Source organism: Schistocerca piceifrons, chromosome 4 (genome assembly GCF_021461385.2).
Source record: "Schistocerca piceifrons isolate TAMUIC-IGC-003096 chromosome 4, iqSchPice1.1, whole genome shotgun sequence".
In the NCBI taxonomy this organism is placed as follows: Eukaryota; Metazoa; Arthropoda; class Insecta; order Orthoptera; family Acrididae; genus Schistocerca; species Schistocerca piceifrons.
In genome coordinates this window covers 27,479,758-27,623,936 of record NC_060141.1, presented here as the reverse complement: position 1 = coordinate 27,623,936, position 144,179 = coordinate 27,479,758, and positions in this window count along the sequence as shown.

Sequence of the window (144,179 nt, the reverse complement as noted above, 5' to 3'; positions counted from 1 at the left end):
AACGCGAGCGAGACGAATAAGTGAACCACAGCACGTCAGACGCGAAATGGAATGCGTTCCGAAGAGCGATGAGTACTCCACCAATTACATAAGGACTGTCACAGAGTCAAACACCCGGCGAAGTGACACATCGGAAAAAAGAAACATCTGGTACGGCCTTTCTGACACACATTCCCAGAGTGACGGACAGAATCTGCACCTTCACATCGTTAGACTGTTTCTAAACCGACAAAGAAGATCAAAGAGGGTCTCAGATTGTCAAAGGAGGAAAGAGCCCCACTTGCAATATCGGGAATATACCGCATACCATGCATATGCGGAAAAGTTTATGGTGGAATGACATCACGACCAATCAACACCAGGAGCACCGAACATGCATTGCAGGTTGGGGCAGGTGGAGAAACAGACATGAGAATATTCCCGTGCTGCAGCGAACGACGGTTGCATGTAGCTAAGAGAAAACCGCACCAGAAATGACCACGGAAAAGCCGTTGGACGTTGGCGCGCCAGGTACATTTAATCGGCGGCCGCGACTCCAGTCCACTACTAGCAATGGAGGGTGAAGCTTTGACGATACCAGCCACTCATGCTGGAGAAACATAACAATCATCAGACCTCGACGGAAGAACCCGAGACAAAAGCCGAAAGACAACTTTCTGGATCGTTTGGGAATGTGGTAACACTATCTAGGGACGAGTGATGTATTGCCTCCACCTGTGAGGATGACATGTCCAAGACCTCCTTCAACAGGTACTAGCGCATGGTAAATTGTAACGTGTGAGGGGCTGAAACAGTTTTTCACTTCTTGTTGAGGTACGTCTTGTACGGTATCTGAGACAATGTATTAAGAGGCCTAATCGAATAGTTTACATTTCAGGTATATTTATACCAATTAGGACACTGATACTGAAACAGTGGCGCTTCGTAACCACACATTCACAGTTATCTTACAAACAGCTCCTTTGCGGACACACATGTGCTGGAACGTTTTTGCGCTTATTACCGTGTACTTCCTCCCGTGTCAGTTTTTGCTTCTAACGATTACAGGACACACCCTGCACAGAAATTTTGCACTAGAGCTCCTCTTCTCATCCTCCATCAATTTTATTTAAGCTTGTCGCGAGCAGCCCGTTGTGTCGCTTCTGCCCTAAACAGGCCCACTTAATGAAGTCGTCAGATGGGTAACTTGCTTGGCGTACGTACGCCTCGCAGCAGTCCGGGTGGGTCGCCGACGCCGGCTGGCCACGGCAATACCTCCCACTGGCCAGCGAGGTAGCTGGCCCGCTGTTTTCGTGGACCGTTGCTGCGGTTGACGCTGCGGGATCAGTAGCCCCGCGAGAGTTCCTTCACCCGCCGCGGGGCGGCGGTGGCGCTGGCTGGGGCGAGCTCAGCGCCACTTCCTGCGCCGCGAATGGAAGCGGCGCGCATGACTTCCGGCCGCCGCGGACCCCGCGCCAACACGCCGCGCGGCTGAGCTGAGCCAGAGGCGTGTCGCGGAAGCTGATGGATACCGCGGCCGCCGCGCGGCTGTCTTGCTTCTTGTGATCGCTCGTCCCACCAGATGTCTCCAAAACTAGTGTTGGGCTATACATCACTCCCAAGGCTGTTCAGTCACCATGAAAAAATGACAGTACGTCGCTCGTTCGAAAAGCGTTTATTACGAGGGCCACTCCAAAGGACTTGCACACTATTTTTCTAAAAATACAATTTTCATTCTGCATGTGTGAAAGTCTTACAGTGTGCAGATACATCCTTCCCGCTTGTTTTCAAACTTAGTTCAACCTGTTTCCGTGAGTGGCGCCGTCACAGCATGTCTTCAAGATGGCTGCTACACTTCTCGTTCGTCAAAAGCAACGTGCTGTCATAGAATTCCTATTCTGTGAAAACGAGACAGTGGGAAACATCCACGACAGCTTGAAAAAGGTGTATGGAGATGCTGCTGTCGATCGCAGTACAGTTAGTCGGTGGGCAAGGAGGTTACGTGATAAAAAAAGAAAATGGTTCAAATGACTTAACATCTCAGGTCATCAGTCCCCTAGACTTAGAACTACTTAAACCTAACTAACCTAAGGACATCACACACACCCATGCCCGAGGCAGGATTAGAACCTGCGACCATAGCAGCCGCGTGGTTCCAGACTGAAGCGCCTAGAACCGCTCGGCCACCGCGGCCGGCTACGTGATGAAAGTGGGCACGGCAATATTGAGGATTGTCCTCGCAGCGGCAGGCCTCGTACTGCACACACTCCGGACAATGTGCAGAGAAACTTGCTGGCAGATCAAAACTGTGTGCTGGACCGAGACTCGAACTCGGGACCTTTGCCTTTCGCGGGCAAGTGCTGGCAGAAGTAAAGCTGTGAGGACAGGGTATGAGTCGTGCTTGGGTAGCTCAGTTGGTAGAGCACTTTCCCGCGAATGGCAAAGGTCCCGAGTTCGAGTCTCGGTCCGGCACACATCTTTAATCAGCGCACACTCCGCTGCAGAGTGAAAATCTCATTCTGAATGTGCGGGGAGTTAACGAATTGATGACTGCTGACAGACACATCACAGTGAACGAATTGTCACGCTACGTTGGGATAGGGGATGGAAGTGTTTGCAGAATACTAAAAGTGTTGGCGTTAAAAAAGGTTTGTGTCAGGTGGGTTCCCAGGATGTTGACAGTGGCTCACAAAGAAACAAGAAAACCGGTATGCAGCGAACTTTTGGAACAGTACGAGAATGGTGGAGATGAATTTCTTAAAAGAATTGTGACAGGTGATGAGATATGGCTCCATCATTTTTCACCAGAGACGAAGAGGCAATCAGTGGAGTGGCATCATTCAAATTCACCCAAGAAAAAAGAATTCAAAACCACACCTTCAGGTTGAAAAGTTATGGCTACGGTGTTTTTCGATTCCGAAGGACTCTTGCTTGCGGACACCATGCCAGGTGGAACCACAATAAATTCTGATGCATATGTGACGACACTGAAGAAACTTCAAGCTCGACTGAGTCGTGTTCGACCACATCGGCAAAGCAGGATGTTTTGCTGTTGCACGACAATGCACGGCCACATGTCAGTCAAAAAACCATGGAAGCGATCACAAAACTCGAATGGACAACACTGAAACACCCAACTTACAGTCCTAACCTGGCTCCATGTTACTCTTTGGGAAACTGAAAGACTCTCTTCGTGGAACAAGGTTTGAAAATAATCACTCCCTTATGCACGCAGCCAAACAGTGGCTCCAACAGGTTGGTCCAGAACTTTACCGAGCTGGTATACAGGCGCTGGTTCCCAGATGGCGTAAGGCAGTTGAGAGGGATGGAAACTATGTGGGGAAATGAAAATATTGTTCCTAAAGGATGTATCTACACACTGTAAAGCTTTCAAACATGTAGAATAAAAGATGGATTTTAAAAAAATAGTGTGCATTTCTTTTGGAATGACCCTCGTACAAGCTTTACTGAGGAGAGGTATGTACGCTTCGCATGCCGGACGAGTCATCGAAATTATTCTGTATCGGCCTACACGCAGACATAGTGTTGCGAATCTAAATTAATAGCGAGTATGAATTAAAATGTAGCAAGCTAGTTAAAAGCAACGAAGCGCATGCTCCGGGAAGAAAAGCGTTGCGACAGTATTTATTAACGATAGCAACCCAGCCGGCGCAGCGGCGCCGATAGACAAATACGCTACGTGATTACTTCACCGCCGTACCCCGGATACATAGCAGGGCACACGCGTCTCGTGGTGATGGAATTGTACCAGTACGTGTGGCCAGCCTCCAAGACGGAGATACAGAACTTTCTAGAAGCTTCTAGAAGATTTTATGACGCACAAACGCAGTGTAAATAGGGGACCTTTTAGGGAGTCAGGGCAGTCGCCAGCGGGTCACCAGCGAGACGTCAGGTAGACGTCAGTCAGCAGAAAGTACTTCAGTATCCGCTAAGGGACTTAGTACGATTCGCTAACCTCGGCTCCACAGCAACCAGGGAAATAGATTCCAGTAACAACTGACAAGAATTAGGGTCAGATAGTGCCTAGCTGACGGAGTTGCAGAAGCTGCCCACGCCTACTTTTACCCTTCGAGATCGAACGAGGTAAGACCCCTGATTTTTATTCGTGTCATTCTCACACCCTCTCGGGACACGACAATAGCCACGTTCACATACACTACTATTTCGAAAAGTCACGGTCGATTCACTGCTAATAATTCTTAAAATTGGCGCATGTACCATTTATTTCGTACATAACTTATGAGTCGCGCAGCATATATCTCGTTGAGCTTCTCAGCAGCGGTAGAGAAGAAGGTCCAAATATGGGCTGGCTAAGACTTTTAAAAATCGTTCAAATGGCTCTGAGCACTATGGAACTTAACATCTGTGGTCATCAGTCCCCTAGAACTTAGAACTACTTAAACCTAACTAACCTACGGACGTCACACACATCCATGCCCGAGGCAGGATTCGAACCTGCGGCCGGAGCGGTCACGCGGTTCCAGACTGAAGCGCCTAGACCGCACGGCCACACCGGCCGACGTCTAAGACTTTTACACAGTAACCTTCTACTGTGAATGATTAACTTGTAGAAGAATCCCTGGGGTGTCCCTCAAAGTTATGGAGGATTAAACAATCAAAAATCATTCTGTTTATTTTAAATAATTTATTTAAAACACCAATACCAAACCGCCGATTGAGACCAAATATGGGCTACCTTCAAGAAGTTTGAAACGCAAGTTTACTTGTAGTAGTCTCAAATATAAACCCCATTGTCCATCCCTGCACATTCAGCGCGCGCCCATATACGACAATGCTTACAGTGAATCCAAATTTCTCCATTGGCGTCCGTTGAAAATGGGCTGTCGAAGAATATGCGCGATACGTCTGACCCAGAGGGAGCCTTCAGACAGCTCAAAATCACTTTCCCCCTCGTCTAGGGTAGGCTCATCTTCATTAGATAGTTCGTCAGGCAAAGATACGTCTACTTCCTTTTCCTTCCATAGATTTTTTTGTTTCTTTTGCCTTCTTTATTTGGTCTTTGAATCTGCTTCAATTTTAGATCACGAAAAGTTAGCCGTCTCTTCCTCTTCAGTGACCTGTCCAAGGAACTTGTGAGCTTTTCCTTTTACGGTGACCCTGTAATCAAGCAAGCTCTTGCAGATTTCCGACGTCTTTTACCTGTTTTCTTTGCGCTTATGTGTGGTGAGGAAATGTCAAAAAGACCGAAGCTCCCGGTTTTGCTTTTGACGAAGGAATTAGCAGAGCAAATTCTGAAAACTTTCTTGGCTTAGGAGAGGAGAACCGCGAATTTGCTGGTAGGCCTACCGTTGGACTTTCTGTGTTATCCGTTCGCGAATGTCGTGCCTGAGGGTTGGGTGACGTTAGAGACGCTTGTGCTGGTGCGGACACCTTAGCAGCATCTGGTAACACTTCAATAGAGGCAATCAGGGTTACAAGAGTTTTGATATTCCTGTTGAGCAGCCAGGTAATCGACGTCACTGAACAGATGGTTGTTCAAGGCATAAACAACTGTCTCTTTAAAACCTCCTACTGCACTCTGACCATTTTGAACTTGCAAATAAGTTTTCCCGAACAGATCCATTACCTCATATGCTGTAATAGCTTTATGAGCATATACTATATATTGTCTTGCCAACTCACTACAATAGGTCTTATATGGTCCCACGAAAGTTTTATCGCCGGCCGCTGTGGCCGAGCGGTTCTAGGCGCTTCAGTCCGGAACCACGCGACTGCTACGGTCGCAGGTTCGAATCCTGCCTCGGGCATGGAAGTGTGTGATGTTCTTAGGTTAGTTAGGTTTACGTAGTTCTAAGTTCTAGGGGACTGATGACCCCAGATGTTGTGTCCCATAGTGCTTAGAGCCATTTGAACCATTTTTGAAAGTTTTATCAAGGGGCTGGAGGCTGTGGCAGTGAAATGATGTGGCTCATCCGGGCCTTATCAACCACTTCAGGGTTGCGAACATGGCTGTAGTTTCCATCTAAAACAAGGAGAACAGGTGAATCTTGAGTTGGCTTGAAAGTTTTAATGAAGTGGTCGAACCACTCTGTAATCAAATGAGATCTTACCCAAACAGAAAGGCAGACTGATACTGCCTGCAGGAGCACTTTCCATTAATCGGTCTGACATTCTAGTTCTAGAAAAAATAACATGAGAAGGAACAAAATGTCGTGATGCACTCGTGCAACCTATGAATATCACAGTCGAATCTCCTTCAGCAGAAGTAACGGCTGCAATTTTGCTCTTTCCCTTTCTGCCAAATACTTGTCGAATTTGCTCTGTACGATATTCAGACTCAGACGTATCAACATTATATACTGTTTGTCCAGATGCAAATTTAAAATGATTCAAGCAAATGTTATTTAGCCGTCAGAGGGACATCAATCAGCGTAAATGCCTTCGTTGTAGCTTTGGTTTTGACAGTTATATGAACACCGGTATGACTTTTTTAAATGGCACCCTGTATTTTTTATTTGGTAATTCATTTCTTGTCCTAAAGACCCATTCAAAAATGCATCACAGTTTACCATTCATTGAAACACAACGTTATTAACTACATAACACAATATTGACTTTGAGCCCGGGATCACAAACTCGTCCATTTGCTGTAGTTGTCAGAAAACAAATGAAAACCAAGTAAAAACATAACACAAAATTGACATTGAGTTCCCTGTACAATTGCCCAAGAGTAGAGCATTCAAAGGTCCTCAATGTGGTGACCCTGGACACCGATTACTGGTGCACTGATTGAATGAAAGAATTTTTTACTGTTTCCAGTGTTGCCTGCTAAGGAGAATTACAAGCAAGCACGATACGTTCCTGCATGTCCTCCGGAGTTCTTGGAATATGGCGGTAGATAACGTCTCTAATGCAGCCCCAAAGAAAAAAGTCCAGAGGATTTAAATCAGGAAACCTAGCAGGCCAAGTAACTGTTCCTCCTCGACCAATCAATCTGGCAGGATGCCTTCGGTTCAGAACACAACGTGCACGCAAGGCATTATGTGCTCGACATCCATCGTGTTGATACCACATAAGCATTCTGGTTCTCAGCAGCACTTCTTCCAGAAGAAGAGGAAGAATTCATCTGAGGCTGTTGCCATACGCTGTGTCGTTTAGGCTACCATTCGTGGAATAAGAGCCAATTATTTTAGTACCAAGCATCCCACACCAGACGTTAACTCTCCATTGACGCTGATGTTCCAGCTGTCTAAGCCATCGTGGGTTGTCGCTGGACCAATAATGCATGTTCCTTCTATTTACCTGTCCTTTGTTTGAGAAGGAACATTCATCGGTAAGTGGAGCATTGGAGAAGAAGTTCGGGTTGGCGAGGATTTGCTGCTATGCCCACTGACAGAACTGTACACGATTCTGGAAATCATTCCCATGTAATTATTGATGTAGGTGTACATGGTTAGGATGGAACAAGTGACGTGTAAGAATTCATGTACACTGGTTTCAGGAATGCCATTGTCGTGTTCAAGCTGTCGTGTGTTCATATGTGGATTCATAGCAACGGAAGTGAGAGCAGTAACTTCGGCAGCTTCCTTCGTCTGTGCGAGTCCTACGACGATTGCGTTTTCTTGGGTTGAAACTTCCCGTTTCCTGAAGCGTCGCAACAAGACGGGAAAACATCCGTCGGGAAGGTGATTCCTTGTCAGGATATCGCTCTCTGTACAGTTCCGCTGCCTGCGTAGCATTTCGCCTACCTTCAACAACAACAATAAAAGAAACGTTATGTCGATGGAGTTTGTAGGAAGGACAACCTTTACTGTATGCCCACTCTACACAACGGTATTTAAAAGGAATGAACTACTGTACTAAATGTACCCGTACATAAGAGAACAGTATTGCAATTACATTCCCCATAGATGAGTAGCATTTCTACCTTCAACTGACGATGTTTGACGGAATGACGGATGTGCATTTTACTTATGTTTACATTTGTCCTCTGTCAACGTCAGCACGTGGATGTGTTTCATTACCCAGAGTACCTCCACTAAGGGGACTGATGACCATAGCAGTTGAGTCCCATAGTGCTCAGAGCCACCTCCACTAAGCGCTGGGGGCATCAACGTCAATGTTGTGTTATGTAATTAATAATGTTGTGTTTCGGTGAATGGTAAACAGTGATAATTTTTAAATAGGTCTTTAGGAGGGGAAATGAAATACTGAATAAAAAATACAGGGTGCCATTTAAAAAAGCCACACCTCTGTTCATATCTTTGTAAAAAAACAAAGCTACAACGAAGACAATCGTACTGATTGATGTCCCCCTGACGGCTAAAGAACATTTGCTTGAAACATTTTGTAATTTGTATCTGGACAAACAGTTGTTCAGGGTGGTCAAGGTAAATGGGACGCCCTGTATATGCGATCCGGTAGGTAGTGGTGCTTATGGTAAGCCTTTTCAAACAGTCATAAAAATCTGCAACATTTTCTTTGTTGAAAGCCCTTAACAAAGAAGTGCTGCAAAGCCTACGAATCGATAGGCGAGATGAATGACGATTCAGAAAAAGATCTGCCCAACTCCTTCCAGCTGCCATAGTGGTGAAAAGTGCGTTAATGTCATTCCTCTCTGCTAAAACAAACGCCATTAGTTTCAAATCGGACGAAGTATAACAAAAATATTTTTGTTCCGTAGTCAACAAGTAAGAAATAAGCTCTTCTTCCAGAGGTGTCCTAAAACAGAAGTCCTACCCATTTTAGCACTAGCAGCAGCAGTTGGAGTAAGATCTGTTTTCTTACTTAAAGTCCGCAGGGTGGAGCGAGGTACGTCATACGCTTCTGGAGCCTGAGAGTCCCCATTTTATTCGCCCTCACAACAATGAGGCTTCAACCATCTACAGAGGGTCCCATGTCTTCCTTTTGCCTTTGGCTTGGTATTTAGCCTTGTTACTTGGCATCCTGAAAAACAAATAATCAGTAGATTTCAACTAAAATTATAGGAATATAAACTATTTCAAATATGGGCTAGCCCATAATTAGACCCTTGATTATAGCCCATATTTGGACCACATTGTAGTTCCTGCAAAATGGCCCTAACGATCATTACAAAATACAGGCAAGACCAATGAAAACTGGGAAACAAATACTTTAATAAATCAGTAACACAGTTCTTCGAACAAACTGTATGAAGAGCTAAAGTCAGATGGTTAAGCACATACCTGTGGACAGAGTGCAGTTGACAGAATAGAAGATTGACGCGCAAAATCACACTGTAACCAAACAATATGTGTTTGCACAACCCCTTTGTTTACAGTCGTCCTCGGGAGTGGTGAAGGACAGATTTACAAGCTACACGGCCATGTGATAGCACATTCTGCGCCCGCTGGCCTCCTAGCCCATATTTAGACCACTGCCCATATTTGAACCTTCTCCTATAGCATTAGAGCATGGAGAAACAAATGAGCTACACATGAACGTAGCCACGACCTTGTCAAAGGGCGGGGGGTCCGCTTTGTTAATGAGGGCCTGAAAAAGCTCACGTTTTACATTTATTCTGAAAATTTTCTTAAAGAACGATAAAGAATTTTATTCGACAATGATTTCGGAGTTTTCTCCAAACAGATATATAATCCCTTTATTTAGGAATGGTGTGTTTTGACAAACAACTCAGTGATGCTCCAATCTCCCTTCACCCTCAAAGGTCATTTTACGCTCTCCTTCCTTGAGTCTGGTTTCGAGCTGAGGAAGTGATCAGGAATGGACGAGTGAGAATTTTTCGGGACACCGTGGTTATTACCGACAGGCTTTTGGATTAAGGAGTTCTCTGTTCGACAGAGAACCTAGAGCAATTTTTGGTGGAGAAAATGCAAAGGATCTGGAATCATGAAATCTTACAATTTCCCAAATTTCCTCATTGAAGTAGTCATCTTTCACGTCATGCAATGTAGAGAGATCATTTTCTGCATTAAATAATGTCCTGGCAGACAAATTCATGGATCTGAATGAGGAGAATTTGGATTATTATTTGTTTATCATAGACCCGTGGCCTAGGGGTAGAGTCTTCGATTGATACTCAAAACGTCTTCGGTCCCGGGTTTGAATCCCGCCGCTGCTTAAACTTTGATTAATAATCAGCATTGTTGGCCAAAGACTTCCGGCATAAGAGGTCATCCTCATTATACCAACGGTCCTGTCAAAGAGGGTGGAGGATCGGACAGAGGTTCAGGGCACTCCCTTCTCCTAGGGGTGGGAAACTGCCCCTAAAGGCGGAAGATGATCAATGGCATGAGGATGCAGAAGGCAATGGAAACTACTGCATTAAAAACATATAACATGTATCCACATGACATGTGGCATGTAATTGAAGAAGTGTTATCATGATCTCTCCATTGGCAAAAAATTCTGGAATAGTCCCCCATTCGGATCTCCGGGAGTGGACTGCCAGGGGAGGTTACCAGGAGAAAATGACTGAATAATTAACGAAAGGATAAAGTTCTACGAGTCCTGGCGTGGAATGTCAGAAGCTGCAACGTGGTAGGAAAACTATAAAATCTGAAAAGGGAAACTCAAAGGCTCAATCTAGTTATAGTAGGGGTCAGTGAAGTGAAGTAGAAAGAAGACAAGAATTTTGGGTCAGATGAGTATAGAGTAATATCAACAGCAGCAGACAATGGTATCACGGCAGTAGGATTCGTTATGAATGGGAAGATAGGGCAGAGAGTGTGTTACTGTCAAAAGTTCAGTGACAGTGTTGTTCTTATTAGAATCGACAACAAACTAACACCGACAACGATAGTTCAGGTATGCATGCCGACGTCGCAGGCTGAAGAGATACAGAATGTGTATGAGGATATTGGAAGGGTAATGCAGTATGTAAAGGGGGATGAAAATCTAATAGTCTTGGCGGACTGGAATGCACTTGTAGGGGAAGGAGTAGAAGAAAAGGTTATAGGAAAATATGGTCATGGGACAAAGAATGAGAGAGGAGAAAGACTTATTGAGTTCTGTAACAAGTTTCAGCTAGTAATAGCGAATACCCTGTTCAAGAATCACAAGAGGACGAGGTATACTTGGGGTGATACGGGAAGATTTCAGTTAGATTACATCATGATCAGACAGGGATTCCAAAATCAGATACTGGATTGTAAGGCGTACCCAGGAGCAGATGTAGACTCAGATCACAATATAGTAGTGATGAAGAGTAGGCTGAAGTAGTAGACATTAGTCAGGAAGAATCGATACGCAAAGAAGTGGGATATGGAAGTACTAAGAAATGAAGTCCTTTAAGGCTATAGATATAGCAATAAGGAATAGCTCAGTATGCAGTACAGTTGAAGAGGAATGGACGTCTCTAAAAAGGGTGATCACAGAAGTTGGGAAGGAAAACATAGGTACAAAGAAGGTAACTGCGAAGAAACCATGCGTAAGAGAACAAATACTTCAATTGACCGATGAAAGGAGGAAGTACAAAAACGTCCCAGGAAACTCAGGTGTACAGAAATACAAGTCGCGGAGGAATGAAATAAATAGGAACTGCAGGGAAGCTAAGACGAAATGGCTACAGGAAAAATGTGAAGACATCGAAAAGAAATGATCGTCGGAAGAACAGACTCAGCATACAGGAAAGTCAAAACAGTCTTCGGTGACATTAAAAGAAGGTTGATAACATTATGAGTGCAACGGAGATACCACTGTTAAATGCAGAGGAGAGAGCGGATAGGTGGAAAGAATACACTGAAAGCCTCAATGAGGGGGAAGATTTGTCTGATGTGATAGAAGAAGAAACAGGAGTCGATTTAGAAGAGATAGGGGATCCAGTATTAGAATCAGAATTTAAAAGAGCTTTCGAGGACTTAAGATCAAATAAGGTGCAAGGGATAGATAACATTCCACCAGAATTTCTAAAATTATTGGGGAACTGGTAACAAAACGACTATTCACGTTGGTATGTAGAATGTATGAGTCTGGCAACATACCATCTGACTTTCGGAAAAGCGTCATCCACACAATTCCGAAGACGGAAAGAGCTGAGAAGTGCGAGAATCATCGCACAATCAGCTTAACACCTCATGCATCCAAGTTGCTTATAAGAATAATATACAGAAGAATGGAAAAGAAAATTGAGGATGCACTGGATGACGATGTGTTTGGCTTTAGGAAGGGTAAAGGCACGAGAGAGGCAATTCTGATGTTGCGGTTAATAATGAAAGCAGGACTAAAGAAAAATCAAGACCTGTTCATAGGATTTTTCGACCTGGAAAGAGCGTTAGACAATGTAAAATGATGCAAGATGTTCGAAATTCTGAAAAACGTAGGGGTAACCTATTAGGAGAGACGGGTCATATACAATATGTACAACAGCCAAGAGAGATTAATAAGAATGGACGACCAAGAACGAAGTCCTCGTAATAAAAATGGAGTAAGAAAAGGATGTAGCCTTTCACCTCTGCTGTTCAATCTGTACATCGAGGAAGCAACGATGGAAATAAAAGCAAAGATCAGGAGTGGAATTAAAATTCAAGGTGAGTGATACGATTCAATGATGACATTGCTATCTTGAGTGAAAGTGAAGAAGAATTAAATGATCTGCTGAACGGAATGAATAGTCTAATGAGTACAGAATATGGATTGAGGGTAAATAGAAGAAAGACGAAGGTAATGAGAAGTAGTAGAAATGAGAACAGCAAGAAACTTAACATCAGGATCGATGGTCACGAAGTAGATGAAGTTAAGGAATTCTGCTACCTTGGCAGTAAAATAACCAATGACGAATGGAGCAAGGAGGACATCAAAAGCCGACTAGCAATGGCAAAAAGGACATTCCTGGCCTAGTGAAGTCTACTAATATCAAATACCGGTCTTAATTTGAAGAAGAAACAGAAGAGATCGAAGCATCTGAGATGTAGTGCTACAGACGAATGTTGAAAATTAGGTGGACTGATAAGGTAAGGAATGATGGGGTTCTGTGCAGAATCGGAGAGGAAAGGTACGTGTGCAAAACACTGATAAGGAGAAGAGACAGGATTATAGAACCTCTGTTAAGACATGAGGGAATGACTTCCATGGTGCTAGAGGGAGCTGTAGAGGGCAGAAACTGAAGAGGAAATCAGAGACTGAAATAGATCCAGCAAATAATTGAGGACATAGGTTGCAAATGCTACTCTGAGATGAAGAGGTTGGCACAGGAGAGGAATTCGTGGTGGGCCACATCAAACCAGTCATAAGACTGATGACTAAAAACAAAAAATTGTTTATCAAATTGCTTTTAGTGCCAGGAGTCTCCGAGAAGATGGCTCGTCTTCAATGCAGCTTTTTTCATTTAAACAGAGGGGCTGCATCTTTAAGCGATGTGGAATCAGTCAGGAAAGAAAGGAATTCGGAAGGGAATGGCTGTGACTGATCCCATCATTTCCCTCAGTTAAAAGTGGAAAATCCCAGAAAGCCATTTTCAAGGTCGCCGGCGATGGTTTCAAACTACATCGCCCCCCGAATCCGGGGATTGCTAGCTCAGCGGCTCAACTTTCATAGCTACTCCGGTTTGTAGAGAATCTGAAAAAACTGATTGTTGCACATTATTTTGAAATAAAATGAAATTCATCACAGCAAAAGATTGAATTCAGACACTGCATATTTTTCCTTTGATTGTGCGTCATTTGATAGTGCATGATTGCACACGTATTTTAAGGTTTAATAGTGCAGTTTTTATAGTATTACAAGAGTGTAAATACATTTTGGAAGTAGGGATGGGGGCGGGAGGCACGGGGGAGGGGGGGGGGGGGAATGCTGGTTGCAGTTGGCTCGGAAGAATTCAAGCAGTCAGTTAAAAAATTGTTTAGAGAAGAACGAACTGTTGAGTGTGCTATCATCATAAACAACTTTTCTCTCCGTAAAAGCTCGCCATCTTTCCGTGTCGGAAATAGTTTTCATAACTGAGTACCGCCTAGGTCTCCAGATTGGCTAGATTTTTCCGTTTGAGCTACTAATAATAGAATATTTAGATTTTTTTAAGAAATGATCCCGTCGTAGTCTCGGCGCTATTTGTGTTGGGCAACGCTATTTTTGGGGGACAAACGCAAGTCCAAGTGTATTTTTATGCACTGACTTTAATTTAATGTTATTTGTAATGATATTTACCGCTGCGCTGCCGTGTCATATACTAAAATATAGCAAACCCGTAGTTCTGTCTCCAAATAACTACTCCAGTGCTCAGATTAAACTGCTACAGAAAGCTGGCTAAAGCCTGAAATAAGTTCTGCAGAAATTTTTACGAAGTCTCAGACGGTGTTCAGGAAAGATAGATTAGGCAGAATTGGTGGTGGAGCGTTTGTGTCTGTCAGTAGTGGTTTATCTTGTAGTGAAGTCGAAGTAGATACTCCGCGCGAATTGGTATGGGTGGAGGTTATACTTAACAGCCGAATTAAGTTAATAATTGGCTCCTTCTACCGACCTCCAGACTCCGATGATATAGTTGCGGAACAGTTCAGAGAAAATTTGAGTCTCGTAACAAATAAATACCCCACTCATACGGTTATAGTTGGTGGGGACTTCAACCTTCTCTCGATATGTTGGCAAAAATACTTGTTCAAAACCGGTGGTAGGCAGAAAATATCTTCCGAGATTGTCCTAAATGCTTTCTCCGAAAATTATTTCGAGCAGTTAGTCCACGAACCCACGCGAATTGTAAATGGTTGCGAAAACACACTTGACCTCTTAGCCACAAACAATCCAGAGCTGATAGAGAGCATCATGACTGATACAGGGATTAGTGATCACAAGGTCGTTGTAGCTAGGCTCAATACCGTTTCTTCCAAATCCACCAGAAACAAACGCAAAATAATTTTATTTAAAAAAGCGGATAAAGTGTCACTAGAAGCCTTCCTAAGAGACAATCTCCATTCCTTCCGAACTGACTATGCAAATGTAGACGAGATGTGGCTCAAATTCAAAGATATAGTAGCAACAGCAATTGAAAGATTCATACCTCATAAATTGGTAAGAGAAGGAACTGATCCCCCGTGGTACACAAAACAGGTCCGAACGCTGTTGCAGAGGCAACGGAAAAAGCATGCGAAGTTCAGAAGAACACGAAATCCTGAAGACTGGCTAAAATTTACAGACGCGCGAAATTTGGCACGGACTTCAATGCGAGATGCCTTTAATAGGTTCCACAACAAAACATTGTCTCGAAATTTGGTAAAAAATCCGAAGAAATTCTGGTCGTATGTAAAGTACGCAAGCGGCAAGACGCAGTCAATACCTTCGCTGCGCAGTGCCGATGGTACTGTTACCGACGACTGTGCCGCTAAAGCGGAGTTATTGAATGCAGTTTTCCGAAATTCCTTCACCAGGGAAGATGAATGGAATATTCCAGAATTTGAAAGACGAACAGCTGCTAGCATGAGTTTCTTAGAAGTAGATACCTTAGGGGTTACGAAGCAACTCAAATCGCTTCATACGGGCAAGTCTTCAGGTCCAGATTGTATACCGATTAGGTTCCTTTCAGATTACGCTGATACAATAGCTCCCTACTTAGAAATCATATACAACCGCTCGCTCACAGATAGATCTGTACCTACAGATTGGAAAATTGCGCAGGTCGCACCAGTGTTTAAGAAGGGTAGTAGGAGTAATCCATCTAACTACAGACCTATATCATTGACGTCGGTTTGCAGTAGGGTTTTGGAGCATATACTGTATTCAAACATTATGAATCACCTCGAAGGGAACGATCTATTGATACGTAATCAGTATGGTTTCAGAAAACATCGTTCTTGTGCAACACAGCTAGCTCTTTATTCGCACGAAGTAATGGCCGCTATCGACAGGGGATCTCAAGTTGATTCCGCATTTCTAGATTTCCGGAAAGCCTTTGACACCATTCCTCACAAGCGACTTCTAATCAAGCTGGGGGCCTATGGGGTATTGTCTCAGTTGTGCGACTGGATTCGTGATTTCCTGTCAGGAAGGTCGCAGTTCGTAGTAATAGACGGCAAATCATCGAATAAAACTGAAGTGATATCAGGTGTTCCACGGGGAAGCGTCCTGGGACCTCTGCTGTTCCTGATCTATATAAATGACCTGGGTGACAATCTGAGCAGTTCTCTTAGGTTGTTCGCAGATGATGCTGTAATTTACCGTCTAGTAAGGTCATCCGAAGACCAGTATCAGTTGCAAAGCGATTTAGAAAAGATTGCTGTATGGTGTGGCAGGTGGCAGTTGACGCTAAATAACGAAACGTGTGAGGTGATCCACATGAGTTCCAAAAGAAATCCGTTGCAATTCGATTACTCGATAAATAGTACAATTCTCAAGGCTGTCAATTCAACTAAGTACCTGGGTGTTAAAATTACGAACAACTTTAGTTGGAAAGACCACATAGATAATATTGTGGGGAAGGCGAGCCAAAGGTTGCGTTTCATTGGCAGAACACTTAGAAGATGCAACAAGTCCACTAAAGGGACAGCTTACACTACACTTGTTCGTCGTCTGTTAGAATATTGCTGCGCGGTGTGGGATCCTTACGAGGTGGGATTGACCTAGGACATTGAAAATGTGCAAAACAGGGCAGCTCGTTTTGTATTATCACGTAATAGGGGAGAGAGTGTGGCAGATATGATACGCGAATTAGGATGGAAGTCATTAAAGCAAAGACGTTTTTCGTCGCGGCGAGATCTATTTACGAAATTTCAGTCACCATCTTTCTCTTCCGAATGCGAAAATAGTTTGTTGAGCCCAACCTACATAGGTAGGAATGATCATCAAAATAAAATAAGAGAAAGGTTTAGGTGTTCGTTTTTCCCGCACGCTGTTCGGGAGTGGAATGGTAGAGAGATAGTATGATTGTGGTTCGACGAACCCTCTGCGAAGCACTTAAATGTGAATTGCAGGGTAATCATGTAGATGTAGGTGTAGATATATGTATAAGTAATCAGGTTATTGTAATTGTGCGTACATATTTTCAACTTAAGGCTAGTCGACGAATCAGGATCGGTTTTCCTCTCATTTCTTATTACAGATTGACCCATAATTATAAACTCTATCACAACACACAGCTCACGAACAATAAAGGGCAGCACTTACATTACATTCAACTACAAGCAAGAACTGAACTGATTAACAAAACAAGAACTGAGCTGAAGTGAGGCTGCTCTTGGCTCAAATAGGGATAGGCTTTTCACGATAGTGCTCTGGATATATAGACAATTTAAATCTGTCGGCCTTGCTCACTATCGGTGGTGTATATCGCAGTTTCGTCGTAGGACCGAAAGTCAAAATAGTTTTCAGTTTCAGTGCATGTCCAGTTTCATTTAAATTTTGGGAAGGGGAGAGGGTGTGGGTCCTGACCCCATGGACATCCCCTTTGGCTACATCCTCGAGTGAAATGAATCGCAATTTACGATACCGTCGCTAGGACACTAGTATCTACAACATGGTCGACGGTGGACACCAAGAACGCAACAGCGATCGGCAGCTGTCTTGCTTTTTCATGAAACGAAAATTCCTGTTGCGACTCACAGGCGGTTTCGTCGGCAGTTGAAGACGCAGTGGGTCCCTTGCAAAAGAAGCATTCACAGGTCGTATGATAAATCTGTACGGGAGGGGCCAATATTGGAAGAGAAGCGACCTCGGCTGAAGACTTTTTTCGCCGGAGAATACTGAAGCGGTAACGAGTCCCGGCAAATCGCGTAGAAAGACAGCAATACAGGTGGGCATATCCAGACTCACCGTTCAACGCATTCTTAAGAGTGACCTCCGCATGTACCCGTACAGGTCATTTCTGCTTAGAAGCTCACCGCAGAACTCAAGCAGCAGAGACTACTGTTCGCCCGTTGGGCGGATGGCAGGGAACAAACTCTGAGCAACGTTCGGTTTTCAGACTAGGCGAATTTTCATTTCGTGGATGTGGTTAAGAAGCAATTGTGCGCTTTTGGGCTACTGAAAATCCGCAAGAGCCTCATGAACGACAACATCCTGCTCCGAGAATTGCAGTGTGGGTCCCTGTTTCCAGTAACGGGTTATTAGAAGTTTTTTCTTTAAAGAAACTGTCAACAATGCGCGTTTTTGATTGTGCTCCGCCATATCTTCGTTCCACAGCTTCTTGCTAGTGTGTTACTCTTGAACACGCTGTCACTTCTTTCATTGGCGGTACCTATAGGAGAAAATTTTCGCGAAACATCCACGTGATTTAATGGAGCTCAGAAGTATTATTCCTCAAGCCAGCAGTGAAGTCACGGGGAACATGTGCTGCGGGGTTATCATTAAAGGAAGTGTTCGTGTGAAGGACGTTGGGGGTGAAAATGGTGGAATATTGAGCATGTGCTGAGTTAGAGCAACTCTCCACAGAGTGTCTTGCGTCGTAGCATATATTCCTTTGAATTTGTCTTGACAGTGAAGAGTTTATTCAGAAAACAAAATAGTGACGGATTTCATACGCAATACTGTACGTTGCGTTTCATATTTTTTGTTCGGAACATATTGTCCCAGATTTAAATTAAAAATGATTTTCATCCGCAGGTTTTGGTCGTTTTCCGTAGTTGTAAATCATATGGTGGAAATGGAAAACCGCTCTCAAAAATTCCAATTGGGACTCTATATGCCCCATTACATGCTCGTATAAGTCACTGACTGCCCAAGAGGGATCATTATTCTAACAACTTGGTCTACCTTTAGGAGTCGGTAATGAACAATTTAAAAAAAAGAACGTGATTTCATGCCTCAAGACGACGGTAATATTATTCTATTACTGCAAAACTTGTTTTTCTGATCTGCTACAACCACAAACGTCTGCATCATCTTCAATAGTTCCTTGTTTCAATATTGTTTTATATAAGTCTGCAGGCTTTTGGGACGAATTTTTTCAAAGTACATCGTTATAGATTGTTACGCCGCATCATGTTCCCCTTGAAACTTGTTCTGCACTCCACTCGTTGAAGATCACCTTAGGATAGACATCCACGAAGAAAGTAGTAGAATGAGGCTAATGTGGAAGGCACGGCAGACATTCAGCCAGCCCCACGAAACGTGCTGTACGATCTCAGTAAACGCTTGCACAGCATCCAGTCCAACCACTGCAGCACTTGCCGCTTGCCCTGTGCTTCAGGTTCCGGCAGCTCCCGGTCCGATGGAATCGTTCGTTGCACACTGTCTTTTACCTCGTTTCTATTTCTCACCTGAATTAGCTCCTTATCTGCTTTTGCTGCTAACTTTTTTGATATGTTCAGAAAACCTAATGGGAGAAGCTTATTGCAAACAAGGAGTGTAAACAGAGAACATTTTGTAGAAATGTCTTGAATAGTTCCTGAAAAAACGTATATGTATTATGTTTTGAAAATAATACTGTTAAATTTCGTGAAAAAGTTACATATCTAATCCTAGGAACTTAACAGTAAACGTCTTAATTTCGTGTAAAGCATGATGCAAAATTTAATTTCGATATCTTCAAAATGGCGGATTTGATGATTCTTTTGCCGGCCGTTGTAGCCGAGCGGTTCTAGGTGCTTCAGGCCGGAACCGCACTGCTGCTGCAGTCGCAGGTTCGAATCCTGCCTCGGCCATGGATGTGTGTGATGTCCTTAGGTTAGTTAGGTTTAAGTAGTTCTAAGTTCTAGGGGACTAATGACCACAGCAGTTGAGTCCCATAGTGCTCAGAGCCATTTGAACCATTTTTTTGTACTTTTCATCAATGTCCCCCTTTAAGCTCCATTTAAAAACGACATTTCGTAGAACTCTCGTCTGTGTTAGAAATTCCTAGTAATGATAGGAATGTTCTAGGAGACAAAACATTTTATACACGCTCGTTTCATAATGCCTTTAAACAGCGTATGGGTGCAGTAGAGGTTCACTCGAACAAATTGTAAGCAATGACCTTCACCAAAAATTTAAACAGACGTCTTGTAAGATAGCAAACCATACGAGCTCTTTACGAGCTAACGTTTTCAGACTTCAAAAACATGCATGGAATAAGAGAGTTTATTTAAACGTGATCTTCATAAAACCGGACGAAAGTAAAAGGATGAGATCGATCGGGGTGGTGAGGTGAAAGTAAAAAAATTCCTTACTTTCTTCTTGCAACTCCCTTCTAAGTAAACCGCCAAACAAATTAAAGTAAAAAAAGTAAAAAGTAAAAAAAATCCTTTCTTCTTGTAACTCCCTTCCAAGCAAACCACCAAACAAATTAGCACAGTGTCTTTGTTGGCGTTGCTCTAAAATTCGCATCAGCTGCTACAGAAGAAGTGGCTGGCACCTCATGACCTATACCTGTTAGTTGCCCTACAGAGGCGTGTCTTCTCAGACGCCCCTTTCGCCCTGTCTCGCTTCCTTCCTCCTCCCCCCCCCCCTCTTCTCCCCCCCCCCCCCCCCACTACCGCTCCTTTACCTCTCCCACCTTCTCGTTCCACACCCACCGCAAGACACGATGAGCAGCATACGGTGATCCTCGCGGCCCGATACACAGAAATTGGTGTCAGGTGCGCGACACAATGCGTAGCCGGGATTGATAAATGATGTAAACAGTTCGACAGGCTTATCTGCGTTTGACGAGAATCGATTCGATGCGGCACCAGCGTAACGTGTGTGCCCACAATAAATCATGTATGTGAATCTGGAGCGGGGCGGTGCCTCTCGCGTACGCATCACGTCGACTTGGTCATAAATAATGCATCAGCTCAGTCCAGTCCCGCTCACTGTGGTCGATATACCGCTGCCTGCGAGGAGCGGTAAACCGACACGGCGAAACACACTGGGCGCGTCACAGCCGCGGCGCGACGCCGGGTCGGCCATCCCGGCTGCTGTGGTACCGGAGCCACGGGTCAGCTGATCCGCCTCCCTCACTCGAAACACCTGTGAGAGCTTCGCGCGTTATGCCGCGCTTACACTGACGCGCTACGCAACTGCAGCCAAAAAATACGCTCTAGAATGTCAAACGGGCGTTCAACCTGTAAGAAATTAACTTAATCTTGGAATACTATTCGCCATTTTCTCCATTGTTTTCCATGATAATCAGACGGCTTCCGGAAACTGAAGCACTTGACGTGTCTGTTCCACTTCATAGTGTCGTCAAGACAGGTGTTTTTTCACACCTTGTGGAGTCACGATTATTTCTAATACTGGGTGACAATTACTTCACATCGCGGACCTTCAACGGGAATACCGACTTGAGACTCTCACGCAGGTAATCCACGAGCTCACCACAAGACTATACAGAAACTCCAGACATTCGCAGAACCCGTTTGTTCTGAATCTGGGGAACTACGACCACAACCATAGATGGAAACATAAAAGACCAAAAGACATACTTGTAAGGACCTAACATCTATGGCCAAGTACACGCAAACACAACGGTACAGGTGAGCCCCTGTTAATCAGACACCATTACTGGATATGCAGTTGGAACACACCTGCCGAATAACTGGCACCACGCAGCGAAGCCGTACCATACACTACATGCAGACAAGCTCCACACCCCCGACACACAATGAGATGATCTATGGCCGATCTCCCACTACTATATAACGATCTTGATTATTCCAGGGATGCTGCGGCTGCAGCAACTGGGATACATCGCCATCGCCTGCCACGGTAATGATTCATGATACCCATACTAACAAATCTAACCTTGCGTGAACTATCGCAGCTAGTAAGCCATTACTGCTCTTACTACCCATCCCACTGTCGCAGAAGTTTTTTCCCACGGCACGAGACTTGACACTTCTTTCCCTCTGCAAATTGCTACCCTCATTCGCGTTTCGTCCACTATCTATCACCTGATGGACCGTGATAATGTGTAGTCTTACCCAGATGGGATGCCCGCATCTCGTGGTCGTGCGGTAGCGTTCTCGCTTCCCACGCCCGGGTTCCCGGGTTCGATTCCCGGCAGGGTCAGGGATTTTCTCTGCCTCGTGATGACTGGGTGTTGTGTGCTGTCCTTAGGTTAGTTAGGTTTAAGTAGTTCTAAGTTCTAGGGGACTGATGACCATAGATGTTAAGTCCCATAGTGCTCAGAGCCATTTTTTTCTTACCTAGATGCACGGATAACATCACAGCCCAGCATCCTGTGATCCACCTATTAGATAACTAACATGTTGACGGAGGTGACAGTAGATCTTTTGGTTTGGTCACCACTTTGGTGCGGGCGTGGAGGGGCCCCATCTCTTTCTGTCACTATAGATATTCAGACTTAGGTTATGACATGTTCGATATGCCTGCCATCATTGGCGATGACGTGGGGCAGACGAGTAGCGAAATTCTACATGACCCGCTGAAGTGTCGAATCATCGATGTTGTCGATGAGCCCTGAATGGCTGTTTCCAGCTCAGCAACTCTTATTGGGTTATTGCTGTACACATTGTCTTTGGTTGTTATTAACAACCAAACCCAATTCAAAAGTAATAGCAGTGTGCATAACTACAATACTAGGAGAAAGGACGATCTTCACTATTCAACGCTGGACTGCTACGGTCGCAGGTTCGAATCCTGCCTCGGGCATGGATGTGTGTGATGTCCTTAGGTTAGTTACGTTTAAGTAGTTCTAAGTTCTAGGGGACTGATGACCACAGATGTTAACTCCCATAGTGCTCAGAGCCATTTGAACCATTTTTCACTATTCAAGATTAAATCTAACTTTGGCACAGAAAGGGGTGAATTATACTGGCACTAAAGTCTTTGGTCACTTACCAAATAGTATCAAAAGTCTGACAGATAACCAACAAGTATTTAAGAAGAAATTAAAAGAATTTCTGAATGACAACTCCTTCTACTCCATAGAGGAATTTTTAGATATAAATTAAGAAAAAAAGAAAAAAAAACAAAAATATTAAAAAAAATAAAAAAAAAATAAAAATAAAATAAAAAATAAAGAAAAACAAAAAAACACAAAAAAGGAAAATTCGACTCGTTCCACATCATTACGAAATATCGTATTCATGATCCATGGAACTAGTATTAATCTAATCTAATCTAATCTAATCACAAAAAGCAGTCGGATTGTTCAGATCCTGAGAATATGGCGGCCAATAGGAGCCCTTGCCAATGTCCTCTGGGCACCACAGAGCCTGATTTCGGTCCTCAAAGTGTTCCTCCAGGACTTCAATCTCCTGCTTCGATGGCGTCGATCTCCGTCTTGCATGAACAAGGGTCGCTTTGGATAATGGGGATGAAATCATCTTCCAAAACTTTCACGTACCGTTCGGTAGTCGCAGTGTCATCAAGGAATATCGCTCCGATTATTCCGTGACTGGACATTGCACACGATACAGTCACCCGTTAAGGGTGAAGAGACTTCTCGAACGCGAAATGCGGCAGAATGCGTCAGTTTTGCTTGTTGACGAACCCATCCAAATGAAGTGGGCTTCGTCGCTAAACCAAACCATGTGGGCATACTAATTACCATCATGTGCCACGGCCAACCATGGAGTTTGAACGTCCTAACGCAAACCGTTCAGAAATTATGACTTTAAGTAATTCTTCAGGCTTTCCCGGCGATCTAATGACATCTTGGGTTGTCGGGTGTTCTGCCAGATATCAGCGTCGTACGTGCACGATATTTCGGTAGCGTAACTCGTTACCCTCATCAGGTGCGACCTGAGGCTACTCCTCGAGTGGATCAGGTCCGCCGCGCAGGATTAGCCGAGCAGTCTGGGCGCTGCAGTCATGGACTGTGCGGTTGATCCCGGCGGAGGTTCGAGTCCTCCCTCGGGCATGGGTGTGTGTGTTTGTCGTTAGGATAATTTAGGTTAAGTAGTGTGTAAGCTTAGGGACTGATGACCTTAGCAGTTAAGTCCCATAAAATTTCACACACATTTGAACAATTTTTTGGACCTGGTCCAGTATTTATGCCTGTGGCCTTCCCCTTTCACCCGGCGCTCCCTCTGCGGTCCGCACCCGCTCTCTGCGATCTTCTGGAGCATTGCCGCTCCAGAAGATCGCAGCGAGCGGGCGCGGACCGCAGAGGGAGCACCTGGTGAAGGGGGAAGGCCAAACTTCACAGAAGCTCTCCTGCGAACCAGGAGAGCTTCTGTACAGTTTGGAAGGTAGGAGACGAGGTACTGGCGGAAGTAAAGCTCTGAGGACGGGGCGTGAGTCGTGCTTGGGTAGCTCAGTTGGTAAAGCACTTACCCGCGAAAGGCAGAAGTCCCGAGTTCGAGTCTCGGTCCGGCACACAGTTTTAATTTGCCAGGAAGTTTCATATCAGCGCACACTCCGCTGCAGAGTGGCAATCTCAATCTGCATGTGTATGTGTGGACAAATAAACATTTGCATCGTATTGAACAATAAGACACCACATAAAGCATAAAGCGCAATGACAATAAGAAAATTTTCTGAAGACAATGTAATTATATTAAAGATGAGGAGGATATCACAGAACAGCATGTTTATAAGCCATAAATTCCTTTGTCTATTGTGGACCTTACAGAGAATAGCGGTGTTGAGATTGAGAGCCTCAGGAGTTGCAAACCGAAAGACTAGCAACACATCTCGCACATGAAGTAATTTATTGAATAGGAAGTATTAGAGAACAAACAATCTGTCTCACAGCTGTGCACAAGTGTACAAGGAAGAATAAAGAAAAATGATACAGGGATATGTGGACTACTTTTCAGTAAGGTTTAAACTGTTGAAACAGTACTGGACGACGACAATGATGATAGCATCAGGTGAGACCTAGGACAATTTACTGTATGAGAATGATTTGCATGTTTTAGTTTCGATATGAGATGCCAGTAAGAAGAAGCACAGAGTGGTAATTGCCAGTTGTGATGGAGCAGCAAGCCTGTTACGTGTTGCTAGATGTGACGGAGCAGTGAGCCTAAGAATATTTTTTAAAACTGTGATTAAGTATGCCAGTAGCATGAGGCACTGAGTGATGACGTAGGAAAGTTTAGATTATTAACACAATACATCTCATACAGTTATGTAAGTTTGGTCAATAAAAGCTGCACGATTTGTGTGTGTATTTTGTTTTATTGTTCACAGGAGACGCAGCTGTCATGTAGAAGAAGTCTGTTACTGTGTTGTTAAAAAATATTTTGCAGCAAGGCGGATACCATTTCTAGATGTAATCATTTGGGGAGGAGTATTCTAACTTGTAATGTGAGATCACAAATGCAGGTATGGTAACGAGCCTATGTGAATATTTTACAGTTATAATGAATATCATTATAGAGTATTTTGTGTTTTCTTATGTTCTCAACCATACGTTATGCTTGTGTGTCGGATATGTGTTTCTGGACAGTTATCTGAGAAGTAGAATGGCCAATTGTACTCATGATTGAAGGATTAGGAAGAGAAGGAAATACCCTTGAGCGAGAGGAAAGCCGACCATGATAATAAGGGAGCATGTCAGTGCATGCTTCCATTGCTGTACTTAGTTGTAGGGTGCGTCCATAATAAAAACAATGTGCATTCTGGAATAAGTGGAGAGAATTACTTTTAGCACCTCCAGATATCTCGGATATAAAACTGGCAGAAAAAGACCGGACAGTAGGAAATACAAGAGAATTTTACAGGACAGTCAGGTTCTTCAAGAAAGGATACATCCAGGATTCATGTGATCAAATGTCAAGAAGGACAGATAATCACAGATGAAATGAAAGTTATGGAGGAATGGAAGAACTACTTCGAAAACCTCCTGAATGTGGATGTAAATACCATGAGTGCTACAACAGAAAATGAAGAAGAAGAATCATACAGAGAAAACGGAGACACTACACCATTGGGGGAGTATGAACTACCAAGCATGGAAGAGGTAACAGTGACAATTAAACTGTGGAAGAACGGGAAGGCATCAGGAATGGATGGCATACCTGCAGAGATGCTGAAGGTGGGAAGAGCTACTCTACAAGCGATACTATACCTCTCAATCTTCTTAATTTTAAAAAGGAAAGGATCCCAGAAGTATAAGAGCAGTCTGTCATCTGCCCTATACAAAAGATAGGAGACCCAACGAAATGTGACAACTGTAGAGGAACCACACTATTATGAACAGCTTATAAGATCTTGAGCATGTTGTTACTGAAGCGACTAACACCAAATGTCGAGAAAGTACTGGGATTCCAACAAGCGGGTTTCAGAAAGGAAAACTCAACTATGGACCATTTACATACAACACGGCAAGTGCCAGCAAAGAAATGGGAATTCCACAAAAATGTTCACTGTCTTTTTCTGGACTTCCAAAAAGCATATGATAGTGTGAGTAGACAAGCAAGAACTCGAAGGGGCTCAAGTCCCCAGAAAATTCATTAAGCTGACGCAGATATGCACCAATGGGACAACATGCATGGTGAAAGTAAGTGGAAACATATCAACGAAGTTCAAGTTGACAGGAGACTGCCTCTCCCCTCTTAACCTGGTACTGGAGAGAGCCCTGAGAGAGGTAGAAAGCCTAGAGACAGGAAAACTAGGAAGAAGGATCAACACCCTGACCTATGCGGATGATGCTGTTTTAATAGCAGAGAAAGAGCAAGACCTGGTTCAGATGGCAGGAACGTTAATGGAAGAGGCAATGAGAGCAGGTCTGAAGTTGAATATGGGTAAGACAAAAGACCTCGTAGTTAGCAGAAAAAATGATGACAGACCCCTGAAGGTGGAGGATAAAGTCTTTGAAAGGGTAAAAAGCTTTAAATATGTTGGGGTTTTATTCAATGAAAGGAACGAGATAGACCAGAAAATTACCGCATGAATACAAGCAGGAAAAGAGGTCAAGGTTTGCTCTGGGAAAGCTGTTGAAGTCACGTCTTCTATCGAAATCTTGAAAGACCAAGATCTACAGGAGAATAATACAACCTGTAGTCTCATATGGAACAGAGACGTGGACTATCACGCAAAAGATGGAAAGAAAACTCCTGACATTTGAGAATGCCATCCTCAGACAGATTTTTGGGCCAGTGAAGGATGGAGGTGAAAGGAAGAAAAGAAAACTGTGAATTGCAGGAGCTATGCAAGTCGATGGACATCGCGGCAGTGATCAAAGAAAGAAGACTGAAGTGGTATGGACACTTAATGCGTCGAGAATGTCAGATCACCAGACGTTGTAGGAGGCTGATTGTTGAAGACAAAGACCGACTGCGGTTCGTGTGGCCAACGTAGTAAGTAAGTAAGATATCTCAGGAAATCACTCATTACCACACTCACATGTGATCTGTATTAACTGCATGGCAACTAACTTCTAACCATCCAACATTTACAGATATGTCGTTTGTCTTCCGACGAACATTAAAAATAAAGAACTGTGAAAATTTAATTGATATATTATTTACCATAAATGAAGAGTCACGTCTACACATTAATTATTAAACTGCTGTGCATTTGTTAAAATAACCAGGTGGATGAACTTAGATGTTTCAATTTTAGAGATTATGGAGCCCATACTCATTTGTAAGTTAATGAACTTATCTTACTTTTGTGTCTTTTGAAGGTCTAAGAGCCACAGTAATTTATTACTCGTTCACCTTGAGGCTAGAGAGCCAGAATACGTGAATGTCATGTTTGTTTTTAGTAGTTTCGTTAAGCAAGGATATTTAATCTATTAGTTATTATATAAATTTTGGTCCGTATGTCCATTATTCCCTTGTAACACTAAGCAAGGATATTAAATCTATTAGTTACTACTTAAATTTTGTATCTGTATGTCTATTATACCCTTGTAACATTGTCTGAGCGCATCCCAAGTGACACAAGTGGATGAGTAGGTGATGTGTACACCTGAACACAGAGGCAGCTGCCCAGGGAAAGCCATGCAGCCACGACCCACTAGCGAGCTGCAGAGGGATGCCCTGCTGAGTCTCCTGTAGAGGGAGCACCACCGTCTCCGCCCCAGCTGCGGCACGCTTTTGAGAGTGAACACCTTTTGCCAGGTGGCCACTGTCTCTCCAGGCCAATGGAGCATCCGTGCTCTACCGATTCCTAGCTGTGGATGACGGACTCCTGACAGGTTTAAGACAACTGCGTTTCCTGCCGGCCTTTCGATCATGAAAGGCATCTGCGGAGGGTATCTAATCCACATGTACAACATTAACTATCAGGGACGCTGTAAGTCAACCTGAATCAGCGGACGTATAGTGGAGGACAGCACAAGGAATTTCGTATGAAATCACTATTGGGTTGCCCATAATGTCATGCTAAACATATAAACATTACACACATAACAACTGCTACAAATTCTTATTTTAATTCAGCATTTAAACTTTGAGTCATGGGATTCAGACACATTCATGTTGAAACCGCAGACAATGTCATATTTCTTCGTTCCTTGTATGTGAGGATGAGCATTCTTGTGACACTCTTTACATTATCAAATTAGTGGTAAGTTGAGAACATAATCCTTTATTGTTGCTCACTAACTGGTTGAAGACTGGTCTGACATTAGAGTAGGAAACTCAAACGCTTCATTATGACAGACACTTCATGTAATGTGAGGAGGAACCCTTTGTTGTCACGAACAGGCTACAGACGTGAACATTTGTGCTAGCCGCTGCATTAATTAAGACCCAGGTGTGCCGTCAGTTGCCTGGACGAGCTACTAACTTGAACTTCTGAGCTGTGTCTTGCTTCTGCGAGAAGGTCTAGACAAACTATAAACATTACCTCTTTTGCCTCCAAGATGTCTCATGTGTCGATTTTTTGCAAGAACATTTCGTGTGATGAATAGTGGGTTTGCACAAGAAAGGGGAAGTGTACGATACTTCTGTGCTTTTATTTTTATCTTTCAGGGACAATAACAAAGACTCGCCTGTTGGCCCGACCAACTATACTTCATTGATTCTGACCCACACCGTTACTGTTGCTATAATGTATTGGCACTGTTGTTGTGTTATTGATCAAAGACGATACTTAAGCAGTAGATGTGATGGATATCATAAGTGGTACCGCAGTTTTTGCGTGTTTATAATTTTATGGTTTTTATTGTGCTACTAATTTGTTTGATAGTGTCTATGCTTGATGTCTCAATTATTACCTTATTTATTAACCAATACGTACCCCAGTTTGTTTATACAGTGACACACACCGCAACGCACTGCAGCACTGCATTGACACCAATGGTCATCACTTCGAACACCTTCTGTAAATAGACGTTCATGCCACCTTTTTGACCTTCGTTGACCTTCAAAGATCTTACTGTTACACAGCATTGGATTCGTCTCGATAGCCGCTATCAGAAAATAAGTATCAAACTATAACATCCCATTTAAAAAAATGAAGTTGACCTTAATATCTATGGCACGACCCCATCTAGCTACAAAGAAACAACGTCATATTATGGCCCCTGTTGCCCCATGCAACATTAGTCCCACAAACTTTTCAGCTCCTATCATACTTTCGGAGTTATTCTAGGTGGCAACAGTTAGTGACTTACCCTGTATAAAATGCAGTGTCCTGACTGACTGACTGACTCATCATCGCCCAGCAAAACAGCTAAGGACAACATTTTTGGAAATTTAACCCTATGGGGGTGAAATAGTGGGTGAAAGCTTTTTTGAAACTATATAATTATTTAACAACTAGTAAAGTATTTTTAAAGCTATGTTATGATCACTGGTATTTTTCTTCCCGCTTACAAATAAAAAAATACATATTTCATTGTTTTTGAAATTGAACCTCTAAGGGGGCGAAATAGAGGATGATACTTTTATGAAAATATTTTATTATGAAAACAATTTTAAAGGTAACTCCATGAAAATTTAAATTTGGCTGCTCAGTTAGAAATAAAAACATATGGGTTTCACTATTTTTGGAAATTCAGCTCCTACTGGAGTGAAATGAAGGATAAAAGTTTTTCTGGAAATATTTCACTGTGCAAGCACTTTTGAAGCTAAATGTATGAAAATTTGTATTTGGCTTCTCTGTTAGAAATAAAACGTGCACTTGTCACGGTTTTTGGGAACTCGACCCCTAAGAAGGTGAAATAGGGGGTGAAATGTTTTATGAAAATATTTCATTACCAAAGTATTTGTAAAGGCAGATCTTTGAAAACTTTGGTTTCTCGGTTAGAGATGACAAAATACATGTTTCATTATTTTTGAAAATTCATCCCCCGTGAGGTTGAAATACAGTCAGACTGATTCACTGCCTTATAATTGCCCAGCCGAAATCCCTAAGGACAGAAACTTGTAGTTTGAAGACGGAGTGCATCTTATACTAAAAACAACGTTTAAGAATAGATGGTCCGAAATTCCGTTCCTAAGGGGATGAAGTAGAGAACGAAAGACTTTTTGAAAGAAAGTTGTTACTAAGGGAATTTTGAAGCTAGAACTTCGAAAACTGATATTCGATTTCTCACTTAGAAAATAAAAAATACGTGTTTCAACATTTTTAGAAATTCAGCTACCAAGCGGTTAAAACAGTACGTGAACATTCTTTTGAAAATAAAAAAACTTGCTAAATAACTAGTAAAGGAGTTTTACGGCTACGGCTATGACAGGTCCATTCGGAAAACAGAATGCTTATGATACCTTGATTAAAGTGAAAAGCTTACAACATGTTGCAATTTGTGAAAAACACAATAAATTGATTAAACAAAAAATCTCTGTAGGCTATTTGACAAAAAATGCTGAAAGTCACGTAATATCCGACAATACGCGTATCGGTGGCGACTGTGGAATACATTTTGGGGGTGGTGTGCAGTTAAACGTGGCATGGAATTCTCGTATGGCCTGTTACATATATAATCACCAAAGTAGCCAGAGGATTTGTTACAATAAACAACGAGAGGTGGTCCGAAAGCATTTTTAGTTGTTGCCGACGTAAGAAGTACAATGTACTAACAACTACTAGGCGACTGGATCACTGTTTAAATGTAATTTATATCTACATGAAGCATTAATAACCCAGTCTTCGTTTGTCTCACGTTGTTCCTTGACTTGGTGATTATTCGATATGTTCCTGAGGAAATGAAGTTGGCGAGGTCCATTTTCGTGCTCTGCTCACTCAGCTCAGAATTCTAATTGGTTCGAGGGAGACTGCTAGTCGCCAGCGTTGCCTGTCATTCAGTTTAATACCGCGTTTCCACTGCTGTTACTGGCGTACTTGACAAACATATCTCATCTGTAAAGTAGCTCTCGGTATCTAAGTTATCTGTGTCTGGTGAAGCTCAAAAAGGCCAGAGTGCCATTTGAAAACAACTGTTAATGAACACCGTCAAAAAGAAAAAACGTGTTAGCACGTGTCGCTAATCGATTTATCTGGCCTCATTGAAATACACCAAACAGCGGCTACAGCCTATGCCTAAATGAGTTCCACATCATAACGGTATTCCCGTGCTATTGATCAATGGAATACGTAACCAACTAACTAACTAACTGAGTGAGAAGACTAATCATGACTTACAACTAAAGCATTTTTTCATGTGCCACAATCTCGTGACACCCCTCAGTTTGCAAATGATACTCTTTTACAATCTTACAATAGTGGAGTCTTTAGTCCAGCCAGTCCCCTGGAACTTCCAGGTCCTATAAATGATACTAACTTAAATGATAATATTAATTCTCTAAGTTGCTATACCATCTAGTGACGCAAAATGCCGCATTGGATTCAAAGATTTCCGTCTTTGGAGAACAAAAACTCCTACATACACACATTTCCGTGATCTTATGCAAGGAAACCCTGTTCTATCGGACGGTTTGCAAAGAGGATTAGTGATTAACAATTCGTCCACGTGGTAGTCATTAAGATGCACAAGCTTGGATTACCTAACAATCAGGAAACAAATCAGCAGTGTGGTTAGCAACGAAAGTCTCTCGACATTCGCAAACCACTTCGATTCTAAATGGTTGGACGACGGATTCAAACACCGCTTCTCACGAATGTGAGTCCAGGCATTTTAGTCGTTGCGACACCCCACTCGGAGGCTTTTTCAGTATGACAGCATGTGTTACAAGCTTACCAGCTGTGAAAACCCTGAAAAGAAACATTTTGCGTACTGTGAAATCAGGTCAGATTATCATTTCGCGTGAGAGAGAACACAGCTCCGTGTGCCGGGGAGTATAACCTAGATTTTCGCCGTTCGCAGGCCGTGTGAACGGAAATTATGGAACGCGCCTTTCCGGATTCTCTCGTCGGCTGGATTAAGCTGCCAGAAAGCGGTAGGAGAGCGGCAGTCCTGCGCGCCTGCTACGGCTCACGCCCCCGCCATTCGGCCTGCAGCTCTGCCATTCAGCCGAGTTAAAAGGGTGTAATACCCGCTGAAAAGGTCCGTGTCAGATTCGCAGCGCCGCGCCGCCGCCTCCTCTCTGAGGGGTTTAGCAGGTAAAGTGGCGGCCCCGCCCCTGCCGCTGCTGCAACCCTTCTCGCAGCCCCTGCGGGCCTCGCGTGCTATGTTATTAGCCGGGGTGGGGCGGACACCCGATCCGCCTACCTGCGCACATTGTCGACGCCGGGTGCCGGGGCTGTGCCCCTCTCAATGGACTGAGGACAATGTCCGCTTCCGGGGTCTCCCAGCAGTTCGCCTTTGCTTCGCCGTGATCGGCAAGATCCTCGTATCGACGTACTGCCGTGTTCATAGGTACGCAGGAGTCGGAAGACGTTAGCGGTCTTTACCTGTATATTGATTCCACTTGCTACTAGCTGATGGATTAACCTAGCTATCCTCTAGATTTTCTGCGGATTGGACCTGTCGCATTACGTGTTTCTATTCTCAGTTAAACCGTTAAATTATTATGAAAAAGGAATATATTGATTATTACACGGTTGAACAGTGATGGGAGATGACGACAAGAGACAAAAACGTCTTTTATTAATCTTTCTGTAAAAATCTGTTCGATATTACAACTAGCAAAGAACATCTAAGCGGCCACCAAGAATCGCATTCCGTACAGTGCAGTTTCCACGGGATTGCTGTGGATGGGGCAGAGGTGCAGAATAATGGTTTATGACAAGAAACACGACACCCACAACCAGAAGTCGTTTTCTCAAGAATTAAGACGAAACCAGCAGCGCGATACACTCAGTGATCTGGCCGTCGGATGGGCACACTGAGCTCGGTGGTCCCCTTGCTGTTATTCGAGAGGATTGGGCTGTGTGCCGACGCCAGGTTCCATCCTGTCCGTGCCCTTCACCTATACCAACACAAACCCAACCTTACACTATACAAGCACTCATCAGAATCGTCCACACGAAACACACACACACACACACACACACACACACACACACACACATACACACCTGACAATTAGGTCTGTAACCTCCCTCTTACTAACTGGCCTATCCTGCTTGCGATATAAAATATGACCGTGGATCGCGTGTATGCCTAATGGATTTTTTTCTAATTGTATAAGGCTATCTTTCCCGAAAAAGTGATACCGATAAGTAGGAGGAAAGTGTACTAAAAATGAATGTAATTAAACCGAACAGGGCTATAATTTGGAAAATGAAAGTTATTTTGTGCATTCACTCACGAACAACACTGGACAGAAAGGGGTACCACTGATCATGAATCCAAAAGCTACACTAATGAACGAAAAGGAAGTAATTAACGGTCACCAGCCCACTAGGGCAATTTACATCCAAAACTCTGTACAAGATGATGGGAAAGAAAAACATATATTATTAAATACTGACCTTTAGTTGCCACGTTTCTTTTTTTTTTATACTAATTTTAAGTGAGTATGTAATGATAAAGAAAACCGAGAAGTCACTCTTACGTTATGTTTGGCATTAAATTTTGAAAAAGGCACTCTAGTAATGATTTGAAAATATGCAATTAGTACTGAACTCTGTTACGTGAACGATGACTTTCAGTGACCTCAGCACAACGTCATCAAAGAAATTTAGAAGAAAAGCAAGCTCTTTTTACTTTGTCGTTACTTATTTTTCAAATTGGATTTCATATTATTGTCTGAACGACTGAACCTTTTTTACTGACTTGAACAGAATTAAATACTAGAATACGTACCAAACCAAACAGCCATGTGCTCCAAGCTATATGTAAAATAAATGAAACTTCCACGCTCTTAATTTGTGCATTTCTTTGGATTTGGATTTTTTCCAGTGATTGATTCTCAAACTTAAAAAATAAAATTGCTTTACATTAGCAATATACTGAAGCCTCTGTTGTACAACAGTTAATTGAAAGTATACTGAAACTAAAATTCTTAAAAGATAAATTATTCATTAATAAACTGGCTATAACTAATCAATTTGTTTCTTATGACACTCAGTTAGTATATTAGTGTAACAGCATAGCTCTAATACTCTACTGATTTATTTTGCTTTTGTTTTATTTCATGCTACATTGTTGATCTTCTGTAAGTGTGTGTGTTTGAATCGATAACATAAAATTGTATACTCCTTTCTTTGTTAAAACTTTGATGTCGTGGTTTGATTCTATGCAATGTGGTATATCTGCTATTTAAATTCTTTGTCCTAATTGGAGGGAACAAATATTACAATATAATTGTAATTTCTGTGTGAATAATTTTTTGTAGAAATGTCAATATCTGCAAATGTTCTGTTTTGTTTAATGCATTTGGTTGCTGTTACGTAAACTGCTGATCCTCACTCAGGGATCTTAGTTATTCTGTATGTAAAAGTTGTTGTGGTTCCCCTCGGGAACGGGACTGTGTAGCGCGCGCAAATTGTGGTTGGCCTAGGTAGAAAAGGTGGAACTGAGAGTCAGTCGGGGACGAGCTACCAAACTGTGCACTGCTACGTAAAAGGTGCATACTGTGCTGGTTCCGAGAGAGGCTTTTTCTGCTACTTTCCAATGCCTCGGATGGATGGATAAATAGCTGGAACTATTCTGGAATTTGTATCTATCATCGCCACCAAGAAATGACAGAGCCCAGCAATTCTACCTGCAATTTCACCTACCAACATGCAATCGCCACCTCACTGCGCAATCACCGTAATGGAGCGCTATAGTAATGTACAGTGAAGGATCAGCTTATTGGATGTGTTAATGTGCTCAAATATAAGGTAATTTATAACTGAATTTATGTACCTACTTTGATTTTTCTCCTTATCATAACACCTCTCAGGTTCCTCTCCGTTTGAACTAAAGTGATTTCCGAGTGTCCTTACTGAAAGAACATTAAAGCCCAGTGTTTTGCTAATTGATGCCTCTTGAACATAGTAAAAAGAAAGTTAAAGTTAATGTGGCAAGAGAGTGAGTTAAAGTTGTAAGTAGGCTGTTTAGGTTTTTTTATTGGTAACGCCACGTAGCGCTCTGTATGAAAATCACTGGCTGTGCTGTGGGCAGTCTGTGGCTAGTTTGCATTGTTGTCTGCCATTGTAGTGTTGGGCAGCTGGATGTGAACAGCGCGTAGCGTTGCGCAGTTGGAGGTGAGCCGCCAGCAGTGGTGGATGTGGGGAAGTGAGATGGCGAATTTTTGAGAGCGGATGATCTGGACGTGTGTCCATCAGAGACAGTACATTTGTAAGAATGGATGTCATGAACTGATATATATATTATGATTTTTGAACACTATTAAGACCCAGTAAAGAATACGTTTAGGATGTACTTTCTTAGAAAAGAGAGCACAGATAGACATTTCCCTTCACAGGAACAGCATAAATAATTTTTTAAACGATTTGGTAACTTGTCTGCTACAGTAACTTATCGTGATGCACCACTCTAGTATTAAGATGTGACATAGGTATTAGACATGGCCATCTTTAGTGTAATATTTTTTCTGCTTGAGCTTTGTCATGTTTAGGTATAAGTTATTTCATTTGCTGCTGCTGGTTGCCAGGCATAGTGTTACTGAATTTGACTTTGTATTACTCTGTTAAGCCAGTTTTACTACTGATTTATTTTTATTGTTTGCTGCACATTGCCTTATATTAGTTGTAATATTGCAATTGCTCTGCTAATCTATTTCACTGCTGCTTGCTTTGCCAATTTGAATATTTTGTCATTGCTGTTTCTGTTAATTGTTTTGTGCTGCTGCATTGCCTCGTCCCTTAGTTTAGCATCTGAGCTCAGTAGATTTAAGTTAGCTTAAGATGGGGTAGGACATATGTGAGAACGAGTTGTGATAAATTGGAAGAAATGCATTGAGAAGTTACATGAAAACGATTTGGGCCAAAATGAGTATTGTACAATGAGCCATAATTATTTTGAAAGAAATATGGTCAGAATACAGAAAAGAGGTATAGATAGGACTTTTTGGGAATAATGATGAACGAAGGGAGATCTCCAAGAACAAAAAAGGTTTTGTTCGCAAAATACTGCAGTACCAATGTTACACTGAAAACGAACTCTGTCCTTTCCATTGTGTTATCCCCCTATGTGTTTGTGTACCCTTGTGTATTTGTTTTCTTCCTGTCTCAGTGTACTGTTTCATAGAATTTTTTTCTCTTCTAATACTAAGCTACATTCACTATGATGAGGAATACTGTTATCCTCAAATATAATTGACATTAACAATATGTTATTTACTTTGTAAAGATGTTTAGACATTATTTATTCTGTTTTATTTTAATGCTCATGTGTGAAGTTGATGTTTCAAAAGTTATTCTGGTCTTTTATGTATGTACTTATGTCATAATTCTTGTAACACTGATGTACATGTTTATTTCTATTCCTTTGTAAAGCCTGCATTACCACAAATGTTATCTGTATTGTTATGTTCTTTAATGATGTATTTTGCAACTTGGTAATTGTATTCTTATGTTATAAAATTGTAATTGACACCAGTTCATCAAATTAAGTAACTTGTAAGTTACATTTCACTGCACACGTTTCTGTTGGTCATAGTATATGGACAATATGTGAGAAGTAGGGACTGTTAGTGTTTGCACGTGTCTTGATAATTCAGCAAGGGACTGGATAACAGCATTGCTGGTTCTAAGGACAATTCCAAAAACTTTGTGAGTGCACAAGTGGTGGTTATGGACTTGCTATATTATCCGCAAGACTCTTCGATGGTGATTGTGCACCTGCACAGTCGCAACAGATGGCTGCTGGCCGTCTCTACAAGGACTACAGTGGGTCTGCATCTTTGATGGCCCACCAATACCATTATTTCTACGAGGACTGTAGTGGGTCTGCACCTCTGGTGGCCCACCAACACCGTAATCTCTACCAGGACTACAGTGGGTCTGCTCTGTGATGACCTACCTACCAATATTCTTCAAAACTTCGACTGACTCTGTGGTTGGTTTGCTCTGTTGTGGCCCATTACCTGTCTGCATGTCAAGAGTCAGCACTGTCTTTCCGTTGGAAGGACAACACAACTTCTTCAAGACTGCATGGAAATCCACTACGCCGGCCGGTGTGGCCGTGCGGTTCTAGGCGCTTCAGTCTGGCACCGCGTGACCGCTACGGTCGCAGGTTCGAATCCTGCCTCGGGCATGGATGTGTGTGATGTCCTTAGGTTAGTTAGGTTTAATTAGTTCTAAGTTCTAGGCAACTGCTGACCTCAGAAGTTTAGTCGCATAGTGCTCAAAGCCATTTGAACCATTTTTTTTTTAAATCCACTACTTCCGTGTGCATTCTCTTTTACTGGTCGGACTTTGAAAAGAACACTGCAATTTTACTGTGATGAATGATCGGGACTGTCTTTATGGACTGTGAGAAAATTTTAGCTTTTGACCAACATTGTATCAATAGGTGTGTGCATTTGATTTCTTTGTTATTGTAATTATAAAAAAAAATTTTCAAATCTGTATTGGCCACTGCCCAAAACAATTTGTAAAATTTTTTGTGGGGAGCATGGGGGCTATGTAAGTAGGCTGTTTAGGTTTTTTTATTGGTAACGCCACGCAGCGCTCTGTATGAAAATCACTGGCTGTGCTGTGTGCAGTCTGTGGCTAGTTTGCATTGTTGTCTGCCATTGTAGTGTTGGGCAGCTGGATGTGAACAGAGCGTAGCGTTGCGCAGTTGGAGGTGAGCCGCCAGCAGTGGTGGATGTGGGGAGAGAAATGGCGGAGTTTGGAAATTTGTAAGGCTGGATGTCATGAACTGCTATGTATATTATGATTTTTCAACACTATTAAGGTAAATACATTGTTTGTTCTCTATTAAAAATCTTTCATTTGCTAACTATGCCTATCAGTAGTTAGTGGCTTCCGTAGTTTGAATCTTTTATTTAGCTGGCAGTAGTGGCGCTCGTTGTATTGCAGTAGTTCGAGTAACGAACATTTTTGTGAGGTAAGTGATTTGTGAAAGGTATAGGTTAATGTTAGTCAGGGCCATTCTTTTGTAGGGATTTTTGAAAGTCAGATTGCGTTGCGCTAAAAATATTGTGTGTCAATTTAAGTACAGTCATGTATAATTTTTCAAAGGGGACGTTTCAAAGTTAATGATGCTTGCTGAAAATAATTTTCCTAGTAAAACTGCTTATTAATGTGTTCTTGCAAACTTCAAATTAAAAGTTCTTAAGACTGAGGCTTATAAAGTTTTGTTTAGTAAATGATCACATTACTGCCATATATGTTAATTTTGTCTCTCACTGTAGTAAAAGTGGAAAACTGGAGTTGTGAAACGTTATATACTCATGTTTGCTAAGTGTTTGTCTCTCTTGTGTATTAGAAGTGCATATTAATAGTATAACAGGACCCACAGTTTGTCTATTGTGTTAATGCTCGGTAACAAGTAACAGAAAGACCATTAATTATGAAAACCATAATTTCTTTATTCAAATGATAGTGAGAAGCAACCTGTTAGTGGATTCCAATTAAGTTTCATTTTAAATAGTAAAGTATTTAACTGAGAGATTCTTAACCTATATCCAATTAATGATTCTGCAGTGAATAGTAATAATAACGTTGTAAAGACCATTCAGTTTGTGTAAGCTCTGAAAGTAATAGTGTGTTTCGGTATCTGTTATAATTTTGCAAATAGTTTGTGCTGCTCTAACTTTCAGTTTCAATCTTTCCGTAAACATATGTATGTGTCAGAGTTCACTGCACTCGTGTGTGACAAAGTATAGGTTGTGTTTATCCATTAAAGTTACTAATAACTACTTTCTTCAACGAGAATGTTAACCATTCTCTTGCCTAGTTAGGCTGGCGACCGTTTTCTTTATCCGTTAAACAGTGCAGATAGGCAAAATTTTGTTTGTTACTGTTCAAATATTTACGTAATTCTGACTTTCATTTCCGATAAGCTACCTCCGTTAGGTACAACACGGTCAACATAACAAAATTCCTCTCAGAGGGTAACACTGCTCTGTTGCTTTATACCGTAATTGCTTCAACAAGATAGTTTTATTTCACGACCTGCCTACAACTTTAAGGTTATGGTACAGCAGTAGCAGACAGGAGTGTTATAAAATGGCTCTGAGCGCTATGGGACTTAACATCTGTGGTCATCAGTCCCCTAGAACTTAGAACTACTTAAACCTAACTAACCTAAGGACATCACACACATCCATGCCCGAGGCAGGATTCGAACCTGCGACCGTAGCGGTCACGCGGTTCCGGACTCTAGCGCCTAGAACCGCACGGCCACACCGGCCGGCTAGGAGTGTTATACGTGGCTTTTCCGTGACAGGACTAGTTGTTCTGTTGGGGCATAGTACGTAATAGACCAAATTTGGTATTAGATTACACAAGCTACGTAAATGCAGATGCAGTGATATATTAGGAAAAATAGAAGCAAGGATCCTGCTTGGTAACAATGTCTGGGAGCAATGAACACACAATCGCCCTGAGTTTAACTCATTATTATTTAAATAAATCTTATCAAGCAAATCAGATTCAGTACTGCTGCTGGGTTAGCCGTCGATACTTTCTACAGTCTTACTTCAGTGCTGTGCATACGGCGAAACTCGGAGCCGACGACGAAACTGTGTTGATGGAACTGCCGCTGTTGCTGAAGATGGTAGCATATTGAGGAGTCAAGGCGCATATTGTGGTGCCAGGGCTAATTATGGGAACGGACAATCGTAACTAACACAGCCTCTTCCGCCCGTCCACTGTCCGTACTCCTGCTCTAGACATCTGGCCGGCGCGCGTGCATGACGCCGCCGAAAATGGTACTCTATATTGCGAGAGCGTTAACACCACACTTCCGCACACTACAAGCGCTGGAACCCGTCTCTGTCCTCTCTCAACGCGATCTGCGCAACAACTCCCTACCCAAAGATTTTACAACGCACAAGCACTGCTATTATCGATGCTAGTCGATGCAAATAACAATTCCTTTGGCTTTTCCCCAGAGCTTATAAGTTTCACAGTAAAATACAGATAAATACAATGAAACGTCAACAGACTCCTGCCTAAATGTACACATACAGTGAAGCAATGTCCTTACTTGTTAAAAGAAAGCATTTAAATTACAAATATTTACATACAATTCAAAAAAATTTATATATCGGTAGCAGGTGCCATGCATCTTGCATTTTTGGTGTTACAGGTCGTAGGCAGACAATGGCAAACCATCTCCACTACGACATTGCCTAAAATGGCGATGCAGAGGATTCCTGTATCTACTCCATTTCTTTCGTACCCTGAGTAAGGGGCTACTTTGATTTATCCAGAGATCATACTTTAGCATTTAGGATATGAATGGCAGGATTTAAACTCCGACGTATGCCTCTAGAAGTAGGGACGCGTGTATGACCTTCCAAAACACGAGTCACCGGTGAAAATTTCGAGAAAGCGTACAATAATTATTGGACGATTAATGTGATGTAACTGATCTCTTCCTCTGATATGTTACTCAAGGTGTGGCGTGCGCCTCTCATTTCACGCCAGAAAGAAATGGTTATCAAAGCAGCGTCTAGAAGTTGCTGCCCTACATAAGCTGACAAGGTCTGCTTCTTTTCCGTGAAAATAAAAATGTTTTCTGTGATGTGAAAAATAGACTTGTTATTGAGTGCAAAGAGTAATACAGTAACTGGTGAGTGTAACCTGGTACAGAGCGAGAAGAGAACTGGTGAATGGGGCTGATTGTGTGCAATATACAGAGTGTATTGAAAGATGTGTTACAAGGCGAGGTGGTTTGCAGAAGGGTACCATGTGAATATCTTTTGCTGATAAATATATGCTCGAAAACGTTTGGTTTGCTTACTAGCGTCTCTGAAATGTGGCGGAGAACGTAGGCATTTTGAACCGTACAAGCTGGGCAAGGAGTAAAGGAGACAATTAATGTCGCTGTCAGTAAACACCAGTTTAATGCTCTTACAGAGGGAGCTCAATATGGCCGCCACCAACATCGATACATGTTGTGTATCGGCTGACGATATCTTACCGAGTCCTTGGAAAGCTTGCCGGCGTATCACAGATGGCTTCAACTGCCACCTGTATGAGTATCATAAGAGCGTGTTGTGACACCCTGGATGTCTTGTATACCAGTGTTTTCCTGTACCTCCCATAAATGAAAATCAAATTGTGTCAGGTCTGATGGCCAAACCGCCAGGTTATTTGGCCTCCACATGCAATTCATCTTTTCAAATGGCCACGCACCACTTCATTGAACTGTGTTGGAGTGCTGTCCTGCAGGAAGCACATGGAAAGAGGAATGTCCAAAGCCACCTCGACCGACAACCCGTGTTACATAAGCACAAGGTAATTTGGACCATAACGACTCATGGGAATGAGGTACAGATCCCTGTCATGATCATCAATAATATCTGACAACACACTGACAGCAAGGTGAAGTTGGTGACCTCGGATATGCAGCCTCTGAGGGGGCCTTCCATCCTGACATGGCTATTTCTGGTGTTGAACATGCTGTCCAAGGTGCGCTCATCAGAAAACACTTTGTGGAATTGAGGATCCTGCCCACTTTGTTCGGAGAGCCATCGACAAACGTGGTCACAACAGGGAAAACCACCCTGACTCATCGCATGAACGTTGTGGAATTTGTAGGGATGAAGATGGAAATTTTGGATATTCGTGGTAATGACTATGGGACGAAACTGCTGAGGTCATCGGTCCCTAGGCTTACGCACTACTTAAGCTTACTTAAACTAACTTATGCTATGGACAACACACACACACACACCCATGCCAGATGGAGGACTCGAACTTCGGATGGGGGAAGCCGCGTGAACGGTGACAAGACGCCTCGACCGCGCGGCTACCCCGCGCTGCTGGATGAAGATTCTCGCGCCACACTGCCCTGCGAATGACGCCCATGTTGTGTGCCACACCTGGGCTGCCTATAGGAGGCTTCCCTGCAAAACGCCGATGTACAGCTTCTTCTAACTCAGGTCCATGGCGTGTATGCGAATGTCCAGTGCTGTCGACCATTTCAAGTAAATTTGTCTCCAGTCTTACAATCAAGGCTGTGTCGGCTGGGTGACGCATGTTGGGCTTCTCAGTACTCGGAAAGCACGTTGTTGTACACAGCAATTGTTTACACGAACGCCATTGTTCACTCATGTTTTACAATAGCCGTACGAATGTATTAAACCAGGAGACAGTACCGCAGTTTACCACTGTCTGAATAAGACTATAGAGTGCTGCGTGTGTCATGTAACAGACGGTAAACACTCCGACCTCACAGTACACACAGTCTGCTGACTGCTGCTGGACCGAGCGAGGTGGCGCAGTGGTTAGCACACTGGACTCGCATTCGGGAGGACGACGGTTCAATCCCGTCTCCGGCCATCCTGATTTAGGTTTTCCGTGATTTCGCTAAATCGTTTCAGGCAAATGCCGGGATGGTTCCTTTGAAAGGACACGGCCGATTTCCTTCCCAATCCTTCCCTAACCCGAGCTCGCGCTCCGTCTCTAATGACCTCGTTGTCGACGGGACGTTAAACACCAACCACCACCACCACTGCTGCTGGTCTGCATTGGTTCGTTTTCCTTCCCTCCAGTTTCGGAGGTCCTATCGCGTCAGTAGTCTGAGGGCGACTGCAGTCCACATCGTCTCCTTAACTCCTTGCCTAGCTTGTGTGGTCCAAACTGCTTACGTCCTCCAGTGCGGTAGCAAGCAAGCGAAGCGTTTCTGAACATACGTTTCTCAGCAAAATATGTATTCTTGGTACCCATCTAGCAGCGTTCATGCCTTGTAAACACCTTTCGATATACCCCATATTTTTCAGTAATTTTCAAATGATTCATCAAACAATATTCTCTATTAATGATAAATACGTTAATTATACCTGCGAGTCCTCTTTGCTCCAGATAGGGAATTCAAAATTTTAGCAAACTAGAATGCTACGAGTTGATCAGTCTACTGTAATCAGCTATCTTCCATATATTCTGCTTTTACGTACCTTCACCTTCGGAGGAATCTTCGCTGCTGTATCTGTGGCACAGATCGAATTCATTACATACAAGACTACTTCGGCTACTCAGTGTATTTGCCTGAGGTCTTCGAGGCGTGCGTGCGTTCGGTCGATGTCTGACAAGTGCGTGGTGTGCCCGATTGTCGGAGGAATACAAGGCACTCTCTTTTATTCTGTTTCGTTTGGGCTCCTCTGGAGTAAAGTTGTGTTTTGCTCGTATCTGACAGGGAGTGCTAACGGGGGTGGCTGCATGCACATAGACAGAGGGAGAGGGCATGATGCATGAAAGGAGCAACGGCAGTAATGGATTTGTATTGACCAAGCGATTTTAAGAAGCGTATACAGCTCCTCCGCGTGAGCTTGTTTGCAACACAGGGTGATGTGCTTCTTTACTTTGCGACGTATCGAGCTGTATAGGAGTTGTGGGGTTGCTTACGCAGTGTTGTAGAATTAGCAGCGGAGTGACAGTCACAGCAACGATCAGTGTGGGACACGTTCTGTTCTGTTTGCGTGTTCTGCCCGATTCGCGATCGTGCTTAGCAAGCCGCTGCTTCATTCGCCAATTAGGTTGGGGGTTGTCTTATGTGATCTTCAAATGTACGTTGAAGAGCTGGGTGTTGTAGGGGTGTACGAACTTTAATTGGGGTGGTCTATGTAAATTTTTGCATGTTTGAAGGAGAACAATCGTGCAAAGTTAATGTAAGCCTTAAATCTCTATTTGTAATCCGTATTATGCAAATATTCAGATAACTTACGTAAAATTTTGTGAGGTAATGTCAGCAACTTTAGGACCCCGCACTAGGCCTATAAGGAAGTCACTAAATAATTCTTAATGGTTCAAATGGCTCTGAGCACTATCGGACTCAACTGCTGAGGTCATTACCCCCTAGAACTTAGAACTAGTTAAACCTAACCAACCTAAGGACATCACAAACATACATGCCCGAGGCAGGATTCGAACCTGCGACCGTAGCGGTCTTGTGGTTCCAGACTGCAGCGCCTTTAACCGCACGGCCACTTCGGCCGGCAAATAATTCTTAATGTTTCATTGAGCATGGTGTTTTTCTCGTAATAAATATTCAGCAATAAGCCACTCTTGGCGCTAGTATATTATTTACTGGTTCATTTCGGCTTCCTGTTCGTGGCAAAGAGTAATCTTACTCACAAGCTCAGCTAGGGCAACAACTTAAATAGGGATGTTGTAGCAAATATCACCGAGGACATGGAAAAGATTCAGCCAAAAAACTGTTAAAGCAAAGAACCGCTACTTAGGGTTGCATTCTAACTGCTGGCTGTTGAAACAACGGAAATTACTTTATCATAAGATTACTGACTCAAAGTTTATGTAACTGTACGGGAGGATTCAAAGAGCACTGTTTTGGCCGCATCTCCAACTCGTCTAAGTACACAGGGCCAAATCAGTGAGTACCCTAGTACCTACGGAGTCCCGCGTGCCCACATCCCTTCGGCCTGACGGTTTGCTGCCCAGCGAAACTTCTAACGGACACTCTTCACGTGTGGCACGAATCCGTCCACCTGTTGTAAGAAGATTCTGTATGTGGTTTTCATTCGTATGGTTATGGTAAAGCGGTAATGAACAGTGGCGTCGTGTAAACAACTGCAAGCCCAAATGAAAGCAAGACAGGCTGACTGCAAGCCCAAAGAAGTGCAAGAGATGCTTACCGGCTCTATATCGCTCACTGGCCTCTATCGGCAGCACAGACGTTAAAATCAGGTTGAGTTCAGTGGTACACCACACCACATGACCTACAAGTGTTTTGGACGAACTGCACTGCAATACAAAGTTAAATGGTCACTTTTTCGAATCCTCTATTTGTCTCCATTTGCGACGCAGAAGTTCGAAATTTCGTTCAAAGGTGCCTACAGCCTTCCTGTGTAATGGTGCAAAAGCGTGGCGTCCTGCGACGTCATACACGGCAACGGTGACGCTTCGAAGGGCGACGTGTTAACAGATGCGAAGAAAAGGCCTCAGCTCAGAAGTTCGTGTGACGTGTACGGTGGGTTAATGGTGTCACTGTGTCACCAAAAGTCACCACAATTGTGCCCCCCACCACCGTGGACCTGTCAAGCGACGGAAAGGTCGTCACAGGCAGTCTTGCCCACATTTCACCTCTGCCTTTGACGCCTCTGCAGTGGGGGTCAGAACCGCGTTGCGCAGCTTTGAGATCACTCGCTTTCTCGTAGCTGTTCGAGGAAACATTTCAGACGCACCGCCGCACAATGTATCGACATGAAAAGGCTCCATGGTGTGAAATACAGGGCTCCAATGAAACCACCACCGTCCCTGAGGCGTTGAGTCCTACTCATTTCGCGTTCGAAAACTACTGTTAGCAGTGCGATGACCAACACGAGGATTTTCTTCAAAACCTTTGGCAGTGCTATCACGTCCGCGACTATTCACCCATTCTCGAAGGACATCGTGGCCCTGAAACGCCACTGAGCGTGACCGCTCTTATTAAGGTGTAGTACGACCGATGTTTTTGCTCTGATATATGGGGTGGAACCACAAGGACTGATAACAAACATCAGAAGGAGGTTATACTTCTGTGACGTGACCATGAGAGGAACGACATTGACACAAGTGTGAATAAAACAGCAGAGGGTCTCATCTACATCTACATCATACTCCGCAAACCACCTAATGGTGTGTGGCGGAGGTACCACTAACTGATCAACCCTGTTCCACTAGTGAATGGTTCGTAGGAAGAATGAGTGTCGGTATCTAATTTTCTCCTCGTGGTCAATACGCAAGATGTATGTTGGAGGGGGGGGGGGGAGGGGGGGAGCAATATGTAGTCCGACTCCTCCTGAAAAGTGCTGTCTCGACTGCCAGCATCTCCGTAACGCTCTCTCGCCAGCTAAATGAACCTTGACGAAACACACTGCTCTTCGTTGGATCTTCTCTATCTCCTGTATCAGTCCTACCTGATAGGGATCCCAAATAGATGAACAATCCTCAAGAATCGGGCGAACAAGCGCCTTATAAGCAGCCACTTCTTTCGTGGATGAGTTACATTTCCTTAAGTTTCTTCCGATCAATATGACTCGTGTGTCTGCTTTTTCCACTATTTGTTCCGTGTGGTTACTCCACTTAAGGTCGCTCTGGATAGTTACGCCTAGATATTTTACGGCAGATGCTGTCTCCAGCTGTTTGTAATCAATAGTGTAGCTGTACAGTAGTAGATTTCTTTTCCTATGTATGCGCAATATGTTACTTTATTTACGTTCGGGGTCAACTGCCAGAGTCTGCACCATTCATCAATTCTCTGCAGGTCGATCTGCAAATTCTTACTACCTTCTGGCGTTGCTACTTTGGTATAGACAACTGCATCACCTTCGAATAGCCTTAAACAGCATCCAACAGTTTCTACTAGATCATTTACATATATTGTTAACAGTAAGGGTCCTATCACACTTCGCTGTGGGACTCCGGATCTGTCGATTTAGTTCCGTTAAGAGCGACGTGTTGAGTTCTATCTGCAAGAAAGTCTTGAATCCAGTCACAGGTATCCTCCGATACTCCTACTCCGTAGGCTCGTATTATTATTTTTTTTTCATTAAACGGGAATGCGGGACGGTGTCAAATGCCTCACTGAAACCAAGGAACACGGTATCAGCCTGAGCGCCGTTGTCCATTGCGCTGTGGACCTCATGGAGGAACAGAGCGAGCTGAGTTTCGAAGGATCTCTGTATGCTGAATCCATGTTGATTTTTATAAAGGAGATGTTCATTTTCCAAAAACATCATAGTTCTTGAACATAAAACATGTTCCATAATTCTACAACACATTGACGGGAACCATATAGGTCTGTAATTGTGGGGATCTGTCTTACGGCCTTTCTTAAAAACGGGAATGACCTGCGCTTTTTTCCAGGCGTTAGGTAACTTTCCTCGCTCAAGCGATCTACGATAAAATGCTGCTAATAGTGGAGGTAGTTCTTTTGCATAATCTTTATACAGTCTCATAGGTATCTAATGTGGTCCTGAAGCCGTTCCACCACTAAGCGATTGTACCTGCTTCTCAGTTCCGCGATCTCAATGTCTGCTATTTCGACGTTCGTACCACGACTCAAAGGAGGGAAAGTGTTACGATCTTCTGCGATGAAGCAACTTCGGAAGACCGAATTTAGTATTTCGGCCTTCTCTCTGTTATCTGTCCGCCCCGATAGCTGAGTGGTCAGCGCGGCGGCCTGTCACGCCTAGGGGCCCGGGTTCCATTCCTGGCTGGGTCGGAGATTTTCTCCGCTCAGGGACTGGGTGTTGTGTTGTCCTCATTACCATTTAATCATCATCAGTGGTAGGCAGCGGGAAACCAACACTGGAATCATTTCCCCAGACGCTCATGCGGTGGACCTCTCTGACAGGGCTCCCCCCAGGACCACACGTGCCGTAAGGCAGAACACAAAGTAAGCTCCTGTTATCTTTCGTTTCGGCTCCGGTGTGTTCGCTGAGAGAATGAATAGATTAGTTTGACCCAATTACTGATTTTACATACGACCAAAACGTCTTAGGGTTTTTACTCAGGTCGGCTGACAATGACTTACTTTTAAAATCATTGAACGCTTCTCGTATTGAACTGGAGGAATTCACTCAAGTCTTGGAATATTTCACCTTCTGTTCCCACACATAAAAGAGAATGTGCCTAGAAAATATTCTGAATCCAGTGAACATACGTAAGTTTTAAATGTGGGTTTTCAGGCCTTCCACGATTGCACTTTAGAAATGGAGTCCGTCCAATGAAGAAACCTTGAACGAAGTGCAGTCTAGAAAAAAGAGATAATGTCGACATGTAAGGCCATTCCTGACTTTAGAAGGCCGCTTCCAATTTCCAGTACAACTGTGGTGTAAATATTCACTCCTATCCCGCTGCTTTGTAGAGTTGCTGTAAATTAAGTGTCGAATGTTGTGCTCACGAGGTTGCTTGGGTTTATTGAGCGATACTGTGAACAGTTTGGTAGAGATACAAAAAAGTATACAAAGAAGTCACAATATAAACTGTTTTCACAAAATGATTAATTTGCAGCGTCCACATGGGCAAATAATTGGAAAATAATTTTAACGTGATATTAAAAGATTTCTTTCTGGATTTTTGTCATATGATGACATGATGTAGACCGTGGCTGTTATTTGAAGACAAATATTGATGGTGTTAGGACAGCAACCAGCCACAAATTTACTTTCAGTTCCTTTATTCAAAGGGTACCGTTACTGGTTTCGAATCGTTGTGATTGATCTTCAGACGGTTTAACGCTTTCCTTATGACGTGTGTTTTTTACAGATTAATTGTCGTAAAATATAAATAATACATAATTATAAGCACCCCATACACTGATGGTTGCCTTACAGATTTTCGTTGCATGTGACTTACGTGAAATGTCGGTTTGGAGTGTTTGTTTTCATATCATTCGTCCAACAGATGTGAATAAATTTCCACTGCATTCTCATTGTTGCACGCGTAAATTTTTCTTTCTATGTTTTATTATGTCATGATACAAAACATCAGGTTCAAATGGTTCAAATTGCTCTGAGCACTCATCTGAGGTCATCAATCCCCTAGAACTTAGAACTACTTAAACGTAACTAACCTAAAGACATCACACACATCCATGCCCGAGGCAGGAATCGAACCTGCGACCGTAGCGAAAACATCAGGAGCGGCTGTCGTAAGGCGCACCTTCATTATCACAAGGGTATACAGTAAGCTGCTTTTCTGTGTTTCTCCTTCTGGCAGACGTTAAAGGGTAATACTTGATACCTGTGTGATGTAACTGAGAAGTTGAAACGTGGTACGTGCTTATTCATGCCACCGTTTTTACCAGCTTTTTGTTAGAGAGTGCTGTACGTCACTGGCTGGGATACTGTGAATGTATTATTAATAGGTGTCATTAAGAAAACGTTCACACATATTGTACTTGTGAGTGTAATGATGGACTGTCGGACTTTCATTCCGCTCATACCTGCTAGTACAATGACGGTATTAACGGCCGGTTGTTTTCGTTTGCTAATTAATCTTTCAGATGTTTCATCTGGAGCTGCGTTGGACATTTTCAGAGACGCTATTGCTTCCACCAAGTCACAACGACTGACGAATGGGATGTGGGACAATAGCACAAATATTTTGGGAAGGGGACATGGTAGAAGTATGTAAGTGATCAGCAGAGGTAATCCATGTCAAAGGCCAAACTTAAATACCGAGCTACCGTTTGTCAAATTTCAAAAAATGGTTCAAATGGCTCTGAGCACTATGGGACTTAACATCTATGGTCATCAGTCCCCTAGAACTTAGAACTACTTAAACCTAACTAACCTAAGGACAGCACACAACACCCAGTCATCACGAGGCTTTGTCAAATTTAAGACTAATCTTTTGGTGTAGTAGAGCTAAGGTCGATAATCACTCTCTTTATCAAGGAGTGTCTCTGCTGATCACGTGTGAACTTCTACCACGTCCCCTTTTCACAGTGTTTATCTCGCTCTTCGACGTCCGGCTAGTCAGTCGGCAAGAATAAGCGGAACCTGCAGCTCCCCTGAAGATGTGCAACGCAACCCTGGACGAAACGTCAGGAACGAGAAAGTTTCTTGGACCACAACAGTACAACCCGGCAGATCCAGCAGGATCTGAGACCTGCTACTGAGGTCTGATTTCGATCGCAACAGCGGCCCCAATGGCAACATCTGAGAGCTGAAAAGAGCCGCAGTAAGTGTTTGCGCTCCGCGACCGCAGGCCGCGCTACGCCGCCGGCCGCCCTGTTCTTTTGTGTCGCCTCGCGTCGCTCCTCGCCTCGCCTTCCCAGTGCCCGACTGCGCGGCCTCTTCCAGCCGCACACCGCAGCCAACCAACCAGCCGCCTACGTCCCTCCATTGTGTGCGCCGCGCGCCTCTTGACGTTTGAAGAGGCCGCCCCGCACACAATAAACTGTTACGGCCGCTGCGCGACGGAAGCGCCCGTCTCAAGAGTTTAACTGCCTCTCCGCCGCGGTTACCGTTACCTGCTCGTTATTTAGAGCCTAACTTGTGTATATATGAATAGCACACAAAGGTGCCTTCGACAAGGTACACAATTACTCTAACACGGCCCGTGGTTCTTATACAGTTCTGTTCGAATGTTTTTCATACGAATTTCGACATTAAAAGACGCCCACCAGAAGAGGTGAACGCCCACGCGAATGCACAGCGCCCGCACGTGAAGCCTGCTGTGGTGTAACCGCCAGACACCACACTTGCTAGGTGGTAGCCTTTAAATCGGCCGCGGTCCGTTAGTATACGTCGGACCCGCGTGTCGCCACTATCAGAGATTGCAGAACGAGAGCCGCCACACGGCAGGTCTAGTCTAGAGACTCCTTAGCACTCGCCCAGTTGTACAGCCTACTTTGCTAGCGATGGTTCACTGACTACATACGCTCTCATTTACAGAGACGACAGTTTAGCATAGCCTTCAGCTACGTCATTTGCTACGACCTAGCAAGGCGCCATATTCAGTTACTATAATTACTTCAAGAATGTATTCTGAACAGATAATATCGTGAATCATGTACCGTCAAGAGCGACGTGCATGATTAATGGATTAAAGTTAAGTATCAAACTAATTACGTCCACTTTCTGAATTCTCATTCCTTCTCATGTTCCAGACCTCAGGTCAGTATAGTTCTTCCCTCCTCACGCCAGCTTGCGTGAGCTAAAACGCGTGCATTTCGGCCTCCACTCGTAACACGGTGTTGGCTCTTCTGCTAACACAAAACTTCCAATGACTGACCTCTGAAACGACACACGCAACAAATGGCCGCGTTACTTCGGAGTAGACAAAAGACGCTTTTTCATATATGAGGTGTCCGCCCCCGGCAGCTGAGTGGTCAGCGCGACAGACTGTCAATCCTAAGGGCCTGCGTCGGAGATCTTCTCCGCCCAGGGACTGAGTGTTGTGTTGTTTCCCTCATCATCCCCATCGAAGTGGCGTGAAATCGAAAGACTTGCACCCGGCGAACGGTCTACCCGACGGGAGGCCCTAGTCACATGACATTTATTTATACACTCCTGGAAATGGAAAAAAGAACACATTGACACCGGTGTGTCAGACCCACCATACTTGCTCCGGACACTGCGAGAGGGCTGTACAAGCAATGATCACACGCACGGCACAGCGGACACACCAGGAACCGCGGTGTTGGCCGTCGAATGGCGCTAGCTGCGCAGCATTTGTGCACCGCCGCCGTCAGTGTCAGCCAGTTTGCCGTGGCATACGGAGCTCCATCGCAGTCTTTAACACTGGTAGCATGCCGCGACAGCGTGGACGTGAACCGTATGTGCAGTTGACGGACTTTGAGCGAGGGCGTATAGTGGGCATGCGAGAGGCCGGGTGGACGTACCGCCGAATTGCTCAACACGTGGGGCGTGAGGTCTCCACAGTACATCGATGTTGTCGCCAGTGGTCAGCGGAAGGTGCACGTGCCCGTCGACCTGGGACCGGACCGCAGCGACGCACGGATGCACGCCAAGACCGTAGGATCCTACGCAGTGCCGTAGGGGACCGCACCGCCACTTCCCAGCAAATTAGGGACACGGTTGCTCCTGGGGTATCGGCGAGGACCATTCGCAACCGTCTCCATGAAGCTGGGCTACGGTCCCGCACACCGTTAGGCCGTCTTCCGCTCACGCCCCAACACCGTGCAGCCCGCCTCCAGTGGTGTCGCGACAGGCGTGAATGGAGGGACGAATGGAGACGTGTCGTCTTCAGCGATGAGAGTCGCTTCTGCCTTGGTGCCAATGATGGTCGTATGCGTGTTTGGCGCCGTGCAGGTGAGCGCCACAATCAGGACTGCATACGACCGAGGCACACAGGGCCAACACCCGGCATCATGGTGTGGGGAGCGATCTCCTACACGGGCCGTACACCACTGGTGATCGTCGAGGGGACACTGAATAGTGCACGGTACATCCAAACCGTCATCGAACCCATCGTTCTACCATTCCTAGACCGGCAAGGGAACTTGCTGTTCCAACAGGACAATGCACGTCCGCATGTGTCCCGTGCCACCCAACGTGCTCTAGAAGGTGTAAGTCAACTACCCTGACCAGCAAGATCTCCGGATCTGTCCCCCATTGAGCATGTTTGGGACTGGATGAAGCGTCGTCTCACGCGGTCTGCACGTCCAGCACGAACGCTGGTCCAACTGAGGCGCCAGGTGGAAATGGCATGGCAAGCCGTTCCACAGGACTACATCCAGCATCTCTACGATCGTCTCCATGGGAGAATAGCAGCCTGCATTGCTGCGAAAGGTGGATATACACTGTACTAGTGCCGACATTGTGCATGCTCTGTTTCCTGTGTCTATGTGCCTGTGGTTCTGTCAGTGTGATCATGTGATGTATCTGACCCCAGGAATGTGTCAATAAAGTTTCCCCTTCCTGGGACAATGAATTCACGGTGTTCTTATTTCAATTTCCAGGAGTGTATATAAGGTGTAATGACAGTGACCGCAGAGTCAAGCCATTCATTATCTCAGGTAATTTGTCTGCCTATATACAGCAGAGAATATCTATGACAGAAACAGCAAGCTCAGATTGGTCAAAAATGGAGAATGAATTCCTTACCATAACGCGAACTACGAAAAACGTAAATTCCGATCACTGGACCGAAATTTAATGCTACTCGACGAATGTCAGGGCCGACTCTAACTCCTTATACATTCATATACACTGAAGCGTCAAAGAAACTGCTACGGGCATGCGTATTGAAATACAGAGATACGTAAAACAGGTAGAAGACGGTGCTGCGGTCGGAAACGCCTACGTAAGGCAAGCATCTGGCGCAGTTGTTACATCGGTTACTGCTGCTACGCTGGCACGTTGTCAAGATTTGAGTCATTTTGAACGTGGTGTTATAGTCGGCGCACGACCGATAGGACACAGGATCTCCGAGGTAGCGATGAAGTGGGGATTTTCCTGTATGAGCATTTCACGGGCAACCGTGAATATCAGGAATCCGGTAAAACATCAGATCTCTGACATCTACAGCCGGAAAAAGTCGCTGCAAGAACGAGACGAGCGACGACTCAAGAGAATTGTTCAACGTGTCAGAAGTGTAACCCTTCCGCAATCTGCTGCAGATTTCAATGCTGGACCATCAACAAGTGTCAGCGTGGGAACCATTCTACGAAACATCACCGATTTGGGCTTTCGGAAGCGAAGACCCACTAGTATACCTTTGATGACTGCATGACACAAAGTTTAACGCCTCTCCTTGGCCCGTCATCACCGACATTGGATTTTAGTGATTGTAAACTTCTTTAAAATTGTATCGAGAGGATGTAAGTGTACAACAGGCCGCTGCTGCTGTGGTCTTCAGTCCAGAGACTGGTTTGATGCAGCTCTCCATGCTACTCTATCCTGTGCAAGCTTCTTCATCTCCCAGTACCTACTGCAACCTACATCCTTCTGAATCTGCTTAGTGTATTCATCTCTTGGTCTCCCTCTACGATTTTTACCCTCCACGCTGCCCTCCAATGCTAAATTTGTGATCCCTTGATGCCTCAGAACAAGTCCTACCAACCGGTCCCTTCTTCTTGTCAAGTTGTGCCACAAACTCCTCTTCTCCCCAATTCTATTCAATACCTCGTCATTAGTTACGTGATCTACCCATCTAATCTTCAGCATTCTTCTGTAGCACCACATTTCGAAAGCTTCTATTCTCTTCTTGTCGAAACTATTTATCGTCCATGTTTCATTTCCATACATGGCTTCACTCCATACAAATACTTTCATAAACGGCTTCCTGACACTTAAATCTTTACTCGATGTAACAAGTTTCTCTTCTTCAGAAACGCTTTCCTTGCCATTGCCAGTCTATGTTTGATATCTTCTCTACTTCCACCATGATCAGTTATTTTGCTCCCCAAATAGAAAAACTCCTTTACTACTTTAAGTATCTCATTTCCTAATCTAATTCCCTCAGCATAACCCGACTTAATTCGACTACATTCCATTATCCTCGTTTTGCTTTTGTTGGTGTTCATCTTATATCCTCCTTTCAAGACACCGTCCATTCCATTCAACTGCTCTTCCAAGTCCTTTGCTGTCTCTGACAGACTTACAATGTCATCGGCGAACCTCAAAGTTTTTATTTCTTCTCCATGGATTTTAATACCACCTCCGAACTTTTCTTTTGTTTCCTTTACTGCTTGCTCAATATACAGATTGAATAATACCGGGGAGAGGCTACAACCCTGTCTCACTCCCTTCCCAACCACTGCTTCCCTTTCATGTCCCTCGACTCTTATAATTGCCATCTGGGTTCTGTACAAATTGTAAATAGCCTTTCGCTCCCTGTATTTTACTCCTGCCACCTGTAGAATTTGAAAGAGAGTATTCCCGCCAACATTGTCAAAAGCTTTCTCTAAATCTACAAATGCTAGAAACGCAGGTTTGCCTTTCCTTAATCTCTCTTCTAAGGTAAGTCGTAAGGTCAGTATTGCCGCACGTGTTCCAGTATTTCTACGGAATCCAAACTGATCTTCCCCGAGGTCGGCTTGTACTAGGTTTTCCATTCGTCTGTAAAGAATTCGTGTTAGTATTTTGCAGCTGTGGCTTATTAAACTGATTGTTCGGTAATTTTCACATCTGTCAACACCTGCTTTCTTTGGGATTGGAATTATTACATTCTTCTTGACGTCTGAGGGTATTTTGCCTGTCTCATACATCTTGCTCACCAGATGGTAGACTTTTGTCAGGACTGACTCTCCCAAGGCTGTCAGTAGTTCTAATGGAATGTTGTCTACTCCCGGGGCCTTGTTTCGACTCAGGTCTTTCAGTGCCCTGTCAAACTCTTCACGCAGTATTGTATCTCTCATTTCGTCTTCATCTACATTCTCCTCCATTTCCAGAATATTGTCCTCAAGTACGTCGCCCTGGTATAGACGGTCTAAATACTCCTTCCAGCTTTTTGCTTTCCCTTCTTTGCTTACAACTGGGTTTCCATCTGAGCTCTTGATATTCATACAAGTGATTCTTTTTTCTCCAAAGGTCTCTTTAATTTTCCTGTAGGCAGTATCTATCTTACCCCTAGTGAGATAAGCCTCTACATCCTTACATTTGTCTTCTAGCCATCCCTGCTTAGCCATTTTGCACTTCCCGTCGATCACATTTTTGAGACGTTTGTATTCCTTTTTGCCTGCTTCATTTACTTCATTTTTATATTTTCTCCTTTCATCAATTAAATTCAAAATTTCTTTTGTTACCCAAGGATTTCTACTAGCCCTCGTCTTTTTACGTACTTGATCCTCTGCTGCCTTCACTACTTTATCCCTCAGAGCTACCCATTCTTCTTCTACTGTATTTCTTTCCCCCATTCCTGTCAATTGTTCCCTTGTGCTGTTCCTGACACTCTGTACAACCTGTGGTTTAGTCAATTTATTCAGGTCCCATCTCCTTAAATTCCCACCTTTTTGCAGTTTCTTCAGTTTTAATCTACAGCTCATAACCAATAGATTGTGGTCAGAGTCCACATCTGCCCCTGGAAATGTCTTACAATTTAATACCTGGTTCCTAAATCTCTGTCTTAGCATTATATAATCTATCTGATAGCTTCTAGTATTTTCAGGATTCTTCCATATGTACAATCTTCTTTTATGATTCTTGAACCAAGTGTTAGCTATGATTAAGTTACGCTCTGTGCAAAATTCTACCAGACGGCTTCCTCTTTCATTTCTCTCCCCCAATCCATATTCACTTACTATGCTTCCTTCTCTCCCTTTTCCTACTCTCGAATTCCAGTCACCCATGACTATTAAATTTTCGTCTCTCTTCACTACCTGAATAATTGCTTTTATCTCATCATACATTTCATCAATTTCTTCACCATCTGCAGAGCTAGTTGGCATATAAACTTGTACTACTGTAGTAGGCGTGGGCTTCGTGTCTATCTTGGCCACAATAATGCGTTCACTATGCTGTTTGTAGTAGCTTACCCGCACTCCTATTTTTTTATTCACTATTAAACCTACTCCTGCATTACCCCTATTTGATTTTGTATTTATAACCCTGTATTCACCTGACCAAAAGTCTTGTTCCTCCTGCCACCGAACTTCACTAATTCCCACTATATCTAACTTTAACCTATCCATTTCCCTTTTTAAATTTTCTAACCTACCTGCCCGATTAAGGGATCTGACATTCCATGCTCCGATCCGCAGAACGCCAATTTTCTTTCTCGTGATAACGACGTCCTCTTGAGTAGTCCCCGCCCGGAGATCCGAATGGGGGACTATTTTACCTCCGGAATATTTTACCCAAGAGGACGCCATCATCATTTAATCATACAGTAAAGCTGCATGTCCTCGGGAAAAATTACGGCGGTAGTTTCCCCTTGCGTTCAGCCGTTCGCAGTACCAGCACAGCAAGGCCGTTTTGGTTAGGGTTACAAGGCCAGATCAGTCAATCATCCAGACCGTTGCCCCTGCAACTACTGAAAAGGCTGCTGCCTCTCTTCAGGAACTACACGTTTGTCTGGCCTCTGAACAGATACCCCTCCGTTGCGTTAGCACCTTCGGTACGGCCATCTGTATCGGTAAGGCACGCAAGTCTCCCCACCAACGGCAAGGTACATGGTTCATGGGGTGGGGGGCGGGGGGGGGGGCGAAGTGTACAAAAATGGTTCAAATGCCTCTGAGCACTATGGGACTTAGCTGCTGAGGTCATCAGTCCCCTAGAACTTAGAACTACTTAAACCAAAGGACATCACAGACATCCATGCCCGAGGCAGGATTCGAAACTGCGACCGTAGCGGTCGCGCGGTTGCAGACTGTAGCGCCTAGAACCACTCGGCCACTTCGGCCGGCGGAAGTGTACAACAGGGGTTTGTTCAAACTAGTGGAGGCTCTGAAGTGGTGTGGCCCGTATGCAGTTGGACTCATATGGGACCTCTTATACGTCTAGATACGACTTCGACAGGTGACACGTACATGATCATCCTGTCTGACACTCCTGCATCCATTCATGTCCATTGTGCGTTCCGACTGACTTGAGCAATTCAAGGAGGACAATGCAACACCCTACACGTTCAAAATTGCTACAGACTGGCTGCAGAAACCCTCTTCTGACATTTCCGCGGGCTACAAAATTCTTCAGATATGAACATTATTGAGCATATCTGGGATGCCCTGCAATGTGCTGTTCAGAAGAGATGCCCACCGCTACGGGTCTAGGGGCAGCCCTGTAGCATTCATGGTTTCAATTCCCTCCAGCACTACTTGAGACATTAGTCGAGTCCATGGCACGTCTGATGCCGCACTTCTGCCTGCTCGCGGGGGCCCTACACGATATTGAGCGGGTGTACTAGTTTCTTTGGCTCTTCAATGTAGAAGATAATGTGTAGTGCTCTTGGCTGCGAGATCCCGAGGGTTAGACTGAGCAACTTGGAAGTGTTTTTCTTTCCTTCGTGTATATTGGCACCTTTCTTTCGCGCAATACGACAGTTGTACCTAAACTGCCACTGTCTCATACAGGTGATTTTAGCTGTGAAGCGTCGTATTTTTGCTGTTGCTGATGTTGAGAAATTTTCAGGACATCGGTGTTCACTCTGGTTGTCCGTAACTGTATTCCAATACATCTTTGTGCCATGGTCCTTCCACCACGAACAGCTACGCAGGCAGAATCTGTCTGTGGTGACTTTCACTTCGCAGCAACTTCATTACCAATTAAAATTGATAACTTGACAATAAGACATTTTTGAATAAACTCTGTTATGATGCACTATGTGATCTCTTGATGCACTATGTGATCTCTTGTCCTAGGGGTGGGAAATTGCCCCTAAACGCGGAAGAATCAGCAATGATCAACGACATGAGGATGCAGAAGGCAATGGAAACCACTGCATTAAAGACACGTAACGTGTATCCACAGGACATGTTGCCTGTATTTGAAGAAGTGTCATGATGATCTCTCCATTGGCAAAAGATTCCGGAATAGTCCCCCATTCGGATCTCCGGGAGGGGACTGCCAAGGGGGAGGTTACCATGAGAAAAAGATTGAATAACCGACGAAAGGATAACGTTCTACGAGTCGGGGCGTGGAATGTCAGAAGCTTGAACGTGGTAGGGAAACTAGAAAATCTGAAAAGGGAAATGCAAAGGCTCAATCTAGATATAGTAGGGGTCAGTGAAGTGAAGTGGAAGGAAGACAAGGATTTCTGGTCAGATGAGTATCGGGTAATATCAACAGCAGCAGAAAATGGTATAACAGGTGTAGGATTCATTATGAATAGGAAGGTAGGGCAGAGGGTGTGTTACTGTGAACAGTTCAGTGACCGGATTGTTCTAATCAGAATCGACAGCAGATCAACACCGACAACGATAGTTCAGGTATACATGCCGACGTCGCAAGCTGAAGATGAACAGATAGAGAAAGTGTATGAGGATATTGAAAGGGTAATGCAGTATGTAAAGGGGGACGAAAATCTGATAGTCATGGGCGACTGGAATGCAGTTGTAGGGGAAGGAGTACAAGAAAAGGTTACAGGAGAATATGGGCTTGGGACAAGGAATGAAAGAGGAGAAAGACTAATTGAGTTCTGTAACAAGTTTCAGCTAGTAATAGCGAATACCCTGTTCAAGAATCACAAGAGGAGGAGGTATGCTTGGATAAGGCCGGGAGTTACGGGAAGATTTCAATTAGATTACATCATGGTCGGACAGAGATTCCGAAATCAGATACTGGATTGTAAGGCGTACCCAGGAGCAGATATAGACTCAGATCACAATATAGTAGTGATGAAGTTCAAGACTTTGGTCAGGAAGAATCAATCCGCAAAGAAGTGGGATACGGAAGTACTAAGGAATGACGAGATACGTTTGAAGTTCTCTAACGCTATAGATACAGCAATAAGGAATAGCACAGTAGGCAGTACATTTGAAGAGGAATGGACATCTCTAAAAAGGGCCATCCCAGAAGTTGGGAAGGAAAACATAGGTACAAAGAAGGTAGCTGCGAAGAAACCATGGGTAACAGAAGAAATACTTCAGTTGATTGATGAAAGGAGGAAGTACAAACATGTTGCGAGAAAATCAGGAATACAGAAATACAAGTCGCTGAGGAATGAAATAAATAGGAAGTGCAGGGAAGCTAAGACGAAATGGCTGCAGGAAAAATGTGAAGACATCGAAAAATAGATGATTGTCGGAAGGACAGACTCAGCATACAGGAAAGTCAAAACAACCTTTGGTGACATTAAAAGCAACGGTGATAACATTAAGAGTGCAACGGGAATTCCACTGTTAAATGCAGAGGAGAGAGCAGATAGGTGGAAAGAATACATTGAAAGCCTCTATGAGGGTGAAGATTTGTCTGATGTGATAGAAGAAGAAACGGGAGTCAATTTAGAAGAGAGAGGGGATCCAGTATTAGAATCGGAATTTAAAAGAGCTTTGGAGGACTTACGGTCAAATAAGGCAGAAGGGATAGATAACATTCCATCAGAATTTCTAAAATCATTGGGGGAAGTGGCAACAAAACGACTATTCACGTTGGTGTGTAGAATATATGAGTCTGGCGACATACCATCTGACTTTCGGAAAAGCATCATCCACACAATTCCGAAGACGGCAAGAGCTGACAATTGCGAGAATTATCGCACAATCAGCTTAACAGCTCATGCATCGAAGCTGTTTACAAGAATAATATACAGAAGAATGGAAAAGAAAATTGAGAATGCGCTAGGTCACGATCAGATCGGCTTTAGGAAAATTAAAGGGACGAGAGAGGCAATTCTGACGTTACGGCTAATAATGGAAGCAAGGCTAAAGAAAAATCGAGACACTTTCATAGGATTTGTTGACCTGGAAAAAGCGTTCGACAATATAAAATGGTGCAACCTGTTCGAGATTCTGAGAAAATTAGGGGTAAGCTATAGGGAGAGACGGGTCATATACAATATGTACAACAACGAAGAGGGAATAATAAGAGTGGACGATCAAGAACGAAGTCCTCGTATTAAGAAGGGTGTAAGAGAAGGCTGTAGCCTTTCGCCCCTACTCTTCAATCTGTACATCGAGGAAGCAATGATGGAAATAAAAGAAAGGTTCAGGAGTGGAATTAAAATATAAGGTGAAAGGATATCAATGATACGATTCGCTGATGACATTGCTATCCTGAATGAAACCGAAGAAGAATTAAATGATCTGCTGAACGGAATGAACAGTGTAATGAGTACACAGTATGGTTTGAGAGTAAATCGGAGAAAGACGAAGGTAATGAGAAGTAGTAGAAATGAGAACAGCGAGAAACTTAACATCAGGATTGATGGTCACGAAGTCAATGAAGTTAAGGAATTCTGCTACCTAGGCAGTAAAATAACCAATGACGGACGGAGCAAGGAGGACATCAAAAGCAGAGTCGCTATGGCAAAAAAGGCATTTCTGGCCAAGAGAAGTTTACTAATATCAAATACCGGCCGTAATTTGAGCAAGAAATTTCTGAGGATGTACGTCTGGAGTACAGCATTGTATGGTAGATAAACATGGACTGTGGGAAAACCGGAACAGAAGAGAATCGAAGCATTTGAGATGTGGTGCTATAGACAAATGTTGAAAATTAGGTGGACTGATAAGGTAAGGAATGAGGAGGTTCTACGCAGAATCGGAGAGGAAAGGAATATGTGGGAAACACTGATAAGGAGAAGGGACAGGATGATAGGACATCTGCTAAGACATGAGGGAATAACTTCCATGGCACTAGAGGGAGCTGTAGAGGGCAAAAACTGTAGAGGAAGGCAGAGATTGAAATACGTCAAGCAAATAATTGAGGACGTAGGTTGCAAGTGCTACTCTGAGATGAAGAGGTTAGCACAGGAAAGGAATTCGTGGCGGACCGCATCAAACCAGTCAGTAGACTGATGACCAAAAAAAAAAAAAAAAGAAAAAGTGATCAAAAGCATCCGGACACCCCCAAAAACATACACTGTTCATGTCAGGTGCATTGTGCTGCCACCTGCTGCCAGATACTCGACATAAGCGACCTCAGTAGTGATAAGACATCGTGAGAGAGCGGAATGGGGCGCTCCGCGGAACTCACGGTCTTCGAGCTTCGTCAGGTGATTGGGTGTCATACGTCTGTACGCGAGATTTCCACACCTAAACATCGCTAGGTCCACTGTATCCGATGTGATAGTGAAGTGGAAACGTGAAGGGACACGTACAGCACAAAAGCAAACAGGCCGACCTCGTTCGTTGTTTGACAGAGACCGCCGACAGTTGAAGAGGGTCGTAATGTGTAATAGGCAGATACCTATGCACGCCATCAAGTAAGAATCCCAAACAGGATCAGCATCCACTGCAAGTACTACGACAGTTAGGCGGGAGGTGAGAAAACTTGGATTTCACGGTCGAGTGGCTGCTCATAAGCCACACATCACGCCGGTAAATGACACACGGCGCCTCGCTTGGTGTAAGGGGCGTAAACTTTGGGCTACTGAACAGTGGAAAAACGTTGAGGGGAGTGACGAATCACGGCAAACAATGTGGCGATCTGATGTCAGGGTGTGGGTATGGCGAATTCCCGTCATCTGCCAGCGTGTGCAATGCCAACAGTGAAATTCGGAGGCGGTGATGTTATGGTGTGGTGTGTTTTTCATGGAGGTGGCTTGCACCTTTTATTGTTTTGCGTGGCATTATCACAGCACAGGCCTACAGTGATGTTTTAAGTATCTTCTTGCTTCCCACTGTTGAAGAGCAATTCAGGGATGGCGACTACATACATCTGTTCATAATGCACGGGCAGTGGAGGAGTGATTACACGACAATAACATCTGTGTAATGGACTGGCTTGCACATAATCCTGACCTGAATCCTACAGAACACCTCTGGGATGTTCTGGAACGCCGACTTCGTGCCAGGCCTCACCGACCGACATCGATACCTCTCCTCAGTGCAGCACTCCGTGAAGAATGGGTTGCCATTCCCCAAGAACCCAGCCAGCACCTGATTGCACGTGTGCCTGCGAGTCATCAAGGCTAAGCGTGGGTCAACACCATATTGAATTCCAGCATTACCGATGGAGGGTGTCACGAACTTGTAAGTAATTTTCAGCCAGGTGTCTGGATACTTTTGATCACATAGTGTATTGAAGTTCCTCTTAAATACCCGGGCCTTCTAATATGTTTTCGTTCCTCACATTTATCGTATTCCATAGATCGCGTGGAGAAAGGTCTCTAGGATGTGAGAAGACCTCAAAAATGTACATTTAATTCAATATCAGTGCAGTGCAATGAAATGACATAGCGTTTGTGACGATACTGGCTTACAACATGTCACTGAGCGACATTATGTATATAATCATTTTATGTTGTATTCTCATAAATTGCGAGCAGGGCTTGTGAACTATGGAATTTCAGCTCACGTTTCTCCCAACTGTTGGGCTGTGGCGAGATATGCCACCAGCAAGTGGCAGTGGATCCAGCAGGTTTCCCACATGGAACACCCTCGGACAGTTGTTATGCGAGTAAGCCTCTTTCAGCGTTTCTTAAGCCACAGTACTTCAAAAGTGCCTTCAAAGCAGTGTGAGCCATGTTATCTCCAAATAGATTTCGACAAAAGCCCACGAGTTGTCCTAAAAGTGGAAACAGGGTACATAGTCACTGTTATGTTTCTGGTAACAACGGGGGAACTGAGCAGTTTTTACATGCCCAGGCAACCTTCTGCCAATCATAAGACGAGGGCATGTGCACTGCAAACTTTTAGTCTGTTGTTACAGTATACAACAAGTACTCGACGGGGACGTTCTGCAAGCCTCTCTCCATGCAGGGAGAGAGAGGGAGACTTTCAGTCGTCACTGTGGCAGACTTAGTGATTTTGAGAAGTGTATGAGAGTAGGCAGTGAGTAGCCGATTTTGGGACGAGGACACAGCAGTGGCTCGTGTCTCCGTTCGCACAGTAGTGACTCGTGTCTCCGTTCGGTGATCAGCTTGACGCTCCTGTAGCTGATTTGGAGCAAGCCTTGGGTTTAGCGTTTGAGTTGTCTTTGCATTGCATAGCCCACAATGTGAGAGTCTGTTTCGCAATTTGTGGCTGGTTTTTATCGTTAGTTCTCTATCATACTGGGATCAAAAGTCGGTGTTATGAAATGTATGTCCAATTTGTGAGTTTCCTTCCCATACATTGTGCAGTGATTTTCATCTCAATTTAGTCTTCCAAAGAGCATTTGTGTGCCTTCTACACAGGTACAGCGTTTATAGCTCTGGATATTATCACGCTGGTGATTCAGAAAAATCTTGACATTTTACGTACATACCTTTTTAGAGTCTTTTGATGAAAATAATCGTAAATCAATCCAATTTCAACTTGAACAATATCGATTGAGAGCAAATAAATTAGTATTTTTAAAATAACATTTTCCCACTCCATGATTTCTGAAGACGTCAGAGGATTCTAGCTCACTGAATTGTAGTCTCACTATGGCGGTGTTTCCAGTGTAATACAGATGACATTACCAGATACATGTTCTTTTCGTTTAAGCTGGACGTTAGCTGGGTCTTTTTTGATTATATGAATTGAATTAAACTTAAGTTGTAGATAATGAAACTTCCACTGCATTAACAATTAGCAGGGTGGATAATTATCAACTGAAGATTTGTGCAATTGTACTGAATTCTATCTGAGAATAGAATCGCTTGTTTGGTCATGCAGTTATCACAGTTATTTGAGATAAGGTAAATTTCGTAATGATGTAGAGGGCAATTGAAAAAATTGCTCTCAAACTGAAGCCGCGTATGCAAATATGCTCACAAACTGAACTCGCGTATGCACATACTGTTCTTACTGTTCTTTACATTTCAACCTCTTCAAAAATGGTTCGTATGGTTCTGAGCACTATGGGACTTAACATCTGAGGTCATCAGTCCCCTAGAACTTAGAACTACTTAACCTAACTAACCTAAGGACATCACACACATCCTTGCCCGAGACAGGATTCGAACGTGCGACCGTAGCGGTCGCGCGGTTCCAGACTGAAGCACCTAGAACCGCTCGGCCACACCGGCTGGTTCAACCTTTTCGAATATTCAGAAGTAACAACCAAATTATCAACCTTTTTGAACAGGACTCAGCAGGATGTTCTAGAATTAACACGAAATATAACTCTCAAACTTGATTTTATAATCTAACCATTCTGTCACTGTATATTTAGTTTCTTCAGAAAACGAGTTCGGAACTCCTTAGTACGTAGAACTTTTAGCATAAACTTGAAATAATAGTAGTAATAGGGATCATGCACACTGCGTCACACAACTAAGGTGCTTCATTATTTTCAAGTAATAGTTCTCTATCCGTATTCCCAAAAACTTAACACTTTACACTTCTTGTACACCACTGCTTGAGAAACCTTTTTTTCGAGTATTTTATATGCTGCCTTTCAGTGACGTGAATGGCATTACTTTTATTTCTGTATTTGTGTCACCTGACAAAAGTGGTATCTTCTTAGGCTGAAAGTGGAAGACAAATTAAGAATATCTAAAACAATTGAGGACCTAAAATAGAACCTTGTGGTATACCATGTCGGGTAGCCTCACATTTTGAGTACGTGTTGTTATTTGACATGAAACTGATCACACTTCCCATCACTCAGGTAACATAAAAAAACAGGAATCTAGATTGTACATAATGCCATTATATTTTAACTTTTGGGGTAGGATCATAGCCAACTCACATAAATTCCTGTATTTGAAATGGAAGATCTTTGAGCCCCGATGTCATTACGAGAAGAATTTATTTGTTTGATAGTGTACAATTCTAAGGGAACTGCCACAAAAACCATTTTACATTGTGAATTAAAGAATAGCAAATATTAGTTCCAGCAAAACAGAGTCAAAATTCCGACTGTATGTATTGGTAAGCCAGACGAAACGACCCTGAGAATTCTGCAGAACGTAAATGAATTCTTTGCTGTTTGTTTATTAAATACTGTGTGTGTGTGTGTGTGTGTGTGTGTGTGTGTGTGTGTCTGTGTGTGTGTGTGTGTGTGTGGTTGTGTGTGTCAAGTGTGCGTACGTGCGTAATCTGTCTAGAATGTAAATTGTTGAGATGAACTGCCCTAGATACCGAGGTACAATGTGAACATCACTACCATAGCGTACAGCTCCACGTAGCCAGAAAATAATGTTCTTGCAATACCAACAGCCGATAATGAGGCAACAGTGGCTCGAAACCTTGTTAGTGGTACAACAAACCGTATCGAATTCAAAACGGGACTAGGTGAATGTCATACCTATACAAACCACTCATTTAAATCACAGTTGCAGTTCGTCATCAGCAGTGAATGCAATGAATTTAATCTGGCCTTTCACGTTTACGTATTTGGATATACAACCATGGTTATTATCTGGGATAAATTCTTTATAGACTTATGTCTGTTGTTTAACGTAGCAAATCTCGAAAAATGACATTATCGATGTTCAGATACTGTGAAACGTTTCACCGTTAACAGCTAAAACAACTCCTTTGTAAAGTACTTATTAAATATATGAAATAACAATGGAATGAGACTAAATATTACCCGGAAAATAACGTAATCGTGTTTTATAAAAGCGAGTTGCATCGAAACTACCTTTGATTTTTTTCCAGTGAAATCTGTTTTACAGATTAAGAGGTAGATAAGTATGTTCTCTTGACACTCCTCTTGGGATAGATGGTTGATAACTGCTCTGAAATGTCAGATTTCTCCCTTCCTCTGTCGAATGTCTAATATGTCATTTGCTTTCACACTATCAACTGTATATTTTGTTACTGGTCAGATGCGAAAATGTTGTTTTTCTTATATCGTTGAGTTTAATGCATTAATGGGCATTTAATAACTAGTAAGTAGTACTATGAACAGTTAATACCCACTAATTGACAATGGGTAGTAGCCTCCGTCGTGAACTTCACAGTGATTTGCACAGTACAGATGTGGACTTAGATGTAGATACATACCTTATTTAGTGTGTGGCTTTATGTTACTTGTTATGTTTTTACTAAAATACCTTAGACGCCTGCAGTTTCATATTGGTCTGACGAGATAAGCTGGAAATTTTTAAAGAAGATTGTCTAGATAAAGGAGAAAAGCTTAGTTGAAACTTTCCTTTGAAGCGTATCTCCCCCTGTATCAACAAATAGTCTGTAGGTTTCATTCACGCGCCTGCTGTGGAAAAAAACTTTCCGTGTGACCTAAGGGCTGACCTCGAGAAGTTTATTTTTCAATACATTTGTCGATAAGTGTTATGTACTGGCCAGCACATAACGTAACAAAATTTGTAAATTACGGTGAGCATACATCGTTACACTTTGATTTCAAATTGAATATCTGCATCTCCCTATGAGTAAATTCTGTTTCGGAGATTATTTGTTAAGGTAGATGCTCTTGTGTGGCCAATTATGGATAGCATTTTGAATGCAGTATGATAATGAATGGCCGAGATTTAAACGCCAGCACGTCGGTTCAATGATTTAGTAGGATGGGAAAAATCCATATTTCTTGGCGTCTTCGCATGTTTCTTTTACAAAGCTGCACACTGAAAATGAGTACTAACATTATCATGTTCATGTGCACATTCACAATGTCGTTTCGCGTGATTTATTATGTTAATGAACCATTCTCATTCATTTCGCTCTTCATCATAGTTTAAAATGATGCCTTTACACACACACAGAAATAATACTGCAACAACGGCATGAATATCGCAGTGCTTCTGCTTACATGTGTACCTCACCATAAAGAATGAGCTAACAGACATCGAAACTGTTATGGGATGGCGGAGTGTGTTTCAAGCCGAAACGACATCTTAGACATAAACTACAGCATCCGTCGTGTGACAAATACATTCTCTCAATACCTGACAAAGCTATTCATCACAATTCAGAAATAACTGACCAAATTACATCTTCAATTCACGTGTGATAGGACCGCTCTTTTTGTCTATAATGAAGTCCATAAAAGATCTGACGGAAAGGATGAGCAGGAATCTGTGTCTGTTTTTGCTGACGAAGACGTGGTGTATGGGAAAGTGTCGCCGACCTGTAACTGTAGGTTTGTACAAGGCGACATAGACAAAAACTCTAGCTGGTGTGATGAAAGGCAGCTGGCTCTGAATGTAGAGAAAGGTAATTTAATGCGGGTGAGTAGGAAAAACGAACCCGTAATGTTCTGATATAGCATCAGTATGATACACTGGACAGTCACATCGATTAAATATCTGGACGAAACGTTGCAAAAGGATATGAAATGAAACGCGGAGGTCAGTCTGGTAGTAGGGAGGCGAAAAGCTCGACTTTGTTTCATTGTGAGAGTTTTGGGAAAGTGTAGCTCTGTAGACAGCACCGCATGTAGAACGCCAATGTGCCTCTTTTTACACATAAATCTACTGTTCCACTCACAAAGAGAACTAGTGAGAAACGACTGTCTGTATGCCTATGCATGAGCCGTAATTTATTGTATCTCATCTTCGTGGTCTTTACGCGGACTGTTTGTTGAATTGGTCTGCAGTATGCTGAAAATGCCGATTCTCTAAATTTTTCTCGAAAAGAATATTCGGCTTCCCTCCAGGGATTCCCATTTGAGTTTGCCAAGCATTTCTGTAACACTTGTGCGTTCTTCGAGCCTGCCAGTAACAAATCTAGCAGCCCGCCTCTGACCTGCTTCGATGTCTTCCTTTAATCCGACCTGGTACGGATCCCAAACTCTCGAGCAGAGCTCAAGAGTAGGTCGCGCTAGCGTCCTATTTGCGGTCTCCTCTACAAATGAACCTTACTTTCCTAAAATTCTCCCAATAAATCGAAGTCGATGATTCACCTTTCCTAACACAATCCTCAAATGCTCTTTATGTCGCTTTGCAGCGTTACTTCCAGATACTTAAACGACGTGGCCGTGTCCAGCAGGACACTCCTAATAGTGTCAGCGATCGCTATACGTTTGTTCTTCCTATTCATCCGCATGAACTTACGATTCTTCACATTTAGAGAAAGCTGCCCTTCATCACACCAAACAGGAATTTTGTGTAAGTCGTCTTGTATCTTCCTACAGTCACTCAACTTCGATACCTTACCGTACACCACAGTATCATCAGCAAACAACAGCAAATTGCTGTCCACCTTGACCGACAAATCATTTGTGTATATAGAGAATAATAACGGCACTATCACACGTCCCTGTGGTACTCCTGACGATAATATTGTCTCCAATGAACACTCGTCTTCGAGAACAACATACTGGATTCTATAACTTAAGAAGTTTTTGAGCCAGTATCGTTTCTATGAATCTATTTCAAACGCTAGTGCCTTCGTTAAAAGCATGCAGTGGGGCATCATGTCAAGCGCTTTCCGGAAATCTGCAAGTACGGAACCTGTCTGTTGCCCTTCATCCATAGTTGACAGTATATCATATGAGAAAAGAACAAGCTATCGCACGAGCGATGGTATATAAAACGACGTTTATTCGTGTTCATCAGCTTTTCAGTCTCAAGAAAATTTATGATATTTGAACAGAGAATACGTTCAAGAATTGTGCAGCAAATCGATGTTCGGGTTATTGGTCTGTAATTTTACGGGTCTGTTCTTTTCCACTTCTTATACACAGAAGTTTCCTGCGCTTGTCTCCCGTCGCTTGAGACTTGCATTGGGCGAGAGATTCGCGGTAAATGCAAGCACAGTAGGGGGCCACTGCCATAGACTACTCTTTGGAAAACCGAAATGAGATTCCATCCGGACCTAGTGACTTATTTCTTTTCAACTCCTTCGGTTGTTTCTCTACGCCAGGAATGCGTATTACGCCAGGAATGCGTATTACTATGTGTTCGTAGGGAGTCTGTTCGATGGTCAAACGATGGTATGTTTACAATTCTCCTACGTGAACAATTTCTTGAACGCGAAATTTAAAACTTCAGCTTTCGTTTTACTATCTTCAACTGTCACACCAGATTGGTCAAATAATGACTAGATGGAAGCCTTAGACCCATTCTTGTGTACTGTTTGAGTGTTTGGGATCCGCACTAGGTCGAATTAAAGGAAGACATCGAAGCAGTTCAAAGGCGGGCTGCTAGATTTGTTACCGACAGGTTCGGTCGGCACACAAGTATTACAGAAATGCTTCGTAAACCCAAATTGCGATCCATAGAGGGTAGACGACGTTTCTTTCGCGAAGCGCTACTGCGAAAATTGAGAGAACCGGCATTTGAGGCCGGCTGCAGTTCGATTCTACTGTCGCTAAGTTGCATTTCGCATAAGGGTCAAGAAGATAAGATGCGAAAAATTAGGGCTCGCGTGGGGGTTTTTATGCAGTCGTCTCTCCGTCGTTCTGTTTGCGAATGGAAGAGAAAAGGAAATCAGAGGTAATGGTACAGGGTACCCTCCAGCATGGACCGTAGAGTGGCTTCCGAAATGTGTACATACATGTAGATGTGGGTGCAGAACAGTATTCACTGGAACATCTTCCCCAGAGATAAAAACAGTGAGATAAAGTAGTAGCAACAGCACTGTTAGCAGTATTCCGTTCTTTTTGGATCCAAGTTCGATGTACTTATATATAGAGACTTTGGTAGCCTAGTGCATATTTCGCCGTAATTGCTGTACTCATCAAAGCGGGACAGTGGCCCGTTTCAAACCACATTTGACAGGGTTCATTATGTTTTCAGTGTTTTCCTAAATAAAATCAAGAGGATACTACGTTGCTCCCTTAAACAAACCTCCGCTGATGTCATCCTACACGACTAAGATCTCGGTCTCTCAATCTATGTCGATGACAGGTTAATTTCTAATTGTCCAACTTCTCAGTACGACATCGGGAGTAGAGCATTTGATTTCAGCATCAGTCTAATGTTACTCGCTTCTTCAGGCTGCATACAAATGGAGTCAATTTACTGAAACCTCTGTCTCTGCCAAAAGTGTGCACACGGCTCACCCTTGTACCGAGCGTGCCTAGACTTCGGTGCTACACGCGCCGTGGCGTCGTTGCCTTACTGTACACGAACTGGCGTCGACTACTGGCCGGCGTGTGACTAGTGTGCCGAAACCCCGCGCCGGCGGGAATGGACGCTGAGCTCAGCCAGGTTTTCCAAACGCGGCGGCGGCACCGTGACCGCCGCTCGCCGGCACAACACGTGGCAAACACGTGGCTGTCGCTGCGAGTGGCCGCGCGGTTAGAGGCGCCATGTCACGGATTGTGCGGCCCATCCCGCCCGAGGTTCGCGTCCTCCCTCGGGCATGGGTATGTGTGTTGTCCTTAGCGTAAGGTAGTTCAAGTAGCGTGTAAGTCTAGGGACCGATGACTTCAGCAGTCTAGTCCCTTAGGAATTAACACACACATGAATATCTGAACACCTGCTCCGCTGCGGCCGCTTCAGCCGCTGGCCTGTCCTGCAGCTGCGCTTCACTTGCCGGTCTACTTAGTCTCCACACGTTGGAGCATTCTGTGTGTAAACTGCCTAGTCAAAAGGTTCGCTGCTGTACCTGATGACAATGGTCTGTACACACAGATATAACATGGGACTTATGTATAATGTCCGCTTCAAAACGTAAGTTAACCACAAGCCAGCAAGGAGCTGTCCTGGTGGTGAGTGTCAATAACGTCAGTGGTTGCTTGGTGGGTCAATTTGGAGGAGGGGACCAAACAGTGAGGTTATCGGTCACTTCGGATCAGGGAAGAATGGGGATGGAAGTCGGCCGTGCCCTTTCAAAGAACCATCCCGACATTAGCCTGAAGCGATTGAGGGAAGTCACGGAAAACCTAAATCAGTTTGGCCGGACACGGGTTTGAACAGTCGTCCTCCCGAATGCAAGTCCAATGCGCTAATCACTGCGCCACCTCCTCGCAAGGTGACTTTCGTATATATATGAATAGGAACGTAAGGTTGTGTTATACGTATGTTTGAACATTCAGTGTTTGCCTTTATTGGTTTGGTTAATGGTTTTGGAAATATCTTTGATGTGGAGAGACTGCAAGATAGATACACTACTGGCCATTAAAATTGCTACCCCAAGAAGAAATGCAGATGATAAACGGGTATTCATTGGACAAATATATTATACTAAGACTGATGTATGATTACATTTTCACGCAAAATGGGTGCATAGATCCTGAGAAATCAGTACCCAGAGCAACCACCTCTGGCCGTAATAACGGTCTTAATACGCCTGGGCATTGAGTCAAACAGAGCTTGGATGGCGTGTACAGGTACAGCTGCCCATGTAGCTTCAACACGATACCACAGTTCATCAAGAGTAGTGACTGGCGTATTGTGACGAGCCAGTTGCTCGGCCACCATTGAACAGACGTTTTCAATTGATGAGAGATCTGGAGAATGTGCTGGCCAGGGCAGCAGTCGAACATTTTCTGTATCCAGAAAGGCCCGTACAGGACCTGCAGCATGCGGTCGTGCATTATCCTGCTGAAATGTAGGGTTTCCCAGGGATCGAATCAAGGGTAGAGCCACGGGTCGTAACACATCTCAAATGTAACGTCCACTGTTCAAAGTGCCGTCAATGCGAACAAGAGCTGACCGAGACGTGTAATCAATGGCACCCCATACCATCAAGCCAGGTCATACGCCAGTATGGCGATGACGAATACACGCTTCCAATGTGCGTTCACCGAGATGTCGCCAAACACGGATGCAACCATCATGATGCTGTAAACAGAACCTGGATTCATCTGAAAAAATGACGTTTTGCCATTCGTGCACCCAGGTTCGTCGTTGAGTACACCATCGCAGGCGCTCATGTCTGTGATGCAGCGTCAAAGGTGACCGCAGCCTTGGTCTCCGAGCTGATAGTCCATACTGCTAGAAAAGTCGTCGAACTGTTCGTGCAGATGGTTGTTGTCTTGGAAACGTCCCCACCTGTTGACTCAGGGATCGAGACGTGGCTACACGATCCGTTACAGCCACGCGGATAAGATGCCTGTCATCTAGACTGCTAGTGATACGAGGCCGTTGGGATCCAGCACGGCGTTCCGTATTACCCTCCTGAATCCACCGATTCCATATTCTGCTAACAGTCAATGGATCTCGACCAAACCGAGCAGCAATGTCGCGATACGATAAACCGAAATCGCAATAGGCTACAATCTGACCTTTATCAAAGTCGGAAACGTGATGGTTCGCATTTCTCCTCCTTGCACGAAGCATCACAACAACGTTTCACCAGGCAACGCCGGTCAACTGCTGTTTGTGTATGAGAAATCGGTTGGAAACTTTCCTCATGTCAGCACGTTGTAGGCGTCGCTACCGGTGCCAACTTTGTGTGACTGCTCTGAAAAGCTAATCATTTGCATATCACAGCATCTACTCCCTGTCAGTTAAATTTAGCGTCTGTAGCACGTCATCTTCGTGGTGTAGCAATTTTAATGGGCAGTAGTGTATGAAACTAGAGTAACAGGACCGACACTGAATTCTGATTTTTGCAGAAATCTGGAAAACTGGCATTCACCTACTCTGATTGGTCCTGTAATGTGCTGGAAACTTCCATTACTACCGAAACTAACTGGAACGACATGTGAAATCTGATGGCGTTTAGTGGATTGGATAATCACAGTACATGGAACTGTAGAGCGATGGAGAGTAAGGTTTTGGATAGCTTAAAAAAAAAAAAAAACATGTGAATCTAGTGCAAACCTTTCGATTTTATGCATTTGGAGGAGCCTTAGAACCAATTTGGTAATTTATTTTCCACAAACACCGTCTCATTTGACCTCATGAGATGATCGTCGTTTCAGGCATTCCTACGACACAAAACGAGAAGGTATCCAACGGGGATCGAATCTGGGAACACCACGTCTGCAACCTCCGACGTCAACCGTACACGACGGAAGCAGGTTTTATCGTCTCTATATGCGATGCTGTGAGAGTTACTGGTGTCAGTGGGGAATGCTGCACTGCTGGCTATTCTCCATGCCAAGGTCAGCAGTGCTTTCTGCTGGGACGTGTCCACTGCTTGCGAATTATCTGACCTGAAAGACCAATTAACAATGATGATTACTGTCTGTATCAATATGATAAAATGATAAACCGTTAGTGGGCGCAGTACGGATATAAGAGACTGGCCATCCTCATTCCCGATCTGAACGCGACTGAATACTTATCGAATGTCTGTCTGAACACCAATATAGCATCATTGCACACTGATATCTCAACTATTGTAAATCCCAGAATGTTCTTTTATTCCACAGGTAATATATCGTCTCTGAAATGATGTATTTTGTGGTAATGGAAACCACAAATTAAGTTGTCGATCAGCTCCTTTAAAAATCGCAACGGAATGAAACGCATCTCCAGTAATGACAGGTTATTTTTTATTTTTTAGTTGTAAAGAGAATCATTTACTGTGTTAGAAGATCCATGGATTGTCGGTATAGCTGTCAGTCGACAAACCTGGAGGTTTGTGGTCCAGTTTATAGTCAGTTACAGGATATTTTGTGTTACTTGTCGCCTCTTCCACCTCAGACAGTCATTTGTGTCTGTCGGCAGTGTCAACTGGCACCGAGGTTCAGCGTTAACGCTACATTGTAGTCCCTCGTCCTCGTCCTTAGAATAGACAGGATCAGTCACCTCAGAAGTCGCAGAAGGCTAGTCCAAAACAACTCCAGGAGAATCAAGCGTAATAAAAAGCACTGTGGTATTTAAATCGACCTTAAGGTCGGGAAATGCCCCAAGTTCTTATACAGTAAAGTTACATATGAGAATAAATAGACATAACTATGAAACGTCTCTGTTAGATTCGTTTCATGCTATTTAACTTGTATTTCGTGCTGTGAAGCTCAGTTATTTGTATTTTAGTTTTGTACTTAGTGTTTGTCTCCTTTCAGTGGCACACAATTACACTAACGTATCAATTTTTCCAGCAAGCATCTAATCTTATGTACATTACCAACATGTTGTGCTCCCAAATTTGCTGTCTCTCTTTATCATCTGTATGAATGAGTGAGTGACTGTGCGTGTTAAAATTGTCTTATATATGGTTGGAGAACAGCATCTGGCTGTCTGCTGTGGTAGCAACAGTGCAGCGAACGTATCTTTTTCAGTCAAGGCAAAGAGATCTGTACCCATTCGACATTAGTTAAGCTGGCGGCGGAAAGGACCCCTCTAGTCTCTTCCGGCTACCTGGGGGAAGTTCGCTGCTGGGAGAATGTGCTCTCGGCATTCGAGACTGGACCTTTCGTGAGTGAAGACGGTACTCTAGAGAGCAATTTGGCGCTGGTGTGTGTGTGTGTGTGTGTGTGTGTGTGTGTGTGTGTGTGTGTGTGTGTGTGAGTGTGAGTGTGTGAATTCCTAATGGACAAAACTGCTGAGGTCATCGCCCCCTAGTCTTATACACTACTTAAACTAATTTGAATTAATTTATGCTATGAGCAACACAGACACCCATGCCAGAGGGAGGAGTCGAATCTCCGGTGGGAGGGGCCGCGTAATCCGGCCACTCCGCGAAGCTTGGTGAATGTGTTAATGTGCCATGCTGTGTAGCTATTCCAACTGATGTACACGTTTCATCTGCCAGCTCAGTTTTAAGTTCGACAGTCGAATTGTACATATTTCAGAGTATATTTATCTCTATGTAGTAAGTTTTTCCGGCCTCGCTTTGTGTAAGCAGAACACGTGGTGTAGGAGGTTCATTACTCCAGAACAGGTTTAAATTTCAGTTGCCTGTTCTCTTTTAACTGGAATGTATGTGTGAACTTTCCTCGTGTGTATACGTTTTATTTCTTCTACTTTTCATTTCGTTTCAATTTTAAGATTGTGTGGCTTTTTTCATATGAAATGGTGGAAATTCCATTTTTTTATTTATTTATTTATTTATTTACTTTTTTGATACCACGAAATGGTAATTTCTTCGGGTGTAATTTCAGTAACACCTTGAAAAAGTTTTATTTCGCATGATATTTTATTGCTATTGGTGTTCTTGAAGTTTTTACGAGTCTTAGCAATTTTGCTTTCTTCACGAATATTCGCGGCATTTGTAGGTGTTTCACTCCAGCGTACCTTAGTTTCATGTGTAAGGTGATGCAGATAATTTTTTTTGTCGCAAAGTTTTCCACAGAATTCTCATTCACAATAATTCAGTCACAGCGGTAGGAATGGACCTCTGAGCCTCTGACGTACTGTGATGGTCAAAATTCTTTTTATCTCTATTCTTGTCTCTGTGAATCGTGTACGTTTGTGTGAACATTTCCCATGCGCGCCGAAGATTTCTTTTTCATTTATCACCGCAATGTCCCACAGCACTCAGTATAATAATGGTATAAGTGAGTTAATAAATTACATAACAGGCAACGACAAATCACAGGTTAGAATTATTTTGTGAACTTTTAGTATGATGTTTAATTTTAATAAATTATGTTTAACTGTGATGAATGTTTCTCAGATAAACCCCTCCTCTATTCTAAAATTATTTTTTATACATCCCACCTGCCGTTTCTGAAGCGCAAAATGCGGGCCTTATATTTGTAGACTTTGTCTGATTGTATTATTCTTTTTGTTGAGCCTTAAGCTCCTGCTTGTTCCTGCTTGCTCTGAATTACTTGATTTAACGGTTCTACTTAAATTGTTGCCATATGCTCATTCTATATATTCACTTGGATTTTCTTATTAGTTTTAACACATTAATTATGCTTACCTGTTCAGTGATTAATTCTGTTCTCGTATTACATTCTTCCCAATTTTAATTAAATTGGGTGGCGACCCAGACAAATTTTGTGGCATACGGAACTGCAGAACTCTACATCGGCTAACTTGCCTCAGTTTCTGTTTGGAAATCACTTTCCAGATAACCATTCACCAATTAATAATCATTTGACTGCTCAATTTAAATGAAAACGTTATTTCAGCTGCATTTGGAACTAATAAGTTACAGTTCCTCACTAAGGATAACTCCTTTCTAATGGAACAGCAATCGCTATATAAATCTTCAATCACGTGAAAACTTACTGGATAAAAATGCACCATAAGCCACATAGCCTGGGAATAAACCGGGTTCTTTACATATAAATAACTGCGCTGTTGCAGCTTTGGAAGAATAAAATGATTTATTGATTCTCTTCATATTTATTTTTCTTTCGTGGAGGTATCTACCGTCTATGCAACTACATGAAAGCAATTTGTTTATTGCCATACGCGTTTCGCTTCTATACGGTAGATACGGTACATACCTCCACGAATTTAGAGCAACTAAGGGAATGGCGGGAAACAGATAAAGCTGACGATTATTTTTCTTTTTTGCGAATCTATAAGTGAACCGTTACTGATGACGAAGTCCTCCTGTGACTCAGCCAACAATACTTCCTATTCTTCACACCCATTGAGCACCTTTTGTTTTCAAAGTATGAGTACTGTGTCATCTTCGAGAACGTTTTGGTTGACTGATATAACTGTACGTCGAAGAGAGTGGCGTGTTTGTCTTTTCGTTCAAGATGAATGATGGAAGGTAGGGGATGAAATGTCCTTGGCCTCTTGACTAGCGTCACGGGAATGGCTGACTTCGACATCCCACATGTGGTGGAGAGATCGATCTCAACAGTGTCCCACCAAATACTGAGAGCCCAGGGGTTGAACCCAAGACAGGTGGTGATCAAGAACAGCGAGTCACCACGTCTACACCCCCATCCAGTAAAACACTGATGCCGAAAATTTCTGGCACCATCAGGATACGAATTTATTGTCTCCCTATTCAATAGACACATTAATTGATATTAGAGAGCTCTGCTAAGAACCCGGATACGTTCACTTCAGTACAATAAATTAATTCAATTGCAAACACAAAAAATATTAAGTAAAGCTCTCAAAACAAAACTTTGTCACAAATTCACGTCGCTATAAAACATAGAGTTAAACAAATCTTAACAACTAGTTTTACCCCTTAATAGTGTTTTGTTACACTCTGCCTTCGAAACAGCGAAAACAAAGGAAATTTTTATGGCACTGTCGTAATGTGTTGACGTTACTGACTATTAACAAATTAACAAATATCTTTACGTATGTTTATACATAACTGAACGCTCAGTATGCAAACGCGAAAAGGACAAAGTTAATATTCGTACCTTGCCTTAAAACTGTGTGACTATTGTTTTGTGTTAGTATTCGATTTTAAGGTGTGATGCTAAGAGTCTTATCTCTAGTGTATTTATGAGTCTTGAAAAATTACAAGATTTCAAATTTTAATTTAACATGAAGTTGAGAAAAGGTCACGTTCTACATCTCTCTCAGCAGTTTTTCCATCCATCAATAAAAATAAGTTGATTAATATCGGAAAATTCTAAAGTCATTGCCGTGCCTCCCTGAAATCGTGACATACTTCATATAATATTGTGATCAGACTTGGGAACGTACAGTAAAATATCTACTAATTAACATTTCGAATGATAATATAAAAGTCTGGGGACATCCAATATTTTTTACGAGGAAGTCCTTCTCTTCAACTCTTCCAAAGAATATCCGAGCAATGCCTCCTTCAATCAACTCGTGCCCCTTCCTTTCTAACATAAGTATTTATAAACTGAAATTTACTCCATATGCAGGCGTAAACTGTTTGACAAAGCAAACTCCTAACGATTAAAATGTAGAAGTAACCGTGTAAATATGGAGTAATGATGATGCTTCGAAATGTAGGGCGGGTTTAGATTTGTAACCCGAATTACTTTTATTATTGACACACTTCAAATTCTTGTATCTCATTCGTTTCTGAAAAGAAGCTGTATTAGCTTTTCATCCAGCAGAAATATCGAGAAACTGTTCCGTTAGTTCTGCAAAGCATCAAAATTGCTTACCGATTATCACTGTTTTACAGTGTGTCCCGTTCTTACTCAAGAACATTTCCTCCGCAGTAGGTATATACGCTGAAGAGCCAAAGAAACTGGAGCACCTGCATAATATCGTGTAGGGCCCCCGCGAGCACGCAGAAGTGCCGCAGTACGACGTGGCAAGGACTCGACAAATGTCTGAAGCAGTGCTGGAGGGAACTGACACCATGAATCCTGCAGGGCTTTCCATAAATACATAAGAGTACGAGGGGGTGGAGATCTCTTCTGAACAGTGTGTTGAAAGGCATCCCATATATGCTCAATAAAGTTCATGTCTGGGGGAATTTGGTGCCCAGCAGAAGTGTTTAAACTCAGAAGAGTGGACATGTGGGGTGTCGCATTGTCCTGCTGGACCTGTCCAAGTCCATTGGAATGCACAGTGGACATGAATGGACGCAGGTAATCAGAAAGGACGCTTACGTACGTGTCACCTGTCAGAGTCGTATCTAGAAGTATTGCAAGGTGCCGGGGCTAGCAGTGTATTTAACACTAAATTCTAGAATCTACATATGTAAATGATGCTCCAAGCCCCCCCTATTCTAACTCCGACTTTTGCTGTTGCACATGGATTAAAAAATATACGCAAACTGACTGTAATCAACCCTGCAAGTGGAGTAGAAAAGAGTTTGGCACCTGCAATAATTTAATTTGATAAATAAGTTAAATAAAGGAAGGTTTCATTAACGTAGTGAGAAATGATGGGTTGCTCTACCGATTAACAGAATGAAAGTTCTGTCCAAAATAACAATATGATTTATTAAGACTAAACCAAAATAATAAACAAAAACACATGAAACATTTATAATACATCACATTGGCTCAAATTGGATACTCAATCAAACGCTGTGAAGGTGAAGTTGTCCCTAAACTAGATTGTGAGGTTTATGACGAAGTGGTATGTGGAGCCAATTCCTTGCTACTCAAATCATAAGAGAGACACACAACTAACCCAACATTAATTGCTGCTACTCAAGACAGAACAAAGTTAGAAAAAGACGAACAGGCGCGCTCTGCTGAGCTCTGATTATCACCTAGGAAAATCCCTATCTGCCGGTGCTGCGGACATACATTACCAAACTGTCTTCTTAACTGCCAGAACACGATCTGGCGTACCGGAGGCGATGGCTGGTTGCTTCGACGTCCTCGACCGAAAGGCGAGAGCTGACTACCTAGAGCACCCGTACAGGCCGAACACACAACATTCCCGCCCCCACGACAGTGGCGATGGTTAAACGTTCCAATCAGCAACTCGAAAACCGGCGGAAAATTCCACTCCATTGCCGGAACACTACCATTCCACCAATGGAGATTCTTGGCGCCAATTTGTGCACTGATTTTGTTACGTCACGGAGCTATGCCCTGAGCAAGCCAATCACAGTTACTATTTTGTAGAAAGCGCGGGGATTTTCCCGCCACAACTGCCTGGGTACACAAGTCATTCCCACGCCTCGCTGGTAGCCCGCCAGAAAGTGTTTTCGCTAAGTTTCTGCGAAGTAACGGAACCTCTAGAGACGAAAATCGTAAGATAGAAATATGAGAGGGGGCTCATGCCACCTCTCAGTATCAGGGGTCCTATATCACTCCAACTGCACACGCCCCACACCATTACAGGTCCTCCACCAGCTTAAACAGGCCCCTGCTGACATTCAGGGTCCATGGATTCGTGAAGTTGTCTCCACACCCGTACAACTCCATCCGTTCGATACAATTTGAAACGCGACTCGTCCGATCAGGCAACGATTCTCGTTAGTCGTCATTGGTCCAGTTCTTGCTGGATCATTTTCCGGCCGCGGCGATGTCGGAGGTTTGATGTTTCATAGGTGTCCTGATATTCACGGTACACTCTTGAAATGGTCGCAGTGGAGATACCCACGTCATCGCTCCCTCGGAGATGCTGTGTCCCATCGCTCGTGCGCAGACTGCAACACCACGTTCAAATTCACTTAAATCTTGATAACCTGCCATTGTAGCAGCAGTAACACATCTAACAACTGCGCCAGATATTTGTTGTCTTATATAGGCGCTGCCGACCACAGTGCCGTATTCTGCCTGTATGTCTGTATTTGAATACACATGCCTACACGAGGTTCTCTGGCGCGTTAGTATAAGAGCCTCTAGGGAACACACACTGAATATTACTTTTCCCAACGCCGCAGTGGTAACACCAGTTCCCGACAGATAACGAAATTGACTGCTGTCGGTCTTGGCTGGCAATTTGGTGGATGACCGTCCACGAGTGCTGTTGGCAAGGGGGGTGCACTCAGCCACTGTGAGGCCAATCGAGGAGGTACTTGACTGAGAAGCAGCGGCTCCGGTCTCGTAAACTGACAACGGCCAGAAGAGCGGTGTGCTGACCACATGCCACTCCGTATCTTCAAAGGAGGCTCTAAGCACTATGGGACTTAACATCTGAGGTCATCAGTCCCCTAGACTTATAACTACTTAAACCTAACTAACCTAAGGACATCACACACATCCGTGCCCGAGGCAGGATTCGAACCTGCGACCGTAGCAGCCGCGTGGTTCCGGACTGAAGGGCCTAGAGCCGCTCGGCTACAGCGGCCGGCTCCGTATCCTCATCCGGTGAAGGACAACATGGCTGTCGGCTGGTACCGCTGGGCCTTCAAAGACTGTTTGGTTGAAGTTTTTATTACTGTTTCTTGCCTGGAAGATAATATTGTATATCAACTAGAAATACAAAACGTTTAATTTAGTATCTTGTAAAACATACAAAGAATTTAACGAGCATTAAAGCGAGTGTCTTAGCTACGAAACAGGTATTTTGTGCATAGCGGATCGTGTGACTTTTGTTTATTGATGAAAGTCACCTTTGCAAATCGTACATCATGGTTTCCCATGAATTTGCCTAATCGTATTCAGAAATGCTTGCACTCTACGGAGTGTTAAGTGCATGACGTAATCGAAGGACTGGTTTTAAAATATTCATTTCTTCTCATCTATTTCTTCTTGACTTCTGGAGCATTGCCTTAAATATCTAAATGAAGGTGTGGCCTTTTAATCACCACCTAATGGTGTCGGTAAAAGCAAATTAAATGTCTGTTTTGGCCTTCTGTGTAATTGTGACCGTTGATTATACCTTAGTGTAACACAACGAGTCGGCATTCGACATTCCTTTCCGTTTACGATCGCAGGTGCTACTTTTGGTTTAGCGGCCACTGAATGATTTATGAAACTCGTTTTCAAAGGCTGCTTAACTATTCAGAGATAATTGAGCAGCAGGTCGAGGACAAGATCAATTTATCGACGTATTTGATTTCATAGTAGCCTTCCTCTGGAAATATATCTTTAAGAGATCGTATATGTCTGTTCTCATTATTTGATTTTTATATTTCTCTAACGTACTGCGTAAGCTCAATGAAGTTACAGTTAAGAGTAAGTTTCAAGTGTCGCCGAATTAGTTTCCTACTGAAAAACTTAAAGAAAACGCCAGTTCTGTGTACAGTGTTTGTTTTAACTTGAGCCAACTAAATATCTCGGAAATGACGCATCGTACGAAAAAATGTTCTAGACAAAATGTTAGTATTAGCAATAGTTTAACAAAAGGATTTCTGGCTGTGTTACAACTGCCACCTCCTAACCATCCACCCCCTTGCCCGCCCCAACCCCCCACTACCTCATTCTCTCCTTGGGGCGGAGGAGGGTCAACTTTGTATTTACAAATAGAAACCCCCCCCCCCACATTTTCATTGCATATTCAGATTCCACGCCAAAAGATACGTACGGTTTACTCAAAACATTTTTTTTTTCATTCACGGTAGATGGCGCTGTAATCGACAAATATCAAGTGTGCCTGTTTTTGGAATTAAAGACCAACACATTTGATTTTGCATTTCATTTACGATGTTAATGTAACCTTTGTATTCTAACAGTTGCCCATTTATTTTCAAACGTTACTTGACTGTTCCAAATGTGGTTGTACATTACACATAATATGGCTAGACATTGACATTTCTGGCAAATAAGCTACTTGTGTGATAACATAGTTTTCTGTTCCATGCGGGCTTGATTGTGGTGAGCCCCCAAACCATAAGAGTGCTTGATTTCGGTGGCCGCCCTCATAGATCGCCATCAGGCTGACTGGTTTCGTTGTGTGTTTCCATCCAACCGCCGTAACACTCTCGCTGGCCCACAACCACCTTAATAAGATAAAATTTGCATGGAGTGATAGCGACAGGCACACCTGCCGTGGATACTCACCGAAGTGAAGAACCCCAATGGCGAGAGGCAAGGGGACTCACTGAAATAAAGCACTTCAGCGGTGAGAGGTCAGGAGACTCACCGAACTCAAATGCCGTTGGGAACAGAAAACTATCAAAATACATGTCGTTGTTCCTAGATCGCGTTAAAAGTAGTTTCTAACCACCGCTGAAACAGCTAACCATATTGTACTGTACAATAAAAATTGAAAATAAACTTTCAACATATATATATATATATATCAACCGTCAGAACAGAAAGGTTCATATTTACATCGTAATGAAATGTAGAATCAAATGCTACGGTTCTTACAAGGGAACCTCCCCATCGCACCCCCCTCAGATTTAGTTATAAGTTGGCAGAGTGGATAGGCCTTGAAAAACTGAACACAGATCAATCGAGAAAACAGGAAGAAGTTGTGTGGAACTATGAAAAATTAAGGAAAATATACAAACTGAGTAGTTCGTGCGCAAGATAGGCAACATCAACGTAAATGTAAGGTCGGGTGCACCGTGGTCCCGTGGTTAGCCTGAGCAGCTGCGGAACGAGAGGTCCTTGGTTCAAGTCTTCCTTCGAGTGAAAAGTTCAATTTTTTATTTTCAGACAATTATTATCTGTCGTGCTTTCCGGTGGAGAAATCGGTTGACCTATGACCTTGCGATCTACTAATCGCACGGTTTTGCGGTGCGGTCACAAAACACAGACACCTATCTTATTGCAGTGAACAGAGACGTCAATGAACGAACGCACAGATCATAACTTGGCGAAAATAAACTTTTCACTCGAGGGAATACTTGAACCAAGGACCTCTCGTTCCGCAGCTGCTTACGCTAACCACGGGACCACGGCGCTCCTGAGTTCAGACTCTCCTTGATGTTGCCTATCTTGCGCATGGACTACTCAGTTTGTATATTTTGCTTATTTTTTTCATATTTCCACACAACTTCTTCCTGTTTTCTCGATTGACCTGTGTTCAATTTTTCAAGGCCTATCCACTGTGCCAACTTATAACTAAATCTGAGGGGGGTTCGATGGGGAGGTTTCCTTGTTAGTTGCAAAAACAGGCATACATGATATTTGTCGATTACAGCGTCATCTACAACGAATGGAAAGCAATGGTTTCAGTAAAGTGTACGTATTTTTTTGTCTTATAATCTGAATAAGCGATGAAAATGGCTGGTTGCCATTTGAAAATACAAAATTGACCCCGCCCACGCAGGAGGGTGGTTAGAAGGAGGCTAGTTTCAACGCAGACATATGTCCCCCTATACTAATAGGAGCTTTTAACCTAGAACTTCTTTTTCATACAGTGCATTGTTTTCGAGATATTTAGTTGGATCGAGTTAAAACGAACACCCTGTGCATAGATCTTGAGTTTTTTTAATATTTTGAAACCGGGGTGGTGAGACTTCCTTCATCTGTTTCTTTAGCAGCATTCACAAGGCCGAATAGATCTTACTTCTGAATTTCATCAGGAAAACATTCTGGGTGATGCCGAGGAGTGGAGTTGGTCACGAAGTGTGACATCCAGGCACACGGCCGGTCAGCCGTGGAGTAAAATTACGACTGCAACAGCACTTCGATTCACAAAAAAGTTGCAGCTGCTCTTTATTCTTTGATCTGAGTAAATATCATCGGTTACTTGGACCCGGTGTTCGGACAGCGTTCAGGGTTCCTCTCACGCCCGCTCATCCATGTCTCCAGACGCCTCCACTTTTTAGTCGCGTCTCTTCTTAAAGGCGGGCTCCCTGATGTTCTGACGGTTGCCGTTTCCGTATAATGCGCAATATATCGCTGACCGACCCAACAGGCTTCTTCAGGAGCTTTGAGCTCTACTGTTACGTGCACTTAGTGCTTGGACTCCCACCATTATGTGTTGGCAGAAGAGCCAACGCCGTGTTGCTAGAGGAGGCCGAAATGCACGTGTTTAAGCTCACGCAGACTGGCGTGAGGTCTGGAACAAGGTAAAGTAATTCTAGTAGCCAAAAATAGTACATAGCTTCTGGAATACTTAGCTTTAATCCATAATTGGAGAACATCGCTCTTGATGATACATAATTACATTCTCAATATAACTGGTAATGGCACCTTGCTAGGTCGTAGCAAATGACGTAGCTGAAGGCTATGCTAACTATCGTCTCGGCAAATGAGAGCGTATTTGTCATTGATCCATCTCTGGCAAAGTCTGCTGTACAACTGAGGCGAGTGCTAGGACGTCTCTCTAGACCTGCCGTGTGGCGGCGCTCGGTCTGCAATCACTGACAGTGGCGACACGCGGGTCCGACGTATACTAACGGACCGCGGCCGATTTAAAGGCTACCACCTAGCAAGTGTGGTGTCTGGCGGTGACACCACACACCACACTGTGAATTATTGTTGGTCTCGAGCCGTTATTTACAGCTGAGTTCAGTTTTTCCGACGCCCAGTGCACCCTTTGACGATGTTTTGTTTTGCAGAGCTCGCACTGATATTTAGCGGAACGCACATTTCTCTCAGCGTTCCCGATCTCTGCTGGATGTGATGGTTCGCGAGATCTTAATAATTGCGTAACCCTCAGCTTTGTTTATATTGAAACGACCTTCCTTTTTGACAAGGTTTTCTGACGTCTTTATTTCGATAGATTCGTTAATTGTACTGTCCCAGAAACTTGCCGTTTACAGTACAACACTGCTCTCGTCGTATTTTATTTCGCGATTGTATTTGCGGCAGTCCTCTGCGCCATCTTATATGCTTGGTTGATTTAGTCGGGTGTGTCGCTTGTATTCCTTGTGTTTTTCGTCGACTGTTCTTACTTCGCGCCCCGTGTATGACATGCTGCATTCGCGTGGATTGCGATACACATCCGGCTTTCGCCGACCCAGAGCGTCTTTAACATTACAAAGAAGTTTTTTTATTTTAGTCGACGGCGGCGAAATGCACTGATTTTACTTCGGTGTTAGCTTGTTAACGTGCAGAAAGTCAAGTTGCAAAGCGGTCTGTTGTCTGCGTTGAACTGCACGTCGCCCTGTATCTGGGTAAGTCAGTTTCAATGTCGGAGGATGATCACGTCGAACTAAGTACCACAATGGCTGGTGGAGCCCCAGCTTCAGGACTGTGGACAGATTTAGAATTTGCTTTTACCTCACCTTACGTTTGAGAATAAGCGACAATCACGGACATGCTGTCCGACAAGTTCCTCAATGAAGAAAAAACTCAAAACTGCACTGTGAGGAAGAAGCATCATAGTCATTCCATTTCCGAAACCACCTTCTGATCTCGGGTTCCTATCATCATATGTCTCTACAAAGCTCAAATATATCTCAAAGTGGTTAAGTATCACGTTATCATAATATATGGAGATCATTTTATATTCGTGATGACTGGGTGTTGTGTGATGCCCTTAGGTTAGTTAGGTTTAAGTAGTTCTAAGTTCTAGGGGACTGATGACCATAGATGTTAAGTCCCATAGTGCTCAGAGCCATTTGAACCATTCATTTTATATTTAATGTACTAGATGTACATTAGAAATTGGTTACAAACACTTAATAATACTAAAACGTGAGTGAAAATTTTTCACTTTAGTCACACATCATTCTCTTATAAATGCCATTTTGTTGTATACTATGAGGGACATGGGAAGTATTTATTTGACAGACCAGTATTCGGGCATACCGCGGCATCTGATAACTAGGATAAAGAAACAAATATACTAATACCAACATAGAAAACATAAGAACATTTTGTATAGGTCGTTACAGGTTCATTTAGTAAGAGCGAAAGCATGACAGAGATGCCAACTGCAGTTCGTAGTAATTGACGGAGCGTCGTCGAGTAAAACAGAAGTGATTTCTAGTGTTCTGCAGCGTAGTGTTATAGTCTTTCTGCTGTTCTTAATGCATATGAGTGGTTTAGCGGACAATCTGAGCAGCCTTCTTAGATTGTTTGCGTATGATTCAGACGTTTGCTATCTATTACAGTCATCAGAAAATCAAAACCAACATCAAATTGATTTAGACAAAATATCTGTATGGTGCGAAAAGTGAAACTTCACCCTAAAATAGAAAAGTGTGAGGAAATTCACATGAGCATTACAAAGAATCCGTCAAGCTTCTGTTACATGATAAATAATACAAATGTAAAGGCTGTCAATTGAGCCAAATACCAAGGAATGACAATTACGAGCAGCTGAAATTGGAGCGATGAGACAATGTTGTGGGGAGTGCAAACTGAGGACTGCGTTTTATTGGCAAAACACTTACAAGATGCGAGAATTCCACTGGAAGACTGGCTGCTCTACATATGCTAGTCATCTGCTAGAGTACTGCTGTGCGGTATGACATACTTACGAGATAGAATTGACCTAGGACACCGAAAAAGTTCAGAGAAGGGCAGCCCGTTTTGTATTATTGGGAAATAGGCAAGAGAGTGTCACGGACATGACACGCGAGTTGGAGTGGCAGTGATCAAAAGAAAGGCGTTTTCCGTCGGGCGAGATCTCTTCGCGAAAATTCAATCTCTAGCTTTCTATTCCTAATGCGAAAATATTTTCTTAAGGCCCACCTACATATGGAGAAATTGGTATTGTAATAAAACAAGAGATATCAGAGCTCGCACGCAAGGTTCGAGCCGTAGGAAAACATTGTGAAATTGGTTCGATGAACTCTCTGCCGGGCACATAAGCATGAATCGCTGAGTAGACAAGCAGATTCAAATGTAAATAAAAGTAGCCCTGGTAAATAATGGTTTCCACGATGCGATGATGAGCTCATCGAGTATTTCGGTGACATTTCTTATGGTGAAAGAATGCTTACGTGGTAAATGCATGATAGAGCACCAGCACACTTTCAGCTGGCCGTACGGGAATACTTGACAAGAATCTTCGACAAGTTTTTCGCTCGTGGCTCGCCAACACCGGGTTCCCGGGTCCCCCTGACTTTAATCTGTTGTATTTTTTTTTCTTTTGGAGGAGGAGGATATTTAAATGTTTAGTATATTCCAGCCCTGTTGATAGTATGATGAAGACCGGGAACGCATTGTGGTTGGTTGTCAGTGCTTTCGGAAGACGCTTGTGAATTTCAAACGTGTGCAGAGACGTTCTTAGACCTGCCTTCACATGAACGGTGGGTGTGTGGAAGACATGTTGTAACGTGTTTGCCTTCAAGTGCATATTTGCATATTCGCCTTGTGGTCCAACCTCACCTTCTGTCCTTTTCTTTGCTTCCTAATATGTAGCCGAATTATGGAAATGTGAAGCCAGTGTAACTAATACTTTGCTCGAGATGTTTTTTTTATTATTACTATTTTTATTCCACTTTCTCATGCCCCACACGATAGTCAAACTGCGCTTCCTACCGAGCACTGTGCCACTGCTTAACTGTAGTTTGGGCCGTCGAGGACTCTGAGGTAAAGTGTTCATGTACTCAGTCGTAATACGTCATATCGGAGAAACTATTGGTTTCCGGACCTATGTATATTAGGATAAGTCTATTTGGTTGTTTCATTGCCCTCTACCCGCCTCTTTCGTTTGTACCTTCAATAGTCAAACGCCCTTTGTAACGAGGTTGCCAACCTGACCCGGATCCCACTACAAACTAACATAAACAGGATATTCCAGCAGGAATGGCCAATATTCAGGGATATGACAAGAACGATCAGTCGATGCAAAAAATCTAGTAAATAGTATTTAAAGTGCGTACCTTGAGAAGTATCTACTCTATTGTGAAACACATCTACTGAACAAGTGCTCGTAGCACTTAAGGTAAATGGAGCCCATGTTTATTGCACAGTTTTTTTATTCTCTGTATGACCATCTTTTTATAAGTGTTTGTGGGACGCGGCTGTTCGATAGAGAATGTCAAATTAAACGCCTTTCAGCCGTCAAATTTCCAACCTTATTTTATTTGGCAACGAGTTTCAGCGTTTTATTACGCCATCTGCAGGCCCCTGACCGCCGTGTAGGAAGAATGTACCTCGATTGTGATCAAAACATGGGCCAGTAATACTGGTATTAGTAGATATTTGCTACTGTGATCACTTAAACCGTCACCTGCCGACTGCTAGATGAAATTTTTTTATTGTTTTAGTCCATACGTCCTCGTCCCAGAATACGGAAAGAAAAAAGCTTACAGCAGAAGAAATATTTTCCACATTGTCGAAAATGTGCTCATAGCTCTTAGGGTATGCACTTCAGAACCCATGTTTACTGGATTTTTTTGCCTCAAATTATCGTTACTGCCATGTCCCAGAATATTTACCATTCCTCCTGGGACATCCTACACTGTCAATGTTTAGTCAAGGTGCACCTCATGGTGCACAAGAAGGTGTCCCTTATCAAATAGTGACAAGCTGCAGAGCAACTAGAATATAAGATTTTCTCTCACGTCATATGTTGTAAATAGATCGAAACTGTGAGTTCGTGATACGCCTAGACATTCACTAGATATGCAGATAAGGAGCTGGGTGACTCAGAAAAAATACGGATGTCTAGAAGATGATAGTTCCGTGACATGAAGTACCGAGGTCACTCGACCGGCCGTTGAGCCGAGTCACGATGTTTGTGGACACCTGCGCAGCTACCGCCTCTCGCCCTGCCCTGGGGGCCGCTGTGGACAAGAGGGAGCCGCCCCCACAAATCACCCGCCACCGCTGCCTTTCAGACGGCGACCGGCACCCAGCAGCCGTGATTTACGAGCGCCGTTGGTAAACATTAATTCCTCGCCACGGAGGATTAGCTCTCGGCGGTCCTCCCACATTTGTTACCCATCATCGGCACCGTCATTTGTCACGTGACAGAAGTACTGTGCGCCAGGGAAAGCCGTATATACCCGGCGACAGTCGACCAGCGAAGTGCAAACGTGCTAGTTTAATGTTTGAGCGACCGCGACGACCCTTTGTCGTCGGCGGCTCTGTTGATCTTGTCGTCTTCCAGTAAGTCGCGAGCGGTGGTCACCAACAAAGCAGCTTAACCCCTACCCGCTATTCCACTGCAAGTGGGAGACCGTAAATAAAATCTTCCGGACGCTAAGGGAAGGACCGAGAAAAAAAAGGACCCGTATTAAAATGGCCGTGAAGGAGTGAAGCAGTCGTTCTCCTCTACCATTCAACCTGTAAAACGACGAACCAGTGACGAAAATAAAAATATTCTTCAGGAGTGGGATTAAGATTCAGTGCGGAAGGGTTGGGTTGGGTTGTTTTGGGGAAGGAGACCAGACAGCGAGGTCATCGGTCTCATCGGATTAGGGAAGGATGGGGAAGGAAGTCGGCCGTGCCCTTTGAAAGGAACCATCCCCGCATTTTCCTGGAGCGAAGTGTGGAAGAATATCGATGATAAGATTCCCTGACAACAACGCTATCCTTTGCGAAAGACTTGTTGAATGGTTTTGACAGTCTACCGAACGCAGAATATCGGATAGAACTAAACCTAAGAAAGACGATACTATTAAGAATCACCAGAAATGAGACACACTGACAGACAAAAAGAAGAAAGAAAAGTGAAGCAAGTACGTGACATCGACGGGTGTTACTGATTACAGTTGCAGCTTTTTGTAACGGGTAAAAGGCCCACCAGAGTGCATTATAACTTTGTATGTGCATCCTTATAATATATGGTTAGGACTTCGGCTGTTCATATGAAGTGAAAATTAAAATACCCGCAGCCATCTATTTTGCATTTAATTTATTTATACAACCAGTTGGGTGTTCCGTTACACCATCATTAGGCCACCTTAATCAACGTAAATTGGGAGGAATACAATCTCGTGTACAGTCATAACGGGAGCCAATATTAAATAAACTATCATGACGGCACTCGAGATTGGATTTCTCCCGTTATAAGTTGGTCAAGATGCCTTAAGGCAGTGTAATGGGACACCGAAACTGATGGCGTAAGTAAATTTAGTGCAAAAGAGAGGTATGCAGGTGTTTTAATTTTCATTTAATTCACACTGCATTACATTTGTTTGTCCTTAGGACTGTTACCTGGCCGGATAGGGTACGTAACGGGCCGGAACAGCATCAGATATTAATAGAAAGACACGAAGATGCCGGGTAATCGTGTGAGACAGTGGTATGAGCACCTGACACAGTTTAAAACTGTACTCATTGTGGGTCCCCATTTGGCCGACTGGTCGAATTTTGCAACATCCAGATTCGTGGCCCATTACCGGAATGCTGGGGAACCCGCAGGACGGTGAACTTCTCGTCAAAGATCCTGTCGACCACACCTGTCTCTCACAACGTGGATGTCCGTATTGTTCACTAAGCTTACTGTAATAATCTAAATTTTCTGGATGCCCTTTAAAGGAGGTTGTAACCTCCCCCCCACTTATCGACCTTAATGACAGGGAAAAATTAAACCGCGTGTACCTAATGGAAATTCGGGAAAAGCAATCGCCACCGAAGTTAATCTGTCGGTAAAGAGGGAGGAAAGGGTTACATCTAAATGAAAGGAAAAATGCAAATGAAACCGGTGGAAATTAATTTTGAAAAGGGGTAAAGTTAGTAAAGAAAGTAAATGTGCGGCCGTTACGTTAACAATTAACTAGCGGTAATTAGATATTTGAGATTTGGGGAAAATTATGGTCGCCAGTCCTATGGACAATTACTATAGTAACTGAAAAAGAAAGGTTATTGCACATATAATTAGCACTAGAAGCGTGGCAACTGAAGGTTGACACGTGTAGTGTGAAAACTGAAAGTTTGTCAGAGGTAACAAATCTGCTACACTCTGACTTAATTTAGCAAAGAATTAATAAAATCGGAAAATTCAAAGTTAATTTAGTGACTCAAATTAATAGTGAGTTTTGTTTTTGAAGCATATCGAAATTCAGTAAAATACGGCTAGTCTTGGGCTACCTCAACAATCATTTCAAAAGCTACTTGAATCTACGCAATTTAGAAATAAGAGATTTAACTTTGGTCTTGAATTAAATGATTCTGAACAATTAACAATAGTAAAATTTATTACGTACCAAGCTGAGCTGCAGTCACAGGTAAGCTAAAATACGGTAACAAAACTCGCACTCTTAATTTGTGCTTGTGTAATCTAAATATTGTAGCCAGCTATGAATACCTTAACTAAACTTTGAAATTAAAGCAGTGAAATCGAATGATGCTGCCGTTTGAATTTCAACGACACTCGGGTTCATTCCGGAAAAGGAAGGGACCCTGCATGGTAATGCAATTGGGACAATGAGCAACAAAGGTTCATGCTACGTTGCTGTAATTTAGTTATGAAAATGGATCAGTTTGAAAAGCTGAGGTCTGCCATACAGTTCTAAAACTTTACGTGCTTCCAGTCTTCCTTGTTGGTTGATTGAAGGTTTGAAGCTGTCGATCGAGGAGGTGGCGACAGTCACTCATTGTCGGCCGTCGCTGTTGCAGAAGCTGGATGTTGGCGCGCCTTCTTCTCGACACGGTCACCAAGCGAAACGGGCTCTTGATGTGCGCCAGCTAATGCTTCCCGTCCGCGACACCGTGTCAGAAACTATCATAGCAAATGGAGCGCAATTACATGCTGCCCAACCCCGGAAGCGCGACAACTCGCGGGAGCGTCACACAACACATCTGCTCCACTGCACCACCCCAGCCCAACTCCCCCTCTGCCCGCGCTCCACGCGACAGAGTTAACACTACCAAAGATCCTAAACACTTTTGTTCTCCACACGACCTATCGATGTATTCGTTCGATAGCATAGTTTTCCCTAGGCTAGACCCAGCGTATAAATACAAATAATATTCACAAAACAAATCAACATAAATGCATAACTATACATATACAAACAGTAAAACAATTACATTATATAAAGACACAGAAATGTCATATCTTCAGGTAACAAAATAAGGAAAAAAATTTTTATAGTGCAGCAAATGGAAATAGGAGGATATGCATTTCCGGCGTTACAAGGTCCTCTTTCCTATAGGGATTCCCATTTCAGTGCATGAAGCATCTCCTTAATAATAGAACATAGCGGTAACAACCTGCCTCTGAATTGCTTCGATGTCTGCCTTTAAACGACCTTGATAATCGAACATACTGGTGACAGCCTGCCTCTTAATTGTTTCGATGTCTGCCTTTAAACGACCACATGGGGTTCCCAAATAATTGAACAATGCTCAAGAATGGTTGCACTACTGTTTTCTATGCGGTCTCCTCTATAAATGAGCTAATGGGAAAGTATAGCTAGTGACCGAAGGCGACTACTCGCCTTCCCTACAACCGAACTTACTTTGCAATGTAATGCTTACATATCGAATCGACGTGACGGTGTCAAGAAGCACACATTAGTGCTGTATTCGAACATTACAGGATTCTTTTTCCTAACCTTTTGCATTAAAAGCTGTCATTCGTAACACCAAACAGAAATTCTGTCAAAGTAATGCCGCATTCTCCTACACTCACTGATCGACACTACAGCATTATTATCAACAGTAGTCGAGCGATCCTCACCCCATTCGTCAGACCATTTATTTATGGAGAGTACAACAGCGGTCATATCACACTTTCCTGGGCACTTCCAACCCCTGACAATACCCTCGTCTCTTCAACACTTGCCTTCCGAAACGATATACAGGGCTGCATTGCTTGAGAAGTCTTTAAACTACGCAAACCAGAAGGACCTTAGTTAACAGTCTGCAGTGGATCACTGTGCCAAACACTTTCCGGAAATCTAGCAATATCAGAGTTGCCTTTTGCCCTTTATCCACGGTTTGAACGGTATGTAAGTAAAGCACGCTGATTTGTTGCTCACGCTGAAATCCTTCTAAATCCGTGTTGATATGTGGACAGAGCCTTTTCTGTCTCAAGGAAAATATTATCTACGAACAGAGAATATGCCAGAGATTTCTGTAGCATACCGATGTTAAGGATACTCGCCTGTATTTTTGGTGATCCGTTCTTTACCCTGCGCTTTCATTTATATCTACATCTACATCCATACTCCGCAAGCTACCTGACGGTGTGTGGCGAAGGTACTTTCAGTACCTCTATCGGTCCTCCCTTCTATTCCAGTCTCGTATTGTTCGTGGAAAGTAAGATTGTCGGTATGCCTCTGTGTGGGCTCTAATCTTATCCTCATGGTCTCTTCGCGAGAAATACGTAGGAGGAAGCAATATACTGCTTGACTCCTCGGTGAAGGTATGTTCTCGAAATTTCAACAAAAGCCCGTACCGAGCTACTGAGCGTCTCTCTTGCGGAGTCTTCCACCGGAGTTTATCTATCATCTCCGCAACGCTTTCGCGATTACTAAATGATCCTGTAACGAAGCTCTCTGCTCTCCGTTGGATCTTCTCTATCTCTTCTATCAACCCTATCTGGTGCGAATACCACACCGGTGAGCAGTATTCAAGCAGTGGGCGAACAAGTGTACTGTAACCTACTTCCTTTGTTTTCGGATTGCATTTCCTTAGGATTCTTCCAATGAATCTGAGTCTGGCATCTGCTTTACCGACGATTAATTTTATATGGTCATTCCATTTTAAATCACTCCTAATGCCTGCTCCCAGATAATTTAAGGAATTAACTGCTTTCAGTTGCTGACTTGCTATATTGTAGCTAAATGATAAAGGAACTTTCTTTCTATGTATTCGCATCACATTACACTTGTCTACATTGAGATTCAATTGCCATTCCCTGCACCATGCGTCAATTCGTTGCAGATCCACCTGCATTTCAGTACAATTTTCCATTGTTACAACCTCTCGATATACCACAGCAACATCTGCAAAAAGCCTCAGTGAACTTGCGATGTTATCCACATGGTCATTTCTCTATATTTTCTTCCAGTCGCTGCGGACCTCGCGCTAGGCAAACGATTGGCGATAAATCCAAGTTAAGTATGGAGCCAGTACCGAAGTGTACTCTTTGTAAAATTGAACTGGTGACTTATTTCTTTCAATTAGTTTAACTGCTTCTCTTAGCCAGGGATGTCTATTCTACGTTGTCCATATAGGAGTCTGGGTGACGGTCGAACGATAGTCTGTCTTTGCGATCCTCCTGGGTTAACGACTTTTTTTAATTTTTTAATTTTATTTTGAGATTTGCTTTTGGTGCCTTCTATTTTCGCACCAGACTAGTTGACGAAAGACTGAACAGAAGCCTTCGACTGTCTTACTGTTTTATCGTAGGACCAGAATTTTCTCGGATTCTTGGAAAAACCTTTAGTTGAGGAGTGATGGTGGAAGTTATGTACTTCGCGCATCGATCTTTTTATAGATGCGCGAATTTCTGTTAACTTTTGCCTGTCGTCTATTCTGTATTTTTTTGAAGCGGGAATGCAACAGATTCTGTTTCCCCAGCATTTTCTGAATTTTGTCTTTGCCATCCGTAATCCACTTATGCGGCACATACTTTTCCAGTAGGTTGGTCTCCTCCAACTAATATAGCAGGATCGATATATTTCCGCACTACTGAGCCTAGACTTTATTTATCGATTCTGCAACTGTTATTCTGGAATCGAATGATTTTTAAAAAAATTCCGATGATAAACTTCAGTTCATGCACACCAGTCACTCGCGTCCAGATAACGTCGTAGTCTTACTTAGTTTACACCTCGATAGACACGATATTTTTGTCGATTGCAATGAATACTCCCCTTCCTATGTCATCCAATCTGTCTTTTCGATATACGTTCCATGCCTCGTAAAAAGTTTCTGCTTCTGGTTTCATCAATCTCTAAGGTCGGAGTACAATTTGTGTGCGACAGCTTTCTTGAGGGTTGTAAATTTATTTAAAAAATACTTTCGGATCATAGTAGTTACTACCCCTGTATAGCACATCTGACCTGTCAACAGGTATCCTACGATTCTCCATTAGATAGCGCTGACATCTCCATTCAAGACCATCATAGAATCAACAGACTGTCCACTGGGCTCAAAACGAAAGAACCCCCATCCATCCTTAGTATGATACTTCAGTTTCCGAGTACTACATGCACCCTGTGAGCTAAGCCGTCAGTCCACCACTTCCGCCAGCCACCCGTAAGATGGAGTCAGAAGCGAAGCAGTAGCCATCATTGCTGCCGACATCAGCCACAGCTGGAAGATGACTGCACCCTGGTCCCTCAACAGCCGCATGTGTATCTCCCTCACATCCCAGACGAGGTCCCCAAGTAGACTTACTGAGCAGACATTGGACTTCTTTCTAGCCATTAACGTTACTTCTCTGAGAAGATCCATAACGCGCATGACATTGGAGCTCCTGGTAACCAGTAAAACCATACCCCCCGCCCCCCACCCCCCTCTGAGATTTCCCGAACCCTGCTGAAGGAGTGGGTGCTTGTCCATTCACAGCGTGACAATGCGAGGCCACACATTGACTCTCAGCCATGAGTGACGCACTGAACGATGTGGCGCATGTTTAACACACTGGACTCGCAATCTGGACAAAGGCAGTTCAAATCCCCGTCGCGCCATCCTGATTTACGTTGTCCTTGATTTCTCTGAATCGCTTAAGGCAAATACTAAGGGTTACTTAGTTAATTTCATGTTCCACTCATCATTTTGTACGATAAATCGTAATGACATGGAACGAGCCATTTAACATTCACATCGCAGAGTATTTTGTAAATACTCTTTACAATAACAAAATGCTTCTATGGAAGAATAGTAGTTGTCAAGGAGAAACTTTTTGAGGTTGTTTTCAAATTCTACTCCTCTGTCTGTGAGACATTTTACATCACTGGGTATGTGATCAAAAAGGTTTTTTTGTAGAATTGTATGCTACTTTTGTGCTGAAGACAACGATAAATCGAGTGAGAACGTCGTTTTTCTCTCTGGTATTGTAATTTGTACATCATTTCTCATTTTGACCTGCAGGAGATTATTCACAACAAACTTCGTGCTTGAGGGAATAAGTATACAATTAAGCAGTAACCAGAATGCTCAACTATTTCACTGCCATCTACAAGACAATTCGTGGCAGAGCAACACATATTATTCTTACCATAGGTTTTTGAGCGATGAAGACTTGCCGGCCGCGGTGGTCTAGCGGTTCTGGCGCTGCAGTCCGGAACCGCGGGACTGCTACGGTCGCAGGTTCGAATCCTGCCTCGGGCATGGGTGTGTGTGATGTCCTTAGGTTTAAGTAGTTCTAAGTTCTAGGGGACTTATGACCTACGATGTTGAGTCCCATAGTGCTCAGAGCCATTTTTTGATGAAGACTTTCTTTCTTAAAGATGAGTTACTCTAGAACATTATTCCATATGCCATTATGCAAAGAAAATATGCAAAATGTGTTAACTTACTGATTTGTCTCTCCGAAAGATTTGCAGTGATTTTAAGTGCAAATGTGACTGAAATAAGTCGTTCTAGGAGTTACAAAATTCCCATCAATATGGACATCTAATAATTTAGAAGTACTCTCCCCTAGTTATCTAGTTTCTTCACCATGTCTTACACTTATCATAGCTGTGGTATCACCAGACGTGCAGAACTGAATATGTTGTCTTTCCAAAATTCGCAGGAAGCTAGTCCACGGCAGTTTTAAAAACATTGTTTACCATTTCTTCTGTTTTTGTATGTACGCTTGCATTGCTTACAGTACTAGTGTCATCTGTAAAAAGAACTAACTCTGCTTGCTGTACATTAGACGTATGGTTCCTCTGAAAGGGCGTGGCCGATTTTCTTCATGATCCTTCCTTAAACCGAGCTGTGCTCCATCTCTAATGACCTCTTTGTCGAGGGACATTAAGTGCTAATCTTCCTTCCTTCCTTCCAGCGCAGCCAGCGCATTACAACCTGCCATACACTTCGCGGTGAGCGATGCTGCCTCGTGTCGGTTGTGCCGGAAGGTGCGGTAGCAGCTTAGCCTGTGGGCGAAACAAACGACACAGAAGTGTCCCAGGCGATGAGCCAGTCTCTCCGCCACCGGAACACTCCGAGGCAGCAGCTTGCAGGTGGCTGACAGTGACGCACTGCGTCTTCGGCTATTCCAGATATGCGGCAAGCTCCTCCTCCGTTTGTATACATCATGCACACTGGTTGTCCACTCTTCTGCGAAAATTAATATGCAAACAAAAAGTAGAAAAAGCAGATAAAGGTGAGCCCTATTGTCTTTCAGACAAGGACTTGTACTGCTAAACTTGTTAAAAACACAAACACAAGCTACGAGAACACACTGACACTTGCGAGGTGCCGGGGCAAGTAGTGTATTTAACACTAAATTCTTCTAGAATCTACATATGTAAATGATGCTCTAAGCCCCCCCTATTCTAACTCCGACTTTTGCTGTTGCACATGGATTAAAAAATATACGCTAACTGACTGTAATCAACCCTACAAGTGGAGTAGAAAAGAGTTTGGCACCTGCTTAATTTGATAAATAAGTTAAATAAAGGAAGGTTTCATTAACGTAGTGAGAAATGATGGGTTGCTCTACCGATTAACAGAATGAAAGTTCTGTCCAAAATAACAATATGATGTATTAAGACTAAACACAAAATAATAAACAAAAACACATGAAACATTTATAATACATCAAATTGGCTCAAATTGGATACTCAAACAAGCGCTGTGAAGGTGAAGTTGTCCCTAAACTAGATTGTGAGGTTTATGACGAAGTGGTATGTGGAGCCAATTCCTTGCCACTCAAATCTTAAGAGAGACACAATTCTAACCCAACATTAATTGCTGCTACCCAAGACAGAGCGAAGTTAGAAAAAGACAAACAGGCGCGCTCTGCTGAGCTCTGATTATCACCTAGGAAAATCCCTATCTGCTGGTGCTGCGGACATACATTACCAAACTGTCTTCTTAACAGCCAGAACACGATGTGGCGTACCGGAGGCGATGGCTGGTTGCTTCGACGTCCTCGACCGAAAGGCGAGAGCCGACTACCTAGAGCACCTGTACAGGCCGAACACACAACATTCCCGCCCCCACGACAGTGGCCGTGGTTAAACGTTCCAATCAGCACCTCGAAAACCGGCGGAAAATTCCACTCCATTGCCGGAACACTGCCATTCCACCAATGGAGATTCTTGGCGCCAACTTCTTCGCTGGTTTTGCTACGTCACGGAGCTATGCCCTGAGCAAGCCAATCACAGTTACTATTTTGCAGAAAGCGCAGGAATTTTCCCTCCACAAGTGCCTGGGTACACAAGTCATTCCCACGCCTCGCTGGTAGCCCGCCAGAAAGTGTTTTCGCTAAGATTCTGCGACGTAACGGAACCTCTAGCCCAGCCGCTACTTCAGACCCCTCCGGACGTGTCTTTTGACAATGTCGGCTTCTGCAAAGCATTCACTCGACTTCCTCACAACCGTCGGCTTAACCCTCTCCAGAACAGCAGAGCCCGCCTGTCACCGGACCACCCGGGTGACGAGAGACGCTGCGTGGGAAGTCCGCGTGTGAAGGAACAGCGACCCTTCACTGCATGCAACTAGAGAGGAAAATCGTAAGATAGAAATATGAGAGGGGGCTCATGCCAACTCTCACAGTGACAGTGATACCAGTTCCGGCAAATGCAACTATATCACGGAATCAAGTAAACAAAGCAACAGTAGCGACTACTGCTGCAATACAAAGTTTAGTGACTCTCACGCTGCCAGATGTTTGGTGACAGCCAACTGCCAGGAACAGAGGAACAAAGTCTCAGTGACAACAACTTGTCCAGTATGAGATTTTCACTCTGCAGCGGAGTGTGCACTGATATGAAACCTCCTGGCAGATTAAAACTGTAAAGTTTGGAAGGTAGGAGACGAGCTACTGGCAGAAGAAAAGCTGTCAGGACGGGGCGTGAGTCCTGCTTGGGTAGCTCAGTTGGTAGAGCACTTGTCCGAGAAAGGCAAAGGTCCCGAGTTCGAGTGTCGGTCGAGCACACAGTTTTAATCTGCCAGGAAGTTTCACTCTTGTGGTTATCCCACGCACCCTGAATACGAATTTGTACGTCAATCTGGTAATTCGACCTGCTGTGCTGTCATTCATGAACAGCATTCCAGGGCGTGTTTTCCAGCACTCGCTCGCATACCGCTGTTGTACCCAACATGCTGCTCGATCACCAGATCTGTCTCCAATGGAGCACAATGGGACTTCACCGGACAACAACTCTAGCGTCTCCATCTACATCTACATCCACACTCCGCAAGCCACCTGACGGTATCTGGCGGAGGGTACCCTGAGTACCTCTATCGGTTCTCCCTTCTATTCCAGTCTCGTATTGTTCGTCGAAAGAAAGATTGTCGGTATGCTTCTGTCTGGGATCTAATCTCTCTGGTTTTATCCTCATGGTCAATTCGCGATATATACGTAGAGGGAAGCAATATACTGCTGACTCCTCGGTTCAGGTATGTTCTCGAAACTCCAACAAAAGCCCGTACCGAGCTACTGAGCGTCTTCCACTGGAGTTTATCTATCATCTCCGTAACGCCTTCGTGATTACTAAATGATCCTGTAACGAAGCGCGCTGCTCTCCGTTGGATCTTCTCTATCTCTTCTGTCAACCCCATCCCGTACGAATCCCACACCGGTGAGCAGTATTCAAGCAGTGGGCGAATAGTTGTACTATAACCTACTCCCTTTGTTTTCGGACTGCATTTCCTTAGGATTCTGCCAATGAATCTCAGTCTGGCATCTGCCTTACCGACGATTAATTTTATATGGTCATTCCATTTTAAATCACTCCTAATGCCTACTCCCAGATAATTTATGAAATTAACTGCTTCCAGTTGCTGACCAGCTATATTGTAGCTAAATGATAAAGGATCTTTCTTCCTGTGTATTCGCAGCACATTACACTTGTCTACATTGAGATTCAATTGACATTCCCTGCACCATGCTTCAATTCGTTGCAGTACAATTTTTCATTGCTACAACCTGTCGATATAACAATGCATCATCTGCAAAAAGCCTCAGTGAACTTCCGATGTCATCCACCAGGTCATTTATGTATATTGTGAATAGCAACGGTCCCATGACACTCCCCTGCGGCACACCTGAAATCATTCCTACTTCGGAAGACTTCTCTCCATTGAGAATGACATGCTACGTTCTGTTATCTAGGAACTCTTCAATCCAATCGCACAATTGGTCTGATAGTCCATATGCTCTTACTTTGTTCATTAAACTACTGTGGGGAACTGTATCAAGCGCCTTGCGGAAGTCAAGAAACACGGCATCTGCCTGGGAACCCGTGTCTATGGCCCTCTGAGTCTCGTGGATCAATAGCGCCAGCTGAGTTTCACACGATCGTCTTTTTCGAAATCCATGCTGATTCCTGCAGAGTAGCTTTCTAGTCTCCAGAAAAGTCATTATACTCGAACATAATACGTGTTCCAAAATTCTACAACTGATTGACGTTAGAGATATAGGTCAATACTTCTGCACATCTGTTCGACGTCCCTTCTTGAAAACGGGGATGACCTTTCCAATCTTTTGCAACGCTACGCTCTTCTAGAGACCTACGGTACACCACTTCAAGTAGGGGGGCAAGTTCCTTCGCGTACTCTGTGTAAAATCGAGCTGGTATCAGGTCCAGCGGCCTTTCCTCTTTTGAGCGATTTTAATTGTTTTTCTATCCGTCTGTCATCTATTTCGATATCTACCATTTTGTCATCTGTACGACAATCTAGAGAAGGAACTACAGTGCAGTCTTGCTTTGTGAAACAGCTTTGGAAAAAGACATTTAGTATTTCGGCCTTTAGGCTGTCATCCTCTGTTTCAGTAGCATTTTGGCCACAGTGTCTGGACACTTTGTTTTGATCCACCTACCGCTTTGACATAAGACCAAAATTTCTTAGGATTTCCTCCCAAGTCAGTACACAGAACTTTACTTTCGAATTCATTGAACGCCTCTCGCATAGCACTCCTCACACTAAATTTCGCTTCGTGTAATTTTTGTTTCTCTGCAAGGCTTTGGCTATGTTTATGTTTGCTTCCGTAGCAGTTTTCTAACTCGGTTGTTATACCACGGTGGCACCTTCCCATCTCATCCACAAACAGCATCAACCGTTTCTGTTTTGAACGAACAAGTGCAACAGCCATGGAACTCCATCCCACACGCTGACATCCAGCACCTTCCCAAGACCGGGTGGTTCGAAGGTCCCAAGCATTTCCTTTTTTTACATAATTGCCGACAGAGGCGTTATATTATATCTGAGGATGGCGTTAATGACTGGACGACATGAAGTAGTAAGAGACATAAGACAACATACGTGCGTGCTTGCTTGTGTGCAGGAAGGTAACGTGTCGTATGGAACAGGACTACGTAAAAGTTTTTGTGATAGTCGTTACTTATCTGTATTAACTGTCTGAATGGATCGTGTAGCTATATCTTGAGGCACAGATTTCTTTCACGAAGATGACAAGTACATGCCAGCTGGAAAATTTCAGACACCAGTCACTACAAAATAAAGTCACGTGCTGCTTATTTATCGCGAGTGTATTTCACCTCCATTACATTCGATGTTACAGCATACGACTTTAAGTAAGTTCACAATACATTTTATACTTTGTCACTTCTCTCTGTACGTCCTATCTGAGCTTCCTTTTACAAGTGACGTTATGACCATTGTCTTGCACGGCAACATTCTGTGGTCCGCAGTGAATCTCCGAGGCGTTTTCGTGGAATAACTGTCTCGATGGGAAGGTGTCTCCATGCGCACTTATCGAGGTTTCCATCGCCCCCGCCTTGCGAATACGCTACGTTTACTTTCCTCACTTGACATGTGCAAAAGCAACAAATTTTCCATCTCAGTATGTGGTTCAAACAAACACATACTCAAACAAAAAAATGCTTGCTCAAGTTCACGACCATGCTTCGTTGGATAGAGAGGAGAGAGAGAGAGAGAGAGAGAGAGAGAGAGAGAGGGAATAACAAAAAATGGTTCAAATGGCTCTGACCGGGCGAGGTGGCGCAGTGGTTAGCACACTGGACTCACATTCGGGAGGACGACGGTTCAATCTCGCGTCCGACCATCCTCATTTAGGTTTTCCGTGATTTCCGTAAATCACTCCAGGCAAATGCCGGGATGGTTCCTCTGAAAGGGCACGGCCGACTTCCTTCCCCATCCTTCCCTAATCCGATGAGGCCGGTGACCTCGCTGTTTGGCCTCTTCCCCCAAACAACCCAACCCTCAAATGGCTCTGAGCACTATGGGAATTAACTTCTGAGGTCACCAGTCCCCCAGAACTTAGAACTACTTAAACCCAACTGACCTAAGGACATCATACACATCCATGCCCGAGGCAGAATCCGAACCTGCGACAGTAGCGATCGCGCGGGTCCAGACTGTATAGCCTAGAGCCGCTCGGCCATCTCGGCCGGCCGAGGTAATAACACATAACTTTCTTCAAAGTGATATGTTACCACTCAGTGTCTGTGGTGTGTGTGTGCGTGTGTGTGTGTGTGTGTGTGTGTGTGTGTGTGCGCGCGCGCGGAATAAAGAGAGAGACAGAGGAAGAAAGAGAGAGAGAGAGAGAGAGAGATTGAGAAAATTAGAGATAGAGACAGAGAGAGAAACATCTTCTCAAGTTGACAGCTAAGTACTTGATCCCTCGTGCCACATACTCTTACATAAAACTGATTGGAAACTTAAGATGAGATGTGAGATACGAAACGCTTTCCTCCGTGGGCAGTCCTAGTGTCGGGACCTTCAACAGGGAGAGCGCATGCACCGCACGAGTGCTGTAGCGGTATTCCTTACAGCTTCTTTATTGCCGTTCGAAGTGATAGATTATTAGAGATAGGTTAGCTGTCGGCGCCATCCCCGCGCCACGGCGCCCGGGGGAAAGCCCTTTGCTCGGCCGAGCTGCCGGCGCGTTCCAAGACCTCGCAGTGGGAGTCCTGTGGGCGTGATGCGATGACGTATCGATACGGCGGCGGAGGGCCGGACAATGAGGGACGGGTTGGGCGGGGAGGGGAGGGGAGGGGAGGAGGTCGGGAATCAATTAGCCGCCGCGCTGCCCTCGGTGCTACAAAAAACGTCTCATTCTCGCCACGGGCGGGGGAGGGCAGTGTGCAAGGCAGCGCGACGCGGCTCCCGTCCCTGCTGTCTGGGCGTGAAGACGACACAGCTAACGGGAGGCGCACTCAGTCGCCTCTAAGTGCCGCCGTTTCGTACAGACTGCCCTCGCGGAAGAACACACTAGCGCTCGGCTGTAACTCGCATTCACCACTGAAACTGACACATTACGCCCACCCATGGTTGGTGTTGGTGGTTACCGTGAAAAACCAACTCGTCGTTACGCTGCCAAGGAGATGCTCCACTTCAGCTATAACCCCGTTGTCCGCTCGAACAAATGCCTACGACGCATTTACTGTTGGTACAATAAAAGAGGAAGAGTTTACCGGTCAGCAGGACGAGCGTACATTGAGGATGGCCAAATTCTGTGATAGGAAGGCCGCAGAATGATGTACAGTCTGCTGTAAAGATGTGTTGCTATCATTAGGATCCAACCACAAAAACTGTGTACAGCTACGTAGGCTGCGATAGCAGATGCGCAGTGACCAATTTTCGTCCAAAGCGCCAGGCGGGCTCATTCGTTTGTACGGAAGGAGGAGACCGACAATGCCTGAAACCTTTCGGCCGGTCGGTGATGACAGAATCGAGACGCATGCCCTGAAACCCTTACAGAAGCTATTAGGTAAAAATTCATGTTTTCTTTACTTATAGCTTCCTATGGTGTGCCCATAATTTCGTTAATGGTCATATTTACTGTGATATTTACGTGGAAGTAAGATACTGCGCGTATTTAGAAAAAAGTTTTTAATGAAAAATAGAGGTCACTATGATTTTTGCGTTTGGTGCGCATCACATAATATGTTGCAGTGTCTGAAATTTAGGCAAAATATTGAATTTTCCTTGAATAGTAGCAAGCAAAGAGAAGAGTATTTGTCGGTATGGTTATTATACAAAATTTCATTACCAACTGTGTTATTCCAATAACTACGGACTTTTTCGATCAAAGAATCTATTTTTAAGGGCCATCCATAGCGGGCGAAACGAAAAATGCTACTGGGTCTGGAACAACATAAGTGGAGACATTATACGATTATTTTCTAACGAGAATGTGGTTTTTGGGAAGGTACTGACGTTACTTTCCTCAGTTCCTTAGTTAATAAGCCGGCCGCTGTGGACGAGCAGTTCTAGGCGCTTCAGTCTGGAACCACGTGATAGCTACGGTCGCAGGTTCGAATCCTGCCTCGGGCATGGATGTGTGTGATGTCCTTAGGTTAGTTAGGTTTAAGTAGTTGTAAGCTCTAGGTTACTGATGACCTCAGATGTTAAGTCCCATTGTGCTCAGAGCCATTTGAAACATTACTTAATAAACCGCTTTTTCAGAATTGTTTTCCTATTGTGTCTGCACAAAATGTTAATAAGGTGAGACTGTGTAAACTCCACTGTGTTTTGGCAAAAGAAGTACATTTTAACATGGCAAGCAGAGAAATGTGTACGTTTTAGTCAAAATTCGCCACTCATAATGCCTCTATGGAAGTTACAAATGGTTAACAAGCCAGGGGAAAATAAATCGCAGCATTTTCGCGAAATTCTCTTTACATACTTAATGTAGATGTCGTGTAACTAGCGCGTTCCGTCGGGTAGACTTTTCGCCGGGTGCAAGTGTTTCGATTTGACGCCACGTCGGTGACTTCCTCGTCGATGGGGATGAAATGATGATGCTTAGGACAACAAAACACCCAGTCCCTAAGCGGGAAAATCTCCGACACAGCCGGTAATCGGACCCGGGCCCTTAGGACTGACATTCTATCGCGCCGACCACTTTTTTTTTTTTTTTTTTGTTCCACTCATTTTGTTCTATATTGTTGGTTGTATATGTTCGGGATGGACATCTCATGACACCTGTTCAGGTTCTTCGTTGATCCGTTCACTCAGTTTTTTTTTATAAGAGAGGGCAGCTAACCCTCAGATTGAACACGCTGAGCTACCGTGCTGGCGACCACTAAGCTACCTAGGGCGGACTCTTTACATACTAATCATAGTAGATGTAACAGTAGATCTTTTCGAATGGCCACCATGGAAGTGTGAGTATGGAGGGCCCTCACTTAATATTTACAGAAAACGCGAGTGTAGGCTTAAGTTTAGAACGGCACTTCCACTCCAGCCCTCGACATTTCCCTTACACGCCTACCTATATCCCCAACACTATAACTCTCCCTACCATCTGCGCTTCTATCGGCCACGGCATTCTGTGTGCGCTGTATGTGCCGTACCATACAGCGATCCTGCCGCAACCAGAAGGACCTGACTGCTCCACTGCAACCAGGGTGGGTCCACTGCTCACCATCGCCTACAATAGTAACTACTTTTGCACTGTCAAATGCGCATTCAGGAGTTGTGGTTGGGTCCATGACATTGTGCTGTTGACTGACATAAGAGGACCCCAAAACAATGTGCTGAGCAGTGCAACAATGGATAGCGTAACTAGAGCTTCATCTGCACTTGCACTATCCCCTCGTGACATGTTCTCCAGTGGTGTGCCTAGCTATACGAATTCGAGAGGAATGCTTTGTGGGGCTATTGGACGCGGGGTGGTCCTGCCACAGTATTGCGCTGCCCATTGTTGGTGGAAATAAGAACGCATGCATGCGTTGCAAGGTGGTGTGGCCTCCTGACCTTCATTTCTTACATATTCCGTCCTCACAATCGTATTCTGCACATCAAGACGCTTCATTCGAACCCCAACTCTATAAGGTAGAGTGAATTTTGTATGAATTAATGTAAGTGATATGCACATTTAGTAAGTAAATTGCAAGTGCGCACTGAGGTTGAAAAAGTCGAGGCTGGCGTACACAGCATGACGGCCACAGGAATTTTCGTTCTAAAGAGGCAGCCAGCCCGCTGGGAGGCCCGTCCCTTCAGATGGGTGAGTCAACAGCACACCTACTTAGGCCGGAACGACCGCCCAGAGAGGGGACAGCTTTTGCCAGAGCGAAAGGATAACAGCCTCCGTGTTCGACTTGAAAGTAAATTCCGCTACATTCTGTGGGAGCGCCCAGAAGACGCATTTTTTGATGGACTGACTGTGAAGTTACGGAGTTCTCACAGGAGAACAGTATATGCCTAACGGAGATGCTACATCGTTCAGCATTAGTCGACTTGAACGAAACGTCATTCTCCCGTTTAAAAGAGCAACGCTGATTGTCGGAATATTTGTAACACAAAGAGCCAGAGGAGTGAGTGAAGGCAGCGAATGATATACCGTTGCAACTTTTCCAGAAAAAGGGGTCGTTCTGTTGTCACTCTTGGAGTGGGAACACGTCACGAGAACGAGCGCGCTCGTACGTGTACGCAAAGAGTGAGGAACAAAGTCTCTTCTCAGCACTTCACTGGGAGGGCACCTCTGTCATCAGTGAATCGGAGTGATATACTGAGTCGCTCGGGATTAAGTATTGTTCACTGTGTTGGCCACCACACTTATTGTGTGGTGTGAACACAGACACAGTACTAGTTAAATGCCTGAGAGCGAGTATTGAGTGGCATCGCGGTGGACTGGTTATCTGACCAGTGTACCACGCCAATAGTTAGACTAGGGGCAGATAGGAGTCCTTGACTTTATCAAGGCATGGGGAGAGTTTAACTGGCGAACGTCAAACCAGATAGAAAGAGATACACTCCTGGAAATGGAAAAAGGAACACATTGACACCGGTGCGTCAGACCCACCATACTTGCTCCGGACACTGCGAGAGGGCTGTACAAGCAATGATCACACGCACGGCACAGCGGACACACCTGGAACGGCGGTGTTGGCCGTCGAATGGCGCTAGCTGCGCAGCATTTGTGCACCGCCGCCGTCAGTGTCAGCCAGTTTGCCGTGGCATACGGAGCTCCATCGCAGTCTTTAACACTGGTAGCATGCCGCGACAGCGTGGACGTGAACCGTATGTGCAGTTGACGGACTTTGAGCGAGGGCGTATAGTGGGCATGCGGGAGGCCGGGTGGACGTACCGCCGAATTGCTCAACACGTGGGGCGTGAGGTCTCCACAGTACATCGATGTTGTCGCCAGTGGTCGGCGGAAGGTGCACGTGCCCGTCGACCTGGGACCGGACCGCAGCGACGCACGGATGCACGCCAAGACCGTAGGATCCTACGCAGTGCCGTAGGGGACCGCACCGCCACTTCCCAGCAAATTAGGGACACTGTTGCTCCTGGGGTATCGGCGAGGACCATTCGCAACCGTCTCCATGAAGCTGGGCTACGGTCCCGCACACCGTTAGGCCGTCTTCCGCTCACGCCCCAACATCGTGCAGCCCGCCTCCAGTGGTGTCGCGACAGGCGTGAATGGAGGGACGAATGGAGACGTGTCGTCTTCAGCGATGAGAGTCGCTTCTGCCTTGGTGCCAATGATGGTCGTATGCGTGTTTGGCGCCGTGCAGGTGAGCGCCACAATCAGGACTGCATACGACCGAGGCACACAGGGCCAACACCCGGCATCATGGTGTGGGGAGCGATCTCCTACACTGGCCGTACACCACTGGTGATCGTCGAGGGGACACTGAATACTGCACGGTACATCCAAACCGTCATCGAACCCATCGTTCTACCATTCCTAGACCGGCAAGGGAACTTGCTGTTCCAACAGGACAATGCACGTCCGCATGTATCCCGTGCCACCCAACGTGCTCTAGAAGGTGTAAGTCAACTACCCTGGCCAGCACGATCTCCGGATCTGTCCCCCATTGAGCATGTTAGGGACTGGATGAAGCGTCGTCTCACGCGGTCTGCACGTCCAGCACGAACGCTGGTCCAACTGAGGCGCCAGGTGGAAATGGCATGGCAAGCCGTTCCACAGGACTACATCCAGCATCTCTACGATCGTCTCCATGGGAGAATAGCAGCCTGCATTGCTGCGAAAGGTGGATATACACTGTACTAGTGCCGACATTGTGCATGCTCTGTTGCCTGTGTCTATGTGCCTGTGGTTCTGTCAGTGTGATCATGTGATGCATCTGACCCCAGGAATGTGTCAATAAAGTTTCCCCTTCCTGGGACAATGAATTCACGGTGTTCTTATTTCAATTTCCAGGAGTGTAGTAGTGTTATTTGTCAGCAGCGAGCGACGCAGGCAGCAGTCGTCACAGCTCAGGTATTGTCCGCTGCAGCGTATGTGAGCCGCATCTGTCCTCCATAACAGTACACTCCATTACATTTCTCACGCGAAAGCCTTGGCTGTACCTCTAAAAGTTATTCAAGTTGTGTAGGCGCAGCTCTCAGCCATTGTGCCGAGTAAATAATATTCTTAAAGAAAAGGGAGAAAGGAACCTTTCCATACTTTGTAAATTAATAGCATTCCTATCCATAAGAGGCAATCTACTGTTCCGAAAAGAAACTGGAAATTTATTAATTTATAAGAAAAAGTTTCACTTGACTTCTCAGAATTTTTTTGCAATAAATAATATTTTTCGTTCGTTTAATGTTTTCTTCTGCACTAACTAGCAACACTCCAGTACCCAAGTAATCCACTAGTTACGTAAGAATACAGAATATTTTTGTGTCTTTTCCTTACAGCAGACGACTCCAGAAGATATTTGTTGCTGAATGTTTTTCAAGCAGTTCTTGTTGGTACATTAGGAGCGTCTGTCTGACTTCTGTAGTAGTGTGAGGTGGAAATTATTTCTTGCAGGAGCCAAACGAATAATACAGTCTCTGCCATCCTGCATTAACGTCGTACATTTCAGCAGGTATTTATCCCATAGGCTAGGGGTGATGCGGTTCTGTAACATATCTGTGTACCGCAACGTTAGTCACAAAGTTAACTTCGCTTATCGTTAATCCGTTACTAAAAAGGTAATGCCGTTCAACGTTAAAACTTTACTTTAATGTAGATCTAGCGCAAGTGACAGTTAATCATTCACTCGTAATAGTAAAATTCATGTTGATGGCTTTAGTGAAACGAGCAAGTGGACTAAAAGTTTTGCCGTTGTTTCGGACCTCTTGATAAGTATGGAAGTGTGATTACACGTGTCAATCACATCGCGATTACGGGCAGCATGGGGTTCACGCCTGAGCCTCAGGATGTGCGCTAGCAGCGCATGTCGGGTGTTTCAAGCGTCAACTTCGCGTCTCAATATCTCGGGATGTAATGGGAATATTGCGATGCAATCAACGCCATTGTGTATGTGCTTTGCATGCTATGGATTGCTGAAGTAAAAATATAGGAGGTCCATTTAAAAAAACATAAGTTTGTGTTAAAAAACACATATGCTTTCGTTTTACAATGTTTCCAAATATGTACATTCATGGGCCCCAGCCCTACATTGATACCGGTGAAAGTCGTTTTCCAATAGCTGTTATTGTTCCAGAGATATTTTGGGTGGACAAGATAGCTGGGACACCCTGTATATAAATGACATAGTAGATAGTGTCGGAAGTTCCATTCGGCTTTTCGCGGATGATGCTGTAGTATACAGAGAAGTTGCAGCATTAGAAAATTGCAGCGAAATGCAGGAAGATCTGCAGCGGATAGGCACTTGGTGCAGGGAGTGGCAACTGACCCTTAACATAGACAAATGTAATGTATTGCGAATACATAGAAAGAAGGATCCTTTATTGTATGATTATATGATAGCGGAACAAATACTGGTAGCAGTTATTTCCGTAAAATATGTGGGAGTATGCGTGCGGAATGATTTGAAGTGGAATGATCATATAAAATTAATTGTTGGTAAGGCGGGTACCAGGTTGAGATTCATTGGGAGAGTCCTTAGACAATGTAGTCCATCAACAAAGGAGGTGGCTTTCAAAACAGTCGTTCGACCTATACTTGAGTGTTCTTCATCAGTGTGGGATCCGTACCAGGTCAGGTTGACAGAGGAGATAGAGAAGATCCAAAGAAGAGCGGCGCGTTTCGTCACAGGGTTATTTGGTAAGCGTGATAGCGTTACGGAGATGTTTAGCAAACTCAAGTGGCAGACTCTACAAGACAGGCGCTCTGCATCGCGGTGTAGCTTGCTGTCCAGCTTTCGAGAGGGTGCGTTTCTGGGTGAGGTACCGAATATATTGCTTCCCCCTACTTATACCTCCCGTGGAGATTACGAATGTAAAATTAGAGGGATTCGAGCGCGCACGGAGGCTTTCCGGCAGTCGTTCTTCCCGCGAACCATACGCGACTGGAACAGGAAATGGAGGTAATGACAGTGGCACGTTATGTGCCCTCTGCCACACACCGTTGGGTGGCTTGCGGAGTATAAATGTAGATGTAGATGTAGAATAGTATACATCGGATATAAACAAAGACATAGAGGAATAAAAATATTTATAAGCATGCTGCTACCGTCTTGTAATTGTGGAATACTTACGGCCTGACGCGATCAATAGTAATCGGCCACTTTCACCTCCAATAACTCATGTACTGTTCATACCAATCTAGGTTTACACTAATAACTTTCTAAAGACACGTCGGTCGACAAAGTCGGCTGAACCGTTTAGATTTTGGAAATTTGTCGCAGGGTGTTACTTGTATAATTCACAGTCAGATACTAAACTTTAAACCAATAAAGATATTGGAAATCTGTTTACACCATCAGAATCGTAGTGCAAATAATAGTAATGTACATGTTTCTTTTTAAGGTATCATGATTCCTCTGGCTATTATTAATTTCTACATGAACTGTGAAATGTCTGCCATTATGGTTTCACGAAGTCCGCCATCTTTGGCAGTCCCGGCATACAATTCTCCTTCATCAACACGAAGCACAGTCCTCGTCACAGCGTCAACATGTAATGCCCAGCCATGCGGTCAGCCTGGACCACGCGCTCCGGCTACTGCGCCTCTTGCTCCGGCCGAGCGGCCCACGTGCGGCCACGCCAACTCCGAAATTGGAACATTTTCAGGGCGCCGCAACTCGCCCGTTACCTCACAAGACTAACAGTGTTATTTCATGTGGAACCTGGCGATATTGGCTAACATAAACAAACTGAAATGGAGATGAGCGTTTGGCGTCATTGGCCGGAAGGCCCCTTGCAGGGCAGGTCCGGCCGCCTTGGTCCAGGTCACATTTATATTCGACGCCACGTTGGGCGACTTGCGCGATGATGAAGACAACACGCGGTCCCTGAGCGGAGAAAATCTCCGACCCAGTCGGGAATCCAACCCGGGCTCGTAGGACGGCAATACGCCACGCTGACCACTTAGCTATCGGGGCGGACATAAACAAACTGAGTCATAAAGAGACACTACATTGTCACGAGGCAGAGCACACCACTGGTCAAATAAAGAGACAGACAGAGAACGATGCGTATTTTTTGGTAGAGTTGTTGTTGTTTTGGTCTTCAGTCCAGAGACTGGTTTCATGCAGTTCTCTATGCTACTCTATCCTGCGCAAGCTTCTTCATCTCCCAGTACTTACTGCAACCTACATCCTTCTGAATCTGCTTCGTGTATTCATCTCTTGGTCTCCCTCTGCGATTTTTCCCCTCCACGCTGCCCTCCAATACTAAATTGGTGATCCCTTCAATGCCTCAGAACATGTCCTACCAACCGATCCCTTCTTCTAGTCAAGTTCTGCCACAAACTTCTCTTCTCCCCAATTCTATTCAATACCTACTCATCAGTTATGTGATCTACCCATCTAATCTTCAGCATTCTTCTGTAGCACCACATTTCGAAAGCTTCTATTCTCTTCTTGTCTAAACTATTTATCGTCCATGTTTCACTTCCATACATGGCTACACTCCATACAAATACTTTCAGAAACGACTTCTTGACACTTAAATCTATACTCGATGTTAACAAATTTCTCTTCTTCAGAAACGCTTTCCTTGCCACTGCCAGTCTACATTTTATATCCTCTCTACTTCGACCATCATCAGTTATTTTGCTCCCCAAATAGCAAAACTCCTTTACTACTTTAAGTGTCTCATTTCCTAATCTAATTCCCTCAGCATCACCCGACTAAAGTCGACTACTTCCCATTATCCTCGTTTTACTTTTGTTGATGCTCATCTTATATCCTCCTTTCAAGACACTGTCCATTCCATTCAACTGCTCTTCCAAGTCCTTTGCTGTCTCTGACAGAGTTACAATGTCATCGGTGAACCTCAAAGTTTTTATTTCTTCTCCCTGGATTTTAATTCCTACTCCGAATTTTTCTTTTGTTTCCTTCACTGCTTGCTCAATATACAGATTGAATAACATCGGGGATAGGCTACAACCCTGTCTCACTCCCTTCCCAACCACTGCTTCCCTTTCATCTCCCTCGACTCTTATAACTTGTAAGTAGGCTGTTTATGTTTTCTCTATGTAAGTAGGCTGTTTATGTTTTCTCTATGTAAGTAGGCTGTTTATGTTTTCTCTATGTAAGTAGGCTGTTTATGTTTTCTCTACGTAAGTAGGCTGTTTATGTTTTCTCTATGTAAGTAGGCTGTTTATGTTTTCTCTATGTAAGTAGGCTGTTTAGGTTTTTTTATGGTAACGCCACCTCTGTATGAAAATCACTGGCTGTGCTGTGGGCAGTCTGTGTCTGCTTTGCATTGTTGTAATACTCGCCATTGTAGTGTTGGGCAGCGGCAGCTGGATGTGAACAGCGCGTAGCGTTGCGCAGTTGGAGGTGAGCCGCCAGCAGTGGTGGATGTGGGGAGAGAGATGGCGGAGGTTTGTAATTTGTCATGAACTGCTATATTTATATATGATGATATCAAGGTAAATACATTGTTCGTTCTCTATTAATATCTTTCATTTGCTAACTATCCCTATCAGTAGTTAGTGCCTTCCATAGTTTGAATCTTTTATTTAGCTGGCAGTAGTGGCGCTCGCTGTATTGCAGTAGCTTGAGCAGCGAAGATTTTTGTGAGGTAAGTGATTTGTGAAAGGTATAGTTTAGTGTTAGTCAGGGCCATTCTTTTGTAGGGAATTTTGAAAGTCAGATTGCGTTGCGCTAACAAAATATTGTGTGTCAGTTTAAGCACAGTCATGTATAAATTGTTCAAAGGGGACGTTTCATATGTCGACCCTTAGCCTAGGATACCTCACTGGAATCTTCTGATTTTTTCTTGTAGTTTGTGTCTTTAGTGTAGCTTTTGTTTATTGCTAGCGCGTAATTGTAGAGAGAATCCCCTTTGTAGTTGTAGCCTTTCATTGTTGTACAGTAAAACAGTTGTGGCATGCATATAGATTTGCACCAAGTATTTCGCAGCTACGCTTGCAATTAACTAGATATTATTTTCAGTGCTATGTTAATGTGTTCTCCTATTTTTGCACTTCAAATTGTGCTTTTCTGTGTTATCGTGTGAAATATTGTGACAATTATGGCGTGTGAAAAACGTAACACTAGGCTCCAAAGTAAATTGAGAAATGATAGTGACGACGAGCGTAGCTTGCCAGCACCACTGGGTAATGAATTAACTGATGTTCAAAGTAGTAATTTGGTAATTGCGCATAGGGAAATGGAGCGGGCGGCAAACAATGGTGTAGACAGTGAAACAGGTAGTGAACAGGGAAGCGTTATCGATCGATTGGTCGGCAACAGCTCGCCTCAGGAATCGGGAATGACAGAACACAATATTGCAAATACTACAGACTCAGGTTTTGGGTTCTCACCGTTTTCTCAAATGAGTCAAGACACATTTTCCGCTTGTCAAAATGTGAATGTTGCCGGTGCAAATTCACTGCCGAAAAGCACTGAGGAACATGTTTCAGACACCAGTGCATTGTTATTACAATTAATGCAACAAATGGGACAAAAGCTTGAAAAGTTAGACACAATGGAACAAAATCAGAGACAAACACAGCAAAAGTTAGACACAGTGGAACAAAATCTTCAAAAGTTAGACACAATGGAACAACACCAGAGACAAACACAGCAACAGTTAGACGCAATGGGACAAAATCTTCAAAAGTTAGACACCACACTTGAACAAACACGTGAAGATTTAACTAGTGAGTTACATAACATTGAATCGAAATGTCAAAAAGTCTGTAATGACATAAAAACACAAATTTGTGAGCATTTTCAACCCATTTTTTCGCGGCATGAAAATGTATTACAGAATCACGAAGCAGCCATAAAAGAACTGCAAACCATTGTTCATGAAAATCACAACACCTTGCAAGCTAAAATTGACTCAGTTGCATCTACCGATTCGGTTACGCAACTTGCAAAAACTCAAGAAAACTTAAAGGACACAGTAGATACGATTTCAACACAAATGGACACTCTGAAACTTGGTTCAGAAAAACACTCTGAGGAAATGTGTTCACTATCGGAGAAAGTAGCCGAACTTTCGGATCAGGTCACTAACTTATCTACAAAGGTAGATGATGATCTGAATGACACAAGACCTGTAGCCTTCACTGACACAGAAGAGTATGAACAAATTAGAAAATTCAAACAGAATCAAAATCAAATCAATACACAGTACAAAAGAGAAATCCGAGAAGTACAAGATCAGCTGACACAGGTAATACAAGAATTACGTATTTCAGAGGATACTCGCGCCCCAATACGGGAAGAGGGACACAGAAATACGGAACAGCCACAAAATAATAACACAGGGCATTTCGGAAGTTATGAAAGAAATTGGCAATGTGCACCGAATTTTGAGATGGAACGGCCCACACGACCTAACAGTGACCGATATGCGACTCGCCGACATGATGATTTTGACTATAAGCTGTTCATTACTACACGTAAATTCAAAACATTTAAGAATTCTGGCAACGACATTCATCCACAAGCATGGCTTCATCAACTCTCGCATTGTTTTCCTCCCAACTGGTCGTTAGAACACAGATTAGAATTTATGTGTGGCTACTTGGAGAATGAACCAGCTGTAAGAATGCGATCGGTAATTCACGATTGCCACAGTGAAGGAGAGTTTTACCATGCCTTCCTCTCAGCATATTGGTCTCAGGCCACACAAGACCGAGTAAAACAAAGCATCATAATGATGAAACGTTTCGAACAATCTGAATTTTCCAGTCTTATGAAATATTTTGAAGACATGTTGCACAAGAATCAGTACCTGTCAAACCCATACAGCCCCTCAGAACTTATCCGCATTTGCTTAATCAAATTGCCTGAACATTTACGACACATTATTTTGGCAGGACGTTGCAAAGACGACATTGAAGCATTTCAGGGACTTTTACAAGAATTAGAAATTGACACTGACAATCGCGGAACGCGAAACTGGGAAAACAATCACTATAGGTCACATCCGTCACAATTCCGTGACGACAGAAGTAATAACTGGACACGACAAGGCTATTCTCACAACACAAATCGTGACCAAAACAGACACCACCCGTACGACAACCGTTGGCAGAGTAATAATAGTTACAGAGAAAGATCGCATTTCCGTAGTAATGACTATCACAGAGACAATCAGAGAAACAGACAATATGGGAACCAGAACTGTTATTATCAAGGGAGACAGAATAATTTCAGACGCAACGGTCCAGCGCGCAGTTACGATTCAGGGAGAAATTCTCCACCACATGACCGACAAGAAAGAAACTACAGGAACTACCGACATGACGACAGACGATATAATCATAACGATAGACGTGAATTTCATCAGAATTGGCGGGACTCTAACAGAGCTGGGCCCTCTCGGCAAGGCGAATTTGTAGAAGTTAGGTCTCCTAATCCCAATAACGACGCGCGCCAACAAAGAGGCAGACAATGACTCGCGCCGCAGGCAGCCACCTGCGCCGGCTGGCTCAGGAAAAAATAACATAGACGCTAACATTAAGAAAAATTCCAGTATTCTTTAAAACGACGTATACCGCATGATAATTGCGTTGAAGTTGAAACGCTGCGCACTAGAAAGAGTAAAGGTTTACACCACATTTCACATGTAAATTCATTTATTGAAAGATAATCTGCTTTTTAACTTTGTCTTTGCCATAAAACTTTTCACTTCACATTTCTAGTATGCTTTGTCAGACTTAAGAATCTGTTAACATGCAACAATGTTTGAAGTTAAATATCCAGTCAAGAACCAAGAGAACTTATTTAAACAGAAATTACGAATGCATTGTTATAGTGAACAGACGACACAGTGTTGTATTTGTAGATTCTTGCTTGTTAGTTGCACGATTACGTAACGACTATCAGGCTTACATACTTAGGACACATACTGGTACTGCTAATGAGATTTTAATGCAACATTTTTTTTACTTGAAAATACATTCTGGGTTTAATGTACTTTCTGTGAGATACCAGACGACACAGTGGTTAGTTTAAGTGACAACTACACGGTTTTATCACGACGCTTCTAATGAGTGACAATTTACAATGTTGCTTTTGTAGTGTTTCTGTTTTATTTCTGCACAGTTTTTCTGTTTTATTCTGCAAAGTAAAATATGTTTTAGTAGTAACTTTTGTGGTATAGCTACAATGAGATTGCCTTTTCCGTAGCACAACAATACGTTACAGCACAGTACTTTCTTCATCATGGCAATAAGCGTAATAACTAAGATATCTATACATAAAGCATTTCACTTTTGTTTATCATGAGGTAAGTACATTGACTTTTGCAGAACTTAGCTTTCGGAGGACGATAAGTACGACACTTCCACAGAATTATCTTACAGCAAGACGCACATTTAGCGCTACAGGACACGCATTTGAGTGATTAATTTTGTACTTAAAACATTTATTTTTAAAGATATTTGAAGTACAATGATACAAAGGTTTTCAGTGATACATTTCATTTCATTGCTGTAATCTGTAATACCTGAGGGTATAATTACATTAATCCTCAGGGGGGTATACGCCTACTTTGTGTACCATGTGTTTGGCAACCACAAGGAACCCTAGCTAATATGGTATTTGCTTATACAACTTTACACATCGGTACCATATTTCTCTAACACACAAATTACACAGCTATCTGATCATGTAACTGAGAGATAAACTTTTTTTATTACATCAGTGACAGATGTTTACGCAATTACACAGTTGGATAACTTCACACTTATGAAATTGTATTTTGTCTGTACTTTGTGAAATGCTCATATTTTTTCGGAACCATTGTGATACTATGAGAGCTTTGAATGATGTATTTGGTACGGATTCATGATTTTTAAAGTACATTTGAGGCAGATGACACTTTTGACATGAGCAGAGAATTTTTTTAATTATTGGAGGAAGCTACGACGATTTTGAGATTTGACTGAGGTGTTATGATGTTATTTTTACGACGACGATGTGTATTATGCTGCTGAGGTATGTTTACGATTAATAGGCTGAGGCTATATGAGTTATTTGATTATGCTTCATATTTATAATGACGAAATATTGACGAGTGTCGGTGGATATGTATATGTGTAATAAGGTAAGGAGTAATGAATAGTGGGTAGGGACTCTTGACTTGTGAAAAAGGATGTTGGAAACCAAGAATCGTACTTTAAGAGTTATGAAATGTGTGTAAATGCGTGAATGTATCACAATGCCGGCGAAAATTTTTTGGACAACGTTATATTCATAGGATTTTCTTTCTACAGATTTGCAATGCTAATTCTTGACCTGTGAAATATTTTTATGTGAGACTGTCACTGTAGCGGAAACTGGTGACGTAAATATTTCCGTAAGAAAGTTAAGTGACCACCTGCACGTAATGCGTCGTGGGCACGCAGCTGTGTCAAACACCTGGAGAACAAGCCATTAGGGTGTGCCTTTCCGGAAGCACAGGTAGAAAAAAAAAGAAAAAAGGCAGGCCTTTATCCTCGCCATTGGCATTCCTTTAGAGAAAATATTGCAAATGCGACACCCTCATTACTTCCATTAACCTTGCTATTGACATTCCTTTGTAGAAAGCATCGCAAATATTACACGCTCATTACCTGAAAACATATGATTACTCGTACTTTGTGCTAATTACTGCAATGCTTATGAATTGATGGGAAATATTCATACATCTGCACACCTGATTATGACAAGTGTCTTTCTATGAGAGTTGAGAGCTACTGACTTACGAAATGCCACATGACTATTGAATGATATTTTTATGCTTTGCTTTTCGTAGTTGCTTATTTCACTTGATATCTGGTTTCCAGCTGTGTTGCAGCATTGCTTTTATAAAATAAAATGCATTTGCTAATGTGAACACTTTCTGTCAACAGATCTATTAAATAACTATTTTATGACCCACATTCTTCGATAAAGGAGCTCTTGGAAAGGAAAGAACAATAAGAAGGAACTAGTAACAGTAACCGCATACATAATATTCTTTTCAAGTACATGGTAATATTTCTTTTACAATAAGTTGTTGTGGTGCACCACTTTAATTACATAGATATTAAGATGTGAATATACATTTCCCTTATCTGCAGTGTTGTTTTTACTGTAATATTTTTTCTGCTTGAGCTATGTCATGTTTAGGTATAAGTTACTGCTGTTTGCCAGGCGTAGTGTTACTGAATTTGACTTTGTGTTACTCTGCTAAGCCAATTTTACTACTCATTTATTTTTCATGTTGCTGCACATTGGCTCATATTAGTTGTAATTTTGCATTTTATCTGTTAATTTAGATTTGCTGCTGCTTGCTTTGCAAATTGGCATTTTTTTGTCATTACTGTTTGTGATAATTTGTTATGTGATGCTGCATTTCCTCGTCCCTTAGTTTAGTATCTGAGCTCAGTAGATTTAAGTTAGCTTAAGAGGAGACTATATAAGAAACTAACTATTATAAATTTATAAGAAATGCATTGAGAAGCTATCAGAAAATGGTCTGGCAAAATAAAAAGGATACTGTACAGTGGAGAAAAACTATTATTGACAGAGGATGTGAACAGAATACAGAAAGCAGAGAGAAAAACTATTTTTGACAGAGGATGTGAACGAAATACAGAAGGCAGGCTTAGATAGGACGTTTGGGAATAATGATGAATGAAGGGAGATCTCCAAGAAGCAAAGAAAGATTTGTTTGCAAAATACTGCAATGAAACAAACCCTGTCCTTTCCTTTTGTGTTATCCCACTATGTGTTTGGGTACCCTTGTGTATATATCTTCTTCCTGTCTTTATATGTTTACCTCATCAGACTTTTGTTGTAGAATTTTTCTCATACTCAGCTACATGAACTATGATGAGGAATACTGTTATCCTCAAATATAATTTGCATTAATAATATGTTATTTACTTTGTAAAGATGTTAAACATTATTTATTCTGTTTTGTTTTAATGCTCATGTGTGAAGTTGATGTTTCGCAAGTTATTCTGATCTTTTATGTATTTGCTTATGTCATAATTCCTGTAACATTGATGTATATGTTTATTTCTATTCTTTTGTAAAGCCCCTATTATCTACAAATGTTATCTGTATTATTATGTTTCAATGATGTTTTCTGTATCTTTGTAATTGTATTCTCATGTTATAAAATTGTACTTGACACCAGTTCATCAAATTAAGTAACTTGTGAGTTACATTTCACTGCACACGTTTCTGTTGGTCATAGTATATGGACAATATGTGAGAAGTTGGGACTGTTAGTGTTTGCACGTGTGTTACTAACTCAGCAAGGGACTGGATAACAGCATTGCTGGTTCTAAGGACAATTTCAAAAACTTTGTGAGTGCACAAGTGGTGGTTTATGGACTTGCTATATTATCCGCAAGACTCTTCAATGGTGATTGTGCACCTGCACAGTCACAACAGATGGCTGCTGGCTATCTCTACAAGGACTACAGTGGGTCTGCATCTTTGATGACCCACCAGTACCATTATCTCTACAAGGACTGCAGTGGGTCTGCACCTCTGGTGGCCCACCTATACCGTAATGTCTACCAGGACTACAGTGGGTCTGCTCTGTGATGACCTACCTACCAATACTCTTCAAAATTTCGACTGACTCTGCTGTGGGTTTGCTCTGTTGTGGCCCATTACCTGTATGCATGTCGAGTCAGCACTGTCTTTCCGTTGGAAGGACAACACTACTTCTTCAAGACTGCATGAAAATCCACTACTTCTGTGTGCATTTTCTTCTACTGCTCAGACTTTGAGAAAAACACTATATTTTACCGTAATGAATGATCAGGACTGTCTTTATGGACTGTGACAAAATTTAAGCTTTTAACCAACGTTGTATCAATAAGTGTGTGCATTTGATATCTTTGTTATTGTAATTATGAAAAATTTTTTCAAATCTGTATTGGGCACTGCCCAAACCAATTTGTAAAATTTTTTGTGGGGAGCATGGGGGCTATGTAAACGCTTTCCTTGCCACTGCCAGTCTACATTTTATATCCTCTCTACTTCGACCATCATCAGTTATTTTGCTCCCCAAATAGAAAAACTCCTTTACTACTTTAAGTGTCTCATTTCCTAATCTAATTCCCTCAGCATCACCCGACTAAAGTCGACTACTTCCCATTATCCTCGTTTTGCTTTTGTTGATGCTCATCTTATATCATCCTTTCAAGACACTGTCCATTCCATTCAACTGCTCTTCCAAGTCCTTTGCTGTCTCTGACAGAGTTACAATGTCATCGGTGAACCTCAAAGTTTTTATTTCTTCTCCCTGGATTTTAATTCCTACTCCGAATTTTTCTTTTGTTTCCTTCACTGCTTGCTCAATATACAGATTGAATAACATCGGGGATAGGCTACAACCCTGTCTCACTCCCTTCCCAACCACTGCTTCCCTTTCATCTCCCTCGACTCTTATAACTTGTAAGTAGGCTGTTTATGTTTTCTCTATGTAAGTAGGCTGTTTATGTTTTCTCTATGTAAGTAGGCTGTTTATGTTTTCTCTATGTAAGTAGGCTGTTTATGTTTTCTCTACGTAAGTAGGCTGTTTATGTTTTCTCTATGTAAGTAGGCTGTTTATGTTTTCTCTATGTAAGTAGGCTGTTTAGGTTTTTTTATGGTAACGCCACCTCTGTATGAAAATCACTGGCTGTGCTGTGGGCAGTCTGTGTCTGCTTTGCATTGTTGTAATACTCGCCATTGTAGTGTTGGGCAGCGGCAGCTGGATGTGAACAGCGCGTAGCGTTGCGCAGTTGGAGGTGAGCCGCCAGCAGTGGTGGATGTGGGGAGAGAGATGGCGGAGGTTTGTAATTTGTCATGAACTGCTATATTTATATATGATGATATCAAGGTAAATACATTGTTCGTTCTCTATTAATATCTTTCATTTGCTAACTATCCCTATCAGTAGTTAGTGCCTTCCATAGTTTGAATCTTTTATTTAGCTGGCAGTAGTGGCGCTCGCTGTATTGCAGTAGCTTGAGCAGCGAAGATTTTTGTGAGGTAAGTGATTTGTGAAAGGTATAGTTTAGTGTTAGTCAGGGCCATTCTTTTGTAGGGAATTTTGAAAGTCAGATTGCGTTGCGCTAACAAAATATTGTGTGTCAGTTTAAGCACAGTCGTGTATAATTGTTGAAAGGGGACGTTTCATAAACTGCCATCTGGTTTCTGTACAAATTGTAAATAGCCTTCGCTCCCTGTATTTTACCCCTGCCACCTTCAGAATTTGAAAGAGAGTATTCCAGTCAACATTGTCAAAAGCTTTCTCTAAGTGTACAAATGCTAGAAACATAGTTTCAAGATTTTAAACATGGCTGCAACAGCAACTGTTGAATTTCTTCACGATAAAGGATGAGAGCCAAAAACAGTTGCAGGATAAAAATTTATTAAAATTTCTTGACCAAGGTTTCGGTACATATAAATATACCTTCATCAGAAGTAAAAAATCTGAAATGACATCATGTAATGGAGATTAATAAAACAATTATGCCAAATGGCATAATTGGCATAATTGTTTTATTAATCTCCATTACATGATGTAATTTCAGATTTTTTACTTCTGATGATGGTATATTTATATGTACCGAAACCTTGGTCAAGAAATTTTAATAAATTTTTATCCTGCAACTGTTTTTGGCTGTCATCCTTTATCGTGAAGAAACATAGGTTTGCCTTTCCTTAATCTAGCTTCTAAGATAAGTCGTAGGGTCAGTATTGCCTCACGTGTTCCAACATTTCTGCGGAATCCAAACTGATCTTCCTCGAGGTCGGCTTGTACTAGTTTTTCCATTTGTCTGTAAAGAATTCGCGTTAGTATTTTGCAGCTGTGACTTATTAAACTTATAGTTCGGTAATTTTCACATCTGTCAACATCTGATTTCTTTGGTATTGGAATTATTACATTCGTCTTGAAGTCTGAGGGTATTTCACCTGTCTCATACATCTTGCTCACAAGATGGTAGAGTTTTGTCAGGAAGGCTCTCCCAAGGCTGTCAGTAGTTCTAATGGAATGTTGTCTACTCCCGGGGCCTTGTTTCTACTCAGGTCTTTCAGTGCTCTGTCAAACTCTTCACGCAGTATCGTATCTCCCATTTCATCTTCATCTACATCCTCTTCAATTTCCATAATATTGTCCTCAAGTACATCGCCCTTGTATAGATCCTCTATATACTCCTTCCACCTTTCTGCTTTCCCTTCTTTGCTTAGAATTGGGCTTCCATCCGAGCTCTTGACACTCATACAAGTGGTTCTCTTTGCTCCAAAGGTCTCTTTAATTTTCCTGTAGGCAGTATCTATCTTACCCCTAGTGAGATAAGCCTCTACATCCTTACATTTGTCCTCTAGCCATCCCTGCTTAACCATTTTGCACTTCCTGTCGATCTCATTTTTGAGACGTTTGTATTCCTTTTTGACTGCTTCATTTACTGCATTTTTATATTTTCTCCTTTCATCAATTAAATTCAATATTTGTTCTGTTACCCAAGGATTTCTACTAGCCCTCGTCTTTTTACCTACTTGATCCTCTGCTGCCTTCACTTCTTCATCCCTCAAAGCTACCCATTCTTCTTCTACTGTATTTCTTTCCCCAATTCCTGTCAATTGTAATGGTAGCACAAAGTCATTGGTTAACCAATCGTCGGAAGGAGACAGGTTTTTGTAATACGCGGTTTGACTGGTGGGCACTCAGAAGATTCAGATCTGAGCTAATGAAATACTGTGGGAGACAAAGCTTCCTATTATTTTACATTCAATTGGAAAGTAGAGTTCTGAGATAAAGATCATCACCTGGAGCCTCCACAGGGCAATGTTGACACTGAGAGCCGGTGCAGAGCCCTCCCGCCCCCCCCCCCCCCCCCGGCCACTGCATTGGGAACTCAGAAACGTTTTAGGGTAATTTCCCTTTATCCACTGCTAAGGGTCGTTGGTTTTACCTGCGACCGATTATACAGCCATTTGAACCATCACCATCAGTGCTACGGTGAGAGCATGCTGCAGTTGCGAGACGAATTATAGGGGGATTAGAGTCACTTTTTCGTAATCTATTATTTCAAGCTTCACTGAAGACTTCCATTTTTCCAGCAACAATGCCTCTTCTTTCTGTAGTACGAGCTACTTCCGTTAACACTGTGACAATCAGTAGGTATTCTGTGATTATAAGCAAATTCCTTGCAAGCCCCCCCACCCCAACCCCTATGTCAGATATGACACGGACACAGGTTGCCATTCAATCGTTTGTTTCTCGACGATTTTATCTTGTTAAAATTGCCACAGGGTGTCACTGTTTAATATTCATTTTACTGTAATAGATCGAAGTCATTATGGCTTTAGTTTCATTTAATATTCATAAGCTCCCCAGTTTAGGAGAGTACATTTGCATACGTTTTATCGACGCCTACCAGAATTCAGTTCATTAACCTGCAGTGTCAACGCCCCCTTTGAATAGAGAGAAGAATAAAACAAAAAATGACATCCCTTGTTGTATTCACAACCACGGGAGCCCGGCACCGTGCCAACACGTATGTTTTTTGGTCATGTAGCGCAATAATTATTGGTGCTTCAGATTAGGAAGTGTAATCATTTCTTACGTATAGCGCCATCTACTTGCCTGCCAACAATGATCGCAGCCTGCCTTGTCCTCCTGGCTGCAGCTCTTTTATGACGACCAGTGTATACATGTGAGCTTGTCGAAATATTCAGATTTTACGTTGAGGTTCCCCCCCCCATGAACCATGGACCTTGCCGTTGGTGGGGACGCTTGCGTGCCTCAGGGCTACAGATAGCCGTACCATAGGTGCAACCACAACGGAGGGGTATCTGTTGAGAGGCCAGACAAAGGCGTGGTTCCTGAAGAGGGGCAGCAGCCTTTTCAGTAGTTGCAAGGGCAACAGTCTGGATGATTGACTGATCTGGCCTTGTAACAATAACCAAAACGGCCTTGCTGTGCTGGTACTGCGAACGGCTGAATGCAAGGGGAAACTACAGCCGTAATTTTTCCCGAGGGCATGCAGCTTTACTGTATGATTACATGATGATGGCGTCCTCTTGGGTAAAATATTCCGGAGGTAAAATAGTCCCCCATTCGGATCTCCGGGCGGGGACTACTCAAGAGGATGTCGTTATCAGGAGAAAGAAAACTGGCGTTCTACGGATCGGAGCGTGGAATGTCAGATCCCTTAATCGGGCAGGTAGGTTAGAAAATTTAAAAAGGGAAATGGATAGGTTGAAGTTAGATATAGTGGGAATTAGTGAAGTTCGGTGGCAGGAGGAACAAGACTTCTGGTCAGGTGACTACAGGGTTATAAACACAAAATCAAATAGGGGTAATGCAGGAGTAGGTTTAATAATGAATAGGAAAATAGGAATGCGGGTAAGCTACTACAAACAGCATAGTGAACGCATTATTGTGGCCAAGATAGATACGAAGCCCACACCTACTACAGTAGTACAAGTTTATATGCCAACTAGCTCTGCAGATGACGAAGAAATTGAAGAAATGTATGATGAAATAAAAGAAATTATTCAGATAGTGAAGGGAGACGAGAATTTAATAGTCATGGGTGACTGGAATTCGAGTGTAGGAAAAGGGAGAGAAGGAAACATAGTAGGTGAATATGGATTGGGGGACAGAAATGAAAGAGGAAGCCGCCTGGTCGAATTTTGCACAGAGCACAACATAATCATAACTAACACTTGGTTTAAGAATCATGAAAGAAGGTTGTATACATGGAAGAATCCTGGAGATACTAAAAGGTATCAGATAGATTATATAATGGTAAGACAGAGATTTAGGAACCAGGTTTTAAATTGTAAGACATTTCCAGGGTCAGGTGTGGACTCTGACCACAATCTATTGGTTATGACCTGTAGATTAAAACTGAAGAAACTGCAAAAAGGTGGGAATTTAAGGAGATGGGACCTGGATAAACTAAAAGAACCAGAGGTTGTACAGAGATTCAGGGAGAGCATAAGGGAGCAATTGACAGGAATGGGGGAAAGAAATACAGTAGAAGAAGAATGGGTAGCTCTGAGGGATGAAGTAGTGAAGGCAGCAGAGGATCAAGTAGGTAAAAAGACGAGGGCTAGTAGAAATCCTTGGGTAACAGAAGAAATATTGAATTTAATTGATGAAAGGAGAAAATATAAAAATGCAGTAAGTGAAACAGGCAAAAAGGAATACAAACGTCTCAAAAATGAGATCGACAGGAAGTGCAAAATGGCTAAGCAGGGATGGCTAGAGGACAAATGTAAGGATGTAGAGGCCTATCTCACTAGGGGTAAGATAGATACCGCCTACAGGAAAATTAAAGAGACCTTTGGAGATAAGAGAACGACTTGTATGAATATCAAGAACTCAGATGGAAACCCAGTTCTAAGCAAAGAAGGGAAAGCAGAAAGGTGGAAGGAGTATATAGAGGGTCTATACAAGGGCGATGTACTTGAGGAAAATATTATGGAAATGGAAGAGGATGTAGATGAAGATGAAATGGGAGATACGATACTGCGTGAAGAGTTTGACAGAGCACTGAAAGACCTGAGTCGAAAGAAGGCCCCCGGAGTAGACAATATTCCATTGGAACTACTGACGGCTGTGGGAGAGCCAGTCCTGACAAAACTCTACCATCTGGTGAGCAAGATGTATGAAACAGGCGAAATACCCTCAGACTTCAAGAAGAATATAATAATTCCAATCCCAAAGAAAGCAGGTGTTGACAGATGTGAAAATTACCGAACTATCAGCTTAATAAGTCACAGCTGCAAAATACTAACACGAATTCTTTACAGACGAATGGAAAAACTAGTAGAAGCCAACTTCGGGGAAGATCAGTTTGGATTCCGTAGAAACACTGGAACACGTGAGGCAATACTGACCTTACGACTTATTTTAGAAGAAAGATTAAGGAAAGGCAAACCTACGTTTCTAGCATTTGTAGACTTAGAGAAAGCTTTTGACAATGTTGACTGGAATACTCTCTTTCAAATTCTAAAGGTGGCAGGGGTAAAATACAGGGAGCGAAAGGCTATTTACAATTTGTACAGAAACCAGATGGCAGTTATAAGAGTCGAGGGACATGAAAGGGAAGCAGTGGTTGGGAAGGGAGTAAGACAGGGTTGTAGCCTCTCCCCGATGTTGTTCAATCTGTATATTGAGCAAGCAGTAAAGGAAACAAAAGAAAAATTCGGAGTAGGTATTAAAATTCATGGAGAAGAAATAAAAACTTTGAGGTTCGCCGATGACATTGTAATTCTGTCAGAGACAGCAAAGGACTTGGAAGAGCAGTTGAATGGAATGGACAGTGTCTTGAAAGGAGGATATAAGATGAACATCAACAAAAGCAAAACAAGGATAATGGAATGTAGTCTAATTAAGTCGGGTGATGCTGAGGGAATTAGATTAGGAAATGAGGCACTTAAAGTAGTAAAGGAGTTTTGCTATTTGGGGAGCAAAATAACTGATGATGGTCGAAGTAGAGAGGATATAAAATGTAGGCTGGCAATGGCAAGGAAAGCGTTTCTGAAGAAGAGAAATTTGTTAACATCCAGTATAGATTTAAGTGTCAGGAAGTCATTTCTGAAAGTATTCGTATGGAGTGTAGCCATGTATGGAAGTGAAACATGGACGATAAATAGTTTGGACAAGAAGAGAATAGAAGCTTTCGAAATGTGGTGCTACAGAAGAATGCTGAAGATTAGATGGGTAGATCACATAACTAATGAGGAAGTATTGAATAGGATTGGGGAGAAGAGAAGTTTGTGGCACAACTTGACCAGAAGAAGGGATCGGTTGGTAGGACATGTTCTGAGGCATCAAGGGATCACCAATTTAGTATTGGAGGGAAGCGTGGAGGGTAAAAATCGTAGAGGGAGACCAAGAGATGAATACACTAAGCAGATTCAGAAGGATGTAGGTTGCAGTAGGTACTGGGAGATGAAAAAGCTTGCACAGGATAGAGTAGCATGGAGAGCTGCATCAAACCAGTCTCAGGACTGAAGACCACAACAACAACACAACGTTGAGGTTAATAAAAATTAATGCTGAATGCTAGTTGGCGGTTGTCATTTCAGTATATTTAGCAACTGTCTCAGACTAATTTCGCCAAACAATATATTTTTTGCCTACTGCACAGTTAGAAGAAGGTCTACTGATTACTTTTGGAAGGTAGGCTCTAACTACTTGTAGGCATGTGGCTGGCAAAGGAAAGATTTCGTCGCAGAGCAAACAATGTATTTAGCAGATTTTACCTGAATGTGACAACCAGTTCAAAAATTATATAATCGTCGGTGACATCCAATGGAAATTATATAATCGTCAACAAAATTAAATCTCCATGACGGGCTCGTCCAGACAGTCCGCTCGCGCTAACAATTCAGATCTCTAAGCTCCATCACTGCTAACTATTAACATCCAACCTCCATCACTGCTGGCTATTCACTCCCAACTGCCATCCCAACGTATAAACATATAAACAATCTACTTACACTTTTAGTGGCAGAACGGATTGACTGTGGAGGACAGTTTCTCGTAATTTTACGAATCCACGAGAGATATGATTTTAATTGACAGCAGCATACCAGGAAGAAGTTCATTACTGTGATCATCACTGAACTTCTCTTACAGGTCATCTCAAGCCCACAAACTGGCAGTCTCATCAATAATACGCACAGTAATCAATGTTTCCAAATGCTAATGGTCAACATGATGAGTTCACAGATGAAGCTAAACAATGGGCTACCACAAGCATCTTCCTGCACCTTTCCTGCTCAGCTCGCACATATCAGATACACCTGGAACCACAGCAAAAAACCTTGGGTATGCTGACGAATGTGCACTCGCAACGAGGCGTAAAGGTCTCGAAGTTAACGAGTCTATAGTGACCAATAATCTGTCAATTACTGGTGAATATTTCAGCAAATGTAAGTTGCAGCCAAGTCCCGCTAACACAGAAGTCTCAACATTTCACCTAAACTACAAGATGTCCACCTTGGAGGAAGATCATCCAGACACAACAGAGACCCAAGGTATATAGGATCCAAGCTTGATGGAACGCTCTGTTACAAAAACATGTATTAAGATCAGCTGGCAAAACCAAAACTCCAAACAACACCCACCAGAAATTCTGTGGCACATCATGGGAATCAACCGCATCAACACTCCACACTTCAACTCTGAGACTTATTTACCCTGCTGCGCAATATTGCTCAGTAGCCTGGGTGAATAGCGCTCACACGAAACTTGTTGATACACAACTTGACAATTTCATGTGTCATATAACTGGTACCATCAGACCTACATCTACTCTTTCGCTACCTATTATTAACCACATACCACCTGCATCTTTGCGGGTACTACCGCACGAGTGCGCGACTATAGAATACTGCACAAAAACCCTGGTCTCCCTATTCATGCAGACATTCCAAGCATCTGCAACAGTAGGCTTCGCTCTCATCACCCACCCCTGGAAAGCGCAAGAATGTTAGTTGGAAGCAACTGTAATACTGATGGCTGCCGGAGACACAAACGACAGACGAGAGAAACACTTAAGATATCATGCATATCGACTAAACTACCGGCTTTGAATTACTTTGCAAGATGAGGTCGGTTCTTAACAGAATGAGAACCAACACCGGAAGGTGTGCCTGCTCATTGCATAAGTGGTGGAAAATAAACTCACCAAGTTGTGACTGTGGAGCTGAAAACCGACTGCTCGCCATTTAACACTAGAATGGCGGAGTTTCTGACATTCCTAAAACGGCGGAAAGGGGTCTTCTGACCCCGCATAAAATATTTTCAGTTTTGACTTAAACAAGTACTTTTTTTAGTCTTTGTTAATACATACTTTATTTCTAGTAATCACAACAATAATTATTCACAATTATGAATAATAATCACTAATTTATTTGAACAACAATTTAACGTAGAAATTTATTGTTGCTACTGCTAACAAATTTCTTGACTACAGATTTTGATTTATTAACTATTCTAGACACATTTAGTATGTTTGGTCCATTTTACTCACACATGTGTTTTACAAAAGCTCTGTATTACTTTTCACTCAAGTCATTTGAAGCTGCTAGACGCACTTAGCACAGGTGATTTCTGTTTTACGCGCACATTTTCCGCACACGGCTCTGTGGCACTTTACACGGTTTTCGCTGGTCTTGTTGCCTTTGCAGAAGCTGATTTGTCATTTCCCCGCTTTCTAGGTGATACCAGTCCCATGTCCCCTTCCTCTGCGTGATTTTCTTGCTCCTTCATTCCTCTGAGTTCATTTTCCAGTTGTTGTATAAACTTCTTTCTTTCCACTTTCTCATTCGTTACTATGTTGTAGATGACCCAGGCTTTTATTAGCACGATGCCCAGTATGTTGTAGAAGACATGCATTGGCCATCTCCTACATGAAACCTTCGTAGTACATTTATGAGTCATTTGATCAGCCACATCCACCCCGTACTTTGTTGCATCGTAGAACGTTACGGTTCCAGATTTTTTCTTTCCTTCCTTGATTATTGCTACTTCAACATACAGCGAATCCAGAAGAATGACATTTTTATGCTTCTTTCCTTGGTATACAGTCAAGGTGCAGTCTGTGTTGTCACTATTGTGAAGTATTGTGGTGGAGTGTATTTCAGCATTCGGCTTTCCTTCCTTCATCGGAGATTTCACGGCGGATCTTGTTCATTGTACCAAATAATGAAGTTTTCTTTTCTTTGAGTTTTTTAGCAAAAGACGTAAAGAAGTTGTCTGTGGTCACATTTCTTCCTTGATTTACAAATGGCTCCATTACATACTCTTCAAATGGTTGCTTCTCTCTACGTGTGTCCTCTTTGCCGACGTATAGGAAAGCATTACATATATATTTTGTCGTTACATCAACAGCCAACCAGAATTTGAGACAATATTTATCTAGTTTGTTGGATATGAATTGAGTAAACCTGAATATTGCTTCGCTTGGTTACAGTTTCTCGTCAATGGCTATATTTTCTCCAGGGCGTTAAGCGCGGATACTGTATTCAATTAACTTTCCCCAAATTTCAGGTACGAGAGCGAATTTGTTGTCTGCCAGGTGCTCAGCCCAGGTTGATTTTTCATCAAAATGGAGAAATCTGAGAAGCTCATGAAATCTGTCCCTTGGCACAATGTCCTTGATAAAAGCAGGCCCCCAAGAGCGCTTTTCATACATTTGATTCTGTGTATTTCTTCATGAGATGTAGCATTGCTTCATCAAAAATTATGGAAGGCGCTGCCTACTCGTTGGCAAGCATAAGCAGTTGGACCTCCTCTCTCTTTCAGAACATCTACATTGTCCAGCAGATGAATAATTTCCTGTCTCCCACACGGTTCCATCCCTTTCAATCATCTGTGTGGACGCTTCCGACTATACCTGTTGTGGTGAAAGAGGTGATGATTGACATACAGGGCTATTACAAATGATTGAAGCGATTTCATAAATTCACTGTAGCTCCATTCATTGACATATGGTCACGACACACTACAGGTACGTAGAAAAACTCATAAAGTTTTGTTCGGCTGAAGCTGCACTTCAGGTTTCTGCCGCCAGAGCGCTCGAGAGCGCAGTGAGACAAAATGGCTACAGGAGCCGAGAAAGCGTATGTCGTGCTTGAAATGCACTCACATCAGTCAGTCATAACAGTGCAACGACACTTCAGGACGAAGTTCAACAAAGATTCACCAACTGACAACTCCATTCGGCGATGGTATGCGTAGTTTAAAGCTTCTGGATGCCTCTGTAACGGGAAATCAACGGGTCGGCCTGCAGTGAGTTTAGAAACGGTTGAACGCGTGCGGGCAAGTTTCACGCGTAGCCCGCGGAAAATTGGCTCATGCCACAACTGGAGACCGACAGCGCCGACTTCATCTTTCAACAGGATGGTGCTCCACCGCACTTCCATCATGACGTTCGGCATTTCTTAAACAGGAGATTGGAAAACCGATGGATCGGTCGTGGTGGAGATCATGATCAGCAATTCATGTCATGGCCTCCACGCTCTCCCGACTTAACCCCATGCGATTTCTTTCTGTGGGGTTATGTGAAAGATTCAGTGTTTAAACCTCCTCTACCAAGAAACGTGCCAGAACTGCGAGCTCGCATCAACGATGCTTTCGAACTCAGTGATGGGGACATGCTGCGCCGAGTGTGGGAGGAACTTGATTATCGGCTTGATGTCTGCCGAATCACTAAAGGGGCACATATCGAACATTTGTGAATGTCTAAAAAAACGTTTTGAGTTTTTGTATGTGTGTGCAAAGCATTGTGAAAATATCTCAAATAATAAAGTTATTGTAGAGCTGTGAAATCGCTTCAATCATTTGTAATAACCCTGTATATCCTCTTCCACTAATCGCCCCTCGTTCACAATGTCTTCGTCTTCACTTGTGTCAGGTACAAAATCATCATCTTCGTCAGAGAAGTCAGTTTCCGATTCAGCTTCGGAATTCTCTAAGAGACGTAACACTTCTTCATCAGAAAGCCCACGATGACGATACATGTACGAAAACACAGTGACACAACATATGCTGTGGCGTACTGGAGTGTACACGTGCCAAGTTGCAACAATGAGGAGTAACTGGTCTGCGATAACTGCTCACTGTTGCCACTCTATTGCTGCATAATTTACTTATATTCAGAAGAGGAATTACAGAACGGTCAAAGTGACCCCTTCCGCCGTTCTAGGTATACTGAATGAAATAGTGAAGAAAATTAAAATGTATTATAAGTACTAAAACATTTTCAGAAAGAGGAGAAAAAATTAGAAAAAGTCATATAATTTCACTAACGAAGTAAATATAGGGTCTAATAATGAACTAAAAATGCATGACAGGGGTCAAAAATGTCCTCTGAGAGCTTTCCCTGGCGATCCAACAGAGTTCCTAGTCATGATGGAGGAATCGTGGTTTGGATGCTACTTTGACATAAATGTAATAGCATTTGTTGGTGACAAAGCCATACGCGAAAAAAAATAAGTGAATAAGTCCCAAATGTGTTCCATTTGGCTCAGGTCGGGCCACTGGCAGGCCAATTTATTTCAGGAATGTTACTGCTTACAAACTTTTGCCTCACAAATGTCCCTTTATGACAGAGTCCATTCTCATGCTGATACAATCTTCGTCTCAGAAGTGTACGAAATACACAACGCAGTTGTTCAAATGTGTGTGAAATCTTATGGGACTTAACTGCTAAGGTCATTAGTCTCTAAGCTTAGACACTACTTAACCTAAATTATCCTAAGGACATACACACCCACCCATGCCAGAGGGAGGACTCGAACCTCCGCCGGGACCAGCCGCACAGTCCATGACTGCACTGCCCTAGACCTCTCGGCTAACCCCGCGTGGCATAACGCAGTTGTGTTCAGATCCTTCCGCATTTAGTATTTTCTCAAGTGCGGTAAGTGGATCACACCGTAAGGACTGCCATAGCGTAACACTATCTACTCCATACTTCGCTGTTATCACGACACATGTTGGCAGCCAACGTCCTCGAGGCATTCGCCAACCGCAAACATTTTCATGGGAATCCCAAAATGTATTGCGTGATTCATCAGTCCATATCACTTGTTTCCGCTGAACCATTGTCCAATGGTGTCGCGCTTACTGCTACAGAAAAGTGAGGCCCCTGAGAAGCTGCTCGGGTGTTGCACTCGATTCTTTTAAAATCCATACGCACGGTCATTGTGGTAGCTGAGTTGTTGATAACACTTTATACAACTCTCGAGTGACTCCGTCCGCTGATTTCACGCGACTTTTCCGCAGCCATTCTCCTCAATGCTCCACGGTCCGTGTCCGTCAGTCCATGAGGTCTGACTGGATCTACTTGTGGTTGATCCATTTTGTTCCCACTTCGGTATCACATAACCGACGGTCTCATTCGACGTCTCTAGACGGTTTCAAGTGTCCCCGATGGGTTGGTTACTCAGATGACATCGAGTGAGCAGTCTACGTTCCAGGTCACTGAGCTCTCCTGATTGACCCATTCTGCTGTTACTGTCGCTGTACTGACGTCACATTACTGCCCACCTATGGGTCCGCCTGTCGTGACATCTGGTGACGAATCTCGCTTTACATAGGGGTATGCAGATGCTTTTGGTGAGACAGTGCATCTACAGACTCGGAAAAGTGAAATATGGATCTTGAGATACACAATCCAGATTACATCACCTCTCCGGTGCTCAGAAAAATGGTTGTTGGGTTACCTATCGTAAGGTGCGTGAAATATTTTTCGTGTTGGTTTTTTGATGATAATGATGATGTTTGGTTTGTGGGACACTCAACTGCGTGGTCATCAGCGCCCATACAATGTCCCAATCTTTACACGAATTGGTTTTGTGAGGGGCATTGCAACACACTTTTTTTTCTCGACCAATTTCCTTTGAAAAAAATGGGGAATTTGCTGTAAGACATTGTGGACTATACCCATTTCAGCTCATATAATTTCATGAACTTTGGATGGGTGTTGCCTCTACAAGTGGTCTTGAAAATGGCGTCTGTTAAGAAGGTGCGTTCGACGCAGAGAGCTGCCTATCTACGGAAACCTGGTAGTGAACAAAAGCACGGTGAGTCGTTGGGCGAGGCATCTGTCAATATCGCAACAGGGTCGTGCAAACCTGACAGATCTCTCACGTGCCAGCCGGCCGCAGACAGCTGTGACTCCTGCAATGTTGAAGTGCAGACGAACTGTTGAAGGTGATCGACGGATCACAAAAACAAACACCTGTCTCTTCAGCTGCACGTCTGTGTTGATAGTGCTGTCACACTTGTCCACCAGATGGGGTTCTTAAAAGTGTGCGACCACCGGGTTCGTCGCCGCCTTTCAGAAAATCATAAAGAGCAACGAAGGAATATTTCTGCGGGATTGCTACCGCTTAACGAGGCTGATGATGACAGTTTCTTGCAGAACATCGTCACAGGCAATCAAACATACGAGATTTCCTTTACTTTACATCTATAGTCACCAATGTTTTGTCATCAGACTACCGGTTTAGGTCTATAAAAACCATATTCAGACCTGTGTTATAAAAACAGGTCCTAATATACTGGAGCCATAGTGGCAGTATATTAGGACATGTTTCTATAAAACAGCTCTGAAGATGGCCTTAACAGACCGAAACCGGTAGTCTGACGACAGACGTAAAGTAAACGAAATTTATTCTATATTCGGGTCACTGTTTCATTCACGACCATGTCGCAGCTTGTTGTTCCGGCGTATCGACAAGCGCCAGCACGAAGATGAAGAACGCAAGAGCAGAGACGGCTGTGAGACGACGTTAGACAATAGTTCGCTGACTAGGACCCCACCACGACAGGAGCGGCCTCTCCAAGAACAGAATATAAGTGCCGCTGCTGCCAGCCTCGGCGGACAGTGAAGGGAGAGTAGTAGACGGACACTAGTAGTGAACAAGCCTTAGAAACGAGCACTAAGATACCCGTTATTAGTGACCCACAAACTGTGTGACAAACTTTCATGAAAATTGTATGCAACAGAGAACTCTGATTGCATGTCGCCCGTCGCTTGAGACAGCTCCTTGTAAATCCAAACAAAAGTATTGTCAGTCTTCTTTATTGTAATGAAAACTACTAACGTGATTTGCTTGAATTGTTGTATAGATATGCGAGAAAGCAGCATCCTTTAGGCACCCTATAAGAGACGAGTAGTCAGCACCCCTCACTTGTGAATGAAACATAGGTTCAGTACTGCAAACCGATAACAACAGCTATCTATGCCGGCCGGTGTGGCCGAGCGGTTCTAGGCGCTTCAGTCTGGCACCGCGGGACCGCTACTATCGCAGGTTCGAACCCTGCCTCGGGCATGGATGTGTGTGATCTCCTTAGGTTAGATAGGTTTAAGTTGTTCTAACTTCTAGGGGACTGATGACCTCAGATGTTAAGTCCCATAGTGCTCAGAGCCATTTGAACCATTTGAGCAATTTATGGAGTGGTGTCATACTAACTCTCCTCCGAAGAAAACGTCCAAAGCCGTACCCACATCCGGTAAAGTCATAGTGACGGTCTTTTGTGTCTTTGAAGGAGTTATTCCGTTTGATATCCTCTTTAACGGTGCAACGATCAACTATGTAGTATAGTGTGCCACCCATAGGAAACCGAAGAAACATATTGAGCGTGTCCGTCTCCATATAATTGCAAACGAACTTATCTCTCTCCTTGATAATGAAGGCCTCACAAAAACTTGAGCACCCCACATAAGCTCAAAAAACGTCACTGGACTGTTGTTTCTTGTGGTGTCACCGCCAGACACCACACTTGCTAGGTCGTAGCAAATGTAGCTGAAGGCTATGCTAACTATCGTCTCGGCAAATGAGAGCGTAATTCTCAGTGAACCATTGCTATGAACGTCGGCTGTACAACTGGGCGAGTGCCAGGACGTGTCTCTAGACCTGCCGTGTGGTGGCGCTCAGTCTGCTATCACTGACAGTGCCGACACGCGGGTCCGACGTACACTAATGGACCGCGGTCGATTTAAAGGCTACCACCAAGCAAGTGTGGTGTCTGGCGGTGACACATTTCTCATCCAACCTACAGCCGGGCTTTCGCACCTTCTGACTTCTACTTGTTTATCCCAATGAAGGATCCAAGGAATAGAAAAGCAACTAAAATCACTCAACAGACGAAAGTCCACTGGACCTGACGGGATACCAATTCGATTCTACACAGAGTACGCGAAATAACTTGCCCCCCTTCTAATAGCCGTGTACCGCAAATCTCTAATAGAGCGGAAGGTTCCAAATGAGTGGAAAAGAGCACAGGTAGTCCCAGTCCTCAAGAAGGGTCGTCGAGCAGATGCGCAAAACTATAGGCCTATTATCTCTGACATCGATCTATTGTAGAATTTTAGGACATGTTTTTTGCTCGCGTATCATGTCATTTCTAGAAACCCAGAATCTACTCTGTAGGAATCAACATGGATTCCGGAAACAGCGATCGTGTTCATGCGACCGAGAAAAAATTAGATATAGGCTCCCAGGTAGATGCCATTTTCCTTGACTTCCGGAATGCGTTCGATACAGTTCCGCACTGTCGCCTGATAAACAAAGTAAGAGCCTACGGAATATCAAACCAGCTGTGTGGCTGCATTGAAGAGTTTTTAGCAAACATAAAACAGCATGTTGTTCTCAATGGAGAGACGTCTACAGACGTTAAGGTAACCTCTGGCGTGCCACAGTGGAGTGTTATGGGACCATTGCTTTTCACAATACATATAAATTACCTAGTAGATAGTGTCGGAAGTACCATGCGGCTTTTCGCGGATGATGCTGTGGTGTACAGAGAAGTTGCTGCATTTGAAAATTGCAGCGAAGTGCTTGGTGCATGGAGTGGCAACTGACCTTTAACATAGACAAATGCAATGTACTGCGAATACATAGGAAGAAGGATCCTTTATTGTATGATTATATGATAGCGGAACAAATACTGGTAGCAGTTACTTCTGTAAAATATCTGGGAGTATGCGTGCGGAATGATTTGAAGTGGAATGATCATATAAAATTAATTGTTGGTAAGGCGGGTACCAGGTTGAGATTCATTGGGAGAGTCCTTAGACAATGTAGTCCTTCAACAAAGGAGGTGGCTTACAAGACACTCGTTCGACCTATACTTGATTATTACTCAACAGTGTGGGATCCGTACCAGGTCGGGTTGACAGAGGAGATAGAGAAGATCCAAATAAGAGCGGCGCGTTTCGTCACAGGGTTATTTGGTAAGCGTGATAACGTTACGGAGATGTTTAACAAACTCAAGTGGCAGACTCTGCAAGAGAGGCGCTCTGCATCGCGGTGTAGCTTGCTGTCCAGGTTTCGAGAGGGTGCGTTTCTGGATGAGGTAGCGAATATATTGGTTCCCCCTACTTATACCTCCCGAGGAGATCGCGAATGTAAAATTGGAGAGATTAGAGCGCGCACGGAGGCTTTCAGACAGTCGTTCTTCCCGCGAACCATACGCGACTGGAACAGGAAAGGGAGGTAATGACAGTGGCACGTAAAGTGCCCTCCGCCACACAGTGTTGAGTGGCTTGCGGAATATAAATGTAGATGTAGATGTAGAAGGATGCACTCTGCCAGCAGCAGTACGTGGATGATAGGGAGGTTATTGATGCAGACAGACGCTGGCACCGATGTCGACCAGCACAGTGGTAGCATACAGGTACTCCCTGAGGCGGCGTCAGGCCGTCGTACCGAAAGAAGATTACGTTGAAAAATAGTGGGTGTACTGTAATCCTGAATAAAACCAACCTGTTGCATTATTTAGCGCTCGTATACCGCCCAGCCCGAGCCTAAACGGCCGTCAGTGTAACATTTGTAAGTGTCAGCAGAACGAGAGCTGGTGGACGTCTCCATGTAGACGCTGTAGCGGTGTCCGGCGTCGGCGTCGCGCCCGCCTGGCATTCTATGCAGATGAGAGAGCAGCCGAACCAAGGCCGCGCAGCCGGCGAGGCCACGCACAGTGGACGCTGGTAAGCCACGCTGACGCTGTCCCGGTCTGGCCTCATCTGGCCGCGGCAGGGGGCCGGCCGCTCATTAGCATAGCCGGGGCCGCTCCAGCTGGCTCCGGACCGATGCGCGGCCGCCTCCCCCGCCCTCGCGCAACAGATTTACGGCCGCTCCCGCAGAATAACAGCTGGATGCCCTAAACGAGCGCGTGCCGACAACCTGTTAGGTCGCCACCGCTGTAGATCCGTCGTGTGCCGTACTCTGGAAACCGTGTCCTATGTACGTGTCTTCTCTGTTCTTCGACCTCATTTCTTTGAATCAGAAAAAACATAAAAACACAAGACTCAAAAAAATATGCACCGCATTAATCCCAGGGACGCACAACACCCACCACAAACACAATAGCAATGCCAGTGTTATACAACAAGGACAGAGGACCAAGGACGATGTTCTTTATAACAAATGCTCAACATAGCGAGCGATACTCATCGACAATACCCGTAGTCGAGGGACAATGTCGTGAAAGTGAGAGGTGGCATGAACCCCCTCTCACATTTCTATCTTACTCTGACTACAAAATTGTTAAGGCTTTCGTGGCCACTTGTTGACAAACTGCCTATTGGCCTCTGTCTCGGGTTCTTCGGCCGATGTTCATCTAATGATTTTTCTGACGTTTCGCCAGCACGAGTGGCTGGCATTGTCAAAGCTTCACCCTCCAGTTCACCACCGGCAATGGAGGGTGAAGCTTTGACAATGCCAGCCACTCGTGCTGGCGAAACGTCAGAAAAATCATTAGATGAACGTCGGCTGAAGAACCCGAGGCAGAAGCCAATAGGCAGTTTACTCTGACTAATTCGATTTTCCTCTCTAACTCCATGCGGTGAAAAGTTGCTATTCCTTCCCACGCGGACTTCCCACGCAGCGTTTCTCGTCACCTGGGTGGTCCGGTGACAGGCGAGTTCTGCTGAGATTGAAAGGGTTAAGCCGACGGGTGTGAGGGAGTCGAGTGGATGCTTTCCAGACGCCGACATTGTCATAATAGCGGGAGCGACACGCCCAGATGCGCCGGAAGGGGCGGCTGGGCTAGAGATTCCGTTACTTCGCGGGCTACCAGCGAGGCGTGGGAATGACTTGTGTTCCCAGGCAGTCTTGGCGGGCAAATTCCCGCGTTTTCTGCAACATCGTAACTGTGATTGGCTTGCTCAGGGCATAGCTCCGTGACGTAGCAAAATCGGAGCAGAAATTGGCGCCAAGAATCTCCATTAGTGGAATGGTAGTGCTTCGGCAATAGAGTGGAATTTTCCGCCGGTTTTCCAGTTGCTGATTGGAACATTTAACCACTGCCACTGTCGTGGGGGCGGGCATGTTCTGTGTTCGGCTTGTATGGGTGCTCTTGAGATAGTCGGCTCTCGCCTTTCGGTCGGAGTAGGTTACAAGACTGAGCTCTCGCTGCTCTGGACAGCCTGCCTTCCGTCGGCTGTCTAATATACTTTCATTTAATTGTAACTGTTTTACGAAGTTGCTGAAGCTTCGACTCCATCGTAACTTTCCGAGTACAGTTGCCAATTGAGTATTCTGCGTACAAGCGACCTATGTTTTCCGTCTTGAGCAGTTTTGGCTAAAGTTGACTGTATCGGAGTTACTGTGTGACTTCACTTGTTAAAATCAATCACTGTACCGTCAGTGATTGTCTGGCGAGCCTTCTTCGTCTCCCTCAGAGGCGCATTTGTATTGATAGGAAGTCTTTAGTATGGAACAAGCAGACCAGGATAATATGTTTCGGGCTATACTCGCGACATTATCATCACCACGATGGGACGTCGAAGGAACCAGCCATCGCCTCCGGTACGCCAGATCGTGTCCTTGCAGTTAAGAAGACAGCTTGGTAATGTATGTCTGCAGCACCGGCAGATTAGGGGATTTTGCTCTGTGATAATCAGAGCTCAGCAGAGCGTGCCTGCTCCCATCTTTTCTTACGTGGTTCTGTCTTGGGTGTTCAGTGTCTGAGTTCTCACTACTGTAACAGCAGTTAATGTTGGGTTGGCTGGGTGTTTCTCTTAAGATTTGAGTTGCAAGGAATTGGCTCCACATATCACGTGGTCATAAACGTCACTAGCTAGTTTACGGACAACTTCACCTTCATAGCATTTATTTGAGTATCCAATTTGACGTATTGTGAATGTTTCATGTGTTGTGTTTATTATTTTGAGTTTAGACATAATAAATCAAATTGTTATTTTGGACAGAACTTTCATTCTGTAGATCGATAGAGCAACCCTTTCATTTCTCAGCACGTTAATGAAACTTATTTGTCAAATTAATTTCTATCAAATTAAATTATTGTAGGTGCCAAACTCTTTTCTACTCCACTTCCAGAGTCTATTAGAGTCAGTTCGCGTTTCTTCTTAATCCATGTGCAACAGCAAAAGTCGGAGTTAGAGTAGGGGGGGGGGGGCTTAGAGCATCATTTCCATATGAAGATTCGAGAAGAATTTAGTGTTAGATGCACTGCTAGCCCTGGCACCTTTCAAAAGAACGCTGCACAGCATATCAGCAGGTATGTTCAGAAACTGCAGTCGCACGTGGTGTTTTAGCATCCCTAATGAGGCCGGACGATCGTGGTGAACTTGTGACGTCAGGTAATCCCATAGCCAATAATCACACAGACTGAGGTGGTCTGGGGACTTCAAGCAAGTGGCGGCTTAGCACGCGATCCTCACCACACGACGTACTCAACAGATCTTTCACGTGTGTAGCAGTATGGGGTGGAGCGCCATCCTGCATAAAAGTCCTACTACCTACCTGCACTCGTTTTATCAGCCAGACTAGGGATCACGGGATTCTGTGACATATCGGCTCACTTCGCACCCGTCACGCTGACATTTTATACACGGTTCTCATGCGGCGTCACTGACGTGTTGCTGTCCAGCGCCCTCTGTTGTATTGGCCGGTTCTTGCACTGGTTTTTTGGTTGGTTGGTTGGTTGATTGGTTGGTTTAGGGGAAGGGACCATACAGCGAGGTCATCGGTCCCATCGGATTAGGGAAGGATGGGGAAGGAAATCGGCTGTCCTCTTTGAGAGAAACCATCCCGGCATTTTCCTGAAGCGTTTTAGGGAAATTACAGAAAACCTAAATCAGGATGGCAGGACGCGAGTGCACTCGTTTTTGGTTTCAATAAAATCCCATGGCATTTCAACTTTGTGTGTCGCTTCTTCCTACTACCTACGTTACTCCTAGAAATAGTGCATTTTCAAATGTTAATGGACCCTGTACATTAGAGCGTGAAGTCACTTAGTCAAAGAGGCCATATCTAGTTTGTTCGAGCGAGCCAATATGTTGTGAGGGGGTGGGGAGACGTGTGACATTTTATGCGGTAGAGGAGGCAACAGGGCGAGGGGATGGGGAACAGCAGAAAGCAGGAGGTGCATTTGCTTTATATGTGTGTTGTGTTTACGCAACGGTCTTCAGTTGAAGTTGTAGCAGAAGTCTACGGAAGATCTGCCAGGAAGGCACGACAGACGTTGTCACTTCGCTCTTAGTGGATGTGGACCCACTGGAAGTCACACTCGAGAACCACGTACGTTTCCCTGAACCTTGAGAGGCGTCCTCTGATAGAACTGTTGAACAAGCATCTACAGTCGCGTTCTGGAGTGCGATGAGGGCTTCCTCTGTAACGTTCTACAGACTTGTATACGTTTTTGTTTCGCCAGTACATTCACAGACTTAGTGGTCTAACACAAGGAGTTTCTTGATAAGAGAGAGTGAACAAAAAATTTAATACATCTTTTTAAAATAAGATATTATCAGTTAAATGTCAGGTTAAATGTATTGGTTAAAACAGTCTTGCTTGCAATTTTATTTTTTATTTTTCAACGACGCGTTTCGCCTTATTTAGGCATCTTCAGGTTATCTTTTCTAGATGGACGCGAGAGGCACTAAGATCTTAACGCGTTCCCGTTCACAGGAGCGAGTAACAGAGTTTCACAAATTATCCTCAGTTTAGACATGGTGCATGTGTACAAGTGTTTTGCTAGTTCATTTAAAAATTTATGGACAGGATCTTATTTATTAGTTTATTTAAAAATGTTTTGAAAAGCCAATAAAGATGCTACATGGATATTCTCTTTAAGACAACTATTTACGATTTTATGGTTGACATAAATCATCGTTACATACATTATTTAGGCTGGGAGTCACATACACGTAAGGTAGGTTTCTCTCACAGTGACTGTACTGGTTCTCATATGAAGAGTTAACACAAGTCTAGCGTGAGCGTATTCATACTTTCCACAATGTGTGGGAATTACTGATGGTCCTCGGCGAGGACAGCACTACTCGTACCTCGGCTCTCTGGCAGGCCTTTACACGGCCCACTCCGGATAACGCGAAACGGCGGCCCGCGAGGGATCTTCCCCAGTGTTCTTGTTTCACTCGTTCCTTTGAAGGTCGGTTTCGGCAATCTGTTCTTCTGGTTGTGGTTACGTCATCTTGTGCTGACAGTCTGCAGACAGAGTCTGCTGATAAAAATCGTCTGACTATTCGTATTCTTTATCGCAGGAATTCCCGCCGTCGTTGATCGTAAATGGGACAAATATCAACTTCTACCCCTCAGCAAAGAGTTTAAGAGTAATAGCAGATGAAAATCTAAATTGGGTTTAGCACGTAACTGCAGCGTGCAAGAAGGCATGAGCGGCTCTCGGATGCCCTACAAAAAGGTAATAAGCTACTCCCTCTTGATCTGAAAAAGAAACTTATGGAAACACTTACACCTCCAGTTACTGATTACAGTGATGTTATCCTACAAGGACTTTCTTAAAACAGCTCAAGGCGCCTGGAACTGGTTATAGTCGTCTGTGGTCATAATAACTGCCTCGTTCGACTTTTTAATCATATTCGCAAGTGTCCTGGCTGCGTGCGGACAAGTGCAGAGGTTTCCATACACTCCGTCTTATCAACGAAAACTGTCCCTCATATCTCTCATCGACCATAACGCTCTTGTCTGAACAACACGTTCCCATCGGAGAAAAATATTTTGTCACACTTCGTCACTCATCCACTTTCTTGAAGTCTTTTTCTGTAGCAGCAACCCGACTCTGGACTAACTTCCCTCATCTTATCAGAGAACTGAGTAAGATCTCCAGTTTCAAAAGACTGTTAATGGCATATACACTGAAGCAGCAATAATGACTACCCTTGTCCCTGTACATACACTTGTTACCCATTTACTTCCTTCTCGCCAACCGCATTTTCTTCACTTTCCTTTGTTCTTAGCTTGCAAGGTCTCCTTAAATTTTACTTCCTCAGAACTCGCTATATCAGACAATATCTATTTTGTACACCTATTAATTTTTCTATATCGGCCACTATCATATTTCTTATGATTGTCATTATTATTACTCTGCGGTCCTAAAGCATCGACTGCACACAGACCAGAGAAGCGCTTCGGAGCGCCATCAAGAAGGAGCTGACCTGTGCGCCAATGGAAAGAGTGGACAGCGCCACACCTCCAGGAAGATAGAGTTCAGCGCTCCCTGTTAACACGATCTTAACCAGCCACCCGTCCCTGGTCGGCCCCAGTTAGGACGCAGACATCAAGAGCATCAATACTGAGCAATAGGAAGGAGATACCTAGCCTGCGTTCTGCGAGGAGTAATAGAGAGTAAAGTACTATATGTAAGACGCACAGAAAGTTTAGTATTGTTTCTTTCCTTAATAGAAATAAAGTTTTCTGTTCATTAGAATGTGTCTTATACAGACGATTTGGAATTCGTGCCACCGCCCACCACAGTTTCTCTCCTTCGTTGTTTGTATCGGTGCTGATTCCCACAGTAGCGGACACAACAATAATATTATTATCATTATTACTATCGGAAGCAGCAGTAGCAGAAGTACTGTCAATATTAACTTCATTAGTTCTGAGCTCTATTCATTCAGTTGGTCTCTACAGACATTCATAACGTTTTATTACTATTTGTCATATTAAAATTACTGTTATTTCTTAGGTAACTAAGATGTAAAAAAGGTACTATATACGTGAAACCCTGTTCTGATGTAAGAGAGGCCCTGAATATCCTAATCTGGTCAGGTCCAATAAATAATGAATAAAGAAATAAAGTTCTGCTGACCAAGGAATCTCGCTTTGCCATTGACAGTGGATGACGTGTACAGCCCTCTCTTGTTTCGTTAGGATTAGGCATATTAAGATTATAGTCAACACTGTCATCCAACTGATAAGGTAGTTCCACAATACTTTATGAAATTTCGGTGTATTTAGCGTTTCCAACACAGCAAGTAAATGATGCGTATTGAACGATTTCTATGGTGACTGCATTATGATGACTACTGATTGACATCTACAAAACCGTTCATTTCGTTATGTTACTGCCGGGCCGCGCGGGATTATCCGAACGGTCTAAGGCGCTGCAGTCATGGACTGTGCGTCTGGTCCCGGCGGAGGATCGAGTCCTCCCTCGGGCATGGGTGTGTGTGTTTGTCCTTAGGAT